Source organism: Alosa pseudoharengus, unplaced genomic scaffold, assembly GCF_046254945.1.
Source record: "Alosa pseudoharengus isolate Yale_2024_CS ecotype anadromous, Long Island Sound unplaced genomic scaffold, YU_APseudo_1.1 YU_APseudo_1.1_scf_4, whole genome shotgun sequence".
Lineage (NCBI taxonomy): Eukaryota > Metazoa > Chordata > Actinopteri > Clupeiformes > Clupeidae > Alosa > Alosa pseudoharengus.
In genome coordinates, this window is record NW_027468774.1 from 43,587,732 (window position 1) to 43,731,910 (window position 144,179).

The window sequence follows — 144,179 nt, forward strand, 5'->3', positions numbered from 1 at the left end:
ATAATTGCTGTCTGACATGTTTCAACAGTTGCTCAACTGCTGTCAAACAAAATATATATGTTTGTCTGAATTTACTTTTAGTCCATAACAAGCCTTTTTAAGTACTGTTTTAATCAAACCTTGTGTTTATTAACTGTTCTCATGTATCATCTCATAAACTGAAATGAACTTCATTGTAATTATGGCTATTTTGGGTGATAGCACAGGCATGATGACGGCACATTACATTCTCAATGAACAGTTTGTTTTCTTCATTGTTTATTAGCATGTTGGTACCAATGATCACATTCATGAGATGCAAAGACATTTACATGTTTGTACATGACTTTATTCTCACCATGTTGACAAAATCAACACAAAACAGCACAGGAAGCGAAATGTCTATATACAGCAAAGTCTGTTTTTTCTTTGTTTCTCCATACAGCCTTATTAGATGCCATCAGTACAGGTCTGGGATCAGCTGAAATGTGACATACCCATACAAGGACTGCTAGATTATAGTGGGGCCATTGAGGGCAGACTGTGGGAAAAGTCTGCAGCGTGCACAAGTTTGGCCACATGAAAGTGGCTCTCTCCATTATAACGTAATGTACAGCAGTGTCCATATTGGGAAAGGAATCCAAAGTTTGCGTTCCAGGCTCTGCATTAATTTGTCGTATTCAGGCGGTGGCCATTATGTATGTGTAAACCAAAACGTGGCTACAGGGTACGCTGACTATATGCATTTTCACCACCTACAGGCGAATGTATAGAACACAACAATCCTATGGTTTGTGTACCCTGTAGCCATGTTTTGGTTTACAATGGCCGCCCCCTGAATAAGGCGAATTGTGCTGCTGTCTGGCCTTGTAGGTATTTATCAACAGGGAAAGGGCATTCATCGACTGGTGAAAAGAGCAAATGAGAAACATAGGAGAGAGAAAGACAGATAGTGTTGATTGTTCTGATTGATGCGGTTCCTTGACAGATGCACTGGTGATGTAAATGCGCTAGGTTTGTTGTCTTGTCGACCCACCGGGCGTCATGCGTGCCAGAGGGAAAACAGAACGGGCGGATGCAAATTTGTCTGTTTTAGCACAGATTCTGTGAGACCGCGTGGAATGGGACCATGAGCTGTCACGCCAGTCTAACAGGCCATCAGTAGTGGTTATGAGATATACTGATGTCAGAAAGGGAAGTGAGAACTTCAAGGGGAGAAGTTAAGGGCGGGTATAAAATGCATTGACTCACATTCAACCCCCCAGGCCTGAAAGGCATTTGGTGATGGCTTTATGTTTTTTTTTTTAAATCAACAACAACAACAACAAAAATCTCATGATCCACTGATAATCCAGAGATATTACCAAAGTCTTGTGGTGGTCTGTCTCCTTGTTCATAAAAGTGTTACTCTTTTGAAGCCAACAATTAACACATACAATTACCAAGAGTGGCATGAACAAAACTCCCTATTACATGTCATCCATGTCTATAGTGCCTTTAAGGCAGAGGAAAGCTAAAGCACTCAAACTGCACCTCTGAGATCCATGGGCAAGCTCAGGCTTGCTGGGCACGATCAATATTATCCTAGATCCGCTCTGTCACAACACAGGCCAGCAAGCAATAGAACTTTCAGGTCCCCATCACTGATAATTTATACACATCCAAATGCACACACACATACACACACTCAAGCTTGCTCAGTTACTTCAAAACACAGATGAAGACACTAGCCCTAAATCTCCAACGGCATATGCAAATATCTACATATTTAACAAGTATAAATGAAGGTTGTGCAAATAGCCTTAGAGTAATTGGGAATCATTCTCCGTGCGTGTTTGGTGATGCGTTTCAGGAGGGGAGGAAGGCTGCTCCTCCTCCACTACATATGTTCATAAATAAGGGTCATTTCAGCTCAGAATGCTGCAGGAAGCTGGGTGACCCTTCTGAAGACCTTTGACCTTGGTACTGTGTAACAGACTAGGCTCACAGAACAGCAACCACATCTCTCCACCAATCTACTTTTGATCAACTCACTACTGCGTCATTTGTTCAGCTGGATTTGACACAGTAGCCTCCCCTCTCCACTTCAACAGTAGGATTAAAAAAAAAGAAAGAAATAATGCAAAAGCTCTTGTCAATCAAATATGCCCAACAATCTGCGCTCTGCCTCACCTGTGAGGGGACCCGATGCAGACCGGACCGGATTGGCACCTGCATGAAGCTCCTTTTAGAAGCTGGGAGGGTGCCGCTCTTTACTCAGGCCTGTTCTACACCGCGTCCACAAGTGAAGTGCTGTTTTCATGGAGCGTAAAAATAGTTTTAGAAGACTAGTTTTATGCGCCGCTGTCACGTCTGGTGTAGCCAGTTCTATTGATTACAGCTAACTGTTGCAGCTAACCTTGCAGCAGACGCTCCGTGAACAGAATGCTTCAGTTACATGTCTGGTGTAACCTCCCTGTCAGGAATGGGATGTGACAAGCTTTCCCAACGATGCTGTGACCCCAACTCTAGGTGGGCGGGGCCAGGCTAATGCACGAGAGCCCTGACTATTTTTTCTTTCGAGCCTGACTGCTTGGCAAGCACGGTCACCGGTCATGCGTGTTTGCTGTGACGGTCACCGGTCACGCGTGTTTGCTGTGACGGTCATCGGTCACGCGTGTTTGCTGTTACTTCTGTTTTAGCCCCCTGTGGCCTCACACTATTGAGGATCACTGCGATCATCGATGAAACGTGTGCTTGAACTACTACATTAGATCGCACACGAGAGAAAGAGAAACATATCAGACACAAAAAAAAAATACAGCACAACACTGCTTTTTGGGGAGCCAGGGATTTGGATCTGTGTGTGTTCTGGTCTTCTGGATGCATTTGGCATGTCCTATAGTGTTTGTGTGTGGGTAGCCAGGTGCGTTTTTAGATAGGGGTCTGCTTTTGTTTTCACAATGGCAAAAACATACCCCTGGGCTTTTGTCCAGAGCAAATAAAGGCACACATTCAGCATTACTGGCTCAGACCTCCCTCCCCCACTCCACATACGGTGTCAAAACCTCCTCACACAGCGCATACAATACAGCAACAATAAACAGTATATTACAAAATAGAAATGTCCCAGCAATTCATATAGCTAGTCTAAATCAAATGATCCCAGCCAAGCCCCAACCCCTCAAGTGATGGCAATTGAAAGGGGACGACGTGTTAACACTGATTTGTTCGGCCACTCTGGACACACACACTTGAAAGAACATTCTAGGGACTCTTTGCTATGGGGACAGAAAACAGCTGCCGGGGAGATCTGTCAGTCCAGTCCAGTGTCCAGTGCAGTTTCAGTTCAGCACCAAAAGCGGGTGCATGACAGTGGTAACGGTGGTGGTGGGGACCAGAGACCAGAGGTATTAGCAAGTTAGTCCTCTGGCCTATTCAACTCCACTGCCATTCTGTCTCCATCCATCCATTCAAAAATGATCTTTTCAGGCAGGTCTTTTGAGAGCGTCCTCTTCTGTTTTGTTGTCGTTTGTTTTCCCCCTGTTTTGGTGTGTGTTTCTGAACTGTTGATGCGTGTTTTAAAATCACTACTACAGCAAGTTGATGAAACATCTACATGTAATGTCACAGGTTTTTTTTTATAGCTGCAACCATGTTGTCCACATAAGATTTGTTTCTTGATACTGTCAATTATTTTACAGCTTATTTTTTTCAGTCTTCCGCTCTACATTTATATGAATGTGGTAAATGCAGCAGATTCGGACGGCATCTATTCTGGACAAGCCAGAAGTGTCTGGAGCACGTAACATCTTGGGATGCAAGGATTAACATTCGATGGACACCACTGGACACCAGTGGCCCTGTTCCTCCTGTGAAGACGTGGAGTTGGTAGAGCTTCCTCAGTGCTCTCAAACACATACCCTCATACACAAACACACGTACGCACACACACACACACACACACACACACACACTCACACACCCTCATACACACAAACACACGTGCACACACACACACACACACACACACACACACACACCCTCATACACACAAACACACGCACACACACACACACACACACACACACACACACACACACACACCCCCACACACACAAACACAGGCACACACACATACACACACACACACACACACACCCTCATACACACAAACACACACACCCTCTCACACACACACACCCTCTCACACACACACACACACACACACACACACACACATCAACACGCTCGCTTGTGTGTTAGGGGCAACTTGCTCGACCCCTCAGCTCCATCCTCCAGTCTCACACCCACGGCTGCCTTGGGGCTGGAAGGGAGTTGGAGGAGGTGTGCTTGTGTGATGGTCGAGTAAGCGGTGCAGGTGGACACCCTGCAGATCGCACTACAGGAACACACTTCAGCATCCCTCTCTCCTCCCTCACCCCCTCCCCCTCTCAGAGGTTGCTCTCTCTGCTCCCTAGTGGGGGCTCGTGGCACTGCGCCTTGTCCACCAACAGGATATCGTCCTGCAGTGCGCTCTCGCAGACGGTGCGGTCGAAGAGCGATGGTGCCCCTCCTCCAGCCGTCCGGCGGTCCATGCCGTTCTGGCAGCCCACCAGCGCGTGCTTCTCCTCGGGCCTGCCGGTCAGCATAGTGCTAGTGGCTGAGGTGGAGATGGTAGTGGTGGTCACATCGGGGAAGTGCAGGGGCAGCATGGAGGGCTGGGTGACCAGGCTGCCTCCGCGCAGGTGCACCGTGTGGCTGTACGTGTGGCGGTACTCCTCCTCGATGTTCCGGCCCAGCTTCCAGCGCTTCCACTTCTTCAGGATCTCCGACTGCACCTGAGGACCAGCATTCATGGGGCAGATTGTGTGTTTTAGGACAAGCACTGGGATATTCTCACAATCCACACAACAGATGAGATGATTGATCCTCTGTGAGCTCACGGATGTGTGTGTGAGTCAAACTTAAATATACAACAGGAAACCTCCAGAAACAGGGCATGTCTGAAAGTGACATCATCTTTGAGGTAAAGTGTGAGCATGTGTATTGCAAGGGACTCACTCACCTCTTTGTTGACAAAGCAGTATAATATGGCCACAAGTAGACCCTGTGGACACATCAAAGTGTACATGTTAGCAGCACAATGACATTATTATGATACAGGATCATTTCTGACACTACCATGGAGTGCAAATAGCATCAGTGTGGCACAGCAGGAGAGAGGAAGTGATGTCAGGAGAGAGGGAGCAATTGAAGTGTGTCAAAGCTAAAGAGTGCTTGCACATAAAATATAAACTGATCCAAAACTACTGCAAGAATCTCCATTGAATGCTGCTGTTCAATATTTTAACACTTTCAAACTATTGCCCTGCTATTGCTTTTACAGTATATTACCTTGTGTGTTTTATGTTTTCTTTTTATGCTTTTGTTTATGTAAATCACTTTGAATGACCTCTGTGTATGAAAAGCACTATATAAAAAAACTTGACTTGACTTGACAAAACCCCTTGCTTACCCTTGAAAGCACTCTGAAACTGACTAAACCGAAAAACCTGACCAGCAGGACAGAAACGACATTAACACAGCAAGAGCTAGTCTGGCCTCAATATTACGTAGGATAGTAGACTAGGTCAAATTGAAGGAATATTGCTTGAATTCTTCTGCATCTTTTACATCAAATACTAGAGAGCTAAGCTGTGCAGATGGATGTCTAACACATCACATCAAGCCTGATGGAATTGGAGGAACAGTCATTCCCCCGCTCTCACTCATCCTGTGCATGAACTCGTCTTCATTGTGGCAATTCTACTCCTGGGATGATGGAAGCTCGACACATTCCATCTGAGCTCCTCTTCAATTCTGCTGCCTATTACTTGGGAAATGAGTCAGGCAAGTCGTGGTGTGTCGTTTTTTTTTAGGCTTAATTAGTCCTGACACAATAAAAAATAATGAATCCGCACCTCGTCTTCGTGTCTGAGCGCAGTGAAAGGGCACGATGAGGAGATCGACCCCCTTGAGCCACATCTTTTTACAGCTCATTGAGCTCGAGCATATGGGGCTGCTTCTTTTTTTAAAAACGACATACTGTCTGCGATTATGACAGCTTTGAACCCTACGTAACCCTGAACTTAGGGATACACAATATTGGATGTTTTGCCCGATTTGACAATATTGATACTGATATACACACATCTTTTTTATTTCCTTTAAGGGTCTCTCATGTACTAGAATAAACTATTCCTCTTATTTTGATAAGGCCTAGTTGTTGCAGATACAGGCATAAAGAGTCATTCACTCTATCCTAAATTAATATAGACACTCTCTTGTGAAAGATAAGCAAATCATTGCAACACAGTGTAGATATAAAGTCTGCAATATGACATGTGACATTTTCAAATAAATAATAGATCTCATCCTATTTGATAAAATTTGTATGATGTTTTTTCTGAAACCCTAATAGGTTGTGCTTATTATAGTCTTGCTGAGTTATCTGACAGAAATGTTTATACCTGCAAATACGATGATACAATTATTAAGCTGTTAACTACTGACACCAATGTCCTACCGACGATATCTTGCATGCTCACTATGAGACTAGACTTGGTGGACATGGGCATGTGGGAGATTACGTAAGATGGTGGTGATGGTAGCAGTGAGGTGTTGATAGTCACCGCCTGACCTGGAAGGAGCTGAACAAGAGGTCGATGAAGAGTTTGGTGAGGCGCAGTCCTAAGGCGCGATCTGAGGTAGACTCGTCGGTGACGAAAGAGAACAGGACTGGATGGATGCCAAGGAGGGGGATGAGGGTGAGGGTAGACTTAGCCAGTCTGTGGATGAGAGAGGTGTTACAGTCCAGTTATTCAAAAAGCCAACAATTAAAGAAATACACACATACTTCTATGAGTATAAATTACTACATACATTTTTGAATGTAAATAAGACAACATTATATGGAATAGCATGACAAATATGAAATAACAATATTTTTGTGTAGCATTTAAGAATGGCCCTCACCGAAACTTGTAGTCTGAATATCTCATTTGGTGTGCTCTCAGTTTAGATACGAGGATCTTAATGATGCGGATGAATATGAAGAAGTTAATCTGGAGAGAGTAAAGCAAACACAGTCAGACAAAACAGCTTTAGGCATGCTTTCCTGGTGAAGTATGGTGGTGAAGTCAAAATGTTTTGCAAGTGTGCAATTAAAATTTGCCATTAGTAAAATATTTTTCTTTTTACACCACATTCTCACCTGTCCCTAAAATAGTGCTGCGGGGGTGGTAATAGTGAACAGTGATTCCGTGGGATACGTGTTGAGAATGCAGGAACTGAGCTGTGCACTGAGAGGCATCTCAAACACAGGAATTCCTGTGTGATAGGACCTCTCAAGATGACCATGGAAAGCATGCGTTACGTAAGGCCTTCACAAGAGGCCGATGTTGATCACCCTGTGAGTGACTTTGTGACTCAAAGTCTGGAGGGAAGCTCTGCTTCCTCGAACCAGCAGTGTCTGTCTCACTGTGCTACTCCAAACTAGAATCACCTCAACCCCAAACGGAGGAAGACATAACTGGGCTTCAATTTGTATACTTCTGTACTTACCATACCTAATGTTCCACTCATATTAGGTATTGTCAGTACAGACGTATGAGAATTGGAACACAGTCATACAGTGATCTTGATTTAGTGCACTCACAACCTACTTTCCACAGGCAATCCATTATGGAGATCTTTTTAATAATGTATTGGATGCTAATGCGAGGGGCAAGCACCAGCTAACTAAATGCGACGGAGTGAAACAGGGTATAGAGGTTGAGGGTAAGTACTTGAGCAGATCTCTGGGCACCTTCAACCATGACAGTTCAGCTTTAAACACATTATAAACACAACATTCACAGTCATCATCAGAAAGAGAGAGAGAGAGAGAGAGAGAGAGAGAGAGAGACATTAAAAAGGCTTGTAAGGAAAGGATTGAGAGGAGAGAAGCGGAAAAGAGAAAAGAAGAGAGGAAAGGAGAGTATCTCCTGTCTCTCACCAGCACTGAGAGAAGTATGGGCGAGCGTATGATCCACCAGTACTCCATGTTTATGTTCTGCTCCCAGCACCTGAAACAAGCAATGATGCAGAGTGTCAACACATTAAAGAAACTCTTTGATTGGATATTTTCTCACATGATTTGTACAAATGGGTCCACTAACTGTTGTTCCCATCCATCCAATTCCTAATAGGAAACAGAGCAGAAGTTTCCCAAACAGAGCAGAAGTTTCCCAAAATGTCCCAAACCACAGCTCCCTCTTCTAAATGTTTTGAGGTCTTCCTCCTGCTCTTACTCCTCACTGTCTCTATCCTACTCTCCCTCCCTCCCTCTCTCTTCCTCTCTCCCTCTCTTGCTTTCTCTCTCTCTGGTAATGGACTCATATTTGTTAAAGTAGCACAAAGTGTGTGGGCAGTCAAGGAGCCTTAATCTGTGTCCACAGGGCCAAGGATCAGACAAAAGCTATGTCATCCAGGGTCAAATTATGAACAAGGAAGAAAAAAGAGCAAGAGGAGAAGCAGCCAGGTTAGCTGGTTGAGGTAGCACACGAGGAAGACTACTCGCTGCTGGGGATGGGGTTGCCTGAGGAAGACCAATAAGCAATGCCTTGGTACAAAATAGACGATCAGCTAAGGTGTATTTGGATTTGTTTGTTGTTCTTGAAAGTCCTTTTTTATTATCATGTACATTTCAACAGTTCTAGGTGTCAGTCCAGTAAAGTCCATAACAGGTGCTGAGGCTTCAGCTAGTGTTGTTAAAATGACCAACATTAGCCATGAGATGCTTGCTGAAGGCATTAGTATTGTCCGCTCTTATCTGCTGTTCTTATTCATCCTGTTAGTTTTGTGATGCTTTGTGTATGTTTGCTGTGTTGATGTGTTTGCCTCTGAAAAGACCCTGGGGACTCTATGCCACAGAGATTGAGGTGCAGAGATACAGTGTAATGCAGCAGGCCAGGCGGGGACATACGCCTGTCCTGATATGAGCCCCGCGCAGGAAAAGAGATTACGGGTCGCAAACGGCGACAATTGTGGGATGAAACAAAGTGTTGAGCGCTAAGCTCTGCCCTAGCTGTAGTCGGAGGCGTGTAGGCTATACTACCCCACTCTATTCCACTACCTGGAGTATCACTTGAGCACTAAGCTCTGCCTTAGCTGTAGTCGGAGGCGTGTAGGCTATACTACCCCACTCTATTCCACTACCTGGAGTATCACTTGAGCGCTAAGCTCTGCCCTAGCTGTAGTCGGAGGCGTGTAGGCTATACTACCCCACTCTATTCCACTACCTGGAGTATCACTTGAGCACTAAGCTCTGCCTTAGCTGCAGTCGGAGGCATGTACTCCACTCTATTCCACTACCAGGCATAACATTTGCTAGGAGGCCTAAGGATCAGTCTCATGCCAACGAGTGTAATTTGCCACTTCACCAAACTGGCCCAAGCATGGCCACACACACACACACTCTAGTCAATTCATATATTTTCCAAACTGCCGAAGTGCAGGTTAAGAGAGCATACGGAACATGTCACACATTAGAGTGCTGCCCAGTTGACCGCAGCACCCTTTTAAAAAAGCTGAAATGCCGTTGTGCTGTGACCTTATAAGGCGGAGGGTTCCGGAATGTCTTTTCTGGAATATGAGAATTTGACAGTAACAGCTGAGAGGAGAATAAACCCTTGTGGGCACTCGTGCCAAGAAAAATGTTCACAGGTCGATAAATATGTCCGTGTCAGCTGCAATGGCCTGTTCAATAGACTAAATGACATCTTGGGAAGGCACGACAAGACAGTTAAGTGAGGAACACTTACTCCTCATTCTCATACAGATACTTCACAATCACCCATGGAAACACGAAGATCAGAGGGATGCCTGTCAGCAACAGAGAAAAGCAACATGGCACAGATTAGTCACCTAATCTATTATTACTACTACAACTAATATTACTACTACTGCTACTTCTACTACTACTACTACTACTACTACTACTACTGTTACTTCTACTACTACTACTACTACTGCTGCTGCTACTACTACTACTACTACTACTACTACTACTACTACTACTAGCCTACTACTACTACTACTATTACTACAACTGTTACTTCTACTACTACTACTACTGCTACTTCTACCACTACTACTACTACTACTACTTCTACTACAACTATTATTATTAATAATAATAATAATAATAATAATAATAATAATATATTCATATACTTCTTTGAATTGCCAAATGCAGTTCTCAGGGTGGTCTTAACAAACAAATGAATACAATATCACTTATATCAAAATTAAAATAAACTTTAAATAAGCTAAACATTTAATTAATTTGATCAATAACATGAAAAGGATGGGGAATTTCTTTCCATCCTTCACTATCCAGCTCACCCCAGCCAATGCACAGGTAGACACCGAAGTAGTTCCTCTCAGTGAGCACCGTGACCACCAGCAGATTGTGCAGGTAGATGCCCTCTACCAGGAGCCAACAGCTGTTAGCCGTGATGCTGTACTGCATCATCACCACGGCAACCCGACAACCAACCGCTGTCTGAAACATGAGCATGGCACAAACATACATGTTACAGGCTACACACTCTTCAACACACTTTAGAAGCAGAGAATAAGAAAGAATAGAATGAAAATCTTCTGCTAATAGAATTTCCAACCACGAACCTTAAGGGCCTGTGTCAACCAATCACGTTTTTTGCGCCGACAGCGGCTATTTTCTATACAAATCCCATGAAGTTCAGTGTTCACAGCGCTCAGCGCCCTCTGCAGAAAAGAGCCCTCGCCGCTGACCATTTTTTTCCGCAGCGCTCAGAGCGCTGAACGTTTAAATTTGTTCAACCAATCGACCAATCAAAACTTAGCAACAATAAACACTTGACTGAAGCGCTCTAAAATTGAGGTTGAGGGCGCTGTCAGCGCAAACATTGGTTGGTTGATGGTGGACACAGGCCCTAATGATGCTCATTTGGTATCCTATTTCCAGGTTTGACTTGAAATTTAATGTGGGTGCACACTTGCGGGCACATGTAATCCAATTACCATCAGATTCAAGGCTTACTTGGAATGATAATGACTCATATAAACACGTTGATTGGCATAAACTGCCTGAAATCTGATTGAACAGCCATGTAGACACAGAGGGCCAGATGTACATACATTTGCGAACGTATCGTTATCAGCGCCATGGACACACCACAGATTGCGAACGCTGTCAGACCCACGTTTCCGTCGTATTTATCAATCGTTCAACCCTTAGTGTAAACTGCACCTTTCTCTGCTTTTCCTCGCCCATAAACGCAATTTACGAACGTCCACAACTGAATGGCAGCGCCTACATACAAGCGCAGTTGAATGAAGTTAACTGATGACAACATTAAAAAGAATCAAATGTTTAGCAATCATGAAATAATACCATACATGATGAGATGTAAACAAGCAGGGAGATAATGAAGATCAGTAGTTCTACTCAAACTACTTGTGCACGTAGGTTATGGAAGATTGGTCAAATCTAGCAAGTAGGAAAGTTTAAGTGAATGACATGGAAGTGAAAGTAAGACATTTGAAAGGCCAACGAAAGTTAAGGTTGCTTTTGGTAGTACAAATAATTTCACCACAAAAACTGGTGCTCTAAATAGCGATTCTGTTGTCTTTGAAAGGTTCTCTTATTGAGGCATTGAATTGCAATTTGGATTAACACCTGCTTTTACAAGGCGGAAGTATTTAGGCGCAGAATAGACGTGCGCTTTCAGGAGCAGTCTTTGTACATACCGCGGAATACATAATTAGGCGCTCTTTACTCTTCCCCTCCCATCTTTTTACGCTAAACTCCCACTTTCCCCTGGATCCTCCCATGAATGCATATGCAAGACATTAAAAACGCAATCTGCCACTTTCAGCTCCCGCGACAGGCAGTTTGCGCTTTTACGTCATTGCGGCCTGTTTGTACATCCCTTGCAATGATTTTACACGCACATTGCGAAATAAATACGCCTGAAGTGGGCGCAAAAGCGTTAGTACATCTGGCCCTCAATCAGATGCCACAATACACTCCTATTTATGATTATGTTTAAGTAGCCAAAGCAATTATGACGCCATCTACGAAGATCTAAAACCTATCTATTATTCCACTCTTTGTAATTCAATGGCAGGACTCTACAGTGAGGGTTAACATTAAAATGCAAGTGTTAGGATCAGGGTTACGGTTTAGTCTGGGTCTCTCTGTCAGGGTCAACTGACCTCGTTAGTGACCAGCCAGTCCACTTCGTAATCAGTGTTGATGTCTTGGCCGATGTGGAGGAATGGCCTCTCAATAAAGGCATCTTTGATAAGGATGGACATCGCTCTCAGGATGAAGGAAGCAAAAAGGTTCATGTGAATGTTGTTCCTGGTGCAGTGAAGCTTCCTGCCCAATGAAAAACGTGCAGAAAAGAAAACAGCTTTGTTCATCTGCTAATTAAAGGGGAACAATGCAACATTTTCAACCAGCCTTGCAAGATCTGCACTAGCGTCCCGGCAAATTGTGAATCAGGAAATCTTGTGAGAAGTGAGAACGAGTGAGAAACACAAAATGCTTTAGAGCAATTCGACATACATACGCCGCCCTCAAGAATCGGTTAGCCATGCCAGCTAGCTATAAAAACAAGCAGCGATGGCTTCATTTTTTAGATGTACACTACCACAATACCAGCTGAGATTAGTTGCATTGTTTTTTTTTTTAATCAAACTACAGCTCTTATGGATAAGTTGCATTGGACTCTAAGGACTAAGACATGGTGCTTCAGGAGTCCCAGAGGATGAAGTGTTACCTGAAAGCCATGAGGATCCCCAATGCCAACACCAGAGCGCCCAGAGACAAGGAGTACCCCACAGTGTACATAGCTCGGAACATACTGAGGATCTTCCCGTGCTGTCATACACACACACACACACACACACACACACGACACAAACACACACACATACACGACACAAACACACAGGGAAAGAAAGAGAGAGTGAAAGATAGAGAAAGAGAGAGAGAGAGAGAGAGAGAAAGGAGCAGAGAGGAGAACGGGGATAAGACAGCACAGAGGAGAGAGAGTGAGAGAGAGAGAGATAGAGAGAGAGAGAGAGAGCATAAGTTGATACATAAACTCAGGTCAAGTGAAAATTGAATGAGGGGACCTCATGTTGTGTTGATAATGTCATACCCTCTCGGCCCCGTGCTGGTCATCTTGCTCACACTCGCTTGTGTTCTTCTCTGGCAACCACTGTCCATCAGCACCACACTCCCGATACACAAAGCCATGCCGCACTGCAAATGGACACACAGAGACACCCTTTACAAAAGTCACATGTACTATTTTACAACCTAGTAAACTCTTGTCTAACATTGTTTTTTAACTTCCTAAAGTCACCTAGGACTATAACCTAGTAACTATCAGAACATAGTCCTCTATCATCTGGGATTGTCCCAGAACTCAGTCATCACTCCTCTCGGCCTGTTCTCTTCATCTAGAACTCTTCCAGAATTTTGTCACCTAAGTCTGTTCCAACACTGAGTCAACTATGGTCTAAGACTTGTTCAGCACAAGCTCAAGTTCAAGTTCAAGTTCAAGTAGTTTTATTGTTATGTACTTATAAAATTATTATTATTTTACATTATTAAGTAATGAAATTCTTAAGCTCAAGAGCCAGCTCAACTTAAAAGAATAAATTAAAATCAGTAATTAAGAAGGTGTATTTTGTGTGTGTGTGTGTGGGGGGGGGGGGGGGGGAGGAGGAAAAGGGGAATGATGAAATGGTGTGTATGTGTGTGCCTGAGCCTGTTGTAAAGCTAGTAAGGAAAATAAAAAAAGTAAAGCTGAAAACATTCTTTTTTTGAAATTCATGTCATCCTTGTCTGACAGACAATAATGCTCGTCAATCAAAGGTACCATGCTCTGCATGCTACCAAATCACATGTGCCCCATCTTATTTGGAAGTAATGTGTAGATGTTTGCCTTCATCCTTGGATTAGTAGATAAAGCAGTTCACATTTCCATGTTATCTTAATTGGTAATGCATTATATAGTGAATCTTGAAGTGAAGCTAAACTTAAATCACAAATTCTGTCAGAAAAATCACAATTAAATATTTTCCCCAAATCGTTAAAAGTTAAGAGCTTAGACAGTCATCCAACAAGTCCAGTGGGACTGTACCCTGCAGCTCTTAACATGGTGGATTTAGTAGTGTGAAAAAAACTACAGTACAGCACACTCAGTCGGGCCGAAACGTTGGGATACATAAAAGGAAAAAGAGATAGAGTGTGCGGTGACCAAATTTTTCTTAGTTTTTTTTCCCTTGCCAGCACCTCGGAGGGTGTGCATTCTTTTCGTTGTTTATACAGATTTAGCAGTGTGTACAGTATTACAGAACCGGGGCAATAATTGACCACACGAAGAGGTACTAATTCTTACTGTAAGCCTTGATAGCAATACATTTATGGTTAAAATGGATAATAATTTAACTTCAAGACTACTTTTAGTTAGCCATGTAACCCTTCTTGGTTTTAAACAAAGACACCATCCCCTCCCCCAATGGAATGCTATCAGTTACAGGACAAAGGATATTACCTTGATATAATGTATCCATGTGTCATGAAATGGAAATGTATTCATGTTTGGTATCATTCTGATAGTCTCAGTACAAGGATTGTAATGATTTGATTGTGAGAATGTTTGGAACATTCTATAAGTGATATTTCTGATATATATGATATCTCTCCTCATGCTATTCTGATAAGCATGGATAGGTGTGAAGTGGGTGTGAGTAGGTGTGTCTGATGCCAAGTGGAGAGCCAACCAAGTGGGCTTGTTTTTGGCGCCATTTTCTTCTTTGTTTAAAGCATTTAAAAGTAACTAAACTGCAAGGTTTGTCAGATTTTTAGACTTGGACTAAGGATGTAGAGCGGAAGAGAGGAGAAGTTGGCTACAGGCCAACCTAGGCCTTTCAGGCCTGGGCTAGGCCTACATAGACCATAGACCTTTTTTTGTACCTTCTACTTGATTCCTGAGTTTTTCCTGAAGTTCGCCAGTCTAAGATTAATTTTAAGTAATTATTCACTACAATTACTTTCAGCCTACTGAAAGTTTGTCAGAATACAATGTTGATAATACCGGTAATCATATAATTAAAACAATAATTTAAATCACAAATTCTGTCGAAGAAAAGTCGCAATTAAATATTTTCCCCAAATCGTTTAGCTGAGCTAAGTTAAGAGCTCAGTCATCAATCAAGTCCAGTGGGACTGTACCCTGCAAAGGTCAACAGCTTCAGCTCCACCACACATGTCCACTCTGCATGGCTCTTATCTCACTTACCGTCCGAATACCAGGGCAAGTACCAGGGGCAGGCCACACTCACAGTGGTGTTGGGCACTCCGTCCGGCCAGCAGGCATACCTGTCAAATGTTCTGTTGCACACAACACCTGACCACAACAGAAAGGAAGGAGGAGAGTGGTGACAGAGAAAGAGGAAAAGAGAGAGGGGGGGGGGGGTAAATGCCCATATACAGTATAAGTGCTCTTTTCAATTACCGCCCCTACCTTTCCCATCTTCCCATGCTTTTATCGATTTGTTCACTTTTGTCAAAAGAACTAAAATTCTGCCTATTTTTGGTCTTTGTTTTGTCTTTGCTTGTTATCAGGCTGTATGGTGTCTGTATGTAAGGTTAATGACAAACAGTGTATCCTTTCATCTCTGCTTCAAACATATATGACTCACACAATTCCTTACAGGATAGCTTAGCCATTTACATCAGAGAACAGGCTTTCATCTTCCAGCATGCCCCTGCATTAAGACTGACAGTGAGTCTACGGTGAGGCCCTTTGTGGTGCACTGGTACTGCAGGACTAAGGACTTACCGGTGATTGGAGGGTGTCTGCTGATGTTCTGGATGCACTGGTCCTGATACATGGTCCATTTCTCCAGTAAGATTTTCAACTGTCTAGCAGGAGACACCTGTAAGGGGTACAGGGATGTATGGAAATGCCTAAACGAGCCATATGCATATTCACAAGGTGTGACTAGTGTGACCACCGTGGGCTTGTCAGCTACTGGCACTGTTCTTACCTCTACCTGTCCCTTTACATTTCCTCATTTAGACAACACTACTATTCATGCATCCATTCATTCACCTGCATACCGATTACTGACCACTCACACTGATATTTTTGTCTAACTTTTGCTTTTGTATTACTTTTGTTGAATTGGTCAATAAATTCTTAAATTTAAACATGTGTATCCTCCTCTTTTTGTTGCGACCTGGAGCCAGTTCATTACAAAATGGGGGCTCGTCTGGGATATCTGAATTATGTGTGGAAACAAGAGCATCATATGGCTTGGTGCCATGTTGCGTAAATGAACACAAGATGGCTGGTTGGTTTGGTTGGATGGATAGTTAATGGAATAGTCATTTTTTCGGCCGCAAAGAAATTAACACAAAACAACACACCCAAGAATACATTATACCATGTTACATATTGCATCATGGAGCTAAATGTGAACTGCCATATTCTGTTGTGTATTTCAGATGAAATGGGTCAGGAAGACTTCTCATGCCTCATCTAACACTTCAGCAGACTGCATAACATAACATCATCTGTTCGCTTGTTTTGACTGCGTTTAAATGTGCCACGGTATCCTGCACCCACTGCCCCCCCCCCCCACCCCACCCCTGAAACCTTCACATTCCTTAGATTAGCATCACGCTCTTCGATTGCCACGAATATGCTATGTTTAGATGCACACACGGCCCCTAGCTTTCATCAACCCCCGGCGTTGGCTCTGGGAACACTTGTGTTTGTGCTCTTAACATGGTGGATTTAGCGGCGCTTACAGCATTACAGAGCCACGGCAACAGTGGACCAGACGAAGCTCAGCCCTGCCAGATATAATACTCCTGCCATAGGGCCATTTCATGGGCTCTGAATGTGTTCTTAAGCAGCCACTGCACTGCACTAAGCCTGCTGGAAGTTTGCTAGAATACAATGTCGATCTATGATCATTTAATTATAATCCATGACGACGCAATGTTCTGAACGAAACCCAGAATAGGTAGTAAATTAACAGATGGCTAAAATTGAGCATTCCAAAACATAAGCTTAAGTTAAGTTTAAAGTCAAGTTTAAAACTTAAGTTGAGGACTAAAATGAACTTCTATCGATAGTTCTTACAAGCATCACTAGCGGGGTCCCAGTTTAATCCCAGTAAAGTATGAAGTCCTTTCTTCAAAAACAAGTAATTTATTATCATTCTACCCCTCTCATTCTTTGTCTATAAATCACCACTAGTTAACATCTCATGAGTTCATTCTTCCAAGACTTTTAATGTTAGTAATAACATTCTAATCGCATAATTTAAGATGCCACTCTGCAACAACTTTGGTCTGACCCCAGACATACACACAGATGTTTCTTCTTTGATGTTAGCTAAGGAAATCCTGTCATAAAACTGAGAGTATTACTGTAACTGACATATCTCTCCCTGTTGGTACATACAGTATGCATACGCATGCCATTGTGTGACAGGCTGTGTATGTGTATGTATATATATATAAGTCTGCCCCTCCCTGTTGGTGCATGTGTGTGAACATGTTCATGTGACAGTGTGTGTGTGTGTGTGTGTGTGTGTGTGTGTGTGTGTGTGTGTGTGTGTGTGTGTGTGTGTGTGTGCGTGTGCGTGCGTGTGTGTATGTGTGCTTAAGACTCCATTAAGCAAATCCAGTCAAGAGGGTGTGTGTGTGTGTGTCTGTGTCTGTGTCTGTGTGTGTGTGTGTGTAAGTTTGCATGTATGAGTGTGTGTGTATATGCTGTGTATCCATAGCTCACCTGGATGCTAGAGGAGAGTGTGAGCAGGGTCAGAAGTAGGAAGGCCTGTGACATCCCTTAGTCCTGCAGCTGCCGCCGCTGAGGGGGGGTGAGAGGGGTGTGGGGGCACTCAGCTCATACGAGGGCTTCACCTGGGCTCTCTACGCGGCCTGGACAACACACACAGGGACATGGCCGTCAACACACTCCCCACACATACATGCTCTCGCTCTCTCTCGCTCGCTCTCTCTCTGTCTCTCTTTCTCTCATACACATTTTCAGGCACAGTTTGCACACATGCATGGATAATATTTTAATATTTCATAAGCACATACACATGCATACATACATAGCCTACATAACACAGACAGATATCGGAACTCCCCCTATTACCGTCGGTCCCGTATTTCCGCCGTCTTGCGTGTATGTGTCACTTAATATCTATTTCTATACAAACCAAGACGGTGGTTTCCTAAAGAAACGCAAGAACCCACACCATAGGTGTATCTAAATTAGCTATGTACCAAAAATGACATTTTACCGTGACTCGAAGAGCTGTAAACAGTGTTGTAAGGCTGTGTACACATCTGCTTGGAGCTCCAGTGGAAATTTAATTTCATGACGAGAATTCTCGGTCTAACCGTTCATGTGCCGTTGAAACGGCGTAAATAGGCGACCCATCAGGCCAGCACTATAACTCTGAGCGTGGTAAACAAAATCGGATATTTCAGGCAGTAAATGCTCCCGTTAAGAACTAAACCAGATTTGGTTCAAATCTACACCCCTATGGCTACTGGAAAGTGTAAGGTTCATTTAGCAAATGTTATTTTGAAGTGTTAAAAAACATTGTTGTTTTAGAATTTCCGAACAAAGTGGTGATAATTGGGGGTGTTGGGGGTTACGATACATACTATATATTACTACTAGTACTAGTTCTTAAGAACACTGAACCGCAACATCACCCAAACAACAATTAAAAAAAATTATATATTTAAAGATCAATATGGACCACAAGTATCTCAAACCCAACAGGATGCATTGCTCTCTGTTTCCTGTTTTCAACTCAGTGCAAAATACATCACTGTCTCGTGAGTGTTGCGTGAGTGGCCTGCAATAGTATACACACACACACACACACACACACACACACACACACACACACACACACACACACAAACAAACAAACAAACACACACACACACACACACACACACACACAAACAAACACACACGCACACACAGTTCAGCAGCTTCTGATGTTTACCCAATTAGAGCACAGCAGAGATGGGGGGGAGGGGAGCTGGGGAATTACAGCACAGAATAGGGGATCATGAAAGTGAAGACTGAGTCCAACATTACAGTTTTTTTTCAAATGCTTACACACTAAATCTTTGCTTGTCACACAATTTTCTAAACATGTCTTCCAAACATCATAACCCCACACCAAATCTGCAAAACCATACACTAATTCTCAGTGTTTGACTCAGTTTTCAATTGACTAAAACACATTTTACAAAACACCACACACAATTTTCTACTTAACACACAAAAATCGAACAGGAAGTAACTTGATTTCATTTTTCAAACACAACCCATCAAAATGCCACACTAAATAACCAGTGCTTCACTCTCTCTCTTCACATGTGTAAACACTCATTACTTTACTGAACACCATCCAATCATTGCCTTAGTATAGGCCTATGAGTAGACATACTGTACTCTCTATGTAGGTATGGATTGAAATCCAATACGGTTGAAATGTTCAGAACCAATGCAGATACTTTGAAAGGAATGTTCTACAAAAAGTCGACTTTATGTACAGTAAAACTTGTCTTTTTTACTATATTTTTGTGTCTCCCCAAGTTACCATTAGCTCAATCATTTTTTCTATAGACCTATGAATACATACACAACCCCCCCCACCCCCCGCCCACACACATAAACACACACACACACACTTTTCTTTGGAAAAAGCAAAGTAATTTGATAGTAGTCAGTCATTTCCGTCTTAGGCAAGATCAGCTTTTTCAGAACTTCATGTACATCTGGTGGTCATTGTATTTTGCTTTGCTTTGTTCTTGTTGCTGTAAAATACTGTATTTGCAACAGCAAATTATTTGCGAAAAATCACTATTTTTGGTTTCAATAATTCTGTGTATTTCAACTTCTCTCTGTACCGTAACTTTCACTCTTGTATGGAAATACATAAAGCCTATGAAAGACAGAAGAGCGTTAGGTTTTGAGCAACAGTGTCTATATGATGTATCCAAAATGTCATATTATGACAAAAGTGTTTGTAATGTGAGGCGAATGTTTGATTTAAACATGTTTTTTTGACATTTTGAATGTAGTGTGTCATTTTGCTGGAGATTTGAGGCATTTTGCATTTTGTGTGAGCAATTGTGGGTTTTGTGTGTGGAGTTTTGAAAAATAGACACATAGTTTTGAAAACGTGTGTAAACAATTGTAAAAAACTGTAAGAGGAAATCCTGTTTATATACACTGAGGAATGGCAGAGCCTTCCTCAAAATGACATATTCATTGCAATGCCGTGTGTGTGTGTGTGTGTGTATGCGTGTATATGTGGGAGTGTGTGTGCATGTGTGTATATTTTTGTGTTTGTGTGTGTGTGTGTGTGTTGTGTGCAGGTGTGTGTGTGTGCGTGTGTGTGACCTCTGGTGCTCCTTAATTCATGGTCACTCACCCAGGCATCGATCTCATTCCTCGTCCCTCGCTCCAGCCGATGTCGGAGAACGGAACGAAATCTGAAACGTTTCTGCAAAAAACACCTTTACCATGGAAACATTTTTGGCTAAAACGTTTCAAATTCCATTCTGTTCCAGTCTCTCCTGGCGCAGTCGAGGGCAGGTGGCAAGACACCATATCCTGTTGTCGTTGCTTTTGTTTGTTTGTTGTTTGATTTTGATGTAGGGAGTGACCTAGTGGTGTGTTTTGAGGTACCATTCGCATATACACACAGCAATCAACACACTTCATATCACAACACACCAGTGGTTGGTTGTTAAGAGAAATCCCAAACAAAGGGTTTCAAGCTCAAGCCAGGCTAAGAGGCTGGCAGACTAACCGCATGGGGGTTGAGTAGGGATGCGAGAAGCAGCCATCAAACCAATCAGTGTCACATTTGGAAGGCTGGAGTAAAAATAACTCGGTTCATTCACAAGCAGCATATTTTTACTGTGTTGTTATTATTATTCACCCCTGGGATACAGACAGCCAAAGCAACCCAGCGCATAGACCATGTTCCTCTGGTTCAACTGGTAGAGAAATGGTAGAGCATGGCATTAACAACACCAAATTCATGGACTCAGTTCGGAAATGGCAGTTGTCAGAAATGGCATTGTTGTTACAGTACATACTGGCCTTGTTGCAAGTTCCATCATACCGTTAACTTCCATGTAGCCAAGTACCCTTTCGAAAGAACTTTGTATGCCAATGAAGTGGTGAAAGAAAGACTATCAGCACATTTTCATGGCGGGAATAATGCGTTTTGAATCAGTTTATTGCCCAAATTCTGTTTAAATGTCAATATTCCATTTAATCTGTTTACAAGCAAGTAGAATGTAACATTTTGAGCATATTTCTGTTTACATACAGTAGCAATCAACATCATTCCGAATAAGTCACCGACGCAGCCTACAAATAGGCTTCCAACGTCATGACGTAAATCTCTTTTAGCTACGATGGGGGGGTGGGGGGGTGATGTGGGGGTGTGGCGGTCATAATTATGCATATATGAGTATAATGGCAAGTACATTATGCAAAGTTTAGCCTATCTGCTGGGCGAATTTCCATTATACGATCCAGCATATGATGTCCCCATAATTTTAAGAATTCATGCTTCTTTGTCACTAGATCTGACTGCACAGTTCACAGCCCACACCCCTTTCAGTGCACATAAGCACAGAACACAACCCATGCTCATCCACCCGTCATTAAACATGCTTCACCAAGGCAGAAAGCTTTCTCTGGAGACCATCTTAAATAAATGAAAAAAAAAGAATAGAATTTCAATGGTGGTTGTCGAGGAGCATATCTGTGTAGGAGGATTTAAATACTCACCATGAGAGAGATGCAGGGCTGCCACTGGGGTCTCAGACCCTGTGGCCTGTTAGCAGGTTAGGGGTGTGTGTGTGTGTATGTGTGTGTGTGTGTGTGTGTGTGTGTTCAGCCGGCCAGCAGGACTAGTCATCCCACACATAACCTCACAGAAGCACGCACACACACACACACACACATGCTCTCTGCCAAACACACACACATTTGACACAGTTACGCATGTATGCTGATGCTTTCTCTCTCTCTCTCTCTCTCTCTCACACAAACACGCACACACACACATACACACACACACACACATGCCAACGATTCAGTCCAGCGCACATGGCTTAGTTGGCGGCACACTAGCCTACTTAGGACCAATTTTCGCCTTGCTGGCAGATATCAAGTAGAATGATTAACTAGACACACAGAGAGGGCCTCAAAGGAGAAGCCCTGTGTAAAAGAGTAAAAACAGGGTTTGGGGGTCAATCTTTAAATGCATGTAAAAACACCCTGATGGACACGGCAAGGGCGAGGGTACTGTCATGGATCTGGAGTGACCACTCATTAACTAAAGCAGAGCCTGTGGGTCAAGGACGGCATGGCGGTGTGATGTAACCGACATGGGGAAACAAACTGGCGTAACAGTTCAAGTCCTGCGATGACTCGGGGAGTAAACTGAACAGGTCGAATTTGCTGATTGAAGAGTTACATACAAAGCAGCCTGTTTTTTCGACACCAGAGGAAAAAGAATATACGTAAGGAAAACAACCCGACGCATTGTCAGGTTAAGGGTCAAAATAACTCAAAGTCGTAATGATTTGACAAATTCTCAGTGATCTTATCTTTCACATGCAGTTGGTCAGTATTAAGCTTTAAGACCTGTCTATTATAAATGTGGCACTTATTGCTGACAGGCATCTAAATTGCCCTACTAGAGACCTTACACTGCCATCTGTTCAAACACTAGCGGTAAAGATAGCAGCATTTTTGTAGTTCTTGGAAGCCCTCCATTATCTTCACCATGAGGTGTCCAAACAGAGCTATGTTAGGTTTGGACGCATTAGCAAATTGCTCATTCAACAATTAAACAATTTTGCAGTGATTGGGGACTAGCATTAAAGCACATACAGTATAAATCTATCAGCATTAAAGCATTTGAAATGTGAAGTGAGGTAAGGGTTTAAGTATGGCTGTGACATTTGTCGCGACGGAACACACGTAGGCCTAGAGAGCAGTTCTCCATGCACACATTGAATCAGCATGCTCAACAGTACAAGCTGAGTCACAATTTCACTTCACATTTTTAATGTCTCATAAATCATAAATATCTGCCTGTGTCTGACAAAGTATGAAACACACATTCCACCCACACAGACAGGCCTAGTGCTAATCCGGTACAGAGTTTTTTTTTAATTTGAGATAGTCTAAATCTGTGAGGCTACAAGTGTATTGTTTCACACAGCTATCAGCTGGTCTATATCTAAAGCAATATCTCACACTGTTAGCGACAGCAAAACAGCATTTGTGAACGTCCCCTTGAGACCTTTACACAACAATTCATATTTCATGTCATGTAATGTTAAATGAAACATGATACATTATACAATATATTATGCAATGACATTTCCATAAACCTAGGTTTCATCTGGGTTTGGGTTTGGGTTATGGTTAGGCTTAAAACTCACTGTGACAAATAGCATGTAATCCGAAGGTTGTAAAACATTAGATTGATGCTATTGTCTTGTAGCTGATTATGCAATCAGTTCAGCAAATCTTGACATAGCAGTTATGCTGCTGAGTCGTATCGCATATTCTAGTTTAACAATACATGTCTATATATAGTAAACATTTGCACAGTCTGACAGCTCATCTAACGGCTATCAACATGTGTGTTTGTAATTGCACAAAGTGATTAGCGTTCCATCAAATACAAAGGCATAAAAGGCTTTATTTACCACTATCAAAATCAGACAAAATCAATATTAAAGTTCACAAACAAACAGTGTTGGGCAAGTTACTGAAAATTAGTAATTAGTTACAGTTACTAGTTACTTCTTTCAAAAGTAATTCAATTACCTTACCAATTACTGTATATCAAAAGTAATTAGTTACTAGAGAAAGTAACTTTTCAGTTACTTTTAAGTCTGCTTTTAAAATGTCAATATGAACAGTACTGAACAGTCACACACACAATAAACCTAATTTTTGGACCTATTTATTGTAGTTTCAACGGGCCTTCAAATCAATAGCCTTGTGCATGAGTTCTCAAACTTTTTCCGACCACAAAACATTCTACAATGCATGAAGGCCTCCCTGACCTTGTTTTGCGCCACCCTCACCATAGGTGGTTTGATAGATATGTACAGTACACTGCCTACTGCTTGCCTACTTGCCTTATGCAATATAGTAATAAGTTATTATTACCATTATTATTGCAATCCTTCTGTAGGCTACATGGAATTCGTTCAATGGGATGTAATGTGAAACAATGTTAAATGGCCTATTTTTAAAGCAGTTATTGTCTGCTCACACACACATAACCTTAGGTTATCCTCATCCTGCTTTGAACACAGTTGTATTATATAGCATTTTAAGCACCACCAGTTTGGGAAAAGCCTGCGCTGCACAAGTGCTGACCTACCGAAATAAGTTCTAATGCATCCGAGAGTTTGGGATTGTCGCGCACTATGCAGAAGGTTACTCTTCAGCTGATAAGGTGTTCCAGAGACAAGTTGCATGTTCCATCGCAGACAAATGAATCCACACCATGGACATCAATTCCGATGTAAACATAGCCTACTGTGCAAATAACTCAAGTCGCTGTTACGTACGCTAGCTGCTATTTGGAGGTTTCTTTATCTGGTAAGTGAAATCTGCATTTTCCTCTCGAGTTAAACGTGTGCTTGCTTGTGCCAAGGCTATGTTATATAGGCTACCGTAGCCTATTGGTGTTGTGGCGTGGCTATGTTGTAAGAATGAGAAATTGATATAACGAGGCTTTTGCGCAATAGGCGAAAAAGAGCGGAGATAAACAACAATGCGCTTTTACTGTAGTGGAGCTTACGAGATGGAAACGAAAGGGAAACGGCTTTTAAGATGCCCATTTAAATTGTAGCATAATGCACTCTTGTGTGTTTTAGCATAAATCCAAAATAAGGAGGAATGTGAGGAGGCTCCTATTAACTGTAAAGAATGCATCTGCAATCTAAACATGAAACACAATCGCTGGAAACACAGCTAAGGTCGGGAGACAAAGCAGCAAATGTGCATCTTGTCTGCAGTCGTTCATTCAAGATCAACAGAGTAACGCAAGTAACGAACTCAGTAATTGTAATTGCGTTACTGGATTTACAAAAATACTTCGTTACATGCTCGTTACCACTAAAAGTAATGGAATTACAGTAACACATTACTTTGTAACGCATTACTCCCAACACTGCAAACAAACAGTACATACTGTAGCAGTTTTGGGAGCCAAATGACCAGTGGGATAATTGCCTCAGACAGCCAATGTCTCACCTACGTTCTATGTTCTCTATACCTTTGAGCTCTAATGTATGTGTGTGTGTGTACCTGTGTGTGTGTGTGTGTGTATGCATGTGTGTGTATTTGTGTGACTTGTGCTGATGGGGTTGCCTATGCACTTTAAACACCCTGGCAAACGTGTGACTTAAAAGGACCCTGTCTCAGGGCTCTGCCCTCGCACCTTTTATTCAGTTTGACAGCGCAGCGGCTGGGACAGCAACACGTGAGGCTGCGTTTAGGCCTCCCTCTGAAAGGCCATGCTAATTACAGGTCTGCCACCATCAGTGGCCCTAATGGCCAGGGATCACAGCTGATGCAGTTGATGCAGTTAGCACCATACATGAAGAACACCAACACCTGACAAACCATTACTTCCTATTTAGGCCTGAGCCTGTGGCGGTGCATCTGTTACTGTAATTTCTGCGTGAAGAATTACGGGCCATTGTAAAGTGATAAAACAAAATGGCCGCTGCACTGATTTTATCCACAAGGCATCAAAGTCTCAACGAGCTGGTGGTCTGTTCTTGAATGACCTCTTGTGTGGGGGTATTTACTGTATCCTCTCTTCTGTACTCAGGGATGGATTACTGCACGGTAGAGGGTGACAATTTTTCGGGACTCCCGCGGGTCACGGTATTCCCGCGGGTTTCCCGCAGTACGGGAGTAAATTTCACTGTTGGTAATGTGATTGGGACGGGACAGGAAATAATAATTGGGAGCTAGCGGGAAGCCAGAGAAAAAATTACGCTGCAATATAGTGAGTGCGCCCAAAGACGTGAGGCATTTCGTTTTAGAAAAGAGAACCAATTACAACCCACAATACATTTGTGAGACAACAGCAAGACAAAGCAGCTGCCCTGTTCACAATCAATCAGCTTCAGCGACTAGGCCCTAGGTCTAAGGTAAAATGGATGCAAAGAAACAGTTACAGGCGAAAGTGTCAGCAAAGGACAGCTCTATTCAATCGCACGAGCTGTCCGGGAAAGCGATTCTCATTGAGTTTAATGCGTCATGCAATGTTGGGGCATGGCACCTCGACGATCGCATTCCTCAATATATTTATCGCATAACCCTGGCGAAACACAAAAAATAGTTTTGTTTACCCATATGCTTCGCTGGTTTAACGTGATGAGAACGGTGCAAACTTAACTGATGGGATGAGATCTACAATTCTGACTATGAAATGATTTAAGCATAGCCTACAGCAAAGTCCTGTAAAATATGTAATTTTAATGTAGCCCAAAATAATCGGCTATTAAAGAAAAGTTAGACAAGGCTTTCTGCCCTACCAAAATGTATGGTCACCGCACGCTACTGGGTAGCCTAACAGTCGGATAACTTTAGACATCAACATAGGGAGCGAGACGGGATTCGGGAGTCTTTCTCTCGGGATTTTGCGGGACAGAATTTTTTTGGGGTGGCTGTCACGTGATCGGGATATGATCGGGATATGACCCTCTACTGCACGGGCCTACCAGGCCCAGGGGCCCAAGGGGTCAGGGGGCCCTGAAGCCCAAGCCTTTGCCAGGAATCACTGCCTCAATATCAACAAATTAGGATGTAGGCTATTAATCTGATTGAATTAAAGTATTGGCCATCCCCAAAATGCACCAGAATACAGGAAATCACATCAAACAAATAAAAAAATGTCTGGGGGAGGACCCCCAAATCCCCCCTCCCACATATGCAACAATTAGTGGGGGGCCCTTAATACATCTGGGCCCAGGGGCCTGAAAGTTCATAATCCGTCCATGTCTGTACTGTATCAAAATGTAGGATCTAATTGCTTTAATACCTTCTGCTCCACAGCATTCTACAACACTGCGTTTTCAGTCCTACTCATGCAGCCCTCTTTTCACACTTGGCCATCTCTTCTTTTGACAATGTGTGTTTCCCCTGGCTAAACGGATGGGAATAATTACAGCGGCGATAAGTGTACAGGCTCTGTGTGAATAAAGCCAAGAGTACCCGAGTGCAGGGCAATTACGCTGGAGCATGTGTGTTTCAGGAGCGCCAGCTTTTGTTTCAATGTTTGAGAGGGAACGAGAGTGTTTGAGTGGGAGCAGACCAGAGCAAACCTCTTGTGACTCAAGCATAGAGTGCCGTCAGCCAGCACCGTAGCCACAGCTCACAATGGACACGCAGGTACAGTATGAGTGCTGTGGCTTGCATAAAGTAGGATGCTGTGTATGTGTATGTGTATTAGGGGTGGGCGATATATGGGTATTTCCCAGAATTGGGGCCTATTTCTGTCCACAGGGTGTAATTCTATTAAAAACACATTAAATCTAATAATGTTTAGCATCACTAATTAGTATAAAGAAAAACAAGCCTAGACTTTTTTAATGGTTGCTCCTACTCATGATTTAGACACATTTTATTGGTGTTTTATGGTACAATATCAGTGTTTTGGTGTTGTCCGCAACCAGAGTTTTCACATATTGTGCCATATCTCAAACATTATTTATCAAAAATTAATTTAAAAAATCATGCATATGAATTAAATGTTATCTGAACTAATGAACTGCATGCACACATTATGCATATATATGCATTTCCTGCTTTATTTTGCTTAATGTATACCTGTCCCATGGTTTAGCCGTCATTACCAGCACACTCTACATAAAAGCACTTTGCTACTGTTTTTTCATCCAAAAAATATTTGGTAACCATGGTCACCTAATATCACAGTGGAATACATGGGTGTCAAGCAGAAAGATTGATGCCTTGATGTCCAGAAACATAAGAAAATCTACTCTTTATCCCTCGTTTTGGGCATGTACACTTATTATGTGTCATTACCATACGCATTGTATTTCTGTATTTTTGAATATTCCTGAAATTGTAAAATTATTTTAATAGTTTAAATGATCTACATTACATGTAGAAAGCTAGCTACACTTGCATGGTGATAATTTTTACTTCTCAGGGTAGTTTTTCGGTATAAATGTCATCACCAGCACAGTCATTACCAGCACATTATAGCTTGAAATGTAGTGGTAATGACGACTGTGTTGGTGATGACATTTTTGCAGATACATTTAAAGTACTCTTTTTAAAAGAAATACGTTTTTTTTTTCACAAAGTCAGTTCAACTTGGGTTTCTAAATTATAAAAATTTAATTGCAATAGATTACGATCAGTGATTTGTCATCACCGCAACAAATGTCATTACCAGAACTGCAATGTCATCACCATCACCATGCATATTTTTGCCAATAGATTATGTATAAATTACAATAAATTACATTAATTAGATATTTTTGACAATGTTGGACAGTCTAAATTGCCACTGGATGAAAACAGATATGATATATGGCATTTATTTCAAATAAATGAAATTCCAAGCCAGGGTCGAGTGAAAAAATAAAAAAATAAGATACTTAAACGACTATAATTCATGTTGTAAGTAAAATTCAACAATTCTAATAAGTTCAAGATAAAATAGACTTCATGTGAAACCATAATTGATCATTGATTGATCATTGATTGACCATTTCATCTTTAAAATGTACATATTAGATGATGTGATGGTAATGACATTTACCTGAAAAATGACAAAAAATCATAAATTCCCTTATATTGTGGTCTCAACCAAGCTCACAAGGTTACTCCTATCAAAATGACTGATAACTTGATGCATACCAATTAGTAAAATTTTTAATTTTATTTTTCAAAATTTCAGTTACCCAAATAGGCCCGAAATCTGCCCATATATCGTCTGTGATAATGTCGTGATTGTTGTTTTAACGATGTGCAAATTGACATTATTAATTAATTAATTATTAATTATTTAAATTACTTATGGGGGAAAAAACACTCGAAATCACGCACTGAAGACTCATACATTCCCAGGAGGTAGGCTATGCAGGAGAAGTGCAGCAGAGCAAGTGTCACGTGATCACTAGTGGGTCACAACGTTGTCCCATGCAGCCTAATGTTTATTTTGTGCAGCGAGAGTAGCCTAGGCCTACTTTGGATTTTATGCGGCTACTTCTGCTCAGGTAGCATTGATGAGACAGTCACGTTTTTTCCTACACGGTATTATATGGAGAGAAAACATTAGCCTTTGAGTATTTTAAGTCAGTTGTAAACAAATAACTATTCTCATGTAACTCTTTTGTAAATGGACTGAAGTTCGTTCTAAATATCTACGTTTACCGATTATGCTAACCGTTAGCATCTCTATGGGATTTCTCATATACATTAGCCATAAGCTAACGCATTAGTTTCTATTCTGTAACTTGGAATGCTAGCCTACGTGATTGCTCTAAAACAAAACATAGAAGGAACTAGATGTACCGCAGAGCGGTACAAAATATGACCGCCGCCCAGTCCAGCACATTTTTTCCACAAAAAGAAATCATGCTGAAAGGCCTATATGATTCTGTCTCACTAAATTGCATTATCCACACTCAATTCTCACTGGTATCTGCTAGACAACAAGTACCAAAACATTATTAGTTCATAGATTTCACATGTAAAATTCATTTTATACAACCCCACCTCCATCTTGCCTATTCATAATTCTGAGAAATTCTTGATTGTTTGTGTTATGTTTATGTTATGTGTGTGTGTGTGTGTGTGTGTGTGTGTGTGTGCGTGCTTGTGTGTGTGCCTGCGTAAGTGCCTGTGCATGCAAGCGTATATGTCTACTGTGTGAGTATGTGTCATACGTATGATTACTGTGAATGTATGTGTGTGTGTGTGTGTATCTGTTTGTGCACATGTGTGCACATGAAATGGGTTAACATGACCCCTGGAGGCAAACATACGGAAAAAAATGGTCATCCTAGGCCCTATAGTTCTCAAGATATTCACAGAGAACTGTGTCTGCCCTACCCTCCTTTCGGGGGGTCCAGTCCAGCGGGGGGGCTACAGATCAAAACGAAAAATGACGGTTCCATGTTATCCATGTGGGGATACATGCCCACCAAGTTTTGTGTACCCCGGTCTTTCAGTGTCCCGGGAATCCTTGTTGGTGTACGTCACTAAATGTACACATAAATTATTTTATTGTAAGGCCCCCCATGACCGAAAGTACACAAAACTTGGCATGCATTCGGAGGGTGTCATAATGATCCTACACTTTTAATTTCGTGCAGTTTTGACCTTGTCAGCCAGAGATATTGTGATGAAAACACCTAATTTTTTGCTTTTTAATTTTTAACTAGGTGGCGCTATACATGAAATAAGTGGTAATGGGATGGGTTGACATGCCCCATTAAGACCAACATACATAAAAAAGGTGGACCTCCTAGGCCCTACGGTTCTCGAGATATTCACAGAAAACTGTCTCCGGCCACCTACAGGCCAGTTGGTGTATAGTAACATAAATTAATTTATTGTGTGGCCCCCCATGAACGGAATTCCACGAAACTTGGCGTGCATTCAGAGGGTGTCATAATGATCCTACACTTCCAATTTCGTGCAGTTTTGACCATGTTAGGTCACAGATACCTGCGATTACAACACCTCATTTTTACTTTTTTGTGTTTAACTAGGTGGCGCTATACATGAAATGAGTGATTATTGAATGGGTTGACATGGCCTCTTGAGATCAACATACCAAAAAAAAATGGTCCTCCTAAACCCTACGGTTTTCGAGATATTCACAGAAAACTGTGTCTGCCCTACCCTCCTTTCGGGGGGTCCAGTCCAGCGGGGGGGCTACAGATCAAAACGAAAAACGATGGTTTCATGCTATCCATGTGGGGTTACATGCCCACCAAGTTTCGTGTACCCCGGTCTTTCAGTGTCCCGGGACTCATTGACGGAAATTTGGGCATGCGAAAAAGAAAAAAAAAAAAAAAAAAAAAAAAAAATCTGACTAAACCTATATGACCGCCGCTTCGCTGCGCGGCGGTCATAAATAACTGAGATGTAGGCTACTCTGTTGGTCTGCTCTTAGTTTTACAGTGAATCCTATGTAAAGGTTTGAAAGGAACTTCAGCTTCAGACTTTCTCTTGGGAAACCAATCCTGATATTTTTTCCCCCTGATCAATGATCTGTTTTCGATATTTTAAAAGGTCTGTAGGCCAAAACATGATTCACCTCTCTTTGACAGAGTGGGCGAGTCCAAAAAGTCGCAACCCTACCTGAATCTCCCACAACTCCCCTCGTAAGCTTGCAGGTCACCCGCAGTTATGGGTCATAAACCAAATATTTTAATGATATTCGGGTCATTTGCGGGCGGGTCAGTTAAAATTAATTAAATATATATTTTCTACAAATAGGCCTACTTAAAATATCACGAGAAGGCTAGCATGAATACAGTAAAGCATCAATACAGTAAGTCAACAGTAAAGAAGCTGAAGACGCGAGTTAAAATAATAAAGACACCCCTTCAGGAAAAGCGATATAGGCTATGGGAAATATTGGGAAAAGTTCTTAAAGAAGATGACAGTAGTACAAGTTATGGTCTATGTAGGCCTACTTCTTGCGAAGCCATGCGTATGACAGCCGAAACGGGCAGCCTGCAGGAATAAATATTATGGCACAAACTACACAGCCATATCTACCGGTATGTATAGGTTCGCGCATGCATAAAAGTTACCTTAGTTCGTTGTGTTTGTGACTTTAAACAGTGGATGTGCTTTAGTAAAGCTTTGTGCTTCATTCAGCATTATAAACCAGTTCTTACGCTAACGTTTTGACCAGCAATGTATCTCTCTTGCCTGCTACCTTGCCTCCCCATTTCTATTTTCGAAAGAAGTATGCCATGGCCAAATCTTATCCTAGTGTTCTAATCCTTGGTGGTTGCGTGCGTGCTTGCTCTCTTATTCTCATTCTCTCTCCTGCGCAAACATTATGTCCTGCATGCCTGCGTGTAGTTCTACTGCATAAAGTTTCGCAAATAAATTAGTTGGTTTTACAGAAATGGACTACTGCATGCAGGCTATAACCAAAAGCACACATTTTGTAAATAAGCGGGTCGGATCGCGGGTCGGCTATAATTTTGTCCTAATTAATATTCGCGGTCCGAGTTGCGGTCAGGTTGATTAAAATATCGGGCGCGACCGCAGGCCGCTTGTGACCAAACCCGCGCAACACTGGTTTGTAGCCCCGTGTGTGTGTATGTGTACTTATGACATTTGCTGGCCGTTTTAACCTTGTAAACGTCATTTTTCGACCAGTTTTATTTGATTCACGTAGGGGGGAGGGCCTAGGAGAATTTTTTTGAGCCGGGGGGGGGGGCCCCTGGAAAAAAAAATTTGACCAGGGGGGAGGGCCAGGCAGAACATTTTTAACCCGATCGTCTGGCGACCGGCCCTCCCCCCCGCTAAATATCGTACAGTCCCTAATGTAGCTGGCTAGACCATGTCATTGCCACACACACAAGTGGGGGCAGAATTGGAAATGTGTCATAGAGTGTCAATGCTTGGTTGATTTGGTTAAAAAGTCACAGGTTAGGTTATGGGTTATTATTGTAATGATGCTATTCATAAATAATGAGCTGTAAAGTAACTCAGACTTTAACAAAAACAAATTCGACTAATTATCGTTATCGTCAAAATCACAAAAAATATCGAGATATTATTTTTTGTCCATATCGCCCACCCCTAATGTGTATGTGTATGTGTGTGTGTGTGTGTGGGGGGGGGGGTATCCAGAGAATCCAGACGCTCTTGGCTTGGCAAGGCCCCGTGCGATGAAATCACATGGGATTTATGTGTCTGCTGTGGTCCTCCTGACCCTAATGTGCAAAGCTGCGTCATTGTTTGAGGGGAACTGCCGTGGCTGTAATCCATCGGCTGCCTTACGGTGGTGGGATTGGGAGCGGATGAATATGGAATGTGGGGAATGAGATGATGGGCTCTGACCGGACGGATGCAGGACCAGACTGGAGGCAGCTGTAGAGCAGACCGAGGAATACACTAGAGCATGCTAGAATCTGCTGTTATGCAATTGCAAGTACATACATTTGAATCTATGTAGCAGGATTTAGGTGAACATCTTCCCTGAAGATATTTGTGATCAATGCCTGCTACAGACAGCAAGTCTGAAGTTAAAATAACTTCTTCTGCTATTCTGTATCTAAAAATACAGCATTTGGCTCTTGGCAACAAACAGACTAAAAATATGATGCTTGACCATTGCTGACTGGAACTGACTGTCCAAGATGTCACGGAATGGGATGAGAGCATTTTTCACACATCACATCAGCAATCACAGGCTGACACACCGCCGTAACTGACGGCCCCCTACTCCCCCGTGCTTTTTCAGTCACGTCAGAGTAGCTGCTTCTCAATCCTCCGCCTCGGTCACTTAACCGACAACAAACGGCAGTCACCATGGCCGCCGTTCCCCGCGGCAACAGACTCGAGTGGTTCCCCCCCACTACGCGGGGATCCAAGCGACTCAGCGGGACAGGTAGCTTCTGAGCTGATAGGAGGGTGAAACAGAGTTGACGGAGACGGACTGTCCTGCCTGTCCTGCCTCTCCTGCTCAGACATTCCTGCTGGCGTGCTGCTGCTGCTGCTGCTGCTGGGTTTGCTGAGGGAGAAATGCTTTGGGGTAAACCAGGCAGTTTCTTATCACCAGCACAGGGAGAGATTCATGATATGGGGTGATATGTTCTGTACATGCAGGTGTGCACTCACACTCACCCTTCCACACATGCATGCACATGCAAGAGAACATCTCACGCACACATACATGAACAGTTTAATAGATAGACAGATGCATACCTGTGCACACACTACACAAAAACTATGTTGCGCACACACACACATATTTTTTTAAGAACTTACAGTACATCATCTGTCATCCTCTCCAATTTAAAGAAAAATGAACACATACAAAGTAATACAAACGCAGGCACACACAGGCACAACCACACACACCCCCCCACACACACACACTAGAAAACACCCTTTTCCATGAATTTCAATGACCAAGCACAAACAAGAACCATTGTGGGGACTGTGTGTTGGCCCAACAAAGCTCAAACATTGCCCACATTTTTAATCTGCATCAGCTGCATTTAGAAACAAACCACGTCAACCACAGTTATGTGAACCCAACACAGCAGAGCACTCTATCAGCCTGTCCTATGACACTCTATCAGCAAACTCCCTCTGCACAACCCATACTGTCAACAGTGTCCCTGACAAATCTCCCTATCAAACCTCTCAATAACCTCCACCACTGGAGAATGGCCCTCAGGCCATGGATCCCACTCTCTCTGTCTCTCTCTCCCTTCTGTGGCCCTTCTGAGATACAATCAGGACATGTGTTCAATCTTTGTTCTCTTAAATGGCCCCATAAATCAATCTTTTCTCGGCTGCAGCTTCTGTTCACGAGTTCATGGACGTGCCAAAACATCGAGCTCTGCACCGACCCTGCACTGCATCTTATCACCGTGTCAAACCTATTCACACCCGAGCCAAAGATAGATTGAGACCACACCGCAACACACCACATCACACCACACCACACCCTGTTCAGGAACAGATGCCAGAGCAGGAAACAGGATGACAAGGCAGCGAGATCCATTCACAAACTCCACTATCTCACTGGCAACAGTGAAAGAGAAACCATGTCAATATTTAGCTCACAGCTGCATTGTGGCAATGGGAGGATATGAGGCGAAGATAGGGAACACAATTGCCCTTTAAACTGATTGCTCTTCAGATAATCTTATTGACAATCGCAATGCTTTGTACATGTACCTGAGACGCCAAATGACATTCTTTTATGATAACTGGACAAAGCCAGGCTCCCAAGCCACGCATGGCCATGAACAGGATGTTCTTTTGACATCACTGTCAAAGAGAGGGGAAATGTCCATATATCTAAGTGACACTAAAGACACGGGCTCAATCAAAGCATTCCCATAAACACTGTGTGTGCAGTGTCTGGAAACAGAATTATGTTGGCCAACCATCATTTCTCAGAGCTGAGACAAATGAAAGAGTTTGTTTAGAGAAAATGTGAGGAAACAGTCTGGAATGATGAAAGTGAAGAGTTGTAAAGAAAGCGTGTGTGTCCAAGTGTGTGTCCAATCCAAACGACTGGGCTTTTTTTTGTTGCTGTGAGCAGAGACCCACCAACACTAAGATGGGAGCTTAATGAAGCTTCCTGGTCAGGTCACGTCAGATGGCACCATCAGCATTCTACCCTGGCATCTCTCTGGAGCTGCTGGCAAAGTCGTTCCCATCCCCCGGAGGGGCCCAGAGTGGCATTCACCCAACGAATTCTCATTACCGGAGACATCACCCCAAAGGTGCAATTTAGCATTTTTATTGAACACAAATAAGACAGAGATTTCAAACTGCAAATCACTGGCTGGCTGAGTATTTCATGCCCACGACACCAAGGCAGGAGAAAAGAGCGGATAGGGCAAGTAGAGAGAAGGGGTATGCAGACTGGCATCTGGTTGGGGCAGGTAGAGAGAAGGGGTATGCAGACTGGCATCTGGTTGGGGCAAGTAGAGAGAAGGGGTATGCAGACTGGCATCTGGTTGGGGCAGGTAGAGAGAAGGGGTATGCAGACTGGCATCTGGTTGGGGCAGGTAGAGAGAAGGGGTATGCAGACTGGCATCTGGTTGGGGCAAGTAGAGAGAAGGGGTATGCAGACTGGCATCTGGTTTTAGATGTCCTGGCTCAGTGCCAGGAGAGTGGAGTGGGCACACAGACTGGCGTCGCGTTCCGTCAACGATGTGCCCGTCTGACGAGGTGGCAGCAGCAGGTGCAGGACAGAAGTGCCTTTCTGCCTGAGTGGGCAGGGTGAGGGTGTATGTGTGTGTGTGTGTATGGAGGGGGGGGTGTTGGTGGGGAAACGTAACTTCTTTCTGCCCAATTTTCCACTGTGTCAGTGCCCATGGATGGCCTTTTCCCGTCAGAGTGGTTGACGCCACGTTACGGAAAACCTCCACTTTGAACAAACTGTAAGCTTTTTTAGGCTTGGCTGATCATGTCTGTCTGATCATGGTGGTAAAAAAATTTTTTTTACTTAACTTCAAGGTTTTGGCAAAAAGTGACAGGAAGAAATGTTTGGCTGCATGTAGTGTACGCTGTAAAAAGCTTTTGCTCAGGTGATCAAACGGTCCTCAGGTGAACACCTGATGGTGTTGGCTCCACGCTCCCATCTGAAGAATATATTTTTATCTGCCAGTTAGGTTTTGCAGAAACAAAATTCTACACAACATTTCACGCAAGCAAAAAGCATCTTGGGAGAATAACCAAAAAACTGGTGAGCATGTATAATTCAGCTGTTTTAAGATGTCTCTGGCTTCCTGCTCATTCTGATTTCTGTTGCCTCACAACCCAAATTCAAATTAGGCATCTGTAATGCCAATGAATTCAACAAACTGCAAGAAGCAATTCTTCAAACTGTGTGTGCTTATGTGTGTGTGTGTGTGTGTGTGATTGTGTATATATAAAAACATCATTATCATAGAGAGGAAACTGTGCATACGTTTTTTTCAGGTGGTTTAATTTAATTACGTTATGTTGGTTTATTAAGTTTAGTTTATGATTTTATCTCCATAGGAACAATGCAACATTAACAAAACCTTATCACAAACCACTACTAATTGTGGCATGTCCACATAGCAACCATTGCATATGGAGATCAGAGTTCAATGAGGTTCACTGAATAAAGTATTCACCTCATGGGTCTCGTTAAGTATAGTGCTCTGCTCAACTGGATAACACAACTAATGTACAGTGATTAAATAGCACATACCTAGTGCACAAATGAGACATGGAAGGGTGCATGGTGTACTATCATCTTTCTAGTCATAAATGGAGAGGAAAACAATTAGAAATGTCACCTAAATCCCATTCCCTTTGGTTGTTACATTCGACAGCAACACACACAGCAATTAGTTGCGTTTGTTCTGACGGTGTGGTTACTATGGCTGAGGAGACATGCTCATTGTCTCATGTCATTTCACAGCTTTGATGCTGTCGTGCCATTTGCTGAGCCAATATTTAACCAGCCCTCTCCATAAATCTCATTAAATCTCAACTCTTTAGTGGGGGAAATATGAATGATCAACATGTCAGATGCTTTATCTGTGCAACGAGACAGAGGAGAGGAGTTCGGTGTGTGTGTGCCTGTTTGTGCGTGTGTGTGTGTGATTTTGGACTGTATAAAATGTTTTTTAAAAACAATGTTTTATAAAATGATGTGTATGATCTGTATTTTGTTATAACAACCAAAGAGACGGAGAAAAGCATGCTAGGGTCATGACACTGTAGACCTGTAAGTTTGTAAGTGCTGTTGAGAGAGAGAGAGAGACAGAGAGAGAGAGAGAGAGAAACAGAGAGAGAGAGAGAGTGCATCCTGCTGTGCCAGACCTGTCTACAGACTGGCTCTGAACAAACTCCAAATTGTGAGCAAGAGAGTGACTAAAATGACTCAAAGGTTAGCCGCTCCAGGGAGGTGCTCGAATGCCAAGAAAGTGTGTGTGTGTGTCTGTGTGTCTGTTTGGTGCATGAATATGTGAGTGTGCAGCGAGGGTGTGAGAGAGCCTGGCTGACCTGGTCCACAGGCTGAGGTAAGGGAAGTGTCCGCAACAATCTCAAGGTGTGAACGCAGCAGGGCCTGAACACAGCAGTGGGCCGGCGTGGGAGCAATCGCCTACTTCTACTCTAGATGGAGATGAGTTTGTCTTGAACTGAACAGCATGCATTTGTGTGAGATAGTGAGTGTGAGTAAGTGTGTGTATACAGTAAGTGTGTGTGTGTGTGAGTCAGAAAGTGAGGTTTATATATGTGAGCCTTCAAACTTCAAACTGTGTTTTTGTATATGTGTGTGTGTGTGTGTGTGTTTGTGTGTGTGTATGTATGTGCATTAGCATATGGGTGGGTGAGCTCAATCTCGTATCCTCTTTGATGTAGGCCAATTTAGTTTTTGTTCTTTTTCCTGTCAAGGCCTCCTTTGCCAAAATGTGATATTGTGAGGATGGTTGAGTTCAGTGTGCAGCCACCGCTGTGCTTTCTGGGCCTGCCCACTGTGTGGACACCAGCTGACCCCACGAGCGCTGCTCTGGGCTGCTCTGGGCTGGCAACGGTGACGGTGACAGCGCCAGCAACAGGAGCACTTCCTCTCTTCCCTCCTTCCTCACATTAACGCTGCATGACAAGAGGCCTCGCCCCGGCCTGCACGGGGGTGATGAAAAATTAAACGGGCTTGCTGACAAAAACAACATTACATGTACGAGTCACTCAACAACTCTCCTCGAACGAAACGACAGCAGCAGTTTGTTAGTATGTTAACCAGAAGGTTGCAGACAGTGGCAAAGATGGTGTCACATTAGGGACAAAATGACAATACCTTGCTTTCTGCAATGCTAGGAGGAAATGCAGCTCAAAAATGGCTTCAAAGTTTGTCAAATATTAATTTGACAAATACAGCCAAGGTACAAATCCAGTTACTTACTTATTCAGTAAACACGGACAAAGCATCCAAAATCATTCACACGAACAGAGACTTGACCTCTAAGTATACTTCTCCCACGTGGATTCACCCTTAGACACAACCTAAGCTAGTTTCCCCCTCTTTCTCCTTCGGCCTCATCCTCATTCTCGTTCTCAGGCAGACATCCGTCCCACTGATCCAGTTGGAATGCCTATGTGTGTCTCCCGGGAGCTGGCCCTTCTCTGCTCTGACCTGCACCGACCCAGCACCCATACACAAACAAACACACACACACACACACACGTGCGCGCATGCACGCACGCACACACCTTCCCGCGGGCCCCCTTTTCTCCTCTTCCATGAGTTCTCTCCAATGGATTCCAATAAATAACCACCTCGAGAGCAATCCCTGTACTTGCTTATAGTCTGTGTAAACAGATGAAGGTGGAAAAAGGCAAGGGGCGGTGGGCCCTTATGGACAGGACCCAGACACCTCTCATCACCCGCATGGTGGCCGTGACGTGGCGTGGCGTGGCATGGCGTGCTAGTTTAGGGGCCCGCTTGGCTGCTGGGGCCGCGGTGACTGATTTCACCACTCATCGCCCTGACATTTACACAGAAAAGTGTGAACTGGGCAAAAGGCCGCTAGTGAGGTTGGTATGGCGCATGCCAATGCCCCCTCTCTCTCGCCACGTTCCCCACATGACATGCAGCAGTGTGTGCCTGTCGTCCCGTCACACACCACCTACAGCAGTTCAGGCATATTACAGGGACAATTACACAACATGACCTTTGGACTGAGGGGTATGGCTTCACACAAGCGTTCTGTATACATACACACACACACACACACACACACACACATGTACAGTACAGACACACACACAACCAAAACAGCATACTCAGAACTCAAAATGAGAGCTCAGAGATTGAGCTTTTGGGTGCATGATTCTTTACACACACACATTTGGATGCTTGTACACACTGGGACAGAGCTTAAATGCTAAATGCTAAAGCTGAACCGGTCACCCAGGGCCACAGTACAGTTTAGTGATAGAGAGTTTAAACCTGAATGTTAAGGGCTTTACACTTTAAAACTTTAAACCACCCTCTGTCCCTTAGAACCTCTGAGCGACTCATTAGAGTCTTGCTGATAACAGTATGTTGTCAGACAAACACAATTATCAGATAACAAATATTTTGCCCTACTAAACCCCCCTCTCCCAGACCTGGTGATAAACCTGCATGAGCAGAAATTCAGATGAAAAGTCTTTCCATTCCACGTCTGCTGGGCACCGACTCTAAAAACTAAAAATAATAAACTTTAAATAAGCGTATGCCCATTACACAATACAACACCAATCCAGTGGCTATGCTTGACCAGCAAGTGACAAATCGCTTATACCAGCCCATTAAACTTACATCTTAACATAAATTAGGCTTTTCCTAAACTACTTAGAGTAATTCCAGCCTTAGAACACCATCTAATCCCACCCTGGAATGCAGTGGGAAAGGAAGCCAACGAGAGCGAGTGTTGAGTGCCATGTGAACTACCCGAGTGGGCACTGGTTCCAGCGTGAGGAGAGGCCCACGCGCACACACACACACATTCACACACACACACACACACACACACACACAACACACACACACACACACACCACACACACATATACCCACACACACACACCACACACACACATACCCACACACACACACACACACACACACACACACACCACACACACACCAGCGCCATGTGAACTAACTGAGTTGGCGCTGGTTCCAGCGTGAGGAGAGGCCATCTCAGCTGGCATGCTGCCCTGACTGGTGGACGGAGCAGTGTCCAGCCATGTGCACAGTGGGCAAAAAACCCCAAAAAATAGCTCAATGACACGAAATGTCAGAATGATTAAGAGTGGCATGCCTCAGCCGTGATCTCAGGAAGAGGGTAAATAATGTATGTTTCCTTTCTTTATAGTGCTACACTTGCATCGCATCGCATGTGTCAAATGTTGCGTGATGAGCTGAGAGAAGCAATGAGAGAGGAGGAGAGGGAGGGAGGCACATACAAACACACACACACACACATAAAGGATGAGGGGTAGATAAATAGATAAACAGGTAGAGGGAGTGTGAGTGACACACTAAAAAAGCAAGAGAAAAAGAGAAAGATGGGACCAAGAGATGAAGACGAGAGAAGAGATGAAAGAGATAGAAGAGAAAGGCATACAATGGAGAGAAGCAGGTTGGACGAAAGACAAGGAGTAGATCATCGCTCACTCGTGTTTGTATTCAAAGCGAATGCCAGCCTAATCCCTACTCTCCGTCTCAAGACCATCTCCTGGCATCTATCAGGCGGGCGTTTGAGCAACCGCAGGAGCGCATCAGGGGCCAGCCCACACCTCAGCGAGCCCACATACCACCTCCCAACATGGGTACAGATCGCCCGGAGCATTGGGTGGGGGCGGAGGGATGGGTGGTGATGAAGATGGAGTAAGTAAACAGCTGCTTCGGCAGCAATGCCATTTGGGAGAACGCGGACAAACAGCAGAGGGGGCATCAACTACGACCCCGAAAACACAAAAGGCTTGAGGTCTTTGAACAGAAAGCTGCAGAAAGCCGCTTTCTCTTTTCACATGCCCACGAAACAGCAGACGAGGCAAAATAGCGGGTCAGAGAGCCTGGTAAACATGGGGAAGGAGGGCACGCAGCCATTACGCCAGCCAGAGAAAACCACGCCACTCCACCCGTAACAGTTATGATAGCTGCCATTAACAGTGATAGAAATAATTCATAGATGCCACTGAGGAATTTCGCCGGAGGCCTCACGCCTCAAGCTGGGAGAGGGACAGATGGCAGCAATGTGCGTGTGTGTATGTGTATGTGTGTGTGTGAGAGAGAGAGTGGGTATGTGTATGTGTGTATGTCTGTGTGAGTGTGTGTGAGAGAGAGAGAGAGTGGGTATGTGTATGTGTATGTCTGCGTGAGAGGGTATGTGTGTGTGTGTGTGTGTGTGTGACAGGTCAGCACTGATATATGAGGATATTGCCTCTGGGAGGACACAAGAGCACTGCACAAACACTCAGCGATAAATCTTCTATATGCAAACACTTATAGGCACTTACAGACACTTTTTTATTCCCTCCCTCCTCTCTACCCTTTCTTGTCTTTCTCTCTCCATCTTTACTTCTGTCTCTTCCTCTTTCTTCTTTGATCCTCCCTCCTATTGAACACGTTTAGCTCCCTCCCTCTATCCCTGTTTCATCCACTTCTCCTGCCTCTCTTCCTCTCTTTTCTCGGTTCCACCCTACTGACGTTCAACACTTTTGGCTTTCTTGAGCTCGTTCTTTCTCTCCCTCCCACATTAATATAGCGTGTGCACACACACACATCCACACACAGTCACACACACACACACACACACACACACACACAGTCACACACACACACACACACACACACACACACATACACACACACACACAGTCACACACACACACACTGTAAATAAACATGTCTTGTTTATTTGTTTTTGTTTAAATATACCTGTTGTTTATTTGTTTTTGTTTAATTTCAATTCATATGTATAATTTATATTTGACTTAATTCCATAGAGTCCCGAAGCCATGACGCAGCTATGCCAAGGCAGCAATTTCACTGGATCTAAACAAATCAATCTACCATTAGAAATCACCATAGCGGTGGCTTTCTTAATCTATTTCAATAGTTTTACAACGTTTCTAAGACGTTAGTATATTTTTTGTACACTGTAGGAATCACATACTACAACATATATTCATACCAACACGATCAAATTCCTGACTACAGAGTTTTATTTTAGCATGGGTTTCCTCCGTAAAAGAGACCTGCATGTAACTTCACAGCATGCGGTTAAAATCCTTAAATTCACGGACGTGTTTTCGCTTTATTTTTTTGGCAAAACACGTCGCTCTTAACAGCCGCCAGTCTTTGAGAAGACGTGAAATATCCACTGGAATTTTGTTTCTTTCTATTACACCTGCCAGGGAATCCGTGTTATGTGGCTAAGCTGCTGCCTAGCAGGTAAACCACGTTTAAATGGATATATTTATTTTTATTAGCTAGAAATGATGCCACATGTCTACATTCAATGCTATTTATGCCACTTCGAAAGTTTGTTTAGATCCAGTGATTCTGCCGTCATGGAAACGCTACGTCACACTTCGGGACTCAATTCCATTGGTAGCCTACATAAGACATTCCACAAGGTGCATTCTAAGGCTTTGGCTGCATGCTTGTTATTGTCACTACGGCAACGGCATTATTTAGAATGCATTTACTTTTAAAGGAACTAGGTTACAGTAAAGTCTTGGATACGGTGCTACTTTGTAGCTTAGGAATAGTAACTCTTACGGAGAACAAGGCTTTCACAAAGAAATAAAGAAACTATCAGTACGCTACAACTGTCCGGCTGGAGTTTGCTACACACACACACACACAAACACATACTCCATCTTTCTTTTCAATCCTCCCTTCCTCCTCTTCCTCCATCCACTCTCTCCACCTCTCTGGTTTACAGGCTGAGTGGAGCTGCTTGGAGTGGTGGATGTGGCGGTGGGGTGGGGTGGGGCAGCGTGGTGGTGGCGGATGGAGGGCAGCAGGGTCTCCAGCTCCCGGATGGCTGCTCAGACACGCCACGCTCCAGTGCCCAGCATCCAGCGATGTCTTTTCATGAACCCTCATGAAATATGGATGGCCTGGGCAACAGCAGGAACCACTCCTCCAGTAGCTCAACCAGCACCAGGGAGAACCAGGGAGGTGGAAACCAGAGATGGAGGAACCAGGGAGAGAACCGGGGAGTGGAGAACCAGGGAGGGGACCGGGGAGTGGAGAACCAGGGAGGGAACTGGGGGGAAGAACCGAGGATGGAAGAACCAGGGAAGTGGAACCAGAGAGATGAGAATCGAGGATGGAAGAACCAGGGAGGTGAACCAGAGAGAGGAGAATCAGGAATGGAAGAACCAGGGACCAGGGAAGTGGAGGGATGAGGGTGGAGAATATGTTGATGCTCCTGCATCCAACTTCTCTTATACATCCTTCTGTTCAGGAGTGTGTGTGTGTGTGTGTGTGTGTGTGTGTACGTGTTACAGAGGGGTGGTGTGTGGTGGAGTGAGGAGGATGTCGCTGACTGGTGCTCTTACTGTACATCCATCCATCCTTCCGTCTGTGTTGCCCAGGGCAGTCGAAAGAGCACCAGCTGGGTCGGATCCAGAGCTGCACTGAGCGCAGCGGCACAGCTGAAGAAGCTTCCGGAGAAGTCACTTAGATTACAAACAAAGAGCGGCTTCTTGGTGTACTGCGCAGACGGCCACGCATTACTGTCTGTTGAGAGCCTCTCACGTAAATGGATTGAGGCCATTTGTCTCTCTTACAGGCCTGGTTTTGACACCCGTACCACCCACATTCTTCTCGTGTGCCTTCTGTTAACACTCAGCCTTATCTTTGCATTTCTCCCTTGGAGTAATGCACATGGACTTTCTTTATCTGCTCCTCTGCTCCTCACATAGACCCCCCCCTGCCGACGCCTCCTGCCCGCTCTGCTGTCTGACTATCAGTCTGTTATCCCCTTGTCTCCTACTTAGGCCAACACACACACACACACACACACTTATGACCACCCGGATGCTCATAGCCATAGCAACCCACGCATTAGGCCCAACTTAAGGAGGGGGGGGGGGTTTGCTCCCACCAGTATTAGGGGTAGAACTAGTGATGAAAGTGGAGTCACGTGTTTGTAACGCTCAGACAGGAAGCTGACAGAGTCGTGCAGTTGCCCTCTGTCCCTCGCGCCCAGCCGGGAGGAAAATGAATGGGTCTTCAGCCAAGCTTATCTACCAAATTCATCAACTCAACCAGCCACCACACTCATAAAAAGCTCAATGCTGCAACATTTAATCACGCCTCTGTGGTCACCCTTAGTGTTCAGACTGCTTTATGATGCAAAGCATATCTGTGAGAGGATATCAGCGGAATAATGTGCATGAGAGAGCCAGATAGCTGGACACACACACACATACAGTAGGTAGACAGATGGAGTGGAAAAACAGAGATGGAGAGAGAGATACCCGGGAGCTCTATTAGGTACAGCGGTCCTCCGGTGAGCTGTCTGGGGTTTCACTGACATTAAAGTATTATAAGAGTCACATCGGGCAGCTGGACTGCAGGTAAGCTGAGGTGAGCATGGTTATGAATCAAACGAGAAAAGACAGAAAGAGAGATTAAAAGAGAGAGAGAGAGAGAGCGGGAGTGTGTGTCCTCTGTACTAAGAGGAAGCGCGGAGCGATCATGCATGAGGCAAAGAAGTCTCGAGTGAAAGAGTCTAGAAGGCTCTGTTTGTTTTGGGGCTGAACTAATTAGCCAAGACATGAGCTGCAGCATGCAGTCTGGGCTAAACACAAACACACACACACACTCATAGACACACACACACACATCTTGTGCAAACACACAGAGACACACACTCTCTCTCTCCTCACACACAATCAGACAGACACATACATATAATTACACACAGACACACACACGAACACACACATATCATATTCAGACAGACACACACACTCACACACCTAGTCAGTCCCACACCGTCATGGAGACAGAAACGGAGACGTAGTGAGAGAGCAGAGGAGGAAGAGCACTCCTCCCCATCAGACACATCTCAGTGGCTCACCACTTCATAAACACGCCAAACCCCAGCCAAGCTCCCCACACACTTTCTGTCACCAAGCAATCTACTCAGAAAAAGCCTCCTCTAAGCCCACGCAGATACGCTGGTCCATGAGGTGGAGGGCAATAAAGCTGGGCTTGCAGGGGGATAAGAGCATCAAACATCAGGCAGGAGATGAGGCAGGCAGGCAGCAGTGGACAGTAGAGGAGAGGAGAGGAGAGGAGTGGGGAGGGGACCGCTGGCTTCCTGATCCTGGGGCCGATGTGATCCCGCTCCCAATCCCAGGCGGCTTACGCCAAATCCTGGGCGGGTTTCACACCCAGGGGGCAAAAGGGGAACTCGGAAGTCAGAGATCACTCATGTCACCACCTGAGAGAGTGAGAGAACATTCTGGTAGCTTGGGGATGGGGGAAAGATGTTGGACATTTTCCCTGAACACACGTTCTATGGTTCTTGTACAAATTCTCCTTTAAATTGATAACCTGTGCAGGCGCGGAAAGGTCATACACTCTAGCTCTCACCGTGGAATCAGACCCAAACACAGTCACCGTGGAATCATCATCCCCAAACACAGTCACCGTGGAATCATCAGACACAAACACAGTCAGGGTTACTGTATTTCTCTTTTTCTCTCTCTCACTCCTAATTCTCAGTCAATGCTTTATTAGTGCCCCCTCACATCCACAGCACACACACACACACACACACACACACACACACACACACGCGTGTGTGTGGAGCGTGGAGGCTGGAGAATCCCAGCAGAGAGACATTCCCTTCACTGTAAGCCCAGGGGCTTTGGCCACATGGCAGACCCAATATATAAATAAAAATATAAAAAAAAGACATGACACACTGTATGGTATGAAAAAAAAACAGTTCACTGTGTATGGAAAGAGCACTGACCGGACAGAAAGCAGGGTAGATGTGGAGAGAGAGAACTTAGAGCTGTGGGAGACCTGCCACATAATGCCAGATGCTTACTGTTACAGTAATATCCTCAAATAAAATCATCTTTCTAAAAGATAGCTTTTTACTGTGAAAAGATTGTTATTTCAGTGTTCTTTTTCTATTACTTTTACAGTAATGGCTTGTACCGAAGGAAGAGAGACTTTGTAATAGTAAGTAGAGGATATTTGAATATTTGTATGGTATAATGTATAGCTACAGTACTAATACATGAATGTAAAAATGATCAAATGAATAACTACTTGTTATCATTATTATTAATAGTTGAGCCAAGCACAACTAAGAAGCAGAATCCAGGGCAGCACACAGCACATTCATTCCTGGCTAAAAGAGTAAGAAAATGAATGGAGCGAGAGAGAGAAAGAAAAGACATGGCTGTATCGCTTCTTTACACCTCTCTCCTTCAAGATGTATGGTCAGGAGCAGCACTCTTATTTCTTATGGGAGGGTGCGGGGGCACATAAGTCCAGACAGCAGATCACAGAGTTCCGTGCCGCTAATGCACTGCGTTCTGTTCAGGCCGAGCGATGTTTTTCATTTCCCCTCCGTTTGCACACACCCCTGTTCCCACCACCACCCTTCGCTCCCCACGCCATCGTGTTTTTGCCAGTTCAGTTATTTTTGGGTTGGCCTCTCTGGAGGGCGCGATATAAAGCCCAGTGACACTTGCACTGGCTTACTCCCGCCTGTGTGTGTGTGTGTGTGTGTGTGTGTGTGTGTGTGTGTGTGTGTGTGTGTGTGTGTGTGTGGATGTGTGTGTGTGTGTGTGTGTGTGGATATGTGTGTGGATGTGTGTGTGTGTGTGTGTGTGTGTGTGTGTGGATGTGTGTGTGTGTGTGTGGATATGTGTGCTGCACTGGCTTACTCCCTCGCTGTTGCTGTTGCTGCACTGTGATTGCAGGAGGTCCAGTGTCAGGAGGAGTGTGAGTCGGCTTTCCTGCCGTTTTGCGCAACCCTGGCGTCTGGCCTGTGGGTGACTGAGTGACCCCAAGCAGGCCACAAATGGACTGATATCATCACCCATCTCTGACGCAAGCAGACAAGCTGTCTCCCCCCCCACCTTCTCCCCAATTTGTCGCTCGCCTCCCGTGTCACACATGGAAACTCAATTGACTCCACGGCCACTGCTTCGAGAGACAATCCCCTGAGCCCATGCAGAATGCACATGGTCATGTTTTTTCACTCCTCTCCGTCCAAACCCCCATTCACATTTAAAGCTAAGCTAATTTACTTGCAGTATGCCTGATGCCATTACTGTCTGCAGGGCTAATGGCTGATGGTCTAGTGTCTGAATATGAATACAGTGGAGGCTAAAGCTCTGGAGTCCACTTGGCCGAATCCGGTGTGGCGCTAGCAGGCTCTTTTCAGAGATTAAGATTAACACAGTTGGTAGCAGGGCATGTTGGTCAGATGCCAGGGGGGACAAGCTTAATGGTGGCCTGGAGAGAACAATAAGCCTTTTACTTAGAGTGGATTTATGAAATAAGCTGTTACTTGTTATTGGTTTAAAGAGACATTTATGAGATTTCAAATCTAATAATGTAAACGGCATCACACAAAAGCCAAACATGGAATCCAATTATAATGCATTTATTCCTTGCCAAACGTGTTTTACGCAATGTACCCTTATATGTGAAGGCGATCTCAATGCAATTGTTGAGAGGAGAGAACGTTTCAAGAGAAAAGGCTTTTGCACTTAGTGACGCTACACTATAGATTTGGAGGAAAGTAAGGCTTGTTGATGGCAGGCCATGACCTAGCCATCTCTAAAATGACTGCAACAATAGACAGACCACAAACACACACACACACACACACACACACACACACACACACAGTCAATAAGTAAAGGGATGAAAGAATATTCCTCCTTCTACCTACTGGCTATATACAACGAGTTGAATTACAAATAGAGGATCACTTTTTCTTGTAACATCACTGTATCATACCTTCACAAAACACAAACCATAACAATCTGTGTTAAAAAGTTATACCTCAAAGTCACATGACAAGTCCAAAGTCTCTCTATATGTACAAGATCAGGTCATTAACTGCTATCTGACAAAGAGTTAAGTTATGTGGCTGTGGGTCCACTACAGATACAGAACACTTACTGAGATTTTAATAAGCATGTCTATCAGTCTATCAGTCACTTTGATGGATTCATGAAGACAGGCGTTTGCTCCACCAGACAGTGCCCTGGGGATATCATCAACTGAATGTAGAGACATTTAGATTTCCACCAGAGATTCTTCTATGTTTCTCTATCAGGTCTGGTTTTCAAAAGTCTTGCAGACTTTGTTCAAAGGCTCCAAAAACCTCTTTGTCTTTCATCTTTACTGCTGTAAAGTCACCTAAATTGTTTGCTCCCTACCAAGTTATAAACCAACTTATGGTTATCCCTATAAGCACAAATATCCACTGATAATACATGAAATAAACCCATACAGTACGTATAGGTTTTACATTGTGTTGTCAGTCAGTGTAACCCAAAAAAGGACAAAATCCTGCCTAGGGTTTATGGGATTGGAGGAATCTGATAAATCCCAACTAGCCACTAGATTTCTATTTTAGGCATCTAATGAGGACAGGCCCAAGAAAAATCAAATGTCAGATCACCCTACATTCTCTAATGCCTTGTTGACATAAATGAAAGGGTTGATTGGTGATTTTTTTGGTGTTCAGGTCTTTAGTTTCAGGGTAATATCAGGTCATTAAACATCAACTAATGGGGGTGATCAAAATAATTAAACATGGGCTTTTACTGTACATTCCTACTGTAACACAGATTATTTCCAGATAAATGGATGCTGTGTGTGTGTGAGAGAGTGTGTGTGTGTGTGTTTGTATGTGTGCCTGTGTGCATGTTAGAGAGAGAGAGAAAGGAAGAGAGACTCAATACTTCCACTTTTACCAGTTCTCATAGTACAACATGGCCACCTAATTTTCCTCTTAATCACCGAAGACCTAATAAATGAAAGCAAGAGAGTTAAAGGGACCACACTCTAGAGGGCTCTTAATGAAAGCAAATCAATCCTTTAGATTTGACATTTATTCCCAGAATCCCCCTCTCCTTTTCCATCCACCCATAGTGTCCATTGGTTTACCTTATATCCATGTACAGTATGTATACCTCAATCTGCTGTATACCTCAGAGACACTTTTTACCCAGTCTTGTTTCAAAGGGAATTGTCCTCCACCTTAATCAAAGTCTATTTTCTATTGCCTAAACTGACAATTGAATCCACTCGTGTTGCGCTCAGCGATCCAATTTCAACAGTCAGCTTGTTCAAAACTAGCTCCAACTGTTCCACTGCCTAACCATAGTGAACAATAGGAAATCTGCAACTTGCCACTGGTCAATGTGATCCCTGCCTTAATCAAAACCTGCTCACTGCAGAGCGGGGATATATAGCTGGGCAATGAGATGTTCCACTTAGACAACCTGCTGTAACAATTGAGATCCAGCCCAATGAAAAGCCCTCAATCTGGCCTGCTTTCTGCTGATGAGTACCAACCACAGGAAGTCCTACTCAGGGCATCTGCATTTGCTTGGTGTTTATCTAAAGTGACCAAGTGAAAGTGACATTGAGTAAAAGGTTGCAACTGCTTGGCATTCATCTAAAGTGACCAGTGACTTTTGCTAAAGTCACTGCAAAAAACTCCAACTCTGAAGGAAGGAGGCACTGTGAATCACACAGGAGGGTGCTCTGTATCAAACAAACGGAGCTCTTCAGCCATTCAGACTCAGGTCAAGAGGACTGGACGGACAGTGGCTGAGAGACACAAAACAATGTGAGGATGCTTTTGTTTATCTCATCATCAAATGTTTTTTATTTGTATTCTCCTCTTGATGCAGTTAATCTGTCCTGTCAGAGGGGGCATTGTGGCATGAAGGCAAGATGACAGATGCTCTTTGACCTCTGGGCAAACCCAGGGACGGGCAAAGACTGAAGAGAGGATGGATATGCTGATAGAGCACAAGAGAAAGAGAAGGAGAAAGAGAGAGAGACAGAGGGAGAAAGAGAGAGAGAGGAAGACACAGGGTCTGAGATAAACAAACAAGCCAGAGAGATAAAGCAGAGAGAGAGAGTACGGGAGAGAGAGATAAATACAGAGAGAGATAAAGTGAGAAAAGAAGTGATACAGGGAGAAAGAGAGAGTGCACAAAAGAGAGAAAGACAGAGATAGAGATAGAACCCTCTGGCTTGCATGTGAGCATTCGTGTCCTCATCAGGAGCTCCCATTCCCAGCATGCGTGTGCAGTGTGCATCTTCCCCCTGCTCTCTCTCCCCATCTTTCCATCTCTCTCTCTCCCTTTCTTCCTCTCTCTCTCTCTCTCTCTCTCTGTCTCCTCATTGACTCACACTTAATCCAAGCACACACAAACCTCACCAGACACAAATAGCTTGCATGCCTCTCTGGTACTTTATTTCATTTCATTCCCCACTGTATCCAATTTAGTTCCCCCAACATCAGGGGCAGAAATGGTGCGTCGCTTCCTTGCCCCCCGGAGCAGAAACAATTGCCCCGCAGCCCGAGCGAGCAGACACCAGACTTGCAGTCACGTCAGCTGCGTTATTATGTCACGCTGGGTTCACAGCTGCAGTGGTTTGGTGCCCAAATGCCATGAACTGGCAGTTCTCCTCAAACATAAAACAAGCGCATATGCTACTCAAACAAAGTTGTCTGTGCCCTTATGCAACTAAACAAACTTTTATTTCTTTGTACAACCAGCACTCTATTTTTACTTGTTTGTTTATTTGTGTTTTGCACAATGCTGTTTCCAAAACAGTTGGGACATTGTGTATATGTGAATAATCACAGAATGTGACAATCTACCAATTAGTAAAGCCATATTGCAAAAGGAACATACACAACATATCAAATGCTGAAACAGACATCTTATGTGCTATCTAATGAAAAATATACTGACATTTTTATTTTTATGCCAGCAACTCATCAAAGTTAGTGGCAACAAAAGGCTGGAAAAGTAAAAAAAAACACAAGGAACAATTCACAACTAATTAGGTTAATCTGAGGCAGAGTATCTCAAAAGTAAAGATACAAGGTATTCATTACCTATACTTTTGGAAATGGGGTTGTATTTAAACAGGATAAACAAGCACATGCACACATACACAAACACAACAAAGAGAGCATTTTACAAAGAAGCAAATGATAGCTGTCAGTACTCAATATTAGGTGAAAGAGCTCGCTTAGTTGAATTCAAAAAGCGTAACAGAATTTAACAACCACAAATCCAATCATTACACCACTATTCATCTTTGCTCTATTTTTGGCTCTATTTTTTTTTTTTTTTTTGCAATACAGTGACTACAGTTATTTTTTTAGCTTTTAATTTTTTAGTGCAAACAGCGGAAAGCTATTGCATTAGTGGCATAAGAGCCTGCTGACCCTGATTGTAGACGCAGGTACAGTAAGGTGATTTCACTGCTGGATGAAATGACCTATTTGAAAAGCCTTTTATTGAATGAGCAGGTGAGCATCAATCATACACTCAAAGGACTATGGAAGTTCTTACACTAACACACACACACACACACACACACACACACACAAATACACACACACACACACAGTTGAAAGAGATTTAATAAACTTGGGTTCTGATCTGGTTAGCACAACATGCATAGAACACAGGATGGAATTGACATGAGAGCGGAAGTGGATTCAGGCGGAGGAGTCGATGCAAATCGAATACACCATTTACCACCGCCAGCGGTCAGAGGCTTTTTATAGTCACACACGGCCAATCGGACGACGTGTAGAACACACTAAACACCTCCAAATAGCGGCTTCACGTGCAAGCTGTAGCACTTCAAAAGGAGAGTTGGCACAAGTGAACACAAGTGAACAGAAGGCTACTTGACCCTTACCTGAACCCCACGCGCTTTACTGCAATCAAAGCAGCGTCAGCCAACATGATTAGCACACTGGCCTGAAACACGTCAGTGCCAAACCATATTAACCTATCAGTCACAACAAGTCAGCACAGCTGTCATGTTCCTTGCACACAGGTGTACCCTTCCACTGGGTAACACTTATTGCATTCTTGTCCAGTGTGTGTGTGTGGGCGTGCGCGTGCATGCAACGTGTGTGTGTGTGTGTGTGTGTGTGGGTGTGCGCGTGCATGCAACGTGTGTGGGTGTGCGCGTGCATGCAACGTTTGTGTGTGTGTGTGTGTGTGTGCGTGTGTGTGTGTGTGTGTATGCGTGAGTGTGGGTGTGTGTATGCGTGTGTGTGTTAAGGCAGAGAGAGAGAGAGAGAGAGAGAGAGTAGTAAAGAGTGCAAAAAAGGAAAAAGCATTGGCTCCCCTCTATCTCTCCCTTATCGCCACTATGGCATGTCTGCACTAGGGATAGGGGTAGCAGGACTATTGATACTGGGGCTATATATAGGCCCTGTCGCTCCGCTCACTTTCTTTCCCTCTCTCTGTTTCTCTCTCCCTCTCTCTCTCCCTCTCCCTCTTTTTGAGGCTGTACCGGTGGATACATTGGTAGCCAACAGAAGGAGGTCCTCCTTCATCTTTGCTGCATCACTCCTGTGTTATTGGCAACAGTGTGAGATACCAGTCCAACCCTACCCTAACTTCAACCCCACCCTACACTCACTCACTCTGTTCTTCATCCCAGTGGGGTACAGGCCTCTTGTGAGGGTTGGGGTGATATACGGCACTTTGCACAACAAACAATATTGTCGTCGTCAAGCTATACTGAGATGTCAGTATAGCATTTATATTGTGAAGGAAATAACTTTATGTATGCATAAAAATGTATGACAATAAAATTAAACAAATATTCACGTTGCTCTGTGATCCACGACATTATCCCTTCCCCCCTGGCTTTCTGCATCTATTGCAAGATGGGTTATTTTGGCACAAAACCCTGATTGGCAAACTGGAGCAGGAGAAAGCAAACAGACCATGAGTGTTGGCTCTCCGAGTGTCACCTCCTTAATGGAAATGGAAACCTAACATAACTGGATATGTCTGATATGGTTCTAAAAGTGTGCAGCAGAGATTTGAAATGTAACATGAATCTGGCATTACACTTTAGTGAATAACAAAACCACTTACACTTTAGAACCATATTAAATGAAACTTTTTTTAATAATACACATGCTATATATACACAAAAGCATGTACTACAAATTTAATTCCAATTACAAATTTAAGATGTTCTTGTGAATTTGCGCCTAATCATATACATCACACACCATGACCAACCATCTCATAATCGTTTTTGAACATGAATTCCTTTCCTTTTCCTTACCATCTACCACAACAACAAGTCTCTAGTCTGCTCTACTCTACTCTAGTCTACGTCTCTAGTCTACTCTACAAGTCTCTAGTTCTTATCTTACTCATCTGGGTTTAAAGCAAGTGCCTCACCAGCCCTAGTGCATCATGAGTAATATGGGTATTTCAAATTTGCTTATGGGTCAGGAAGAGACACTGTTTATGTTTTCAAGTAAGGATGAGGTGCTAATGGCTGACTTCTAACCTCAACGTGATGGCAACATTTTACCACCAATGAGTTCCTCAAAGTCTGATATGTCACTGAAAGAGTAACATAATTCAGCACAAGACTGCACATAGCCTTTAGCCTTGTCTTTATGCTTAAATGTTTGTGGATCCACAGCATCAGTTGACCCTTGCACTTGATATAACCAAATTCAGGGCATTCTGTTTCATCTCTCCAAAGCCCTGTTGGCTCTGAACTTAAAGGAAAATTCCGGTATTTAGCACTTTGAGTCCCTTTTCTGGTTTGTTTTGGATGAACTAGAGTGGTGGACACCAAAATTTTGACGATTGGTCCTGTCTCGACTTTTCTGACTCATTTTGGATCGCCTTTGACTACTCAGAGTGGCTACCAACAGGCATGCTCAAACATGTCCTAAAACAACCCTTAACATTCGTTTTCAAAACTGTGCAACTCACCGAGTGGTTAGTGGTGTTCGTTGATTATTAAAATCAAATATATCGGCGCAATGTATGATTTCCAGCCGTCTTATTTGCTATTGTGGAACTATTTTTTCACAACCTCACAACCGCGTATAAACTTCCGCTCAATATTTGAGCCTGAAGCATAGACGGTGGCGCAATAATATCAACGTGCAATGAGTCTTCCAACAGAAATCAATGAGATTTTACAAAATGCCAAATAAAACACGACAGAAACTGTATTTCGATACTCTACTTGTTTTTGAACATCAACAAACACCACTAACCACTCGGTGAGTTGCACAGTTTTGAAAACGAATGTTAAGGGTTGTTTTATGACATGTTTGAGCATGCCTGTTGGCAGCCACTCTGAGTAGTCAAAGGCGATTCAAAACGAGTCAGAAAAGTCGAGACAGGACCAATCGTCAAAATTTCGGTGTCCACCACTCTAGTTCATCCAAAACAAACCAGAAAAGGGACTCAAAGTGCTAAATACCGGAATTTTCCTTTAATGTAGACTTGTCTCCTGCTTGGTACCACTAAACACAGTGCCGAGTGTGTCTCCATATAGACAAGTATGACGAGGCAATTATGCTTACAGTAAACTGGCAGAGCTGCAAATAATATGTGATGATGCCTTTCATAATGCTAAGGAGGAGAGGGAAGCAAGCCCACTGGAGGATTTCCTGAGAGAGCTTCCAAAGAGAGAGAGAGGGCTGCCTGAGAGGCAATCCGCCCCGATCCCCCGTCTCAAGTGTCAAACCGGAGGAACATCATCCAGCCCCTAACAAGCAGACTCACTGTCTTGGATTTGCAGTAAGTTTAAGTTATAAATATGCACTGCCATTACATAAGCTCTGAATATGCACAATGCCTCCTGTCCTTCAGGTCAGATGTGCAAAAAGTCAATTTGTGTGTAAAAACAAAGCTGGGGGGGGGGGGGGGGGGCGGCAGATAAAGAGAGAGAGATAGAGTGAGAGAGAAAAACAGACAGACACACAAACACTGAGAGAACGCTGAAAGCATTAGAAACTAGAAGGGCAGACTTCTGCCAAGGCAAATGCCCTATCTAGTAATGCTAACGAAAGGGAACCTAAATTCATGAATCTGCCCTGGGTTCTTCCTTGACCCATCCACACCAAGTTCTATAAAAATGCTTTTCTGTAATCCTGCTGACAAAAAGACAGACAAACAAACCACTCTGAAAACAAAACATTCTTGCCAGCTTCTGTATTCAAAATACACAGAGCTGGGACGGCTGTTTCCAAACCTCTTGTCTTGTGTATTGTTAACAACAGCTCCTCACAGCCATACCATAACAAAATGGAGTTTTTCATTCCATTATTCCTTGGAGTGCTTTTTTAATTGATGATGGAGATGGTAGATGGTTGTGTGCAACTGACTGACAGTGACAAACAATTTCAGTGTGTCCTATACCACAGTTAGACCACAGCCTGCAGTAAATATAATACTGAATAGAGCAATGAGCCAAGACAATCCTTTTGATGATAATATACAGGGACCGCGAGGAGGACGATGTAAGCCTTAGTATTTCAGAGGGCTTGATGGTCTTTTGGGCCCCCACTGCCGACTTCAAGGCAGCGCTGCCATAACTAGCCTCGATGACACCAGACCCTTCTCAATTGAGAGTGGGTCTGGGAAAGGTTCATTGACTTATGACTTCCAGCAGGAACGTAACTAGCAGTGAAATTAAACTTAAATTAAACTCTTACCCAATTGTTTCAGAAGTGTAGCAATCTTGTATTTTAGATACATTGGAAATGGGCTTTAATGGCCTCAGACCTGCAAAGCAAATCCCAAATTTGCTAAACGTTCCTGTGGGTATTACCAGGCTTATACCTAACCCTAACGCCTTCAAGGCAGCACTGCCTTGAATATTGCTGGAATGCAACTACAAGGCCGTCCAGTTTATGTTAATGACACCTCCACCAATGACTGCGAAATTCCCATAATCACATAGACGCGGTGCCATATGGATGTTTGTGCTTTAGAGTGTTCAAATAAGTCGGTATAGCCTATAAAATGAAGTGCATAAGCCTGAGGTTCGCCACACCTGTTGTTTCATTCCTCGAATCATCGTAGGTTTTTTTCTGAGCACGTAAAACCTTTCAATGAATTAGGAGGGTCTTCAAATTATTGAGGAATCATTGCTTATAGGCTACTGTAACCCGAGGTGATAACTCACAATAGTGTTAAAAGAAAGTTGACGGGCAAATGGCGTAACAGTGGAATAATCCATGAATTACAATTAGTTTAACGAATATTACGCGGTAAAACGAATTGTCCACATATTTACATTTGCTTCCCCATACACAGCCCTCAGACTGCTGAGCAAGCGGACGCCAAATTCACCAATGTAGGCTACGCGATACGCGGCGAACCCGCGCGAGTCTTTCGGATATAAATGCCTCGTATCGCAGACATTATCATAGAATGATACGAATATCATGCTTACTGATATAGCCTGCTGCAGTAATTAAAATACATTAACAATTGACCATTGTTCACACAGCAAAATTATTAAGACGAGGGCGCAAAGCTGCTGTGTGGAGTAGACTCAGAAACTTACAAAATTCAGATTAAATAAGACAAAACTCTTAACTCTACCAATGCACTGGCCAAAATTATGAAAACTAACATGACAGGGCACTTTATTAAATTAAAAGACAACATGTGATATCATTAAGTTCGATTTGGGTAGCAAAGGGCTATTTCAACAACATTTTTTTTTCTATTGGAGTAAGTCTGATCATTTACAGTTTAATAAAGTCCCACAAGGCTCAGGACCATGTCAGGATGCATTTTAATAGATTATGCACCCTATCCTTGATTATTTGCGATGATTGCATATTTGAACTGAACCAAATTACGCTACACATGCAATTTATCAGAGTCAGATCCACGATTTTATTTCAGTACAGAAAACTCTTCACTCCGTTACCCTGTAGCCCACATAGCAATGTTCTTATTTAGACACTTATGATTATTTGAACTGCACATTAACCTTGAAAAAACAGCAAACGTAATATACAACTAAAAAACACTTTTGCAACGGACAAAGATCGATACCTTGGAAGGCTTGAAGGTGTTCTTGAGTCCTCAATCCCTACTTCGTTCATCTTCTGATGAACGACATGAGAGTGGCTGATGGTGTCCTCGAAGTTCAAACCGTGTAATCCAATACCAAATAGAAAGAACAGAATACATTTAAAGGACAAATGAATAAATGTGCGTCTTCTTCCTGGCCAGAATTGCTGCACCAGACATGCAGTAGGCGCACGAATAAGTTGTGACAGTGGGACGCGCCTTGTGGTGTGGTGCGCGCTGAGCGCAAAGGGGAAATGTCTGTTTGGGTACATGACGTCAACATTGGGATTGAACAACTATCAGACGGGAATGTTTGCTGTTGTGCAGTAGGCGCATGCAAAATACTTTTTATGTTGTTGTTCATATGCCGTTATCTTTGCTGATAAATGGGATATACAGTTTCTTCCTTATTTCAAATAATCAGTCCAAATATATAATCTATGAATAAAACGGAAATCAATTCAATACTACCAGAGGCAACATAAAGTTTATTACAGCCCACGGTGGGCACTGTGATTGGCTTTTTTGTTACCGTTGTTGATTTTACATTCACCTCTTGTGACTCACCGTTGGGATTCAGACACTGATTCTGAACGTGTACTAGTCCCTGCGCTCATAAAACTTGATCCATTTCTCCAAGAATTATTCCAGACCCGGACATCTTACAAGATGCTTTGGGTCTGAATCTCTGTGCTAGCCTGGGGTTGGTTTAGCCTGCATGGGAGGTCTACCATGAATACCATCATTGAGAGTGCTTTAATTAGGTTGCAGGTATAAACATGATGTGAAAGATTGGCTTGAAGAGGTCTGATCTGAGGATAACAAAGCACCACACAGAACACTGCTCCAGCAACAACGGACCTTGAGTGTTAGTCACTGTAGTGCCAAATCACCACTTCATGAGGTAGACTGGATACAGACTGACTAACACTGCAATTATATGTGTGTAGCCTGAGTGGGTAATTCACTACAGGAGTCTATGTACCCAAACAAATCAATTGTGCCCCTTCCCCTACCGCGGGGAAAATATTTGCATAGCAGCCATGTTGGCTATGATCATCAATTCCAGGCAGTCTTGTACATATTACAATGCATGCACATGTGTCACTCACTTTAGTGCACTTGATATTGATACAACGATAAAGAAACCCTTCAACCCTTCATATTAAGGTCATGCCCCCGTAATCCCTTACACTCTTTAACCTCTGTCTTAGATAGGCCCACGGCCCTGTTGTTGTCCAAATAAAAACAGTTCTCCAACACACACTCTCTCTCTCTCTCCCTCCTTCTCTCTGGTTCGACCCCAATCTGACATGTGCTTGTGGTTTCATGGGTGGGGGCTGTTGTGACATAGACTGGCACAGTAATGACATCTGTGAGCAGGTCTCGTCTGACCATAGGCATGTGGGGACTTGGGCACAGGCAGGGTGCACCACACTTGCCCACAGACACAGCATATGAAACATTGTGCGTGTGCCTCGGTCCAGTGAAATGCCAAGCTGAAATAAATCTAGTGGGCATGCATCGCTGACGATCACGGGCGACTGGGTGCACCTCACGTGTGGTACCATACAGCAACATTTTGAGGTAAATGAGCTGGATGACCTGCAAGTTTAGATAAGTTAAGAAGGAACATCACAAAGACAGAACTGATCAACCATTTTTTTTTTAATTATTATTTGTCTTGTTATTGTTCTTTTGTGCCGTCGTAAATAATATTTTAGACTTAAAGCTGTATGCAGCTTTGTCAAACATCAGTTGACCTTGGTTCAATAAAACTTCAAAAGTTGTTTGAGCTTTTCCCCTAAAATCCATTAAACTCTCCCTTTCACTTTTGAAGTTTGCCCTTCAGAGAGGTTCAATGGCCAGACCACTGCAGATAAGCAGACTAAGTGGCTTAGTGCTTTCAGCGGTCACCACCATAGTTTGTCATTGTTGTCTGACTAAGTACTATCTTATACAAGGTCTTCTTCGATGAGCCCGTTTAGATAGTGTTTTTTACTCTGAAGAGAAGTCACCCAACGTATTCCCTACAACTCTTACCTAAGCAACACTCCCTGCTGTCTCTGTTACTCTCACAGAGGTAAAACGTCGCCGATTCTTAGTGCTTAGTTGCATTTAAAGCCACGTCAAGATGTGTCACACCATTTTTTGTAGGGAACCATATGCTTCTGATTCTTCATGCTTGTCCAGTCAGGTCTGGACCACCACATTTTTGTCTGTCCAGTATGTCCATCTGTTTGGCCTCCACCTCATGTCCACACTGACAAATGGATTCGCACAAACAAAAAATGTGATGAAGTGTCTCTAGTCAAACTGGACGCCACTGTTAGCAGAGCAGCACTTTTAGGTGATAAATGAGAAACAGCAGGCAGACTTGGTTGTTTTGAACTCCACCTTCTGACCAAATGCCAAATCTCAAAGTTTTCTCCTTAGGCCATTGATCATAAAGTTTGAAATAGTGGCACTTGGAGTCAAACATTGCTAGGGAAAAACCAAAATAGACTCCATGTTAGTTCCACTGTCTGTTCACGAGAACAGATTTGAATCAAGAGGATAAACATGGACCAAGTTCAAGCACAGCAAGCACCAGGCCCAAAGCTAAAAGCCAACAGCAGTACCCAAGATGCCGCTGTTTCATTTGTGTAAATGGATCAGTTACGCAGATCACAGAGACCTGTCAATCAAGTTCTGCTGTAAGTCTGAACTACAAGCCAGAGTAGGGTAAATTTAATGTTATCAGTAATCACTTTTATGTACTGTAATAGCTGTTATTTAATCTAATGTGCATGGAGTTCAGTTTTCAGGTATCATCTCTCTGTGGTGAGTGGTTGAATGAACAGGATTGTGTATTGCAGAGGTTCCCAACCTTTTTGGGGCTAAGGCACATCAGAGGTCAAAGCAAAAAACGCCAAGGCACACCGACTTATGATGACTGATTATGAAGCATGTCAGTCATTATTATAGGCTTTAACAGGGGTGTTCATTCTTATTTCCATATGTTTTGTCTATGCCTTGTTCATGAGCTGAGACCACAGTGATAGGCATTTGTTTTCATGGTGGTGACAGCGCTGCAGAATAGAGCTGTAGCCTATACTGTAGGCCACTTCATAACAACCACTTTATGGCTATCTAAAACCCTTAAAGGTGCACCGTCACACTGGTATGACAGGAATGTTGGAAAATGAACGTTCTAAAGAATATCTGCAGTTCATTGAATTCAACCAGAGCCATATAGATATTTCTTAGTCCTCGCGATCCGAAGCTGTCCATTCTCTGAGTGCACTTTAAAAAAAAAAAAAAAAAAAACAGTCATCTTCACACCCAGCCCTGCCGACAAACTGGAGACCAATAAGGGTAAATACGCCGGTCCCCCAAAGTGTGTGTGTGTGTGTGTGTGTGTGTGTGCGTGCGTATGTGTGTGTGTGTGTGTGTGTGTGTGTGTATGTATGTGTGTGTGTGTGTGTGTGTGTGTGTATGTATGTGTGTGTGTGTGTGTGTGTATGTATGTGTGTGTGTGTGTGTGTGTGTGTGTGTGTCAACATCAAGAAATGTGATGCATCCAACATATGAAAAAACAATGTGGGTCTGCTCTATATATTGCTCATGCTCAAATATGACACACACACATTCACACACACACACACACATACACACAGAGAGAGAGAGACACAGCACAGCATCACACGACACAGCACACTGCACCCTGCTTTAACTGTTCATCTCGTTAGCTCCCAAATGACTATGGACAGAAGTGGCCTGAGCAGGGCTCCTCTGATGTTACAAAAGCCACAGCCGAAAAAAAGACATTTGCTTCTGCCTGAGGAGGCTCTGGAGACATCTGGGCTTTGAGTTGAACATTAAGGGATTTAAGCCCCCCCCCCCCCCCCCCTTCATCATGCTCTATAATAGTTTCGTCATCATGATGATTATTATGGAGGTATGGGCATTGGCCTGTTAACCCCCCCCCCATCCCCCCAAATTTTATGCCCATGTCCTTTCAACTGCATGGATGGAAAGAGCTCTGTGAACCGTGTAATGCAAAGTAAACGCTATAATCCAGCATGAAAGTACTACAGTTTCTATAAAAATACAAACTTTTATATTCAACACATTGATTCTTTATTTGTAGCAAGAGCTGTTTATTATTTTACATATGCAGTCTAATACTCACAGACACATACAATGATAGTTTAAATGTCTGCTAAATACATTTACATTTAGGCCTACAATACGCAAACCCTACAAGTAGCATATCAAAGATCTTCAGTAAGATTGGACTGATGGATAGTTTTTGGCAGGATGATAGTTTAGTTAATACATTGAAACACACACACACACACACACAAAGAGGGGAGAGAGGGGGAGAGAAAGAAAGAAAGAGAGAGAGAAAGACTCATTTTATTGCATTACCTCAAATGCCTGATATACTGTAGCTTAGAGGGGTTGAGATGAAAATACAGAGGCAGTTTTTTTTGCCAGGCACTTAAGGACTTTTGTATGCAGAGTAAGGAAACGGCTTCATCAGTGTCAGGAGGAAGGAAAGGAGCTGTCAGCAGGCCCATTAACAACGAGCCCAGCAGAATAGAGTGGGAGGAGAAGATCCTCTCAGAATTGGCACTTCTGAAATACAATACGCTGCGTTCTCTTGTTCATCAGGCGCTCCATGGTGTTTTAAGCCCACCGTCGACTTCAAGGCAGCGCTGCGAATGTCGACTTCAAGGCCCCTAACCTTAACCCTAACCCTTGCCTTAACTTAGTGCCTTCCATGCAGCGCTGCCTTGAAGATGACTTTGGGGGCATGAAACACCAAACAGCTCATCAGACTCCTTATAATGCAGTTAAGTTATCCAAAATACTCTCTGAAATACAGGGCACACTAGAGTGCAATCGCTATTTCATTGAAGACGTGACTCTGCTACGTGCTTTGCTAAATCCAATTTGCTTGCTTTGCTGTGTCCCTGTGCTTGAGTCAGGGGAGGAAAGGCAGGGAGAGGGAGCCATGGTGGGAGGTCCTGGTGATGATTCAACTGAAGAGGAAGACTAAGCTAGAGTCCCCCCCCCCATGTGTTACATACACCTGTATATACAGTACAGTCCACCCAACCAGGTACACCTACATATATTTATATTTTGTTTATTTTTAGAAACAAGCCTGGGATATACACACTTTTCCAAAATATAAAACTACAAAAAATGGCCAACCCTTTCGAAAGCAGAAGTACCCCTGGGCTCTTCCTGATAAACATCGGACCGGGGGTGGGGGGGTGGGCGATCCTACTACGAGACCCAGTAGTCTTAAGCTTCATAAGATAACCAGGTAGCCTAAGACTCATACAGAGTAAGCCTAAACCTCGGGGATCTGTCAGGTGCTAGCTGACATCACAATTTGTTTGGGTTTTTTTTTTTTTTTTTTTCATGCACACACACACATTTCATTCGTCCTTTTGCTCTCTGCATATTTGGGGGTTAACAAGCCGAGAGGGCACACCTGTGACTTGGCAAGACGATAAAAAGTGTGTTTCATATACAGTTGCATGGACCATGTGTTATTCTTATTTAGAGGTTGCAGACAGACATGTGTCTTGTAAACTGATTTATGCTGCTGCAGTGCTGTTGCCCTCCATCTCCAAAGACCATCTCTCTTTTAACGTCCTTCTGTGACGAGCTTTTGTCAAACAACCAGCACACTGGCCCCAAATCGAGTCATACCAGAAACATCAGTCATGTAGAAATGCTCCTGCTGGGTGCCTTGACCCCCCCCCCCCAAATGCACAAACATTTCATCCACATGTAAAAGTATGCTGAAACATGGTGCAGTGGTGTGCGTGTGTGTGTGTGTGTACTCCCTGCCTTTAAATCTTTCAGTTGTCAGTGCCTATACAGTGGGCTTCAGTGCACTGCTCAGAGGTAGATAATGTGTGCAATTAGCGCACACCACTGTGAAAAAGCACGCTGCATCACAACATCCAAACCCCCCCCCCCCCCCCTCTCAGACACAATAGGCAGCTCACACAGGCATGGATTCAGTTGCCATTCCTTCTTATTAGGCTGGAGGCTGATGGATTACAGACAAACAGTGAGAATGCGGTGAGCGCTCGTCATGAGCGATCGCCAACGTAGCCAAGTCTGCGTGCCAGCTCTGGTGTCTGGATACACTGGAAGACAGAAGCGTGCTTAATTATTTCCCTGTACAAAACAACATCCAGGGTTTTTTTTTATTCGCATCAAAGTATGAACATAACTCTGATGTACTATAGAGGGAATGCATTGTAAAGGATGCCTTTCACCAGTCCTGAGAGGAGAATATCAGTGTGGATGACACATATTCAGACCTACCCAATAGTACTGTGTTATCTGTCATTCATGACAGGATTTCAGGTCCAGTGGTGGATTTGGGTATGGGCACTGTTGAATGATGCAGGCCATTCGTATCTAAGAAGTTCTTAAGTGGGAAAACAAAGAAGTTCCTAAGAAATACGAAAATATTAGGAACTTCTTATTTTTTTTCTTAGGAATCTACTTAAGATTTATCTTAATAAAATGTCTGTGAATCCGGCCTGTGGATTTGGGTATGGGCATCATGTTGGCATCTTACTGGGGAGATGCATGGCAAAAAAACCTATTTTCTATCGTGCATACATAGCATAACAACATCCACATGCAATAATGCAACAACGTCTACAATTACCTATTCATTTGGGCAACTTTATACATCCCTATACAGGCTAAAGCTACCTTTAGTTGTGTTATAGCTACTGTAACGTCTGGCTTTAAACAGCTGTAATGCAGTCGTTCTGACAAGCACACTAATTGCTTAGCCAACCTTGTTCTTGCCCATCTTGAATAGCTCCTCTAGCTTTGCTGCCTCCATCCTTTCTGTTTTCGTTGTTTAAACTTGTGATATCCATGATGAGTATTGAGTTAGTGAATTAGCTCAACATTGTGTGCTGATAACCATATAGAAAGCAGAGTAAAAGAAAACAAGTAGCCTATGCGTGCCTGCGTTTCCTGCTCAAACATGTGTGCGCGTTAATTTTGATAAGTGTTCACTAACTTTACTTAATAGAAAATTGTAAATAGCCTGATGGCATGCAACTAATGGGATACTGTGCATAGTTGGAAAGGTATGGTAGGCCAATATGGTGTGAATATACACACACACAAGGTACATTTTCTCTCGTTGTTGAGTGATGGTACGCACAGTGCGTACGGACGTACACCTGCAGGCGCGCCTGGTCACAACCATGCCGGGTTCCCCAGAAGCCACACCCACTCACTCACCTTCAAACACGACAAATCCCTCAGCCACACTCATCAATCAGTCCCTCACAGCTCATGTCTCCCATTCACTTTCCCCTGATTACTGAATTAGAGAACTCTAATCTAGAATCACTACACTCTAATCTAGAATGACTCTAATCTAGCTTCTTCTAATCTGTAGGCATAACTAGCTGCTTGATTATCTCAGTTGTTCTTGCAAAGGCTTATGTGAAGACAATGAAGTGGTGATACCAAAGTCCTTTTAGGCGAGTCCCTACACTTTTTGGGCACTTATCGGGCATCTATTTCGGCAGAAATGCGTGTGTGCAAGGCTTCACGACACCAATCTTGCTCTAGCAGCGAGATCACAACACATGATTGGCACGATGTCTTCACAACATACCACATTATTGGCTCAATGTATTCACAACACAGCACATGATTGGCTCAATGTATGTCGACGTTTTGCCGCGGAAGGGGTGTGATAAACTAACCCCATGCATTTCTATGGATCCATGTGATCACTTGCCTCCCTGGTTCAGAAGTTAGATGCGTCACATTGATCTTACATGGATGATGTTGGATAAATTTGTTGCTGTGGCAAAGTATTAGTTCAGCGTAACAGCATTGTGTTTTAAAGAGGAACATAATTTGGGGCTCAGAAACTGTGACAACCCCTCTTTTTTTACAGTGCATATGCATATGTGATTCAATAAGAAAAAATAAATGCTCAATTGGAATGACTACTCAATAAGGTTGTGTGACACTGACAAATTGGACAGCCCTGACTTTCCCTTTTTTACAGTGTAGAACAGCCATCGCAAAGGTCATTGACACTCATATCCAGTATTTTAAATTCTTATGCATACGCCCTATTTTGAGTATTTTGCCCGACATTGTACATAATCTACTTAGGAGATCATTGCTCCTACATACTTTGGCTTATAATCAAATGCTTGACCTCTTTGGAAAGCTTAGACACTGTAGTTTCTTGGAAAACAATCAGACAAACTCTGTGATGTACTGACACAGAGTTACAGAGGCTAGAATATTATTTTCTCATTCTGCCGGATAACAAGCATCTCTGAACTGACCACCATTTCAGCCCTCTAGGTCACTTGAGATGACTTAGAAACACAACTGAGCCCTAGCATCAGGTATTGTGAAGCTGTGTGCAAAAGTAGATCAATATAGAATGAAAACCACTTACTTTAGACCATTATTTGCCAAGATATGTTCATGCGTTTTGTAAAATGCCCTGTGGAAACTCCCCATAGGACTTTTGGTTATCCAAAATGCATACTGACAATCAAATGCTTACTGCACATGAACCCCTTTGTGTAGAAGCATAATCCTAGTCTCTATTTTTGCATTTACTTTGTTGGTTCAATGAGTGTGTATAAGATAGACTATACATCTGTACAACTAATATTGGATAATACAACATGAAGATTCAATTTCTATGGATTCTTGTGAATATTTCAGTACCCAATATGTTGCATCTACTTATTGTGCTGCAGCTACACTGCAGCCAGAGGTCAGGGTAGCACCAAAAGCGGAGGAGGGGGAGGGGGGCATTTTGGATCAAATTTAATTGAGACATAATAAGATTAATCTGAGAATGTAAAGCACTATACAGATTGTACATGAAAAAAGTTGTCATTTTTAGATTCACAAGAGTCAAAGCTTTCAAACGGTGTATAACATTTTTGGGTGCAAGCTACAAGACCTTCATATGCTGTAGTCATACATGTAATCACACTTCTCATACATGTTGTCTTCTCCCTAATGGGTTTATGGCGTGAACTGGGCGTTTTGGGGCTGTTCACTGGTGGTTGTTGCGGTGACGTTTATCCCCTTCATTGTAAAGCGCTTTGGGTATTCATCAAAGACCATATATCATGTAAAGAGGTTCAATGCTCAGCTGAGAATGAGCTTGAGCATATTTGCCTTAACATTAGCCTTTCACCACAAATGTCCTTTTCTCTTATTGGAGTGTATAGACCTCCATCTGCAAAAGCTATTTTCTTTAACAAATTAGAAACTGTTCTAAAGGAATGCAGCTCAGGGCAGGAAATACTAGTAATGGGTGACTTCAATGTTAATTGGGAGGACAAAGGCACCAGTAAAGCACTGCAACGGGTCTCAAATAAATTTGATTTCACACAACTAATCAAAGGGCCCACTAGAATAACCTCATCCTCAAAAACTCAAATTGACTTGATATTCACCAACAAACCTGAAAGGGTGACAAAATCCTTTAATATGGTCACTGGTCTGTCTGACCATAACCTCACTCTTATAGCCAGAAAGCTCACTAAATCCCGCTTTCATTTAAAACCTAACACCAAATCTAGTCAGTTAAGAATACCCAAGTGTGATGTTGATGAATTTGACAGGGAAATCAAAAATATTAACTGGGACCAAATCATAACTTGTGTAGATGTGGATAATGACACAAATGTCCTTATGTCCACAATCCAAAATATAACAAAGCGATTCCTTAAGAAAAGCATATCTAAAGGAAATAGTAGATATACCCTCCCTTGGATCTCTAGTGACATAAGGAGATTAATGAAGGAGAGAGATAATGCTTTAAAGCACTCTCTCAAGTCCAACTCACTGACTGACAGGCATATATTTGTGTCATTGAGAAATAGAGTAATAAAGGTAATTAGGGCAGCTAAATCGAACTTCTTTGTTGACCTCATACGGGACGCTAAGGGTAATCATAAACAAGTCTGGGACTGTTTGCATAAACTAACAGGGAAAGGTCATAATAAAGCAACAAAGCAGCTGGAGATCCATAAGGAACCAGCTGAAATAGTGACTATTCTTAATAGCCATTTTGTCAATTCTGTGAGATTGACTGTGCATAGTCCTATAAGTGGTCCACTACACTTCTTACCAATTGATGTATCACAGCCAGTCTTTACTCTGACTGAAATTTCTGAACCCAAGGTTAAGTCTATAATTACTTCTATTAAGAACTCCAAATCAAAAGACATATTTGGATTGGATTCCATGTTTTTAAAGAAACATGCTGCCTCCTTCACAGGGCCTGTTACTAAAATCATAAACACCTCTTTTAAAGAGGGAAAATTCCCAAACGACTGGAAGTCAGCCATTGTTGTGCCAGTGTATAAATCAGGAGATACAACTGATATGAATAACTATAGGCCAATTAGTATTTTACCCATCATGTCTAAGATCGCTGAAAAATGTGTGGCTGAGCAAATGACTGAGCATTTTAACAGTAGTCCTTTTAAACTGCACCCCATGCAATTTGGCTTTAGAGCCAATCACTCCACAGAGACAGCTAATTGTTTCTTTGTGGAAAACATTAAATCAAAATTGGACAAAGGAGGTGTAGTTGGAGCAATTTTCTTAGACTTGAAAAAAGCTTTTGACACAGTCAACCATGAAATACTTATCCACAAGATGTCTTATTTTAATTTCTCATCCAGTGTTACTGACTGGATGAGATCTTACCTGTCAAAGAGAGTTCAGTGTGTGAGAGTTAGTGGTGAGACATCACCACCCCTGAGGAACGAACTTGGTGTACCCCAGGGATCTGTCCTGGGCCCTATTTTGTTCAGCATCTACATAAATGACCTGCCATCAGTGTGCACTGGATGTGAGGTACAGATGTATGCTGATGATACAGTCATATATGTTCATGCAAAAACTAAAGCCCAAGCTGCTGCCAAGCTCAGCGATACAATGGTACATGTACGTAAATGGCTTACTTGCTCTCAGTTGTATCTCAATGTTAAGAAGACAGTCTGTATGTTTTTTAGCAAAAGCAACACTGTATCTCACTGTGAACCCAATGTCTGTGTGTCTGGGGAGGTCATTCAAACAGTTACACAGTTTAAATATCTGGGCATTATTCTTGACTCTACCCTATCATTTAAACATCAAGTGAGAAAGGTAGTGCAAATAACCAAATATAACCTAGCGAACTTTAGGTATATAAGGAACTGTTTGACAACACCTGTAGCAAAGCTATACATGAATACTATGATAATTCCTCACCTAACATATTGTATGACAAGCTGGACCCAGGTATGTAGCACAACATTAAGGCCTATTTTATCTCTCCACAAACAAGCACTTAAAGTCTTGGACAAAAAAAACAAACTTTACCACCACTGTAACATTCTTAACAAATATAACCTACTCAGTTGGGAAAATATTTTAAAACACAGTGATGCATGCCTAATTTTTAAGATCATTAATGGGAAGGCTCCCCCTCCACTCAGCACTTTTATACAGCAAAAGTCATCTAGCAGCAGAACCACAAGGTCTGCCTTAAGAGGGGACTGTGTAGTCCCTCTTAGGTCCAGTTCCTTTGGCCAATTATGTTTTTCTGTGAGAGCCTCTAAACTATGGAATCAATTGCCAGTGGACATTAGAAACTCCACCTCTCACCATACATTCACACACCATCTTAAGGACTGGCTTTTGAGCATACAAAAATGTGAGCACTTCTCATAATATATTAATGTTGGTCTGCCTCTATAGTTTAGCTGTCCTGTAACCCATGGTGTATGTATGATAGATAGATGGATAGGTGGTTACTTTATTGATCCCTTAAGGGTTGTATGGCTGTATGGTTATATGTCTTATGTTTTAAATGTTTTACTGGAGCTAGTATTATGGCATTATGTTCTATTGCTGTAAGTAAATTGCTATGTGATTTAATATGTTTTTTTTAGCCACCATGTGCCTAGTATAACATCTTGCCAATGGACTACAGTTGAAAATTAGCCTGCTGGCTAACACTGGCACATTTACAGAAATGTTGATCAATGTGCACTGTCCTTTAAATAAATAAATGAAAAAAAAATGAAAATTCAAAGAGCTACTGTATATGAATGTATTATGTTGTTCTGGGTCTTTTGGGGTCGTTCTGGGTCAGACTGAGGAATTCTGGGTCATTCTGGGTTGTTGACTACTCCCCCCGCCCCCTTTTGTTTCCACATACCTAATTGGATCATATTTCATTGTGTGTGTATTCCCTCCTGCAACACAAACAAAAACCCCTGCAGTTCACACAAGGCCAGGAGTTGTTCTCAGGCTGTGGCAAGAGTGGTGGATCAGCATTTTTGCAATTAAAGCTAATCAGGCCATTTTTGACCATGGATCTAATGGGAAGACCATTTCATTACATGAGTACAAACGATTATTGTGAATAACACATAGCCTAAGCAATCTTTAACGCTGCCGCTAAGCCACAGAGCCTTACAGGCAAAAACAGGTTGGCCTCATTGTTTGTTAGATTGTAAATGAACCGTGAATGGACTTTGAAAGAATAACCGCGGGAGGGCCCACAGTAGCTGAGCTGACTACGTATATGTTCTGCATGGCTTCTGTATTCTCTCTGTAATGACCTATACCTCATTAGAGAATCTAATTACCGAGGCAGGAAACAAGGCACTGTTTACATCTGTTATGACCACTATTTATCCAATGAGATCTTTTGCATATATATATAGTGTTGAACATGCAGTTTAGATTGCGAGTCCTGGCCTTCATTTACTGGACTGGGATAGAAAAGCATTTGAATAATGTAGTAAATTGCTTTTACAGTGAATGACCTTGACCTTGTATCATCTCCCTAGATAAGTCCCATACCCATGTCTCATGCCATAGCATTCCTTGAGCCCCTCAGCACCGTTCTCCAATAACATCCTTAGTTAGCTGTTTATTGCTCCATTTTAAAACACCAGTGGCAGTAATGGAATGGTAATCCGGAGAATCGGGAGAATTCCCGGTCGGCCGGTAGCGTTTTGAGGCTGGGCTGATTACTATGATCTGATTCAAAAGGTCATGATGTCACTGTTTGTATTTTGCTGTGCCTTAAAGGGGTGATAGAATGATGATATAGGGTATTTTGTGCTGGTCCTAAGGTCTCTGAATAGGGTGTGTAACATTGGTTGGGCTGAAAATGGCATATGTGCGGTTCTATGCGCCCTAATGCAAGCCTGGTTAAAAGCCCTAGAATGAAACGAGAGGTTTTCCTCCTTTTATGGTATGCTCATGAATATTTAGATGAACTGTGTGCTGATTGGTTGGTTTACAACGAGCGAAGCTCCGGAGCAAAGACGCAGACATGGCCAACAGCACTCACTGAAACAGCCAAGGTGGAAATACTATGGAGACATAGGTGTTGAACAGCATGTTTGAGCCTGAATCAGAGGAAGAATCTGATATAGAGGAGCAACCAGTCGCCCATAGATTGGAAATGACTACTTCAGAGTGGTAAGTTTTGTCATTTACTTGAGTTTGCCACACGTAGCCCCGTTAGCTAGCTGTAATATGGTTATGGATTTAGCAGACGCCTTTGTCCAAAGCGACACATAAATACAAACAACATAATAATATTTAAAATTGAACAGGGAACAGATTAGAATGTTGGTCAAATATAATAAGGAGAATAGTTATAATACACAATAATATCAATTCAATCAATAGCCTAATAAAAAGCAATGGAAAAAAGGGGAAAGGCAATAATAAAACAATAATGTCCATTCAATCAATAATATAAAAACAATGACATGCTAAGACTACATTAAGGAGAATATCAATAATAAACAATAATGTCAAATTAATTAACATCTCCATATGAGGCATTAAAGAAAATGCAGGATGCTTTCAAAATTTTACAAAAAATCTATTAAAATTAAAATTGGTGCTAAATTCTAAAAAGACCAAATATATGTTGTTTACGCACTCTAGTAATGTACAGGATCTGCCTCAAATTGTCACTCTACATGGCCAAGAAATTGAAAAAGTGGCATGTTTTAAATATCTGGGTTTTTTATTAGATGAAAAGCTCTCATTTAAACCCCATGTAGAAGTATTGGTAAAGAAGCTGAGAGTAAAGTTAAGTTTTTACTACAGGAATAAGACTTGTTTTAATCTAAAAGTAAGGAAGGAACTTGTAGCTGCTACCTTTTTGTCTGTTGTGGACTATGGAGACATTTTATATATGCATGCAGCAAAGTCTGTATTACGTTCACTGGACTCTGTCTATCATTCTGCCTTGCGCTTTGTCACTAAGGCTGAGTACTCCACACATCACATCTTCAGTAGAAAACAATAGGTACAATCTTAGGTCTAATAATAGCATTATTATGACCGCCGCGCAGCGAAGCGGCGGTCATATAGGTTTAGTCAGATTTTCTTTTCTTTTTTTTCTTTTTCGCATGCCCAAATTTCTGTCAATGATTCCCGGGACACTGAAAGACCGGGGTACACGAAACTTGGTGGGCATGTAACCCCACATGGATAGCATGGAACCATCGTTTTTCGTTTTGATCTGTAGCCCCCCCGCTGGACTGGACCCCCCGAAAGGAGGGTAGGGCAGACACAGTTTTCTGTGAATATCTCGAAAACCGTAGGGTTTAGGAGGACCATTTTTTTTTTGTATGTTGATCTCAAGGGGCCATGTCAACCCATTCCATAACCACTCATTTCATGTATAGCGCCACCTAGTTAAACACAAAAAAGTACATATGAGGTGTTGTAATTGAAGGTATCTGTGACCTAACAAAGTCAAAACTGTACAAAATTGGAAGTGTAGGATCATTATGACACCCTCTGTATGCACGCCAAGTTTCGTGGAATTCCGTTCATGGGGGGCCACACAATAAATTAATTTATGTTACTATACACCAACTGGCCCGGAGACAGTTTTCTGTGAATATCTCGATAACCGTAGGGCCTAGGAGGTCCACCTTTTTTATGTATGTTGGTCTTAAGGGGGCATATCAACCCATCCCATTACCACTTATTTTATGTATAGCGCCACCTAGTTAAAAATGAAAAAGCTAAAAATTAGGTGTTTTCATCACAATATCTCTGGCTGACAAGGTCAAAACTGCACGAAATTAAAAGTGTAGGATCATTATGACACCCTCCGAATGCATGCCAAGTTTTGTGTACTTTCGTTCATGGGGGGCCTTACAATAAAATAATTTATGTGTACATTTAGTGACGTACACCAACAAGGATTCCCGGGACACTGAAAGACCGGGGTACACAAAACTTGGTGGGCATGTACCCCCACATGGATAGCATGGAACCGTAATTTCGGTTCGATCTGTTTTGATCTGTAGCCCCCCCACTGGACTGGACCCCCCGAAAGAAGGGTAGGGCAGACACAGTTCTCTGTGAATATCTTGAGAACTGTAGGGCCTAGGATGACCATTTTTTTCCGTATGTTTGCCTCCAGGGGTCATGTTAACCCATTTCATGTGCACACATGTGCACAAACAGATACACACACACACACACACACATACATTCACAGTAATCATACGTATGACACATACTCACACAGTAGACATATGTACGCTTGCATGCACAGGCACATACGCAGGCACACACACAAGCACGCACACACACACACACACACACACACGCATAACATAAACATGTACATGCACACAATTCAAGAATTTCTCAGAATTATGAACAGGCAAGATGGAGGTGGGGTTGTATAAAATGAATTTTACATGTGAAATCTATGAACTAATCATGTTTTGGTACTTGTTGTCTAGCAGATATCAGTGAGAATTGAGTGTGGATAATGCAATTTAGTGAGACAGTTAGAATCATATAGGCCTTTCAGCGTGATTTATTTTTGTGGAAAAAATGTGCTGGACTGGGCGGCGGTCATATTTTGTACCGCTCTGCGGTACATCTAGTTTTTATTACACCTGCCGTAAGGTCTGAATTTGGTAAAGTTTCCTTTCGCTATAATGCCCCTTCAACCTGGAATGCTTTGCAGAAACAGTTAAAGCTAAGCACTTTTATCTCACTAAATGAGTTTAAATTGTATGTCTCAGAGACCTTCAGCTCTAAGTGTAATTGCATGTAGGCTACTATTCCTATCTATTGTTTTTACTGTTTGTGGCTTTTGCTTGTTGTGATGTCTTGTTATATGTTACATTGTTGTGTTATATATTTTTTTGTCACTGTGTTCAATTCTTGTCCTTGTTAGGTGTTGTGTTTGTGTTTTGTTATGTTGCTGTAAAATGTGGTGTGATTTGTGTTGTGGTGTCATAATGTTATGTAATTGTGGTGTGCTCTGTTTGTTGCTTTTTGTGGTCCTTGTATGTACTAGTGTTTGCTGTTGTTAATGTGTGCATGGTTGGTTCACTGTTTATCTTTTGTAGATGAGGCTTCTCTATTTTTACTTGCAGTGTTGCCTTTCTTGGCCAGGGACCATTTGAAAAAGAGACTAGTCTCAATATGCCCCCCCTGGTTAAATAAAGGGAAAAAAAAGGGAAAAAAAACACAAAAAAATAAAACAATTGAAATAAAACAACATTATACAAACCATAACACATAAGCGCTTAAACAACTAAGTATACTGTATGTTGAATAGAAATGTCTTTAGACCCCTCTTAAACGACCCAAAACTACCACCGGAGAGCACTGGGCAATTCATTCCACCAACATGGAACCACTGAAGAAAAGAGTCTGGAATTAGACCCAGTTTTCATGACTGGTCGACACAACAAACGCTCACCAGAAGACCGCAGTGGGCGGTTGGGGATGTAAGGCTTGATTATTGAATTAAAATAACTAGAAGCAGATCCAGTTAGTGTCCTATAGGCCAAAGTGAGATATTTAAATTTAATTCTGGCTACTATAGGGAGCCAATGGAGAGTAACTAGGAGATTACATGTCTAGGAGGTTACATGTGTCCTCTTTGGCTGATTGAAGACCAGGCGTGCTCCAGCATTCTGAATCAGCTGTAGCCTAATGATCTTGTTACACAAGCGGGTAAACCAGCTAATAGTAAATTACAATAGTCCAGCTTAGAGATGACCATGGTCTGAACAAGAAGTTGTGTGGAATCTTGTGTCAGATAAGGTCTGATCTTCCTAATGTTGTAAAGCATAAACCGACATGATTTTGCAATAGAAGCTATATGCTCAGAGAAGTGTTAAGTCGGTCATCATGCCCAAGTTTCGTGCCGATCTAGTTGGGGTCAGTGAAGTTGAGTCAAACTGGATGTTAATCTGTTGGGGAATAGTTAATACTAACTTTAGTGTCATAGACTAAGCTAAACTTTGTATTAGGTTTGTTTTTAGCATTGTAAGCAACATAAGTTATTAATTTGCACACAAACAAATGTTTTACAACTTGTACCCTCGTGCAATTTTTGTCAAGATGTCCAGTTAGCTGAAAAGTTCGTAGCCAGTCGTGGGCAGTTCAGGCTATGCTGTAGTGAAAGGAGTGCTGTTTGCAAGGAAAGTACTCGTTTTAGTCAGTAAGTATATTCTCCTGCTGAATAGGTCATCTGATTAGGAGTTACATACATTATTGTAGTGGTAATATGTGATCAGGACGTCCAGTTAGCTGGGCGGGAGCTCTGTGCAGTTATAGGCTATGTGGCTGAAGTGAAACGAGTAGCCTACTGCTCGCGTCAATGAAAATATTACGCTTGTGTCAGTAGGTAATGTACTCTTGTAACTACTATCTTGCTGATCAAGTCATCTGATTATCGAGATGTTTACCTTCTTTCCATGTAGTAATATCTGATCTTACAATGGGACGTCCAGTTAGCTGGGCAGGAGCTCTGTGCAGTTTGTAGCGTATGGCTGAAGTGGTCAACGAAAATATGACTAGGCCTACTGTCGTTTGTGTCAATTCAAAAACACTTTATTTATCCCCAAGGGACAATTTACATAGTACCATGGAGTAGAGTACAATAATCAAAAATCCTATCACTGTTTAAAATACAGTAGGTAGGCTACAGTCAGTAGGTCTAATGTAATCTTGTAACTATCCTGCTGACATCTGATTATGAGATTATTACCTTCTTTCCATGTAGTAGCCTAATATGTGATCTTACAACTCTGGTAACTAAAACTGGAGACATTTACTTACGCTACTTTGTGCTTTCTGCTCATTAAAAATTACGAAATAACAGCAGGGAAATTATGTTTGTTTTTACAGGTTATGAAAAGAATGACCCAGGTTCCTGAGGAGCTGACCATGACCATCATGGCCTCGATCCGTTGTGCCTCTATATTTATTCTTTGCCAAATGCAATGAATATTTACAGAGCTGACCATGGCCGTTTGAGAATCAAAGGGACGGAAAGGTGAGGACAATCTGATACAAGTGTTAGCAGTTACAGTATATAAATAAAATATTTTTAACCAATACACATTCATTATTGGTTCAGCATCTTGCAAAAACACAGTTTGATCAACACCACAAAATGACAAACTTTATTTTTTTTTTCAACAATCGTCCAGTGATACTCTGATGTAAAAGATTAAGAAATAAATAGTAAAAAAATGTGTTCTCATTGCAGGCAATGAAGTGACTTGGACTACAGGTCTTTTGTGAGCAGGAGCTGGGGTTTCCTTAGAAGAAGCGTCCGTGTCATGATCCCCTCGTGTGTGGTGCTATGCATATGGAGAGAGCTTCCGGATACTTGGATGACAGTACGTTGGATTCAGACCCCTTTTCGACTGAACCGTGACACATGTTCAGCAACAGCATCCTCCATGGAAGGTCTGTCAAGCTGAGCACACAAGTCCTGGGGCACAGGAATCCGCTGGACGGCATCCCAATAAGGTGATGATCTCGAAGAGGACTTATATTGGATACTGTAACAGTGCATTGTAGGCTGTATACTGTACAATAAACAAATTGTATGGCCCTGAACTATGGAGTCAAAATAGGGTCTTTAATATTGAGAGCTTGTGAAAAGATGTTCACATGTGTAATAAAGTTTTGCAGCTGTGCAAAAGGAGTTCTGCATGTGAAAAGAAATTTCGTACCTGTAGAAATATTTTGTACATGTGTGAAAAAATTATGTACCTGTAGAAATATTACGTACTTGTGTGAAAGAAATGTGTATCTGTAGAAATGTTTTGTACATATGTGGGGGGAAAATGCGGATCTGTAAAAATATTTTGTACACGTGTGGAAAAAATATGTACCTGCACAAATACTTTGTACGTGTGTGAATCTCCTACGCGATGCTTTCCTGCGCAACACTGAAAGTACGAGTGTGAAACTGAGATACAAGCTTACGGACTTTTGACCCTAATTTTACTGCCTTTCTGAAGAGCCAATCAACACATTGCTTACTGCCAACCAATCAGCGTTTCCCACCGACCACCTAGATTTTGGTGCTAAACAGATTGGCTTCATATCGAAGAGTATACTCAGAGCCCGTCTATAATGTCTTATTAGAAATTCTCTGGTATACTCTTTGATTGGGGTTGCAAAATTATAACTTAATTAAGAGTGACGTGGTAGCTCAATTTATACTGTGATCGCAAAAAGGGTTGAAGCGGAGCCGTAATGTTAACGTTAGCTATCCCATCCGCTTTTTAGACTGTAACGTTATAGGTTAGCTTCTAGCTAGCAGTAATGTTGACGAAATAGTTGAATTATTCATTCCATTTCCGAAAGGGTGATTCAGTGGTGTCATTCATGATTAAAAACAGTAATACTGTACACACATTTATGTTTATCTGCTATTATTATTTGATATGAGAACACGTTTATTTTATCACCCTTTGCAAGCCTATAATAATAGCCTAGTGGACGGCAAAAAGACGAATCAAATGAATGGGTTGTAATGGGACATCCACAGCTAGGAGATTATAGTGAGTGAGATTATAGTAATGCCCTTCCAGGACTGTTGGTTTGTTGTTTGGAATACAACATCCCATTTTCTTACATAGTTTTGTTTTCTTTGTGTTTGGGGAGTATGTTAACCACACGGTTATCTCGTCAGTTTATGAAGCACAGCAGCGGTTACTATAGCAACCATAGACTGAACAGGACGGTAGACTACCAAGCAAGCAAGCGCTTAGGCAAAGTCTATGGCAAGATCTGAATGTAAATGGATAAACCCGTTCAAGCGTTTTCTTTATTTCCTATTTCTTTCAATTCTTTAACTTAAGACATGTAAGAATTAAGCCTACTTATTCGCTGGGCAACGTAAAAAACTGACGAGTTACATTAGCCCTTGCACTATGAGCTACGATAAACGTCAGCTAGGATAGCTATGGCAGCTATCATACAGTTATTATTTCAGGTTCTGGTATGATATTCTTAACGTTTTGACTATGTTACAACTGATAAAAGCATGACAAATAAAGTAACCAAATCGCTTTGCAATATTTTAGTCCAGAAATACTTATGGGTGTTAATTTACAGTAATGTTACCACCTATCTGACCTTGCTGTTACCACCAGTTTTAATAACTAGATCTGTGGGTTAGCGGCAAAATCTGGGTGGTCGGTGGGGAACGCTGATTGGTTGGCAGTAAGCAATGTGTTGATTGGCTCTTCAGAAAGGCAGTAAAATTAGGGTCAAAAGTCCGTAAGCTTGTATCTCAGTTTCACACTCGTACTTTCAGTGTTGCGCAGGAAAGCATCGCGTAGGAGATTCACACACGTACAAAGTATTTGTGCAGGTACATATTTTTTCTACACGTGTACAAAATATTTTTACAGATCCGCATTTTCCCCCCACATATGTACAAAACATTTCTACAGATACACATTTCTTTCACACAAGTACGTAATATTTCTACAGGTACATAATTTTTTCACACATGTACAAAATATTTCTACAGGTACGAAATTTCTTTTCACATGCAGAACTCCTTTTGCACAGCTGCAAAACTTTATTACACATGTGAACATCTTTTCACAAGCTCTCAATATTAAAGACCCTATTTTGACTCCATACTGAACATTGTGCTTTGTTTACAGTACTGATGATGATTTCGACACCAGTAGCATCAGGTCTAAGACAGCCTGTTGTGTGTGAATCGATAAGTTCTTTTTAGTGCCTATACTGTTGTGTAACCTGCGTTGTGTTGAACCTGCGCGATTCAGCCCTGCACACGCCCGGACTCGAACCCGCGAACAGCAGCACCTCGTATCGGGAGGCGAGCGCGCTAACAATTGAGCCAAAGCCCAGGCTACTGGCTCGCATGCCAGCAGCACTCTTGAGGCGTCGGGGAGTGAGGTTTACCAACGTTCCACAAGCACAGCTAAGCTAGCTGGTATCCGTTACACTCACCCCCCTAAACCTCACTCCCGATCCGGGTCACAGCACCAATGTAACAGAGGTCGTCTCTCCCCTCCCTCGATCACTCTGCGTTGTGTATAAAGGACGGACGCCATAACCGACCTTGATTTTACTGTTTATTGCTCTCTGGAATATAGGACAAAACAAACACAAATCAGGCAGGGAGCGAGCCAGTCGCGTCACAGTTCCTGCCAATCAAACAGGTAACCCACATTTAAATACATTCAGTCAATTCACCAGTATGAAGGTCTGTAAGCTAACTAGTTAACACCGCTACACCTGCAGCCACGTTAGCAGACTGTAGCATGTAAAACTGAGGTAATATGCATTGTGTAACGAGCTAACATAAAAACAGTGATTAAACAAATGTAACTCGTATATAAGGTGTGCAACACCAGAAAACAGTTCTTTGTCAAAAATGCACAACACAATACAAATGCAAGACTCCACATACCTCTGCCTCAGGACAGTAGCAAAAGAGGCAGAGGAGGGGGCTACATGAACACTTAAGGGGTCTTCAGCGTGGGAACCCACCCCTGCCACACCCAAGCCACACCCCTCTACAACCTACTGTACCTCAGAGGCGTGGGAAACTACAAAATATGTCTATAGAACTGTTACAAACTCGCCAAGTCCACCCCGACAAAGACACGAAAACCTGCCAAGACGCTATCTCTGACGAACCAAAAATAAACAAGAGGGGTACAAAGCTAGCTCACTTACCTGCTACGTTGTCTAGGGATTCTAAAGTAACTACCTGCTAGCTAGGACCTGGGTTGTAACGTTAAACTTGCCCTGCAGTGTATGTGTAAACGTGAAGTTGAAAACTAGGTCAGTGTGAATGAACTGTGGGTGCGACTAATGAGAAGGCCAGGAGCGTAGCTTACCATCCGCCGAAGAACGCACAGGGATAACCCAATCCTTACTCCCAGCGAGTGGCCAGCCCAAGCTCCAGGTCCTTCAAGTCAAAGTTTTGTCTTACGACGACAGTAGTCCACAAAAGGAGAATGTCCAAACGAAAAAGCCTAAAAGGTCTGAGAGGTCATGGGCACGCTGCATTGCAGACACAGAAACTCACATCATGGGAAACGCGCATCCCTCAATCAGTCACCTGTTTCCCATTTTCAAACCTTGGTGCGTCCACGCCCACTAATCAGCTGACGCTTCCACGGCCTTCTCATATCAGTGTGTAGTTTCCCTGACTGTCCACTACGTAACAGAACTTGTAGAAACGATGGGGAAATTCAGGGAAGCATAATTAACCCTGCTACAGTTGCACATTTTGATTTGTTGTTTGTAAATATAAAAAATATTGTAGTAAACTGAGCCTAGCTGGTTCATGACTGAACTCCCATAATGCTGTGCAGTGTATGTGTGTGTGTGTAATGTTGATGTTGGTTTTAGCATGAGTAATTGCGTTTAACTTGTCATGTATGTGTTAGCTGGTATAGTCTTTCTTTATGTTGTACCTCATGTGTTTACCCCGTGTATTGTATGTGACTACCCTGTTTGTGTATCGTGCTTGTTTAATTGACCTCCCTTGTGTTGCCTGTGTGATGACGTTCGTGTGTTTTGGTGCATAACCAATAAAACCATTCTGAGACAACTTCGCAGTTGTTACATTGGTGTCAGAAGTGGGATGGTCCCCTCCCGGGGCGCGAAGATCTACACCAGATCAAGATGGAGAAGAAGGCCGAAGACCAGACCAGCAAGATGGCGGCGAACCTCAGCAGATGTTCCAATTGTCCTTTTAAGGACTAGCCAGCTCGCTGAGCTCGCCACTGCGGAGGATTGAGGACCTTCCGGCCCGGCGCGGGACCTGTGCAGGCGACCAGCGGGACCAGCCCTGCACAGCCGACGAGAGCTGCCAGCGCTGGAGGAAGCGGCCCCGGCTGAGGCGTTCCCAGCTCGACGCCGATGTCGATGCTGCCGTCATCCGAGGATCTCATCCATAGAGAGCGCGAACTCTCTGACGACCTTGGAACACGACCACAGCGGCCAGGTTTCCACCGCCAGCTACGGAAGAACTTCCAGAGCGTCAGCTGCCGGTCGAGAGTGTGATGAAGTCGTAGCTGCTAGTTCGGGAGCTTGCGATGCTCCAGCTAGTGACCAAGAGGGTAACGTCGACCTGTAGAGCCTTGGGAGCTATCGTTTTGTGGACTGTTGAGATTTGAAGTGCGCACGTTCCGGTTGACGCAAGTCTGCGCAATGTTTTTCATGTTTTGTGTGTGAGTTTCTGTGTGTCCCAAGCCTGCTGGGAGGGTCGGGGTCTCATTTCCTGCCCCAGTGGAGCATCGTTGTGCTCGAGAGACAGCCGACAAAAGTTCTACAAGAGGGCAGCGCGAGGAGGGACCTCGATGTGGACTGCTGACCGCCTGGAGATCGGCACACTGTGGACAGGTGGCAACGGCCACGAGCTGTCACAGTAGCCAGAGGGGGTTCCAGGGGTTCCAGCGTATCCGGGGGTTTGGCTTGCAGTGGGACTGTTTGCTGCTGTTTGAGGTAGCGCAGCTGCACGGCGGGAAACCGAGGGCCCAAGCGACACCACGACCCACGTCTGGCCGGTTCTGGTGCTTGTTCGGGGGGGAAATGATGTGACAGAAGCAGCCGAGAGCCCTTCCAGTCGGGAGGGGTTATCGTGCAGCCGGAGGCTTTCCGGTCACTTGGACTAAGCATTGGGACTGACACCGACGCAGCCGCGAGCGGTGAGCTGAGCTGTCATTGCCGGGGACTACAATGGCTCGGGAGGGGGTTATGTAGCGTCGGTGGATGTACATGTCTAACGTGTTGAATGAGTGTCTCCCAGAATGCAGTGCGAGTGGTGAATGCTATAAGGTGTAATGTTGATTATAACAGTTGTAGTTACGTTTACCATGTTGTGTATTTGTTAGCGTGTTAGTCTCTTTAGTTGTACCTCATGTGTTTATCCTCGTGTTGATGTGTGTGTTAAACCCTTATTGTGTGTAGCATGTGTGGCTGAGACTACCCCTGTGTTGCCCTATGTAGTTGTCTGTGTACATATGAGTCTTCCTGTTCCAATAAATGGCCGTCCTGGCCAAAGGTGAATCTTGTCTGAGGGTGAGATCGCTACAATATATTTTATTAAACTTACAAATTGTTTGGCAAGTAGGGATGGGCAAAGCGAGGCTTTATGAAACACTGAAACGTTCGAAGCAATTGTGCCGAATTGTTCCGAAGCTTTGAAACAATTCCGACACCTCAGAGCTGTTTAGGGTGAAACAAATCTGTCAAATGCTTCATATTGGAGATGTCATTTTTAAAGTTCGTGGCTCGCTGTGTTACCTGTGTTCAGTCTTTGTCAAAAGCTAAGCAGCATGCCCTTGTTCAATTACTGGATGGGAGACCACATGAAGTCACAATAAAAAGAATCTTATTGCTGCCACTATGTGTTCTCTAAATCACTTTCTTCTTATAAAAACTCTCGATTTTTGACCATTCTGAGAGTTTAGTTGAAACTGTGTGGTTAATGGTGAAGTAAGAAAACATAAACAGATACGATCTGAAACAATACCTTACAAATCAAACGGGGATCGAACCACATTTGAGCAGCCTGGGCTACCGTGCAAAAAACACCCTCACTAACCACTACACCATCATGGTTATTGCTTAAGCTACACTGTTAATTGAACGCGCGGGCACGCCTGCCGACACCGGTGAAATGCACCGAAGGTTCACTTAACTTTGGTCACAAGACATGGGGATTTTGAACGAGGTTTCGAAGCAGTGGTCACGACATGCCTGTTTTGAACCACGTTTCGAACTAGTGTTTCGAAACACTTGTGCTTCGAAGCCTCGACACTGATTCGAGACGTCGGTTTCGAAAGTCACACCCCTATTGGCAAGTCTGTACATAGTTTCTCCTTGGCTGTCTTCCGTTGTGGAGACTCAGCAAGTGCATGGCTGCAAGATAAAACCTAAACCAAACAGAAATGTTGTAACAAGTGAAAGTCACTTTTGCATGCACACACCAAGCTGTTAACTCACAGCAAAAGCATTTGCAAATACTCTAAGCCCCGCAAGATGCCACACTTGGAGCATCTGTTTGGCATGTTGCGTTTGTCATGTTGTCGTTCTTGTAATGTTCTAAAATAAGAACGTGCAAATAAATCCATTGTATCTAGACAAACTTATGTGGGTTATAGACCCTTTCAACAATAAAAACAAAAACAATGCTTGAACATTCTATTTGGTTCCCAATCTACTTCCTCTGCATTAAGATAACATATGGAATGTTAAAAAGGAAGTCTTGTGGGGCCAACTATGATGCTGATAATGGAACTCTCTTCTTGAAAGGGTCTATTTTACAGCTTAGCATCCAAACTATCGTGTTACTCAGCTTCAGTTAGCTATCTTGCTGAGAACATAACCTGTCAGAGATCTCGACAAACATGCATAGTAAATTGTAGGTTAACATGACAACACAGGTTTTATCCGAATGACACACAGGGAAATTAAATAGCCTTGCCAATGAACTAAATCACACATTATACTTGCTAGATACACGTAAGCATGGCTAATAACTGCTTAGCGACAAAATAATACTTACAGCGTGCGGTTGTGATGACCTTACGGTCGGAACAGCCCCTCGTTTCAGTAACAGCAGCTTAGCAAATCCTGCTTTAAACTGCAGGTTTTGAAAAATGCCTTCGGTGAAATGTTTTGCAAATTAATAACGGAGTGTTGAACTTTGCAGGGATCTTCTGGTAGAAAAACATTAACCATGCCCCTCGAACTTTTGAATCCTTGGGAAGACTATGGAAAGTCTTCGCTTTCTTTGTAGCCTAAGTTTCAGCCTGGAAAACTGCATTTACGACCGTGGCTCATTTTCGATATCCTTGAAGAGCTGTCTGCTTTATAATTCCTGTGGAAGTAAACGAGCAGGCAGCTAAACTAGTGTTTGTCTCATCTTCGCTCTCCATTCACGTTCCTGGGCTCAGAGCACCAGTGGACTGGTCTGAATGTAAATTTTGAGGCGTGACAAATGTACAGGCCAGAGCCAAATAAGGTACCACCTCCGATTTTGCGTAAACTCGGCGCTTCGTTGGGATTCGCCCGTTTTATGGAGGGAGTTTCGAATTGTGAGATTTGCATAGGAAGGAGGTGTCAATGGGGTTTTGAAGTTCTCTGTATGTCCATTTCACCCACTGAACTATCGCTATTCATTCATCTATGACAAGGTAAACTCGGTTTTGCATTCTATGACCCCTTTAATGTCAGCCAACTTTGGCTCAGTATGCTACTGTATATCATAAAATTGTTGTGGGACAGAAATAGACTCATAATATACAGGACATATTAGCCTGGCGAAACAAAGAAGGATCTGAAACTACAGAGACCAGTTAGTGATGAAAAAAAGGTATTCTCTCTCAGTAACTCTCCCAGCAGCTTAATCTATCATGCATATTTGGCATGAGAATGATGGAGATCAGTACGTAGGATTAATTTAAGAAAGCAAAAAACGTAGATTGTTTTTGAGGGACAGCACGAAAGTGGAGCCATGTTGATCCCAAAGACAAAAGATACATCAGAATGCTCTTCATCTTCGAGGTTATATCTTCACCCAGGCTCACAGCCTGATGCCAAGCTATGGTACCGTCACAATGAACGTTCTAAAGAATATCTGGGGTCATTGTGACGGTACTGTAAAATTCAACATAGAATTTTAGAACCTTTAATTGTTGCAGATCGGAATCTTATGTAAGAATGTTCAAAGCCCCACAGCTTTAAGGGCTGAGCTACACCAGGCGCGTAACTGAAGCGTTCCGTTCGCGACGCGTAAAATCCATTTTAGATGAATGGTCTATTTTTTTCGCACGTACGCCCCACTGTCACGTCTGGTGTAGCTACTTCCATTGATTATAATGGAAGCTAATTGTTGCAGCAGACGCAACGCGAACGGAACGCTTCAGTTACGCGCCTGGTGTAGCTCATACCTAAGGGTTAAGGATGCGGGTAGTGAGTGTGTTCACTGGCGCTGTGCTAGAGAGGGAGGCCAGTGGAGTGCCTTCTCCTGGGAGGATGATCTGGGCAGCGAGGCACTGACAGCATTCTCATCACCAAGGGTAAAGGCTAATCACAGCGTTTCACACTCCTCAACCCACTGTTACCCCCTCCCCAGAGACCTGGTAATTCATCAATTCCCCAAAGGCTTTGTGTGTGTGTGTTTGTGTGTGTGTGTGTGTACGTGTGAAGTTAGAGGTGTAGGTAGCAGCATTTTTACCACCATGGGAAATGTCACTCTCTGCTGAATGGGGCCTTCTTGGCTAGCCTGGGTGCCATTCCGAACTTAGTCCCGCCCACAACGTTTGAGGTCGGGAAGTTCGGTCTGGCATTGATCAATAGTGGCGCGAGTATGCTCGCCCAAATACTGGCGGGCCAATCAAATTGTCAGGGCGGGCTTTATACGATGATGGACAGATGCTCAACAGTAACGTAATCCACCACGTCACCAAAGAGCGCTTGGGTTGAATTCGTTTACAACAACGATGGCTGCCGCTGGAGAATTGAGATGTGTAGATTCTGCTATCAGGTCTGTTCTAGAAGATATCGACAGCGAATTAATTTTAAAAGAGGAACAGAGTAACGGGATCAAGGCATTTGTTGATAAGAAAGATGTTTTTTGCCGAAGCAACTGAAATGGGCATCACGGCGATGCAACTCGGCGTGCACGACGAGGTGGATATAGCCAGCGGTCGTTGCCAGATCCTTTTTTGAAGCCCGGAATCCTGGCTGCTGAACAACAAGTGGAGGGACATGCTAGGCTCCGATGTTTTTAAGCCAACGCAATGGGTATCGTCGTGGACGAAGTTCATCTAACTTACAAATGGTAAGAGAGTCTAACTGTCTGACTTAGTAAATAACTCCCAATGTCGTGATATGAATCCCATGTTGTAAACATAGTAGCCTAGGTATCGTTGTACGTTCGCTAACTCAGACTTGGTACAATCATAACGTTAGTGTGATTGTAGCGAACTAGCTGTTAAAACATTCTAATGTAGGTTACTGTTTTATTTCTATCAGTGGTCAGGCTGCAAAAGGGCAGAAGGGCATTTGGGTGTTGCTTTATGTACTCAAGCACCATATCCATATTGGTAGGCTAGTCACTGTACCCCTTATAAGTGATGTATTCTTTTTAGATGTCAGTACAGTCATTAAAAAGTACTAAATGATACTACTCATAATGTCTTATTTTTACTGTTACTTATTGGTTGCTTTTTGTACTGCTATATATTCCAGGTACACCTGTGCTGACATTGACCGCTTCTGCTGATCGGGAATCCAGAGCCAGGGTTATGAAACAGCTTCAGATGGACAATCCAATAAATTTGGCCCTGAGCCCAAACAGAACAAACATCAGAGTGGGTCTGATTAAAGTACCTGGCCATACACTGGAGTGCCTACACTGGATTGTGAGGGATGTTAGTACAAAGCTTGACCCAGCAGTTAAGACGGTACTTTAATGGAGTCACTAGTTGTCTGCGGAAAGCTTTGTACTGCCATTTTGAGGAACACACCACATCTGTTGATCTAGGACATCTGTGCTGCACTCACTGCCATTCTGTTTGTTCTTGTGAACCTGAAGGTTGTGGGGAGCTAATCCCCAAATATGAACACTTTCAAGGGGAGGTTTCATCACACCACAAACACAGAATAGTCACACCTAAGGGCACACTTTTGATCAGGGAACTGTTACAAACTTACAGGAGTAGTTTACTTCAGGACCATAAAAACATACCACTTTACACAGTCGACACAGCCTGCACTGGTTTTGGAGATGAACTCATTGATCAGTTTTAGAACAGTGCACACAGATATTTGACCTGGACTTCATTATCCATAATCTCCCTACATACAAGCTGGAACATGCAAAAGAGATACTATGAATTATGCATGAGGTTTTTGATGACATCGAACAGAGTCAAACTAATTTGTTTGATGACTGTGTTGTTCAGGATGACCGTGTTCAGGTTGACATGGATTACACTGGTTACTTTGATGACGAGGATGAGGATGATAAGATACAATCATCCCCAAGTAACTTGGAATCAGGCTTGTCAATGTTGAAGATCTCAGGCTAGCTTCAAATTCAGGCTCAAATGTGTAGCTTCAGGGTCCTGTTGTTGTGCAAATGCCTTTTTTTTTTTACCTCTGTTACATTAATATTTTTGAATAAAATTAAAATGGTTTATACTTCTCTACTGGTTGGTGATGTTTCTGCATTTAAAGACAAACAATAAGACATGTCAATAAAGATTTTTAATATCTACACATAATAGGTAATGTTTGAAGATATACGCTGAACTTTGAACATACAACCAATAAGAAAACACAAAAATGTTTTCAAGAATGTGGATACTACTAAACTATTATGTGAAAACAATTATTTACATTGTCATTTACGAAAACAATATTTACAAATTACCATCACCATTTACATTTCACATTTACTTAATTATTTAAATAGGCACATTTTGCCAGTCCATTATTTTCTCCTGGTAATTCAGCTTTGCCAATAAGTTTCTCTTGAAATTCGGGAATGCATGAGACTGCCTGCCTGGGTGATTTTTGCTGGGAAAGTTGTGAAAACGTTTACCAGTGTTAAAACGTCCTGTTCTCGGGCCACATGATGAATGCCAGCCGGCCTTGTCAGCTCCAGCTCTGTGTCCGTTTTGTCCATTAGCTCTTTGACGATGCCAATGGACCTACTGATTCTGGCTGCTGACATTTCTGACATGTTTGGTCCCAATCCTCTCATAAATGATTTGAGTAAATTGTTTAGGTGTTCCAGGTGGAGGTCAAGTGGATGGAAAATGGGTGACAACCTGAAATATAAGTGAACACATCAGTGTGAAGAATTACAGTATAGCCTAATAAGTATAACGTGCATTGACAATACATTGGAAAATACAGACTGTTAAATATGGTGACACCAGATGCAATTGCTGAGCAGGTCAGAGAAACACTGCCCACCCCCCACAGAGGTGCAGAGCACAGAGTGGGGGTTGGATAACATGCTAGTCCATTACAAAATGAAGTTTCTACATATTGACAAAGTGACAGAGGCCAACTTACACATCAGGTACAAGTTTATCCTGGTAACATTTGCTCACACTACACTGAAATTCGGGCTGGCTTCCAGAATACTAGGCATGTCAAAATATGACTAGATGATTTAATCATAGATAGATTTCACGGAAATGAGGAGTGTGGGAATGCACAGTGTTTATCACATTGGACAATAATCACGACTCACTATTAACTCATGTGAAACGTGGCAATCGAGGTTATTCTCATAGTCATATCATAAGAAGTAGAAATGTATTAACAAGCTTACCTCTGTAATGCTTCTTCGCGTTTTTGTACCGGTTGGAGTTGACGGATTGGGGCAGAACGTCTTCGGAGTCCGGGGCGTCTCTGATGCCTCAGATGAACACGGTTTTTCAGGCTGGTCTCCTTCGTCTTCTGTCCATTTTTTAAACACGGGCATGTCGCGTTCCAACCGTGTTATAAAGTTCTGACAGGACCGACAAATGCGATGCGATTTGTTTGCAGTGTTGTGGAGTTGTAATCCTAAACGGATAACTTGATCGATCGTATATGCATTCACCTTTACTGTTTCTCTCAAAAATGAGGTTCGTGTGTTGAAGAACTCCGTGTATCCTTACATTATTTTTACAACACCTGCGAAAATCGCTCACATTTTCTTCTTCTAGCGTGCAGTTGAGTTCTGTTGACATCAACTATGCGTCGCTTAACATACGTCACACACTCCGTTGCTCTGATTGGTTGTAGGTCTATCCAATTGAGTGCAGAGGCATTTTTTTTCCTGGTTCGTTTGAAACACGCCCCATAATCACAGCTCTATGGAGCAGTATCAGACTCAAATTCTGACTAGAATTGAGTATGACTACGTCAGGCTACTTCTTGGCTGCTGTGACAGTATAATTCTACATCCTGTTTTTGACCTCAATTCAAATTCAAGAATTGAATTGCAATTTAGGAGTCATTTTGCACAAGCCTGCTGTAGAGTACAGCAGGTCTGGGCAGAGGACAGGAGCCATATATAATTAAACACTGGCTGGTAGTTGTGAGATAAACATCTTCCTGGAACACGGGCGGTGAGAAGAGGAAGCACACAAGGCTATCCCCACCTGCATTAAGTTCATTTTAAGAGTAAGAGATTACATAAACGTCCTGTATAATTCAGGGTAAACAGACCTGCACTCGACGGAGGGATTCTTGAGCTCTGAGCAAGAGGCTGAAAGCTGAGAAACGGAATGCACTCGCTCCGCGTGCGCGGGAAGCTCTTGAACAGCCGCGCGGCATGTGTATAATCATTTTGAGAGCCGGGGCAGGTGTTTACGTCGCAAGACGGCTGAAAGACAATGGAATCCCGTGGTGTCCTGAAGGCAGAGACTGTAGACCTGGCCTGTGTTCTTGGAGTATAAAAATAACCAGCCGCCCCTCAGCACCGTGCCTGTCATCCGTCATCTGTCAAACGCGGACCAACGACACTCCGCATGTCTCTCTAACCGCATCTGACTTCCATTCCTCTCTGTGTCTTTCATGGTAGTCATCATTCTATTAAAAAACATGACATAGTTATGAAAGAAAAGGCACCTATTACTGTACCAATCATGTCCCTGTTCCCTCTGACTTTACACACTGTGTGTGCCATAGGCCTACTGATTTATCCAAAAACCCTTAAAAAAGATGGTTCTGATGTTGTGTGTAAAAAGGAAAGTGGTGAACTTGCATTGATTAGGAGTCTCTGCCCAGTGACTCTACGACTTACAGTAAGTTATTTTTTTGTAGATGTAGTACGGTGTTGCATTGGTTCTGTATTTGTGCTCCCCAGATGACTTGAACCTCTTAAGGAGCCGACCGTTGAGAGGTGTATTGATTTGTTGACCTACTTGTTCCCACTGAAGAGGGATTTGATGTGCTCTCGACACAGCAACGCACTTTGTTATAGGCTATTCACATGTCGTGGGTAGCTCAGCAGCAGCCCAGATTTGTCCAATTTTATCCAAGAATGCAACAAATCCTTTTCCCTACATGCACGAATGCTGTCTGTTTTGTACAGCCTACAATACTCACCAGAATATTTAGAAAATACTCTACCAGAACCTCCCCAATTTCATCAACTGAATGTTTTGGAAAATTACAAAGCAAACAGATGTGTCTTTTTAAGGGGTGATGCTTTCTAAAGAAAAAGTCTGATGAAATGTCTTTCTCAAATATTAGGCCTACTTCCAATCTTCTTGATTTCCTTGAACGTCTGCTCTGAAATTGATCATGCTTTATTGTTCTATATCAAACTTAGCCTACATTCTCTTTACAATAGGGGGACACAAAATGTTTTCTCCCCCAATCAGCCTCTCATCACTATCGAAATGAAGTCCCATATTCCTTGCACACATTCAATCTGAAATTTGGAGATATGGAATTGACATTTGACAGATGATTGGAGCTTTATATAACCTAGAACTGTAAAAGCTTTTACACACTCGACACATTGGTCACTGCACGCAGAGTGTATGACATCACCAAAGCGCTATAAGCATTTATGCTTGCACTTGGCAGCACGACACTAGTTGCCTTCTTCAAGGTGAAGAAAGGCTATTACCACCGACTCTGCACACTGTCAAAGAAGCAAAAATTGTGAACAAGAGGACCATCTATCAGTGTCAAGAAAGGTCTGCAGTAGAGCTACTTTGGTTGGAAATTAATCTGTTCATTAGGCCTTTTGCTGGATGTTCTTTTTCAATGTACCTGCTAATAGTTGGGGCAGCCGTGGCCTACTGGTTAGCACTTCGGACTTGTAACCGGAGGGTTGCCGGTTTGAACCCCGACCAGTAGGAACGGCTGAAGTGCCCTTGAGCAAGGCACCTAACCCCTCACTGCTCCCCGAGCGCCGCTGTTGATGCAGGCAGCTCACTGCGCTGGGATTAGTGTGTACTTCACCTCACTGTGTGTACACTGTGTGCTGTGTGTGTTTCACTAATTCATAGATTGGGATAAATGCAGAGACCAAATTTCCCTCACAGGATCAAAAAGTATACTTACTTAATACAGGGTTGCCAACTTTGGGTGTTTGGCTGGAGTGAGATTTTGTGAAGTCATAGTGCATGTGCGTTAAATTTTTCCCTAAACCAAATTTTAAAAATGTCTGTCCCCTGACTTTTTTACTATGTACAATATAATCCCTGATTTAATTTTCTTCAAAATGTACAATTAAATTATTGATTGCACTTGAAAACAAGACCAGTGTTTTAAAGCGATGGTTCGGAGTAATTTCACCCTAGGGTCCTTTGCACCATGACCCCGAGCCAAACACCCTCCCAGAACCTTTTTTCCCTTGGTCGAACCCTGGTCGAGTAGCGCTGTCAGAAACTAATGACGTTCTGCAGTCGTGATGGAACCAACTTTTATCTCGTAAATTACTCCACTAATAATCGACCGTAAACATTTACATAAACATTTGACAATAACCGCACCATCATCAAACATGTTCTGAATGCCTTTTCTAAAAATCTGATACCTTACTGTGATCACAGAATTCATAGTTTACCCACCTCTTATTTTACCACTACATTCCTGGTCTTGAAATATTCACAGGAATCCATAGGAATTAAATATTCATGTTGTTTTATCCAATATTAATTGTACAGATGTATAGTCCATCTTATACACACGCATGAAGCCAACAAAGAAAGTGCAAAAATAGTGCCTTTTGTGTAATTTTTCCATTTTGTGTAGTCATTCTACTGTAGGCCTATATCAGAACCTCTAGTCTACAAGAACCCTTAGGAATGCAGACTTTTATTGTCAGTATGCATTTTGGGTAACCAAAAGTCCTATGAGGAGTTTCCATAAGGCATTACAAAACGCATGAGCATACCTTGGCAAATAATGGTCTAAAATACTGATTTTTTATTTTATATTGATCTACTTTTGCATACAGCTTCGCAAGACCTGGTGCTAGGGCTCAATTGTGTTTCTAAAATCATATCAAGTGACCTAGAGGGCTGAAATGTAGTCAGTTCAGAGATGCTCTCGCAGAAAGAAAAAAACAATATTCTAGGCTCTATAACTTTGTGCCAGTGCTTCCTAAGAAACTACAGGATCTTAACTTTCTAAAGATGTCCAGCATTTGATGGTAGGCCAAAAGAACACACTGCCCTCTGAAGTAGGCAGTGCAATGTTGGGGGAGAAAGCCAATAAATTGCCAAACAGGTTATGGGAAGATTTAAAAAGAGAGACTGGCACTCTTGCACTCTGGTAACATTTGTGTGGTCCAGGTGCTGTTGCATAAAAAATGGTTGTCATTCACAAGACTACTTTTACTTTTATACTTTAAGTAAATTTCCATGCCTGTACTTTGTTACCCCTTAAAGAAGCCCTATGCAACAATTTTAGCAAAAATGACCTTAATTATGACCTTAAAAATGCAGGTTGAGAGTCGTTCTGATGGTTCTACAACACTTTTTGGGTCGTTTGGTGGGTGCTTCGTCTCCCCCTAGTGCTTCTCCGCGGAAAAAACGAATATGCAACTTTCTGGTCCCGGACCGAAGAAATCCGGATGTGACTCGGCGGAAGGACTCGAAAATGTAGTCAGATTGTAGTTTCTAAGAAGACTGCAAAACGGACTCCCAACTAGCCTTGGGTGAACTTCGTTTTTGTAATGTGATTTGATAGTCTCTTGAACAATGTGTTTGCTCGACCGTTTTATTGTGAGCCCTGTATGTGTTTAGCTTGGTTTCTTGATGGCTAGCTCGCTAGCTAGTGGGGGTTTAGTGTAGCAGTCACTTGCTACCGAAGCTGCAGGGGGAGCTATGTCGTGAAAAATGCGAGCCCAAATCAGGCGAAAACCCAGAAACAGCGAAGGAATAACCAGACTGGCATAGGGCTTCTTTAACTTCCAACAAAATTACGCCTCACTACAACGATGCCTAGTGGACAAACGACTACTTATCGCCAATACTGGAAATGCAGCCATGATGATGATGATGAATATTTGGCTTTCTTTTAATCCTACTGAATTTGTAATTATGTATTGGCCGTTCTAATACCGATAGTATGTTTTTTAGACCCCCCCATTGATGAAATTCTACGAAACGTGGCATACCCCCAGAGAATGCCAGGTCAATCATACACATAAAAGTTGGTGCAGTTCTGAACATCTTAACTGAAGATAGGGGCGATTAAAGCAGAATAATATTGCATTTTCATTTTTTACCGGGGTGCACCAACATACCATACCATAAAAGATTCTTCATCCTCAGTGCCACGGTTCAGGTAGTTATTTAGGAAAAACTGCTTTTTTTGCAGTTCGGGGGGCCCAGCACGGGGGGAGTGGCCCCCAGGGACGAAACAATTTTTTTCCGTAAAAGTCTAGTGGGTCTACATACCCACCAAATTTCATGTGCACCGGTGTTTCGGTGTCCCGGGTATCGTTGACCAAAAATTCAGGAAGTAGATGACGGGAAAAAAAAAAAAAAACTTTGACAATCATTATATGACCGCTTCGCTAGCGGCGGTCATAATTAAGTGTAAAGAGACATATCGTGGAGTTTATTTTTTCGTTTTGGCAAGTAGCCATATAATTAGCGGGATAATGTATAGAACGCCGGTCATTATGGGAAAACTAGATGTACCGCAGAGCGGTACAAAATATGACCGCCGCCCAGTCCAGCACATTTTTTCCACAAAAATAAATCACGCTGAAAGGCCTATATGATTCTAACTGTCTCACTAAATTGCATTACTCACACTCAATTCTCACTGGTATCTGCTAGACAACAAGTACCAAAACATGATTAGTTCATAGATTTCACATGTAAAATTCATTTTATACAATCCCACCCCGATCTTGCCTGTTCATAATTCTGAGAAATTCTTGAATTGTGTGCATGTGTGCGTGTACACGTTTATGTTTATGTGTGTGTGTGTGTGTGCGTGCTTGTGTGTTTGCCTGCGTATGTGTGTTTGTGCATGTGCATCTTGCCTGTTCATAATTCTGAGAAATTCTTGAATTGTGTGCATGTGTGCGTGTACACGTTTATGTTTATGTGTGTGTGTGTGTGTGTGCGTGCTTGCCTGCGTATGTGTGTTTGTGCATGTGCATGTATGCGTACATATGTCTACTGTGTGAGTATGTGTCATACGTATGATTACTGTGAATGTATGTGTGTGTGTGTGTATCTGTTTATGCACATGTGTGCACATGGAATGGGTTAACATGACCCCTGGAGGCAAACATATGGAAAAAATTGGTCATCCTAGGCCAGGGGTGGGCAACTAATTTCCCCAAGGGGCCACATGACAAACTGGGACTGTTGAGGAGGGCCGGACCCAAAATTCCGAACTCAAGTCTGAACTCAATTCTGTTCAATTCTATTCTGTTCTTATATGGTTTTGTTTACTAGTCGTAAGAACAGATGAAAATGTGAGGGAGACAAAGGAAAAACAGCAATATTTAATCTATGTCCAGTATTTAATCCTCATTCTCCAAAATGATTTTTTGACATTGACATTTTTTTCAGTTTTCAAAGACTGATACTTTGAAAACTACAATATCTATATAATTAGGCTAGGTCATTAAAATGTGAAGGAGTCAGTACAACCGATAGGCCTGTGCCACCATTTCATCAACACTCAGCAATACTGTATTTCATCATTAAATCATTACCATCATTAAATTAACTCTATGCAGAATTAGACTACGAAAATGTGGAGCAGACAATAGTAGGCTGTCATTAGTTAATCAACATGCACAAAGAAAACTATTTTAAAAATGTAGGCTATTTTTTTGCTTTAACTTTATGCACATAACTGTGATTGGTCAACTCGCTCTGTGTGTTGAGCCGGCTGCTTCAAGCAACCTGTGGGTAGTAGCATCATACTAGTTCGCTAACATAAGCTTTGCAAATAAACTCAGACATATTTTGGTTACAATTACGGGGTTATCCGATTGTAAACTGTCTATCTGCCAGTAACGTTTTGAAATGAACACTTCGTATCGCCAACAAGCAGCAGTAGGAGTTCCAGTCGTTCTAACAACCTTTGCGGTGGTGAGCGACGCAGACATAAGTGACACAAAACTTTGAAAGGTTTACGCCGACGTAAAGGCAACTGCATTGTGTCGACGCAGAAGCATAAATTCTGTTCACCAGCACATCAGTGAGGGTGTTTACGTCGTATGCATCCACGCACAAATGTATGGGCGTACAAATAGCAGTCGCTTTCAAAATAAAAACAACGATATTGATTTGCATGCATTATCTCTATGCTAGGCGCTTGACTATTGTTCTTTCACGGACCTTACGCGGGCCGGTCAGGGAAAGCCCACGGGCCGGATGTGGCCCGCGGGCCGTATGTTGCCCATGTATGGCCTACGGTTCTCAAGATATTCACAGAAAACTGTGTCTGCCCTACCCTCCTTTCGGGGGGTCCAGTACAGCGGGGGGGCTACAGATCAAACGAAAAACGACGGTTCCATGCTATCCATGTGGGGTTACATGCCCACCAAGTTTCGTGTACCCCGGTCTTTCAGTGTCCCGGGAATCCTTGTTGGTGTACGGTCACTAAATGTACACATAAATTATTTTATTGTAAGGCCCCCCATGAACGAAAGTTCACAAAACTTGGCATGCATTTGGAGGGTGTCATAATGATCCTACACTTTCAATTTCGTGCAGTTTTGACCATGTCAGCCAGAGATATTGTGATGAAAACACTTAATTTTTTGCTTTTTAATTTTTAACTAGGTGGCGCTATACATGAAATATGTAGTAATGGGATGGGTTGACATGCCCCCTTAAGACCAACATACAAAAAAAGGTGGACCTCCTAGGCCCTACGGTTCTCGAGATATTCACAGAAAACTGTCTCCGGCCACCTACAGGCCAGTTGGTGTATAGTAACATAAATGAATTTATTGTGTGGCCCCCCATCAACGGAATTCCACGAAACTTGGCGTGCATTCAGAGGGTGTCATAATGATCCTACACTTCCAATTTCGTGCAGTTTTGACTATGTTAGGTCACAGATACCTGCAATTACAACACCTCAGTTTAACTTTTTTGTGTTTAACTAGGTGGCGCTATACATGAAATGAGTGGTTATGGAATGGGTTGACATGGCCCCTTGAGATCAACATACAAAAAAAAATGGTCCTCCTAATAAACCTTACGGTTCTCGAGATATTCACAGAAAACTGTGTCTGCCCTACCCTCCTTTCGGGGGGTGCAGTCCAGCGGGGGGGCTACAGATCAAAACGAAAAACGATGGTTCCATGCTATCCATATGGGGTTACATGCCCACCAAGTTTCGCCTACCCCGGTCTTTCAGTGTCCCGGGAATCATTGACATTTGGACATGCGAAAAAGAAAGAAAAAAAAAAAAATCTGACTAAACCTATATGACCGCCGCTTCGCTGCGCGGCGGTCATAATAAGTCCCTTCAGGGCGAAACAAGACCCCTCCGCTGGCGCGTTGGGGTCCGGTACGCCCTGTCGGGACTTATTTTCCCAATAATGACTGGCGTTCTATACATTATCCCTTACATAAGACACTTATGTGTAAAGGCCACACACCCCCCCCCCCTCCCCCTATTGTGTTTGTAGCCTAGCTTGTGTTTAGTTGGGAAAACGTTATGAATTTTAGCCTGGGTGAACCTATAACGAACCAGTTAGCAAATGTGTAGCAAACAGATTACCAATCACATTTCACATGTCAAATAAAGCCGGCTGATATCTGCAGGGATTAAAGTGAAAAAAAATCGTTTGACTGAACTTTTTTCAGGCCATAAGTCATACGTTGTTCATATCTACCTATTAGAGATAGCACCCCTTTTGCGGTCGCGACCTATTGGTTTTTAATGTACAAAAACATGCAAACAGCAAAGTAAAGGGAGTATTCGCCTTATTCACACGGCGGCCATTGTTTAAACCAAAACGAGGCTACAGGGTACACTTACTATATAATTAATGCCACCTACAGGTGAATGCATAGAACATAACAATCCTATGGTTTGTGTACCCTGTAGCCTCGTTTTAGCCGCCAATGGCCGCCATGTGAATAAGGCGAATTGAGTGTTCTTGATTGAGATTGAGTTTTCCTGATGAACAAAAATATATTTTAGTACCATCCCTGACCATTGCTGATTAGCCATTGCTGTTCTTTTCTACTGCAGCAATATTGTAGAAAGGCTTTAACACACTCTTATTTAATTACTTCAGGCCAAAAGTGTTTAAAGGGGAGATTTTTTTCTTGTTAATATGCAATTCAACACCAAGTAAAATCTATAAAATCAAGTTTGCAAGACTTCCCATTTCCTCATCAAAGTAACGAATCATAACATTCTTGATATTGTTCATATTTCCATTTGTTGCCTCATCCGCATTTAATGAAAACATGGTAATTTTGAGTTTTACAGACAACTCAGTTTTCCAATGAGCAGTCTCTCAGTCTGTGTGTGCTCATGCAGGAGGTCTGCGCATTTGATAACGACAATCTGGAGACGGTGCTTTTGTCTTCAGCAACAGATTGTATAAGGTTGACAAGAGGTTGCGATATGGTGAGGGACAGGTCGTGTTGCGCTATGAAAGAACATGCGTAGCCTACTTTCTAAACGTAAAAACGGTCAGCCATAGATAAACGTAGCCTACCTCTGTCGTGGTGGCTAGTTGCACCAGGTAGGGAAGATGTCCTGAAGTGCACGAACGTTAACCTTATGGCGGTCTTCTGATTGGTGGCGTGCTAAAACGTTTTCCTATTGCATCCATAAACAATTTTCTTGCAGCGAACCGCGCAAAAGCAAACCCCTGGCACTTTAATTTCTTTACACCATGGCTTGTTAGTTCTCCCCCGTTTCCAACAGCTGCCCATCTCCATTTATTTTTTAACTTTTGACACCTGCCTTGCCTTCCTTTAGCAACAACGCAACCATGACAGCTAGTGCCTTGCCAAACAGACGCACACAAATCATGACGCTAATATGCGAGGTTCTGGTAGGCCTACTGGTTATGGTTTTGTGCAATACATTAATAATATTTTATAGCAAAGTTGACTATTTTAATTGTATGTTTATTTTTTGTCAACATACACTCACAACCTACTGTCGTTAAAAGTGAGGCCTAAGCAAAATAGGCTACAAGGCTGTCTGTGCGTCACAAACAGACCCCTTACTCAACAGTTCGCGATGATGACAGTGATTTTATTATTTTTTTATGCTAACACGCTCAGTCAAAACCTTCCGTCGCAAATTGTAAAAAACATTGTTGTACATATGTCATAACAGACGGGATAATAAATTGCATAGGCTACGGTTTATATTGCGTTGCTTTACACATAATGTTAGTTGCATTGATTAAAAACTCTAACAATAATAGTAGCCTACATCGGGTGGCATAGCAGGCTATCTGTTCAAGTCATAGGTGACACCCAAAATGAATGACCTCCCCAGACAAGAGTTTGCGATAGTAAGAAATTGTCTACATTGATGCACGGAAAGAACACAGCCTATGCTTCTTCTCCGAATTCGCACATAGAGCCCACAATATCATATCCAAAAAAGTTAAACGGATTGGCCAACCTCATCAGCTGTCTCTAATGTGTCACTATAATCCAACTTTTAGACCGTTATAGTCCTCCATACGTGTTCTTTTTTTTTTAAGCAAACGCCCGAGACAAATGTGTAGCTACAACATAAACAAAGCGAAACTCATGGCTGACGTAGGCTATCTTCTTGAGCGGTCACTGATTGAGACACAGAAAGTTCTCAAGAACATTAGGTCTTTAAACATTTACCATGACACACATTAATTCATCGGACCTAATATTTGTAGTTGTTTTAAGGAAAAGCAAAGGTGATAGTCCCCCCCCCCCCTATTTTTTTTCTCTCATCGGATCTGCATCGATCTCAAATATGACATTTCTAAAATCAAACTGACGGAAATCCGTCCTACGACGGAGAACTTTAATCCTTGTATCTGATGAAAAATGAAATCTATGACATTATGAAATATTTTATGTGCACAACTGAACATCGCACAACTGAAAAAACTGAAAGTTAACTAGGGTTGGGCACCGAAACACGGTTCTAATATGGCACCGGTGCCGACACAAACGGTAGTAACTGCATCGAATAACAACGTGGATTTCGGTGCCTCATTTCGGCGCTTAAATAGCGTTTTATTTATTTATTTATTTTATATGAGGCATCACTGCATGTCATGCGTCGTCTTGCTCTGATAGCAACACATCCAGATACAGTTAGCTAACATAAGTGGATGTAAACCAGGTGCACCACATAGGCGAGTGGACAGTGTTTGACAGCTTGCGTGAGCCCAAGTAGCTTACTTTAAAGCAGTGGTCCCCGAACTACGGCCCGCCACCTCATTTTGGGTGTCCCCCCAAAACATGTCCGTGGTATATAGCAACCGGCCCGCACGGGAGTACGACATCGTGAAACTATAACCTCCGCAATTTCCCCCATTCATTCTCTATGGCGAGTCTTAACAGTACACATGTACTACTCTTTTTGTCCACTGGTGGTTGTTTTGGCGCTGTTTCGCGTTTACCATCGAAAACGGAATGAAATGTAGGCCTATACCTGCAAACAATGTAAGAGGCCTATGCTGACTGCATCAGTGCTCAAAGTATTCTAAAAGTTTATCAATTAATTGTTAATAACTAACTAACTTAATAACTAACTAACTTCTATTCAAGTCATATTTCTGGGACTTATTCACTCGTTCAAATGTTCATCCAAATTCACAATTCACAAAGTTCTCATCAGGTGAGTGAAAGTTAGAATGGTGGTCATTCCAGATGTTTTTGCCAGCATTTCATAAAACTCTCATAGTTTGAGAACTTTAAATTATTTGTAGGATATTGCTTCTTCACAACTTGAGCTGTGTATGCAAAGACACAGAGTTCAGAGTTCACACATTTTAAATAAAATATACTTTTGGGACTCCCTGCTAATACTTTTGGGAATGTTAAAGTCTTTTTATTAGTATTATTTCATTTGAGCTACATTTTACATGGCATGATGGCAATATAAACACAGCTAACAATGGTATTAAATTGCAGTAGCATATGATTAAATGTAATGGAATATTCAACTAAGGTAGACTGTTGTTGTTCACAGCACTAAGCTATTTATGGTTACTGATATTCTCTGGCCCTCTCTTAGAGCCAGGCATAGTGAGCTGGCCCTCGGAAGAAAAGGTTTGGGGACCACTGCTTTAAAGCGATATCGCGAGCTCCTGTCAAAATCTAGCAGTGGGCCTAACTACACACAAGCAAAAGGCTATGAAACAACATCAACAGCAGCCTAATAGCCTACCTTACACAATGTCCTTGCTAATGCGCTAACTGGCATTTATTTGAAATGTTATCAGCAAAGTTGTAAAGTGAAAACTTTATTTCACGGTGTGTTCTAAACAACATGGCATGATATTAATCTTTCATGTACATGAGGCCCATATAGCATCACAATGAATATGAAGATCATGTTAAAAGTTAGCTGGCAAAAACATAAATATGTAGGTTACATACCTGATGTCACTGAGCTGTCAAAGAGGCTACGAAACCATCTCCGTAGCCTACGTTATCGCTAATTAAACTCAGCTGACTGGTGTTAGCGCATAGCCATAGTTGCTGTTAAAATGACTAGTCTAGCGCTGGGAATCTAAACACTTCAACACCGACATGTAGCCTGACATGTTCAAAACTATTGCGTGTTATCGGTTAAGACATGACATTTCTTGAAGCATTTGAATTAACACACTGAATTAACTGAGTCTCTGTTAGATTAGCTTGCTTGCAAATGCAGTTGTCCATGTTCTATGGCAAGCGGTTTTAACATACCTTATGGCAAACCGCCTACACTGGGTAAACTTGAAAGCAGAGCCTACTATTGTGTGTGCATGCATGGCAAGCTGTTGTAACATTTAAATATATTATTTGTAGGAGCAATGAGATATTGATAGTAAATTGAATATAACAGTTCAATTTCATGTTCAAATTGGTCTTATCAATAAAAAAAAGCAATTCATGCTTTAGACCATTTTAATTTAAAACATTTTTAAAACAAAGTACCGGTTCAGGCACCGTTTCAGCACCGGCACTGTTTTAAAAGTATCGATTTAGCACCGGTATCGGATAAAACCCAAACGATACCCAACCCTAAAGTTAACACAAAACAGCTGTCTTTATCACATCTCGGCTAAGCCTACTGGAGATAGTCCCAAAGTGGCCTATTGGTCTCTTTCTGGGCATTTTTCCCCGTTTTCCACGCAGTTGGACCATGCCCAGCCTTGAGCCATGATTTCACGAATGGCTTAGGGTTGAACTGGATCAGGGGAGGCGCATTGATGCTCAGAAAAAGAAGCGCATTTAAGCTGCGCTCCCTTAAACGATTTCTGGCTTTGTCATCAATGTCATTAGGCGCAGAGAATCTTGTCTCGCATTCTGCCAAAGTAGGTAAAAACGTGTTGCCTGCGATGACGAGTTTCTTCAGGCAGGACCCTTCCCTTGCCCCTTGCATTTAGTCTATGAATACATTTCTGTAACAATTTTCTAATATCTAATTCTAATTAAATTATACAATAACTATAACTTTTTCCACTGCTGCTAATTGCTCAATCGCTAACAACGCTCTAGCAAAATGAATAACAACTCGATTCAGAGGAGGGTGAAATCGGACAGGACAGGGGGCTATTATGCGACGCAGTGCCCCTGCAGTCTGGGGGGGAAATACACATTACAACCAACGGGGAAAATGTAGATTATCATAGTTACGGGTTAGCAACTTGACAATGAATGAGTGGGCCCCCTCTGACAGTGATTTCGAGCAGAACTAGTAGTGCCCTGGCCAGAACTAAGGGGGCGGGGCACTACCGGGCCCTATGGTAATTCGAACAGACAATAAGCTGACCTGTATTGCATATGATCAGCAGATCTGGAACATGTCAGTAACACAGACTATCATCAGAGCCCGTTTACGGAGAGCTGGATCACTCCCTATTAACTCCATTGTACGTGCAATCTGTTGTAGTTCCGCTAGGGGCGATCACGAATAAGTGCAAAAACAATAGGGGTCTATGGAGCTAGACGGCTAAATGTGTCTCTTTCACCTGGTTGTTGTTGAAAAATCGAAGATTTGATTGTGGTTTCTGCAAGCTTAATATGGATTATAGGTCAAAAGTTGAATGAACATGAATGATTTCTTACAGGTTGGGTTGTTGTTGCCCACAACACACTAGCTTTCTGCTAATGAATGACGTCATTGACGCATTTGAAAGGCTTTTTAGATCAATAAGTGACTCAAAAAATATAAATCTCAGCGGTCTGTATTTTCTCTGCCCCCTCTTTCGCATGCAACAACTTAAATTTCTAGGCAAAAAATTATATCCAGAGAAAAGTGGATTTGAGGGGTATAGATCCATAGACCTCCATTCATTCTGCACTTATTCGTGAGCAGGGCTTAAAAACGAAATTATTTTTCAAACGTTCCGTTCCGAACGGTTCAGGTAGGCCTATGTTTAACGTTTTCGTTCTTGCATGCGTTCCGCCACCAACATATCGGTCCTGAACCGGTTCGGAACGCAAAATATCGTTCGTTCTTAAAGTTCCGGCAGTGTTTGGCGGGCCTATTTTGTGGACTTTACCTTAGAATAGACGTTCTCATTATTTCCCCTTGATTTAGCCTATACCGTAGTTATGCCCAAAAATAATAAATCACAGGCGGCATCCAAAAACATTCAGATGGGCTATCCATCCCATAGCCTACAGACTTACTGTAGGCCTAACCTGCCTATGCCTATAAATAATTTCTTATCAAAAATATTTCTGGATACGTGCTAAACTCCTTACCTGGTTGTAGCCTAAGTTTTATCCAAATGGAGATCTTCAAAGGCTTACGCTATAATTCCAACCCTGTTTATAAACAAACCTGTCTGTTGCTGACAAGGCCTATCTCAAATTTCCTGTTTAACTCTTCTACATAGAATAGGCTATAATTGCGCCAGTGTTCTGCGTGAACGAGTTCAAAAGAACGCGTTCATTGAACATCTAATGTTCTTGTGCAGTGTGTTGAAACTCTGACTTAACATCAAGTTAAACCGTTGCCAATGAAGAGAGAGTCCGTGGTAAGATTGAGCATTTACTGACGTGTTTTCTCATTCAAAGACATACGGTGAAAACTGTGAACAAGTACAAAATACAAAACATTCAGTGTGTATTCTTACAACAATGTAGCACAACTTTGTTGCTTTAAACAATGTATCTTTCTCCGGTAAGCACGGCATAAAACGTTACATTGTTAGCAGTAACTATGGTAACCAATAATATTGCTATGCAGACTACGATAGCAAAATCGCTGCTAAGATTAATTAGTAACGTTGATTTAATTATATATCATAGTGTTGAGATCGTACAACATACACATACAACAATAAACTTACGGCATTGCCTCTAAGAACTTGCACAGTAGCTTTATCAAGATTGTGTCTCTTGGCTGTCTGTCTGTCTGTCAACCAGGTTCGGTTTATCAACGAGTATTGACTTTAGAACGTCTTTGTCAGAAGACGTGGCTATCAACAAGGAGTCTTCACGTTCAAATGTCAACAAACGGATTAAAATAATGCAACTGCAACACAGTTGTCAGCCTCTTTATAATAATTAAAGATAATTAAAAATAATTGTTATTAAATTATTTTCGTTTCAAATAATAATTTAATAAAGGAATTAACTATTAAAAATAAATAGAAAGATAAATGCCTTAAGGGCAACACACTCCCCGTCTGGCCTCTGTGAGGCCACAATTAACTTGCAGAAGTCCGGGGCATTAGTGACAAGGTCAGTCTTTGGGTAGAAGGAGGACAGTTTCTGCAATTGGACGAAGAAAGGTTTTGAAGTTTCCTTGTTCAGTTGTCTTTACTTCAACTTTTCGTACATGTCCATCTTTTCCGGGGTATGTAGCACTGACCGTGGCCATGGGCCAGTTGTTGCGGGTGGTCTGCTTATCTCTGAGCAGAACAAGATCGCCAACTTGAAGGTTTCTTCGAGACACTGTCCACTTTTGTCTTTGTTGTAAGGAGGGTAAGTATTCACGCCTCCAGCGGGACCAGAATTGGTTAGCAAGAGCTTGAACTTGTCTCCATTGCTTTGTGTACAGGTCTTGGTCTGAAAAGTCTCCAGGTGGAGGTGGAGCTCCTGTCTTTTGAGTAAGCAGAATGGATGGTGAAAGTATGAAAGGGTTTTCTGGGTCCATAGATACAGGTAGAAGTGGTCGTGCGTTCATGATGGCTGTGACCTCCGCCATCAGAGTACAAAGCACTTCGTGTGTTAGCCTAGTGTTCTGCTTAAGAAACATTGAATCTAGAATTCTTTTGGCGATGCCAATCATGCGTTCCCAAGAGCCTCCCATATGAGAGGCATGAGGTGGGATGAATTCCCAAATGCATCCTTGATCACTGAGGTACTTCTGCACTGTTTTGTCCATTCCAAGAGCCTTGCACGCTCCAATAAAGTTGCCGCAATCAGAATGGAGCTGTTTAGCAGGGCCTCTGAGAGCAAAGAAGCGGCGGAGAGCGTTTATACAGCTGGATTTGTCCATAGACTCCGTTATCTCAATGTGTACAGCTCTTGTACTCATACAACTGAACATAATGGCCCATCGTTTGTTCTCTGCCTGTCCTCCTCTGGTGCGTCTGGTTGTGACTATCCAGGGACCAAACACATCAAGGCCCACATAAGTGAAAGGAGGGCAGGTTTTGAGGCGTTCCGGAGGCAGATCTGCCATGCGTTGTTCTCCCAGCTTCCCACGTAGTTTGCGACAGGTTACACATTTGTGGAGTACTGAATTGATTAGCGTCTTGCCGCCCATGATCCACAGACCTGCTGATCTGATTGCTCCCTCTGTCAGGTGACGCCCTTGGTGTTTTGATGCGTAAGCAGTAGGGAGATGTGACTGTCTTTAGGCAGAACAATTGGGTTCTTTTCTGCAGCAGGAAGTTGAGAGTGATTGAGTCTGCCTCCAACGCAAATTAAATCATCCTCCAAGATTGGGTTGAGTTTCTGCAAGGGGCTGTTTTTAGGGATTGCTTTGTTGCTATGGAGAGCTAACAGTTCTCTTACGAAAGATGTCCTTTGTGTTGTCTTAAAAATGATGTTCCTTGCTTGAGATATTTCGTCTGGAGTACGTGATAAGTTACATTTGTGCCAGCCTTTGCATGTGTTGTTTTCATTTGAATGTTTGTAGGATCTTGCCACATGGATGAGGTATGCCACTCCATTCAATAGGGAGTTAAAAGTGGAGAAGCGTTGGAAGCGGTCAGGGGTGAGAATTGCTTTTGTTAAATAGGTTGTACACGTTTGCACCTGTGCTCGGACAGCTCAAATGTTTCACTCACTTGGATTTTCTCTGCAGGTGGTTGGCAGAGGAAGGAAGGTCCAGTGAACCAAGAGGTCTCCTCCAGTTGTGATGGGGGTAAAGATCTTGAAGCGTGGTCTGCAGGATTTTCATCTGTGTGTACATAGTTCCACTGTTCGAGCTTTGTGGACTGACCGATGCGTTGAACTCTGTTGTGGACGTACACATAGAAACGCTTTGATTCATTATAAATATAGCCAAGCACTACTTTACTGTCTGTGTAGAACGTGGTCTTTTTCAGTGGTAGGTCCAGTTCGTCTTGAATGAAGTCGGCCATCTCTACTGCTAGGACAGCAGCACACAGTTCAAGTCTTGGAATTGTAGGTGCAGACTGGGGTGCAAGCTTTGCCTTACCCATAACAAAACCTACTTCGACTCTTCCATCTTTTTGAACTGCCTTTAGATATGCTACGGCTCCAATAGCCTTTGTTGATGCATCAGAAATCACACACAATTCAGTGTACACTGCCTTTGTGAGTGAAGTCGTTGTATACGTACGTTGAACATGAAGCTGTTTCAGGTCTTTCAATGAACTTCTCCAAGCTTCCCATCTGCTTAATTTGTCTTCTGGGATGGGTGTGTCCCAGTCAGACGTTTCAGAAGTTAGTTCCCTCAGGAGGGCTCTCCCTTGAATTGTGACAGGTGCTAGCAAACCCAGAGGATCAAAGACACTGTTGACAGTGGAGAGAACTCCGCGGCGGGTGAAAGGTTTTGATGTGGTTGACACAGAGTAAGTGAATGTGTCAGTTATGATCTCCCAGAGCAGGCCTAAACTCCGCTGTGTGGGTGCAGTGTCTCCACTCAGGTCTAGGTCCTTGGTTACTGAAGCACAATCTTCAGGTGAGAAGGCCTTTGTGACTGTCTCACAGTTTGAGGCAAACTTGTGTAAATGGAGGTTTGACTTTGCGAGCGAAGCTTGTGTTCGTCGCAGCAGGTCGACTGCCTCAGCTTCAGATGGGACAGATATCAAACCATCATCAACATAGAAGTGCCTCTCCACGAAGTTGACTGTATCTGCACCATACTCCTGTGCACCTTTTCTGATGGCTCTTCGCAGCCCATAGGTAGCCACAGCTGGAGATGGGCTATTGCCAAAGACGTGGACCTTCATCCGGTACTCAATGATTTCCTTGTTAATGTCATTGTCCTTGTACCATAAGAAGCGAAGAAAGTTACGGTGGTCTTCGCGCACCAAAAAACAATGAAACATCTGTTGGATGTCTGCCATAATTGCTACCTTCTCTTTCCGGAAGCGTAGGAGGACGCCAAGGAGGGAGTTATTCAGGTCGGGGCCTGTGAGGAGTACGTCATGGAGAGAGACACCAGAATATTTAGCACTAGAATCAAAGACTACCCTGATCTGGTTGGGTTTCTTTGGGTGGTAGACTCCAAACGTAGGGAGATACCACCATTCTTCCTCTTTTTTCAGTAATGGTGCTACCTCTGCGTGTTTGTTAGTGAAAATCTTCTCCATGAAAGCAACCATATGTCGTCGTGCGGCGCCACCAACCCGACATGCCTGTCTACACCCTGAGGCCAGAAGGGAAACCTGGCCCAGAGCGGGTATTACACCGAAACGCCCTACGGCCTTGCCCCCAGTACCCGGCGGGGAGGGTGGAAACCGAGGAGCCACGGGCCATGCCCCCTGCACCACAGGCCAGGTGGGCTTGGGTGCCGGTAGTACCATCTGGTGGGGACGACCAGGGACCGGGGCCCCGGTGCTCTCAGAGGACCACCCAAGGACTGCCTCCAGAGAGGTATGGGGACTGGGCAAGCTAAATACTGGTTCTCGGGACTAGAACCCTTTTAGTGGGGGTGTGTGTCACAGGGTGACTAGGTGGGGAACAAGTTACTGGGGATTTAGTTCTCTATGGGAAAGCTAAGGGTGTGACACCAAGATGGCGGCCCCCGAACCATTCATTGTTTACTAATGAGCCACAGGTGTGTTAGCTCAGTGGTGGTGGTGGTGATTGGTGCACTGTTTGTGGGATTAGCCTCTTAAGCACTTCATACAGGACCATAGAGAGAGGAGGCCGCAGACGAAGACGTGCTCCGCGGAAATGGATTGAAGCCAGGGATCCTGGATGCCGGCGAGCTGGATCGACTGATCGCTGCTGTTGTGTTGACGTTAACGACTGGGCTATCTGCGTGAACGGATACTAGAGGGGTGGAATCGTCCGCCCCTCCATGAGCTAAGTGAACTCTCTAAAGCCTGGTTGTTACCGTGTAGCTCGTGCTATAACCGAGTGGTGCCCGACGTCTTATAGGCTCTGGCCATTTGCATTTCTCCCTCTTCCAGAGGACCTAGCGTCTACGTGCATACCGACGAGATCCCCGGGAGGTTTCCGGTAGCCTATACACTGCTCTGTGGACCAGGAGAGGGGTGAGGACGCTCACCCCTCACTAAGTTAAGTGACTCTTCTATAGCCTACTCCGGCTCACTGGCTCCGAAGCACTCTCTCGCTCTTCCTGCTGATCCCTCCCCTCGATAGTAGACCTACTGCCTAGGCTAACGACTGGACTGTCCTTGTTTAAATCCTCCCGCTGTCATTCTAGCCCAGTAGCGTCATAGTAGTGTGTCGTGTGGACTTGCTGTGCATTGTAGCTTCAATAGTGTGCTGTGTAAACATGTGGTGAGCCCGATAGCTTTAATAGTGTGCTGTGTAAACATGTGGTGAGCCCTCTAGCTCCAATGGTGTGCTGTGTAAACCTGTGGCGAGCTCTATAGCCTTAATAGTGTGCAGTGTAAACGTCTGATGGGCCCTATGACTTTAATGGTGTGTTGTGTAAATGTGTGACGAGCCTATAGCTTGAATAGTGTGCTGTGTAAATTTGCTGTGGGTTGAGGTAAGACAAAGAAATCATTCTCTGTCTGTATGTTTGCTACTGCATAACTTGTACTAGGCTCACTGCCCCTTAATAAGCTTACTGAGAATTTGGGGTTGTGACAAGTGGGGGTGTACTGTAAAAGGGCTGAATCGCTGTGCCCCTCCTTTCCTGTCGCACAGAAACCAACTCCAGTCGGAGCCCCGGGCCGTGACCGGGCCAGTAACATCTACCCGGGCCTCGAGGTTGCTGACATCACAACTGGAGGTGGCTCTACCTCGAGCGTGGGCGGGTGCAGCTTGGACTGAGCATTGGACTACTGTTTTAATATACTTTTTCCTATTGCATTGCCCTTTTAACTCATGTATTAATAAATTATATATTTTTATACTGTATCCACGTATCCCCGGTTCATTGAAGGGCAAAGTGTACTCCCCTGGGTTCTGGCGGGGGGGGAAGAAACATTTATTAGTGACCCCTGGTGGTGACACAATGTACTGTTCCTGCATTTCAGGTTTCCTTCTCAGGGTTCGTTGCAGGGATGCAAACCGGTTGGCTACCTGCCCTTTGTTGTTCGGCAGACGTTGATGTGATTCTCTGAATGGTAGAGGGGCAACCCAACTGTTGGCATCGTCTCTGTAAACATTTGTGTCCATTATCTTTAAAAAGATAATGTCTTCCACTGATGGAGCAGGTTTGTTGTCATTCTCAGTTTGGTTGAACACTGTAAGTCCCATCATTTTTTCAGTTGCGCTGCTAGGCTTGTTAAAGCTGGGTTGCATCTCCTGCACATGCATGAAGCTTGTGCAAGGTGGAAAAATTGAATGGCGACCACTGTTCAGCACGTTGGTCTTGAATGCATTAACACATTGCATTGACGGCTTATGTGCATTACCCAGACACACCTCTCCTATAACTACCCAACCGAGGTCCAAGCGCTGAGCAAAGGGAGCGTTGTGTGGTCCATTGACCTGCTGCCTAACCTTGTGTGCTCTAAGGACATCTCTTCCGAGTAGCAGGAGTATTTCTGCGTTTGAATCCAGTTCTGGGATGTGCTTTGCAATGTGATGAAGATGAGGCTGGTGTAGAACTGCACTAGGTGTTGGAATCTCAGACCGATTGTTTGGGATCTCTTTACACTCGATAAGTGGAGGGAGAGACATAAGAACTTTGCCATCCAGTGACTCGATCTGGAATCCCTCTGCTTTCCTTCCAGATGTCTCTATGGTGCCAGAGCATGTTCTGAGATGGTAGGAAAATGGCTTGCTATCTACATTGAACAGCTCAAAAAACTCTGGTCTGGCTAATGAGCGATTACTCTGATCATCCAGGATTACATAGGCTTTTATGGCAATGTCTTTAGCACCCTTGGGATATACCTTTGCAAGGCAAATCTTTGAGCATGTACGGTTCCACTGACCTGTCCCGCAAACTTCTGTGCAGCTTGTTTCGATGACAGCAGTGTTGGGGTGATGATCTCCCTCCCCGCCGTCCTCTTGTGACGGTGAAGGAGCCTTGACCACAGGACGTGATGGGCCGGGATGCATGACTGCATCATGAAAGGTGCTACCGCATTCAGAACATTTAATAAAAGAGTTGCAATCTTTGGCCAGATGAGAAGATGACGAACAGCATCTGAAACATATTCCTTTTTCTTTGAGGAAGGCCTTTCTGTCGTCAAGGTGTTTGTTTCTGAATGTTCTGCATTTTTTGAGAGGATGGGGTTTGTTGTGTAATGGGCATGTCTTGTTAGGATCGATGTTGGTGGTAGACACATCTGTTTTGTGTACTGAGATAGGTTTGTTGGTGTTAAAGTTCTTCGCTATGGATTTTTCTGGTTTGATGGGTGTTATGATACCGGCTTGGAATATGAAGCTGGGGTCGTTTCGCTTCTTAGCCTCACAGCACACAAAGTTGCAAAAATATTCAAAGGGGGGAAAGCGACCCTGGTTCTTTTCTTTGTACCATGACCCAGATGACACCCACTTTTCCTGAAGCCCGAATGGAAGCTTGTCTACAATTGGTTCAATTCCACGTGAAGTATCCAGGTATGACAAGCCAGTAAGATAGCCATCTTCTTTGGCACCTTGTACCTCTGTAAGCAAGTCTCCAAGCTCCCGTAATTTGATGTGGTCTTTGGCTGGAATTTTAGGAAAGCTGTCCAATCGCTGAAATAGTGACCTCTCAAGGATTTCAGGTGCGGCGTAACACTCACTCAGTCTCTCCCATGCTTTGTGTAAAGCCAGCTTGGGACTGCCAGCATGCACTGAGCGTATGCGCTTCACATGTTCGCTGGATTCCCTTCCCAGCCATTTCGTCATAAGATCCAGTTCTTGGGTTGCTGTAAGGTGAACTTCACCAGCTGCATTAGTGAATGAGGAACACCATGCACGGAAATGTTCTGGCTTATCATCAAATTGATACAGTCCGGAGCTAACCAGGTCTCGCCGTGCCAAGTACTGTGCTAATGGCTCCACCAGCGACGGCATGCTGAATGCAGGGATACACTGGGGAACATATGGTTGAGAATGCACATTTGTAGAGAGACTGACATTAGGATTCATCTCATCTCTAGTCAAATCAGGTGATTTTGAACGAGTATGATTAGTTGTTTCAAACTTTAGGTTGTTGTGTTGGAATTGAGGAATGTCAGAATTGTCATGTTGTCCTACATGAGGTGGAGAAGCGACAGGTAAAACTGCTGATGGGCTAGGGACATTCCAAAGGCCAATTTGAGATTGAACATATTCATTGATGCGTTCACATTTTACTTTGGCTGATTCACATTCTTCATTTACATTTAGAACTTCCTCAGCATTTTCCAGTACTTCTGCCTCCGCTGCAGTTGCAGCAGCTTCTCTTTGTAATGTTAACATTTCCAACTCTGAGTCTATTCTTACAGTTTCCAACTGATTTTGAGCATCTCTGGTGATCCTTTCTGCTTCTCTAGCAGCCTTTTCCATTTTCAATTTAGCCTCTTCGCTAGCAAATGCTGCTCTTACCTTGGCAGCTTCAGCTTTGGCTCCTTGCTGATGATGTTGATGTTTTGCTGCTCCTGGATACAGACGACTTGCCACTTGTTGACATCTTGGCTACTCGAAGTCTTGAAATTGCCTTTTCACTTTAATGTTCTTGTGCAGTGTGTTGAAACTCTGACTTAACATCAAGTTAAACCGTTGCCAATGAAGAGAGAGTCCGTGGTAAGATTGAGCATTTACTGACGTGTTTTCTCATTCAAAGACATACGGTGAAAACTGTGAACAAGTACAAAATACAAAACATTCAGTGTGTATTCTTACAACAATGTAGCACAACTTTGTTGCTTTAAACAATGTATCTTTCTCCGGTAAGCACGGCATAAAACGTTACATTGTTAGCAGTAACTATGGTAACCAATAACATTGCTATGCAGACTACGATAGCAAAATCGCTGCTAAGATTAATTAGTAACGTTGATTTAATTATATATCATAGTGTTGAGATCGTACAACATACACATACAACAATAAACTTACGGCATTGCCTCTAAGAACTTGCACAGTAGCTTTATCAAGATTGTGTCTCTTGGCTGTCTGTCTGTCTGTCAACCAGGTTCGGTTTATCAACGAGTATTGACTTTAGAACGTCTTTGTCAGAAGACGTGGCTATCAACAAGGAGTCTTCACGTTCAAATGTCAACAAACAAATTAAAATAATGCAACTGCAACACAGTTGTCAGCCTCTTTATAATAATTAAAGATAATTAAAAATAATTGTTATTAAATTATTTTCGTTTCAAATAATAATTTAATAAAGGAATTAACTATTAAAAATAAATAGAAAGATAAATGCCTTAAGGGCAACACAAACACGCTCATTTTTTCGTGAACGTTGAACTGAACGCAACACATTTTTTAATAAAGAACTTGAACGTGAATTAGTTCACATTATGTGTCATGAACGGCAGACATCACTGTAAATGACCGTTGGAATTTGTTTTCCATTGAAAACTGAGTGACATCTGTTTTCTGTTTTGAAACGCAACGAGAGAAAGTTCCTCCCTCCTGTATTCTCGCTGGTGCCGCTTAAATCATGTATCACCAGACAGAAATGGTTTTGACATTGTGTGCGCAATGCATTGCGGGCAACGTAGTGTCCGGCTGAGAATAGTTGAATAGCATACTGGCTTCCGCACAACGTTACCCGTGATGAATTGCAGCAGAGCGGGGTAGGCATAGCAACGCCGCGTAGCAGGCAACGACGAGAGCGCGGAGGGCTGGAGGAGCGAGAGAGAGAGACAGACCAATGACGAGAGTGAGAGAAAGCGCTGCAATTAAAAAACAAATGGCTAGTGGAAGTGATGGCACGGAGACTGGTCTACCTTGTCTGTACTGCTGCAAGTTTCATCACCTGGTAAGAAACCCACAATTGCAGTGTCATGAGCAAATGTCTACAATGAACAGCTTCAAAGAACGTATAGTGATTTCTAGCTCAAGGTGTGTGAAAAAAAGTATTTATTTGAATATCTCACGAAAAAAGTCAAATGAACTGAACTTTGAACTAGTTCAGAATTAAAATTGTGAACTTTGAACGTGAACTGTTTGAACACTTTGAGCATGTATGAACTGAACTTGAACTAGTGAACTGGCACAACACTGAATTGCGCAAACATTTCAAATCCCGACTTTAAAGGAGAATTCCGGTGTGATATTGACCTAAAGTGTGTTGAAACATGATACCGAGTGTGAACGTATGTCTCATAGCCCATCTCGGCTTGTCCCCTGCACTCCAAAATCTGGCGCTAGTTAGCCGATGCTACCAACAGCTTTTTCAATAGTGGTGCTTCGGCATCGGGCTAGCCATGCAAATAAATCACTGTTTTACACCGTTTATGAGGCTCAATTTATCTCCACACTTCATTGGTAGACTACCGAAGGCCCAGACATTTAAAACGAGACATTGAGGTCTTTGAAAAAGCACTGGTAGTTTACTTACAAGACGATTTATACAGACAGTATCTTCACGAAGTTTGATATGATAAGGGATCAGATTCCAAAAATAATTCCGTGCATGGATTCCAGTTGCTGCTACTGGAAGAAACTGGAATCCATGCATTTCCACTGAATTATTTTTGGAATCTGATCCCTTATCATACCTGTTCATTCTTACTCGTCGCTCGACTTATCGTGACTAAATTCAAGATGGCTGCAAACGCTAAACTTCGTGAAGATACTGTCTGTATAAATCGTCTTGTAAGTAAACTACCAGTGCTTTTTCAAAGTTCTCAATGTCTCGTTTTAAATGTCAGGGCCTACGATAGTCTACCAATGAAGTGTGGAGATACAGCCACGACAACTCCACTTGGTCGCTCACACAAAAGTCAATCAAACTTTAGATATCAAACAAAAAGAACGTTTCCGTTTACACATACATCTCTCACTCTTTCATTCACTAAAAGCGAAAGTTACTTTAAATCCACTCACCGTGGCAACCTGAGATAGTACCTCCACAAAACAGTAACTTTACTAACTTACGCGTTCGCTTGCGTGCAGCCTAAGATCACCACGAAATGTGCTACACCAATAACCACGAACGTTGATTAATAGATACAGAAGATACACAAGTTCATTACAAGCGACACAGCGCTACAAAATAACCTAGCGAACGCCACAAACTTGCTGACACACAGAAAGAGAAAAAGCACTTACCAACACGCAAACACAGACGAAAATACACATCCAGGTGAAACCACCAGCTGGTCGCCGATATCCCACTGTGCGTAAAACAGTCGTCTGGAATTCTGAATATCCCCAAAACAAGCTATCTGGCCTAGCTAATCTTCCAGGGCCTGCCGGCCTCGGGGCGACTGGTTAACGCATTAACTCGCTACAGTAAACTGTACGAAGCGTGCCCCCGACAGGAGTAGGTAACTCCCGACCAGGATTACCCCTTAAAGGAAAAAATAACCCCAAAAGAACAAAATAACAAAAAGTGCTCTGACGGAAAGGCAAAGCCCAGCTAGAACACTCTTCCTTACCAGAGACTAGAGTTAATTCGCTTGACAACCAAAAGACGTTCCCACCTGGATGCAGTAAGTCTGTGATCCCGTTTCTACCAATCAACCAATTAAGGTTTCGCGGACTAGTAACCCCAATTTATGTTACGGCCAGCTCGTTCACAGACTGCAACATAAAGGGAGACGACAAATGTTTAATCAAAAGATAATTTATTGAAAATAGAGCAAAATTATAAGCAACGAATGTCTAGGGGAATAAAATGTGGTATGTAATGCTGTGCCTGCGTGGATGCAATGAATGTGTCAGTATGTCAGAAAATTGAGAGAACAAGAGAGAAAGAGAGTTAGTGAGATAAGGGGGAGAGAAAAGGGAGAAATGAAGCAATGTGCCTGTGTCGAAAGGAAATCAAGAAAAGAGCCAAAGAGTGCCTACAGAGAGAGAGAGAGAGACCCTTTTGTAGCCCCACCTCCAGATACAGGTGCACCTCATAATGCAACTAGCCTAACCAGGCCCAGCCCTGCCCGTGCACTGACAGGCCAGGTCCTGAAGGGGGCACAGGGGGTCGTAACAAAGTATATAATACAAAAACACAACTAAGCAGTAAGGACAGTAGAAGATAAAGAATATGCTAAATATACTAAAATACAAATTATACTAACACTTAATACAATATGTAAAAATATACTAAAATACAAATTACAAAAATACAAATTATACTAACACTTAATCTAAATCAATTCTAAAAACAGTATCCACATAGTGGTGATTAATAAATCAGAGGCGCTTGCAATGACTGAGGCAGGGACTGAGCCTGTGATTCTCTGTATGCTAAGGTGCTCTAAGGTGCTCTGTGTGAATGAGTGTCATGGTGGTAGTGCAATGGTGATAGTGGTCATGGTGATAGTACAAATGAGTAAGTCAACAGTGCAACAATGCGGAAATAAAGTAAAGTAAAGTCTATATATCTATATATTTAACTATTTAAGAAAAATAAAAAGTGTGGCCACAGTTCTGCTGTGGCATGGAGGGGAGGGGTTATGCATATGTGCTAATGTGCTAATATAGCACGCAAACAGTGAGGCATAAAGACAGTGGTACAAGTGGCTAGTGGACAGACAGTACCAAACATGGAGGGGGTGAAGAGGCAGACAGACTATGCAGAGAGGTCTATCTCTCCTCTTCCCTTAAAGGAACACGCCACCCAAAATCAGTAGTGATATATGTTCTTACCGTAACTTTCACGAGTTGAGTCGTACCTCTCCCGCGTCGGTAGGTGCACTCAAACGCTCTGTCGCGCGGCACGAATGTGTTAGCATGTTGCTATGCTAACGGGCTCTGCCGTGGCCATAGAGAGAGGCACATAGCAGTATTCAAACACCTCCACGTTTTACCTACTTAAATACAGTTGCACGAGTAGTTGATGAAAAATGTTAGGGCACACAACATGAAACGTGACGATTTTCCAAGGGAATAAACATGAGAACTACAATGTGTGGCGCAATAGCACTTGGGAGTACTTCGACCTAGCGTGGTAATATTATTAACACCTAATTGTAGATCCTATCCACCACAGAGTTTAGAATCCATGCTGGATCGACCCTCAGCCTCTCCCTCCCCTCTGAGCGAGAGAGGCACACACACTAGAGATGCGCTGATGGGCTATTATTTCAACCATAACTGCATAGCAAAACTTATCATCCATCAGCCATCCATCAGCACCAAAGTTTGTTGACCAATTTTCAAAACGGCACCTGCCCACCATCCGCTGGTTGTTTTAATGTAGGCTATATGGGTGATGCAGCGCTGCTGACGTGAGGCTAGAAAGCCCTTGCCTGTTCTAGAAAGACTGATCTAATGCAGCAAATATATTAAAAGGCAAAAGTCGTACATTGGCTAGGCCTATCCCCAGAATATCAGCAGCAAACTCATTCTCTGTCGCGCAAAAGTCTCCAAATAAAACGCACATCGGCCTGTTGCCTATTCTGCCAGCTTGTGACAATATATCGTCCAAAATGCTTGATTGCATTGCATTCTCCACATTTTTAGCTAAAATTTCATGTACCACATCAGCATTTTTGTTCAGTGAATCTTTTGTAAATTACTTTACAATTACCGTCGGGCCCTTGTCAGCAGACTTCGGCTTGCCTCTTGCCACTATTCACTCCTTGTCTTCCGATGTCATTTCTGAGTCATCTACAGATGTTTACACACATTCACCTCCCTAAATAGAACCAACTTGACGTTGACTTCAACCTGTGTTATATCCTAGATGAGACTGCCTGGGTTATTTTGTTTAGATATTAGCCTATATATAAAACACATAATTGTAGCCTACCATTCAGGGAATAGGCATTTAAAAGAGAGACAGAGAGTGATATGACTAAGAAATGACATCGGGCGATGGCAGTGCGAGATGTTCAGAACGTAAGAGCTAAAACTTCTACAAACTCACTAACATCCACAGCGGAAAAAGAAGGTAAGAAAAATAGTCGGAAAACTTAGATGTGTAAGGCAAGCAAGCAAGTTTGGCGGTTGTTACTAAAAATGTGAACATGCACGTTGCATTGTTGTGCGGTGGACTTTCAGAATGAATGGAGTCGGAGTTTCTTTAATATCGAGGCGTCATATTTGTCCGATGGCCTGCTATAAAATGAATTGCGATGTCTGTCTGAAAAAGACGCGCTCGTGCAGTCAAAATGAATGGAGTCTTCAGAACAGGCTTGTCAGTCAACCTGACATAACAGTGTGTAAGCATTTTGGACGATATATTGTCACAAGCTGGCAGAATAGGCAACAGGCCGATGTGCGTTTTATTTGGAGACTGTCTTGCGCGACAGAGAATGAGTTTGCTGCTGATATTCTGGGGATAGGCCTAGCCAATGTACGACTTTTGCCTTTTAATATATTTGCTGCATTAGATCAGTCTTTCTAGAACAGGCAAGGGCTTTCTAGCCTCACGTCAGCCACGCTAAACATTCGGCTAAACATTCGGACCATGGTGTTGGCTCAGATTCTGTGCCTTTAGAGGACACCTTTGCTATACCTGAGGTTGTGAGCAGTAGTAGTTCATCACTCTCACCTCTAGGGGCACCAGAGATTGAAAATGCTAACTCTGCTAGCTCCATTGAGGGTAACGAAAATTTGGTTATGGAGATTGAGTCTGTTAATGTAGTTCCTCCTGTGGAAATGAGGAAGGATGAGTCATTGTTCATCATTTCAGACTCTAAATTTGATATTGTCAGGAGGCTATTTACCATGCAAGTGTTTTTCTTGTTGCAGCTCCTGTACTGCTGCGTTCAAATGTTGACTATTCCTTTGGTGTTGCTGTTGGTGCCAGTGAGAGTGGTGCTAGCTTCAATCCTTACGGTTCAATGTTTTGATGAGTACTTGGGTTTGTCTTTGAGTACTATACACATTCACACTGGTCTCCCCCCCTTTGGTTTTATAGGTCTGATACAGAACAAGAAGCAACATTGGAGTTTATTTCTTCTGCAGTATGCTCTTAAAATGCTGCACATAAGAAGAAAGGATGATGTGTTGATGTGTTCAATTTAGTTTTGTTTATTGTGTGTGTATGGGTACTAGTCTCGTCTTTCCTTAGTCCTAGGGCCCAGGATGTAGGATGATGGGGTGTCTTTAGTGAATGGAACACATGTGGTCTTTCTTGTCTGTTTGTTTATCGGAGTAGACGTTTATTCTGGAACAAACCTCTTTTTAGTGAGGGAGGTGTTACGACCCCCTGTGCCCCCTTCAGGTCCTGGCCTGTCAGTGCACGGGCAGGGCTGGGCCTGGTTAGGCTAGTTGCATTATGAGGTGCACCTGTATCTGGAGGTGGGGCTACAAAAGGGTCTCTCTCTCTCTCTCTGTAGGCACTCTTTGGCTCTTTTCTTGATTTCCTTTCGACACAGGCACATTGCTTCATTTCTCCCTTTTCTCTCCCCCTTATCTCACTAACTCTCTTTCTCTCTTGTTCTCTCAATTTTCTGACATACTGACACATTCATTGCATCCACGCAGGCACAGCATTACATACCACATTTTATTCCCCTAGACATTCGTTGCTTATAATTTTGCTCTATTTTCAATAAATTATCTTTTGATTAAACATTTGTCGTCTCCCTTTATGTTGCGGTCTGTGAACGAGCTGGCCGTAACAACTTTAATTACTCTTTCTGCTGTTAAAGAATGTGTTTGTGTTGTATGTATGCTGCTGAGACCTTGAATTTCCCCTGGGGATCAATAAAGTATCTATCTATCTATCTATCTATCTATCTATCTAGATCCATCAAACGGATCCAGACCAATTTTGGACCAATGTGCGTTTGGACGCCGGATCAGGTCCATTATTAGAGCTGGTAAGTCCCGCCCATCTGCTAAACCCCCAGTGGACCTCTAGATTGAAAAATCGTCAATACAAGTGAATGTTAGAAAATAATTATTTTCTAGTCCTGTTTGTCTGTGATGTTGTACATTTTTAATATAATTTCTCATGTTACGAGTTTGACAGTATATTGTATGATTCTTCGGCTAGCAGTTGTGGAAAAGACATAACGAGAAAGTCTAGGCCTACATGTCGCCTATGTGACGTGAGCTAATCGCTAACATTAGCTGATATGCTAGTTTTTGTAACGGTAGGAATAAACACACATGGTAAGTTAACAAAAATATTCAAAACATGTCTAGCTTCACTCAACACATTAACACTATGATACAGTGTAATTGTAAAGTTGTATGGTTCACTGTGTTCAAAGTCGATCTTAATAACCCTCTTCATCTCGACCAACTGATGGTTGTTATGGGAAACTAGTTAGCTGTCGTCTAGGAGAAAGTTGTAGTCCACAAAGTGCTCACACAAAGTTTAACCGCATCAAACTTCTACCCGCTAAATTGTAGCATTCTTTACACGAAAATTTATATTGAAAATTAACAGACAACATATGTTGACATTCATGGCAAAATTCAAACGGGACCAGAAAATAATTATTTTCTCACATTCACTTGTGTCACCAGATTAGTAGTAGCCTTTTAGGCTGCCCATGACCAGACCGCAATATAGGTTAACCTTTAAGTAATTTAAGATAAACGGCAGTAGGCAGTGCAATTAATCAATGAGGCAAAGGAGCTCAACTCGTATTACAAATGTATTAAATTAAATATAAATAAACAGTCAATTTGACTCACAAATTCACAGTTAAAATGTACACCAAATACAATACTGTAATAAAACAAGAGACCACAGCCAGTAATACCGCCGCCAGCCACCAGCAGCGCCAGATGCCCCACAGCAGTTCCCACAGTCAGCACAGCACAGCAGTAGACAAACGAGCAAGCGAGCGAGCGAAAAAGCAATATAGCTTTTGCGTGGATGCCGAAATCCTGGAACTGCTCTGCTGTGTGTCCAGTTGTGTGTCCGGCTGGGTAGGCCACCTCTGGCTCGGCCACTGTCTTTTGCAGTTCTCCGCCTGACTTGATACCTGCTCTGTGTCTGTCGATCCTGCAAATATAGAGAGAAAAACTCCCACACACACACCTGTTCCTCCTCATTAAATTAAGCAGCCCCCTTCCTATAGGTTCGATTGTGAGTCTTTGAGTCTTTGTTAATTGTCAGTTTGATTTTGGACAGCCGTGACGGGAATATCAAAGTCCACACGTGAAAGCAGAACAAAAACACAGCACACAGGACACAAATAAATGCATTAAAACACTACAAACGTGAAACATGATACTTTGCACACTGTGACATCCCCCCAGACTTTTCCTTTGTCAGTCCCTGGCAAACAACTATCCCAGAAACAGAACAGAAACTCACATCAAGTACCGAGCTGGTGGCTGACCTAAATTCTCCCTAGCAGACCGTCGGGGGCCCACTGGCTCAGGGTCCCTTGGGTCATCAAGGGCAGGTCTCAAGGTATAGAGTCCATATACTAGGGTGTCTGGCTGTGAATCCCCAGTCACTGCAGGTCTATCTAAACATACAGACACATCATCCAACATAGTAAAACAAGGCTTCAAAGAGTTTCGGTGTAAGGTCTTTTCTTTCCCACCCCTCTCTGGCCTTACCTTATAGACCACCCCGGTGCTGCCCACATGATCAATTACCACATAAGGCTTAGGGTGCCATTGGCCTCACAGTTTACCTTGTCTGTTCCGATCACGAAGCCAGACACTCTCACCTACAGTCAGAGTGGCTGCTTTGGTGTAGGGTCCATAGGGGTGCCTTCGTTGTGATGCTGCACGCCCAATTTTCTCCTTCGATAGGGCTTGATCTTTCTGCAAGTTACAGGTTACACATGTTAACTGCATCTGACGCACCTCAGACTCCATGTAAGGCCAGAAGTAGTGTCTGCGGATGTTGGCCGTTGTTCGCTTCACTCCAGAATGGCCAGCAGCCTGGTGATACTTCTCCCACACTTCCTGCTTCTTAGAAGATGGGCAGACAACCTGGAACACACACTTATTGGTCTTTGGATGGATCATCTGGCGGCAAAGGGCTCCATCACGTATGACCAAGCGGCCAGCCTGTCGAAGTAGCCGCTTAACACCTGATGACAAACCCCTACGCTTGGGAGGACTCGGCAGATTCTGGCTTATCACATACCTTGCCACTGTCTGAATGTCAGCATCCTCTTGGTCAACCTCCCAGTCGCCGCTTATTTGATGGACTGCAGCTTCAGTCTGGGGTGGCAGGGGCTTGTTGGGCCGCATACAGACCTGGGACATTGCAGTAATTGGCTGCTTTATTGGAACTCTAGCTACATCAACATTGCCTTCTTCACAACATGAGTGGCCCTTGAACTTAGTCCGATTCGAGCTGGGCACTCAATCTCAGTTCAGTAGCTCCAAGCCTAGCTGTTTGTAAATATGCCACAGGGTTGTTGCCAGGGAACACTCGACTCCACACTCTTTGGGTCTGAGGGTCCTGGTGCGGCAACGACGGAAACTGGACTGCTCCCTGGAAAACAGCATTCCAGCATGTAGCAATTACATTCATGCCAATAATGAGGGGGGTTGTAAGCCCTTCTTGCTTTACAATCACAACTCCACGGTCAGGAACTTGGACACCCTCTATGGTAAAATTCAGTGTGGCATATCCAACGTAGGGGATGTCTTGGCCATTTGCAGCTTTCAGTGCCAGGAACGTGGGCTCTGACCCCAAACCCACCTGGTTGGCAAAATGTTCATTGAACAGATCTTGCTGCATTAGCATTACCTGAGAGCCTGTATCCAGAAATCCCTCCAGAATAACTCCATTAACTTTTACAGTTGGACACTGGGCCACAAACACAGAATTGGTCCTCGCCTCACTAGCCCCACTGGTAAGCCCTGCTACTTGGACCTCAGCAGCAGGGGTAACTAGTTTAAAGGCAGCTGAGAATTAGAATGACTACGACAGTGATGCCCAACATGGCCCGCTTGTCCACAGTGATGGCATATAGGTTTACCTTCTGCATTCCAGAGATGAGATTGTGACTCAGCTCGCCTCCTCCCACAAGGTTCCCTACCAGTAGGCCCATCCTCATGGGCAGAGCTGTTGCCTGCTGTCGTCCGTTCCAAAGCTCCTGGGTCCACTCCCTTAGCTGGCCTTTCAGATCGCTCAGGAGTTCCTCCTTCAGGGTCTGCTTCCAGCGACTTTCCTGTGGGTGTGACTGGAGGGTATTGGCCTCACCTACCCATGCACAGGCAACATCTTGGCCCTCCATGTTCTGGTGTTCCTCTTCTAACAAGGCTTCCTGATACACCTCTGCAAACGTCTCATCTGGACTCCTGCGAACATACGTTTTAAGGGCACGACACAAACTACCTTCTCTCAGGCCAAGCAGCAGTTGGTCTCGCAGCTGTCGGTCCGATGGGGCCTCTTCGGCACTCCGTTTTTGGAGCTTGCGGTGCAACTCCCTCAACCGTTAACACAAAGGACCTCAAGGACTCATTGGTTTGTCTGCAACTAAAAAACTGAGAGCGTAACACAGAAAGAGGTATCTGATCCCCATACAACTTTGTCAACACATCCAAAATCTTTGAAGCCTTGTCCCGCTCTTTTTCATCCAAAACTTCCTGTTTAGCTTCCCCCTGTAATGCCCCCAATAACAGATTCACAGCTTGACCCTCGTTAGATGTAGCCGCGTCTATTAACCCAGTTATCTGATCTTTCCAATCACTATACGTCAAACTTTGTTTACTGCCATCAAACTTAGGGATCCAAGGTGCCCCAGCAAAAATAGGCATCATCTTGACAATTTTAAAAAGTACAATTTAAAACAGTGTCGGTGTTTAAAACCCCTATCAAACCCAATGCCTCTATTGATTGAATTCACACTGCCGTCCACCAAACCCTGCTCGCAGCGCCAGAAAGAGGTCACCAGATTAGTAGTAGCCTTAAGGCTGCCCGTGACCAGACAGCAATATAGGTTAACCTTTAAGTAATTTAAGATAAACGGCAGTAGGCAGTGCAATTAATCAATGAGGCAAAGGAGCTCAACTCGTATTACACATTTATTAAATTAAATATAAATAAACAGTCAATTTGACTCACAAATTCACAGTTAAAATGTACACCAAATACAATACTGTAATAAAACAAGAGACCACAGCCAGTAATACCACCGCCAGCCACCAGCAGCGCCAGACGCCCCACAGCAGTTCCCACAGTCAGCACAGCACAGCAGTAGACAAACGAGCGAGCGATTGAGCGAGCAAGCAGCAGGCGAGTTAGTAGCTTCCATGATGAAACATGATACTTTGCACACTGTGACACTTGCATTAATGATTTTTCAACCTAGAGGTCCAGCGGGGTTAGCGGAAAGGGGCGGGACTTACCAGCTCTATGCAGATCCATGCCGGACGTTGTGGTAGATGTGGCCCAGCTGCCTGCCTCCCACCATGTGGTTTTGAACCTTTCATCTTGCACTCACTTGGTAATCAGTGTTGATTAAGCTGTGCAAGTTGTGTGGTGTGTGACATAAATGCAAACCATGGCTCTTCCATGGGAACCAAAGCATTTTCGACACTTGAGAGAGTCACTTCAGATGATGTACAACAGCATTAAAAACTCTAACTACTCATTATTTAGCTCTGAAGCAATACTTGCCCAGCACAAAATATAACCAATTTGAAATATATTTCAATAGGATGTCTTGGTGAAAACAGTACAACTTCATAATTATTAATGACACTATTTTTTTCCCTCTAAATTTTCCCACCAGAAATGCTTTTCCTCCAAATATGGTGTTTAACTGAAGAGCATGTATGCCAAGTTGTGTGAGTGTATCTATGCTGTCAGGTTCAAACAACGGGAACATCCATCAAAACTGGAGGTGGTCAAACATGGAGCTACATTTCCTGGAGGCAGATCAAAGCCACAGCAACCACAATGATTGCTCTTTTTTTTCCCCGAGCCACAGTCTCCTGATAGCTCTTCTTCCCTGAGCCATGGTCTCCTGATAGCTTGTGGGTTTTTTTTCGGCAGCAGATATAAGGTTCGGACACACAAGTTCCTACTCGTGTGTGTGGGCGCTACGCTTCTGACCACAGCGTTGGAACATGAGAATTCTCGAAGAGGGACTGAGGGATGCATGCTTGGTCCACTAGCCAGCAGGGCCCTCCTCGGTAAGACATGGGGCCATATCATGACAGTCTAAAGTGCATCGTCACTCGTCAAAAACGCATGGCGCAACAAGCTGTTCCTAGGTTTCTTAATCAGTCATGGGTGTGTTTGGGGCGTAACATCATTTAAACCAATGAGAATGACGGCAAAGAATGCATCGGTATTTTGACAGTCAACGGCGTATTTGAAGGAGTCTGCTTGCAAGATCGTATGGAACAGTCATTCCACTAAACCTTTTTTTTTGCTTTACTAAAACCTAGCATAGCCTTTACGCGTTTGCACTCGTTTATTATTTGAACTCATTGGCAAAGTGAAACTAACTTCACCATGGTGTCAGTCAACGACAGTTATATGCAGTAAGTTACTTTCACTATTGACTGACAGTGGGTTACCATCGAAAACATAGGCTGGAAAAAGCAACACTTACCCTAATATTTTTCAAATGACTGAATAAAACAACGTTTAAAACAATGTTTATCCTGCAGAGGAGTTGCTTATATCTGCTGAGTGCGTCTTTATGGTATAAAATTCTCGCCAAAAGTTTTCTGTACCTGTACCAAAGTTTTGTGCTTGTAAGAATATTTTGTGCTCGTAAAAATGATTTGTGTACATGTAAAAATAATTTGTATCTGTAAAAATATTTTGTGCATGTAAAAATGGTTTGAACAACTTCAAATCCGTTTTCTCACTGTGTAGATTTTTTTTTTTGTGAATTTGCGAACGATATTTGCACGCACGGATTTTCCATTTGCAAGTGCGCATCTGTTTTCTACAGACATGAAACAGATCTACGGGTACGAAACGAATGTACAAGTACAAAACTTTTTCCCAAATTTTCCCAAAACAGCCAATCACAGCACTGCTTAGTGAACGGCCAGTCAGCCGATCAGCTCGCTTCTTTAATTTCTGAAACGCTGGACATAGAAAATACCGCTCTGGGTACATCCATGTAAACACCATAGTTCAGAAGAGGTGAAACACTTAAAAAAGAAGAGCTATCTTAGCTAACAAGCAAACAGCTCAACTTAACTCTATTCCTTCCCTACTATGAATCTAATATCATTAACTAGAACTAGAAAATTCGGATCAATAGTATTATTATTAATGATATAATTGTTCTGTATAGTTATTGTGTTATAGTGTTTTCCGACTAGTCATTCCTCCCTTTGTATTTCCCACGTTATATGTGCGGTGCTTTCACGTAACGTTAGCAGAGACGGTTGATAAAAGCAGTATCTTTGACGTTAGCTTAGCCCAGCCAATACTAGCCCAGTTAGCTGCCATTACCTATTGTTACCTACTAATTACCTATCCAGTGCTCGCGTTTTAAACTATACTGTTTATTAGTTCTAGTTAATGATATTAGATTCATAGTAGGGAAGGAATAGAGTTAAGTTGAGCTGTTTGCTTGTTAGCTAAGTTAGCTTGTTACCTAAGCTAGCTGGAACATAACAGTTACTGCTACATGACCAAAAAAGTTCAGGGTGGCTTTAGGCTGACTAAAGACCCATTCATTCTGGACTTAAAAGACGGATTTCACACGCCCTAACCATTGTACTTTTACACGAAATTGGGTAGTTTACCATGTCTCATTAAGAGTTATTGTTCCCACAGGGTTAGTATTATTATTAATGATAATTGTTCTGTATAGTTATTGTGTTAGTAGGGATGTGACGCTCGAAGCTGACGTTTCGAAACAGTGTCGAGCTTCCGAAACGCAAGTGTTTCGAACAGTGTTTCGAAGTGTGGTTCAAAACGCCCATGTCACGTGACCATGGCTTAGTGAGGCTTCGTGGTGTTTCAATTTGGTTTGGACAGGTGCACAGCCTTACCGCGCGAGCCAATTACCCGAGTAAACACTTGATCTAAATTACAAAGTCCCAGAATGCTTAAAAGTCATTCAAACACATCCTATCTTTGTGGGTTTTTTGTGAGGAGAGAGATTTTGAGAGATATAGCGACATAGAGACATATAGAGATATAGCGATTTATAGTGCATTCTTGTGATTGATAGGTTAGTGATATAGATTAGTTGACAGGCTAGAGACAGACAGTGAGCGATAGTTTAGATAGATATAGTCTAGTGACGTTAATATTTAGATAGTAGCAGAAGTAAAAAAATATATGACTGATGCCTTTATTTCAAGAACAGCTGACCCTTTGAAATACTGGCAGGAGAGGAGAGTGGTTTATCCAAACCTAACTGTGATGGCCAAAAAATATTTGTGGATGCCAGCAACAAGTGTGCCTTGTGAAAGAATTTTTTCCAAGGCTGGGGAGGTTTATTCAAAAACAAGAAACAGATTAAATGCCAAGACGGCAGAACAACTGTTATTCCTAAATAAAAATGTATGTTGACATACAAAAAATTTGTTGTTTATTTTTCCCATGTTGTACCTGTTTAGTCTAACGCATGTATCCTTTATTTCCCTACAACATGTTCCCAAAAAAAACCCTGGGCCATAAGCATAGCCTACATTTTAAAACCATTGTAGCATTTTCCTCTCCAGCATATTCCAAAGGATAATGTACTATGAAACTGAAATAACAAAACATCTAACTGGCAGATATAAAAAATATTCTTGTTATTGAAGGCATATAGTCTGAAATTTCTAAGCACCAGCAGGGAATCGAACACCGGACGCTCCGGCCGAATGCAAGTGTGTTAACCACTCAACCACGTAGCTGTGGACGAAATCGTGCGTTCCATGTTGGCTTTTTATATTCTTCGTCTGAAGCAGTTGTGCTTCACGGTCAAAATGTGATGGTGACATCTAGTGGCTAGTTTTGCTAACATGGAGTTACGGGTGTCGGATTGTTTCGAAACCTCGACACATTCCGGCGCAATTGCTTCGAACGTTTCGTTGTTTCACAAAGCCTCGTTCTGCCCATCCCTATGTGTTAGTGTTTTCCGACTAGTCATTCCTCCCTTTGTATTTCCCATGTTATATGTGCGGTGCTTTCACGTAACGTTAGCAGAGACAGTTGATAGGCTGACTGTCCGTTCAGTAAGCAGTGCTGTGATTGGCTGTTTTGGGAAAATTTGTAAAAAAGTTTTGTACTTGTAAATTCGTTTCGTACCCGTAGATCTGTTTCATGTCTGTAGAAAACAGATGCGCACTTGCAAATGGAAAATCCGTGCGTGCAAAAATCGTTCGCAAATTCACAAACATTTTTTCTACACAGTGACAAAACGGATTTGAAGATGTACAAACCATTTTTGCATGCACAAAATATTTTTACAGACACAAATTATTTCTACATGTACACAAATATTTTTTACGAGCACAAAATATTCTTACAAGCACAAAACTTTGGTACAGGTACAGAAAACTTTTGGCGAGAATTTTATACCATACGTCTTCAGCTGTGCTCTCGCCTAATCACTTCATTACCGTCATTACCAACTTGCAAATGCATTGTGAGATGTATTTCGTAATACCTTTATTCTAATTATGTTTACCATTGTAGCCTAATAGTGTCATTTCGAATGTTTTGCATGGATGTGCGCTGCTGCGCGTTCATGGAGGATAGAAGGATGGTGCGTTGTGCACCCGCTAATATGACTGTTGACAATGTGCTCTTAAAATAACATATAAACAACTCGCCATAGACTTCTGACCAGGTTTCTCTTGGTCAGTGCCATAATGTTTTTTAGGTGGTGTACAATAGCGATTTTTAGACAATGTGCCAGGCCACTCCCTAGGTTGTTAATTGCCACACCCCTGGGTACATTGTTTAAAAAATAAACGTGCAAAATAAGAAAATAAACTTTGCGCCGGGTGAAAACGACTTTTACGCCATGCGCCAGAGTGCAAGATAGGGCCCATAGAGCGTAACAAAAAACGGGTACATCTGAGTGCTCTTACACAACAGGAGCACGCAAGCGAGCCCGCCAGCTGGCTGACATCCAATGAGGGGGTGACAGATAGGGCCAAAAAAGGGAGCCCATGCCAACCTCACCCTGTCCAAAGTGGCACTATTAGATTGCACGCCATGCCCTGCCCTGAGCCAGAAGAGAACTGATGGACTGGCATGGCTGTGCCAAGAACTCGCTCTGCGGAGTGTTCACCCTAAAAAGCTGGCTGCTACTGTGCTGCCAGCAGTGAGACGTCTTACGTAAAGTGTCTAGAAAACAACATCACGTCAGCAAATCCGCGTTCACCAACATCTCGTTCTAGCCCTTGGAAGTAATGCTTAAACTAGATGTATATACAGTACATTGACACTTGCCTATAATAATTAAAATGTAGAAGTAAACACGTGAAAACTCTGTCTCGTTCTCTCCTGTTGTCTCTCATTCTTGCTCTCTCACACAAACACACAGTGGAAGAGCAAGAGAGAGAGAAAGAGCAGACGTTTATCTTTGAACATCTGGTCACAATCCTCCGTAATATTGGCATTTATCAAGCTGCATCTGTGTGATTTCACAACGCTGCATGGCATCCACTCTGGCCAGGCCTCCACATGCACAACAGCAGTCCTTCTTGTCCTCCTGCACAGAAAGCAAAGTTCAACACAGTGAAGGAGGGAGAGGTTACTGATGTGCAGCATAAAGAATCTGGGCTCTGTCAGAAGAAGACATCTCCCTGTGGCATTCATTACCCCCTGTCCTCAGCACAGAGTCGCACACACACCGTGCACCGTGATCATCTAGAGGCTACTATTTCTCTCCTCACTATCTCTACTCTGATGAATGAATTCACTTCAATGTCACAATCAAATGTTTGATTTTGTTCATGAAATCCACATAGACTACTGTGACGGTCTGGGGGCTGTGATTCCACTCCTACAGCTAATGTCCCACGGAGTCTACTCATTACAGTGCAGTGCCTCATTGTATGGCTTCTTCACCGCTATGATTTACAAGGGGGGGGGGGATTAGAGGGTTCAGGGACCAGACAAACCTCAAAAGAGCCTAGAAAAGAGAATGGAATGCTCTACATTTCTGCAGAAAATTTTACAAAATAGTTCACCCTGCAAAGAAAAGAAATGTATCCTGGTGATTTGGGAGTGAATTTATAAGTTAATTTGTAATTTGTAATTACAGGAGATTAGTGCTCACTGAAAAGCGTGAAAAAGAGAACAAATATTTATGAATGTGACAACTGTTTCTGTGCTCTTTAACCCTTAGAACCCTAAGCTGTTTTTAGGGCATTTTCACTACCTTTATTCATAAGGATTTATTCTGGTCATTGCCACACACACATATTATATATTGTTTTTTTCAGCAGAGTGTAGGCTATCCAGATCTGCCATAATTTCATGTATTAGTACTAGCATTATTTAGATTTTGTAAGAATTAAAATATAAAAAGCGTATCTCACCACAGCAAGCTCATAGCTCTACATGCATTTCATGTGTGTGTAGGGCAGACTGTCCTGAATCGGGCAATATAATTGCCATGTTGGAGGGATACTCTGGGGCTGAGCAATTTACAGAAATATGTGGTGTGTGATTTATGGAAATAAATGCCATTTTTTATTTAGTGATGAAAAATGACCTTTCTGGGCTCCATATCTGTGACACGAACTGATCTGACCTGACTTGACCCGAATTTGCGTGTTAGCCTATGTGCCTATGGTGTATGCACTCATAATGATTCTCAACTTTTTACTGCATTGCCATGAACAAAGTAAAGGCAAAAAAGCTGTTTCTTTGTTAAAGAAATTGGGATGCAATGTGAGCCTTGAATTGGATGCCATGCATCCTCAAAACCGGATTATGAACATGCTTTGCCATAGAGAAACACATGATAGCGTTGGATTATAAACATGCTTTGCCACAAAAACAGGCAAAAACGTGGGGTAAGTCCAGCTATATGAAGTTATTATTTTGCTGTCACTTCGTCTGTTTTATAACCCAGAAGGATGTATCAAATGATAGCTCTCTGTCTCCTCTTTCATCTGACATGCGTGGCATATTAGAGATGCGCGGATGGGCTATTATTATGACCGCAGCGAATCGTGGAATTCCGTTCATGGGGGGCCACACAATAAATTAATTTATGTTACTATACACCAACTGGCCTGTAGGTGGCCGGAGACAGTTTTCTGTGAATATCTCGAGAACCGTAGGGTTTAGGAGGACCTTTTTTTTTTTTGTATGTTGATCTCAAAGGGCCATGTCAACCCATTCCATAACCACTCATTTCATGTATAGCGCCACCTAGTTAAAAATTAAAAAGCAAAACTTTAGGTGTTTTCATCACAATATCTCTGGCTGACATGGTCAAAACTGCACGAAATTGAAAGTGTAGGATCATTATGACACCCTCCGAATGCATGCCAAGTTTCGTGGACTTTCGTTCATGGGGGGCCTTACAATAAAATAATTTATGTGTACATTTAGTGACCGTACACCAACAAGGATTCCTTCCGGGACACTGAAAGACCGGGGTACACGAAACTTGGTGGGCATGTAACCCCACATGGATAGCATGGAACCATCGCTTTTCGTTTTGATCTGTAGCCCCCCCGCTGGACTGGACCCCCCGAAAGGAGGGTAGGGCAGACACAGTTTTCTATGAATATCTTGAGAACCGTAGGGCATAGGATGACCAATTTTTTGCGTATGTTTGCCTCCAGGGGTCATGTAAACCCATTCCATATGCACACATGTGCATAAACAGATACACAAGCACACACAAACATTCACAGTAATCCTACGTATGACACATACTCACACAGTAGACATATATATAGGCCTGTCGCGATATTCAATAAATCAATTAATCGCATGATAATTAAAATTAGCTCGATCATTTTTCTGGCCACGATAAATGCCATTTGCATGCTTGTTTGTTTTCCTCGTCTCTCTCTCCCTCTCTCTCTCTCGGGTCCTTAGAGGAACCATGAGTGAACCCTCATGTCATGCCTATTCGAGACAAAAAAGATGGAATTGGTTTCTAAGCGAAACGCGACAGCTGCAGTGTGGGAGCATTTCAGATTTAAACCGAATGCCCGTGGTGAACCACTGAACGTGTACGAGTCGGTGTGTCGCATTTGTTGGAAAACAGTCGCAATTAAAAGCGGCAACACAACAAACATGCATATGCATCTAAAACACAATCATCCGCTGCAGTTTTCCAGTTGGGGAAAAGTGGGCCGTCTTCCTCTTCCCGAGGAAAATTCTCAGAACGACAATATTATCGCTTATCGCAATAATTTCTGAGACAATTTATCGTCAAGCAAAATGTGTTATCGTGACAGGCCTACATATATACGCATGCATGCACATGCACACACACAGGCACATAAACAGGCAAACACACAAGCACATGCACGCACACACACACACATAAACATAAACATGTACATGCACACAATTCAAGAATTTCTCAGAATTATGAACAGGCAAGACGGGGGTGGGGTTGTATAAAATGTATATTACATGTGAAATCTATGAACTAATCATGTTTTGGTACTTGTTGTCTAGCAGATACCAGTGAGAATTGAGTGTGCATAATGCAATTCAGTGAGACAGTTAGAATCATATATGCCTTTCAGTGTGACTTATTTTTGTGGAAAACATGTGCTGGACTGGGCGGCGGTCATATTTTGTACCGCTCTGCGGTACATCTAGTTTCAACCGTAACCGCATAGCAAAACTTATCATCCATCCGCACCAACGTTTTTTGACCAATTTTCAAAACCGCACCCGCCCGCCATCCGCTGGTTGTTTTAATGTATATGGGTGATGCGGTGCTGCTGACGTGAGGCTAGAAAGCTCTTGCCTGTTCTAGAAAGACTGATCCAATGCAGCAAATATATTAAAAGGCTAAAGTCCTACATTGGCTATGTTGTAGCCTATCCCCAGAATATCAGCAGCAAACTCAGTCTCTGTCTCGCAAAAGTCTCCAAATAAAACGCACATCGGCCTGTAGCCTACAATTTTATCATTGTAATAAAAAACGCAATTTGGCACATCATTTTAACATGCTGCTATTTAGCCTACTAATTAATGCCTATTGTACTTTATTTTTTGCAAAAAGAAAGAAATCCTTAATAAAATAACAAGTCATTCACATTATAGGCTACTTTACGCACTGTCATGTCAGGGTGACACTATGACAAGCCTGTTCTGAAGAAGACTCCCATTCATTTTGACTGCATGGGAAGAGAGTGGGTCTTTTTCGATATTAAAGAAACGCCGACTCTATTCATTCCGAAAGTCCACCGCATAAAGTGCAACGTGCATGTTCACATTTTTAGTAACAACATCCAAACTTGCTTGCTTGCCTTACACATCTAAGTTTTCCGACTATTTGTCTTACCTTCTTTTTTCCGCTGTGGATGTTACTGAGCTTGTAGAAGTTTTAGCTCTTACGTTCTGAACATCTCGCGTTCTCGCGACTCGTCATATCACTCCATAATCTGTCTCCCTTTTACATGCCTATTCCCTGAATGGTAGGCTACAATGACTATACTTTTTATATATAATATCGAAACAAAATAACCCAGTCAGTCTCTTCTACGAGATGTTTAGGCCTCCTCCAATACTGGCAGCTGGGCTCATAGGTTGCAGATTTGCTTAGTGGCCTACCAAGGCTCTGCAACGAGACGCGACATGAATCATCAGTCAACTTGCACTGTAGCCTATTCTACTTTCTTATTGCACACTGGAGAGGAAAACATGCTGGTAGGCTACGATAGGCTACTTAATTACAGTGCATGAAAATGCACTATACTGTTCTTCCTAGGCAACTTATTCTTATTACAGTGCATGAAAATGCACTGTACTGTTCTTCCTAGGCTTCTTATTACAGTGCATGAAAATGCACTGTACTGTTCTTCCTAGGCAACTTCTTCTTATTACAGTGCATGAAAATGCACTGTACTGTTCTTCCTAGGCAACTCCTTATTATTATTATTCCGCTTACCACTTTTTCTAGACGCAATTTCTCTTGAACAGTTTAACTTAGAAACTTCATTCAAACTTTGTAACGTAGGTCTTCAAACAGATCGGGTTGCTATGTCTTTTCAACTTTGAAACTTTTATACTTTTAAAGAAAAACTTTTTAAAAATCCCCATAGACTTAACATTGCCGATTATGACATCATAATACGGCCATTAAGCAATTAGAATCCTATGGCAGGTGTTCAGGCCACCTGCAGCCTCAGAATTTAAGCATACAATCTGGGTCAATTAAGACTACACATCCTATTCAACTGTTTCCTCTGCCCAAAACAGTTTCAAAATAAAAGTCCTCACTACAATAATCCACTGTTAAACAATGTAACCCATTAAACTACTGAACTTTTTACATTCAACTTTTAAACGGTCTACTTTTAAACTATCATTAAACTATCTATCTATTAAACTAGCTGTCTATCAACAACTTTTAAACTATCTACATTCAACTTTTAAACTTTTAAACTATATACATTCACTAGCTGTCTATCAACAACTTTTAACTTGTCATCAACTATGTCAACACTTTTCATCAACTATGACTCCTACCCACTATAGCTAGTTAGCATGGTTAACAAAGTTAGCATGGCTAACATTGTTAGCATTTTTAACAAAACTGCTAAAAATGATTAGCTAGGTTAGCTAAGTAACATGGTTAACAAAATTAGCATGTTAACATGCTAGTTAGCATAGTTAGCATAACTGCTAAAAAGTATTAGCTAAGTTAGCTAAGTAACATGGTTAGCATAGTTAGCATGTTAACATGCTAGTTAGCATTTTTAGTAAAACTGCTAAAAATGATTAGCTAAGTTAGCTAAGTAACATGGTTAGCATAGTTAGCATACTAGTTAGCATTTTTAGCAAAACTGCTAAAAATGATTAGCTAGGTTAGCTAAGTAACATGGTTAACATAGTTAGCATGCTATCATGTTAGCATGCTAGTTAACATTTTAAGCAAAACTGCTAAAAAATATTAGCTAGGTTACCTAAGTAACATGGTTAACATAGTTAGCATGCTAACATGTTAACATGCTAATTAGCATAGTTAGCATAACTACTAAAAATGATTAGCTAAGTAGCATGGTTAGCATAGTTAGCATGCTAACATTGCTAGCATAGTTAGCATGTTTAGCAAAACTGCTAGAAAATGTGCTAGAAAATGTTAAGTTAGCTAAGTAGCATGGTTAGCATGTTAGCATTGCCAGCACTGCTAGAAAACATTAGCTAAGTAGCATGGTTAACAGGTTAGCATTGTTAGCACTGCTATAAAACATTAGCTAAGTAGCATGGTTATCATAGTTAAAAATCTTGGCATAACTGCTAGCAAACATTAGAGCCAATCCAACTTTCAGTTATCGTCAAATATCTACCTATACACAGCCATTAAACTATTTGAATATCAACATTCATTAAACTTCCAGTCAACAACTTTTAAACTATTTACCTTCAACTTTTAAACGGTCTACTTTTAAACTATCATTAAACTATCTATTAAACTAGCTGTCTATCAACAACTTTTAAACGATCTACTGTCTATCAACAGCTTTTAAACAGTCTACTTTTAAACTATTAACTTTTATTAAGCTATGCAACCACCATGTCTATCCTAGCATCACCGTAGTAACCATCTCTGTATTATCTGTTTTAACTATACATGATATTTTACATCACAACTTTAGCATTTTCATGCACTGGTAATTCCTTGGAATTGCATTTCTAGTTATTATTATTCCGCTTACCACTTTTTCCATACGCAATTTCTCTTGAACAGTTTAACTTAGAAACTTCATTCAAACTTTGTAACATAGGTCTTCAAACAGATCGGGTTGCTATGTCTTTTCAACTTTGAAACTTTTATACTTTTTAAACTATTAAAGAAAAACTTTTTAAAAATCCCCATAGACTTAACATTGCCGATTATGACATCATAATACGGCCATTAAGCAATTAGAATCCTATGGCAGGTGTTCAGGCCACCTGCAGCCTCAGGCTTTAAAGGAACCGTATGTAAGAAAAATATTTCAATTAATCATAAAATGGCCCTGATATGTCACTAGACATTAAGAAATCATGTTCATTCAACAGTAGTCCAGCCAGGATATTGTCATTTAAAAAGTGAAGTTGCAGCCCTCAACTGTTGTTGATGTTGTGTTTTGTCATGCCATGTTGTGTTTTGGCCTGATGCGCCACCCTCCACTTATCTACTAATCACGAAGTCAGTAGTGTTTCGCCATCCGCGTGTGCAACCTCGAGTCAGGGGGGAGGGGGAGGGGATACACCGCTCTTCAGTATTTTGAAAGTGATTGCAGTACCAGTTTTGGCCACAATCTTACATATGGTTCCTTTAAGCATACAATCTGGGTCAATTAAGACTACACATCCTATTCAACTGTTTCCTCTGCCCAAAACTGTTTCAAAATAAAAGTCCTCACTACAATAATTCACTGTTAAACAATGTAACCCATTAAACTACGGAACTTTTTACATTCAACTTTTAAACGGTCTACTTTTAAACTATCATTAAACTATCTATCTATTAAACTAGCTGTCTATCAACAACTTTTAAACTATCTACTGTCTATCAACAGCTTTTAAACAGTCTACTTTTAAACTATCAACTTTTATTAAGCTATGCAACCACCATGTCTATCCTAGCATCACCGTAGTAACCATCTCTGTATTATCTGTTTTAACTATACATGATATTTTATATCACAACTTTAGCATTTTCATGCACTGGTAATTCCTTGGAATTGCATTTCTAGTTTAAACTTTGTTACCTTTAGTGTGTGTGTGTGTGTGTATGTGTGTGTGCGTGCGTGCGTGAGGGGTTGCTCAGTGAAACATCGGAATACACCAATTCCGCAACACCGTCTCTGATAAACAAAGCAGCATGAATAGAAGCAACTAGGCCAAACTGCCTGATGAAAATTTGACTATTTTCAAAGTGCTCGTTTTTTTCGGATGTAGGTAACACAATTTAACAACAATGTATAGGCTATATTATTTTCATTTGATTGGTTCAACCGCCACCCGCCCGAATTTAATTAAAATATTATATTTCTTCACGTCATCCGCCCGATCCGCGGTTTAACCGCGGAGTCCGCGGCTGTAACCGCGAACTGCGCATCTCTATGGCATATCTATCCGATCAGGGGTCCGCGAGTAATTCAACCGAGAGTAATGGGTGCGCAGGTGAACGCAGAGAAGTATAGGCTTTAAATATGATGCAATTTGATTTAATTTAATGATTTGTTTTTATTTTCTTACTTGAAAGCCCCACTTCTGCTCTGTCACGCAATAAAGATTTCATCTCGCTGCGATGAACAGTTCCAGAGCAATGTAACAGAGAAGAAAGGGTGTGTTTTTTGACGCACTTTGCTTCAATCGGGTTCTAAGGGTTAACAGGACCCCGACAAGAAGTATTCAACACTATATTATTCAGCTGTACAGCTCTGTTAGTTACAGTTTCTTGATAGTGTATGATAATGGATTGTGTATGTTTCCCATGGAGATAGGCTAACTATGGTGAATGTCAACACTATTATTTTATTCCGACTGTGATTTATGCTTCAGTAATATTCAACTTTTTAATCTCGCTGTGCGAAACAATTTTCTTTGGCCTTCCCAACCTGCAGGCACCGAGCCCCCGCTGGACAAGCTCCCACCTGCGCTGATTGTTCATACCAACCGTGGCCCCTGATTGCTTCTATTGCTCCCTGACTCAGACTCCCTGTCTGTGCGGAAAACAATTTCTTGGTAACAACCCCCTTCCGCCGGCTAACGAGTCCGGGGCAGATTGGAGATGATAATGACCGTCTGTGACACACCGACACAGCCAGGCTCATTTTAAATCAAATATGAGCCATTTAGCCCTCTGCAGGGGCAGCAGGCTTTATTTTAGTACAACACGCTTTCACAGGTTAGCGAAGACAGGAAATGAATGTCAACACGGAAATAAATATATACACGCATTAAACTGTGTGGGTGTTCTGTGCCTTTGTGTGCCTTGTGTCTGGAGCCTGGAACTCCCCACCCCCTCCCCCTCTCCCAGGTCCCGACAGGGAGAGAAAAGGTAATGGAGGATATTGGCCTCCTAATATACCTGAATACAAACATCACACAGCCTGTGAAGGTGTTAATGGAGCTGGGTCAGCACCCTGCTTCCGTCTCCAGCACCCGTCTGGGGGTTGAGGGGTGAGGTGGGAGAGGGTTGAATAAAATATATCCTTGTTGTCATTGTACAACGAAATTTGAAAGTGCATACCCTTTATCTGTCTGAGGTAGGAAAGAGGAAGGGGGAGAGGGGTGAGGTAGAGGTGGGGATAGGGGTGGGGTAGAGGTGGGGTAGAGATGGAGAGGGGTGGGGTAGAGTTGGGGAGGAGGGGTGAGGTAAAGGTTGGGAGAGGGGTGAGGTAGAGGTGGGGAGGATGGAGAGGGGTGAGGTAGAGGTGGGGATAGGTGCTCTGGTATTGTATGATAGCACTTTAGCAGTAAGGGGTTATGGGTAGGTGATGTTTTCACTGTATATCACAAGTTTCGGTTTCGTCTTCCCCTCTCTTTGCTGATTGGCCTGACATTATTCTTGTCTCAGGGAAATGGTTATGAACTATGGTGTTCCAGACTAGACCTCCATGAATGAAGATCTAAGTGGCCGGTGCCAGGCTATCAGCATATGCGTTTGTCAGTGACACTTATAGTCGGGGCTTTGAACCAGAATTTTCCCCAATTGGTTCGTTCCGAACAGAAACAGTATTTTAACGTTTCCGGTTTTCGGTTCAACCCTAAAATTGACGTTCCTGAACCGGTTAGAACAAAAAAATTCCCGAACCGGTTAATAACGTTCTATGTCAGCTGCGGGACATACAAATAAGTAGGCTGATCATTAGGACTTTACAATTATGTTGTTAGACTACATATTTCTCTATCCTGTCATCAAACATTAAAAAAGCACTATAGGCTACATTATGTAAGCGGCATAACTGTAATTAAGACATGCCTACATTTTTTTCAGTATTATACATGAATTAAGGAAAATGTCTGCATGTTGTTTATTGGCAAACAACTGAACACATATCCATTATACTTCTCTTACATAGCTCAATTGGTGCAAATGACAAATAGGGCAGGCAACATAGCTGTCACTGAGAACTTCAATTGACCAAACCACTTGTTTCTCTTATGTCATCAAACAATAGAAAACCATAAAGCATTACAGAAGCATCACTGTAGTTCTTACATTTATTCAAAAGCCTATGCAACTCACATAGCTAAATCTGTGTAAACTAGATGTACCGCAGAGCGGTACAAAATATGACCGCCGCCCAGTCCAGCACATTTTTTCCACAAAAATAAATCACGCTGAAAGGCCTATATGATTCCAATTGTCTCACTAAATTGCATTATCCACACTCAATTCTCACTGGTATCTGCTAGACAACAAGTACCAAAACATGATTAGTTCATAGATTTCACATGTAAAATTCATTTTATACAACCCCACCCCCATCTTGCCTGTTCATAATTCTGAGAAATTCTTGAATTGTGTGCATGTGTGCGTGTACACGTTTATGTTTATGTGTGTGGGTGTGTGTGTGTGCGTGCTTGTGTGTTTGCCTGCGTATGTGTGTTTGTGCATGTGCATGCATGCGTACATATGTCTACTGTGTGAGTATGTGTCATACGTATGATTACTGTGAATGTATGTGTGTGCGTGTGTATCTGTTTATGCACATGTGTGCACATGGAATGGGTTAACATGACCCCTGGAGGCAAACATACAAAAAAAATGGTCCTCCTAAACCTTACGGTTCTCGAGATATTCACAGAAAACTGTGTCTGCCCTACCCTCCTTTCGGGGGGTGCTACAGATCAAAACGAACAATGATGGTTCCATGCTATCCATATGGGGTTACATGCCCACCAAGTTTCGTCTACCCCGGTCTTTCAGTGTCCCGGGAATCCTTGACGGAAATTTGGACATGCGAAAAAGAAAAAAAAAGATCTGACTAAACCTATATGACCGCCGCTTCGCTGCGCGGCAGTCATAATAACTGAAATATGGTAGGCTACATAGCTGCCATTGTGAACATCAATTGGCCAAACCTGGTCAGGGCCAATTAATGTTTAATTCAATTTAGTCTACCATAGTTCAGTGCATTTTTGTCTCTCTTATCTCATCAAACAAATGCCCAAAACCTTGTAAGGGCCCAGAGGGAAATGACAAAAGATTCTGCCTGTACAGGTGACGGCAAGCTTCTCTATTACATTTCTCCCAACGACCAGAAGTCAACCTCATCGAGTCATATTGTACAGAAATCTTGTAAAAGAATGAAAAAAATAACGGTATTAACCAGTTACCATTATTTTAGATGAACTTCTGTTCCGGAACATAACATTTTTTAAAGTTTCTGGTTTCGTTTCTGTTCCTAGCAAAAAACCAAAAGTTTCTGGTTTTCATTTTCGTTCCGTGAACCGATTCAAAGCAATTGCTTATAGTAAAAGCAGCGAGAGCAAGGGCTTATGGTTAAGTGTTGTTTACGAAGCAAAAGCCTGGATGTCTAGAGGTCATTCCTACGGACCTGTTCCGCTGACCCCGACACTACAGCCCTCAGGCAACATAAGTCTTCTTCCATGGCTCGAGGGTGAACTGCATTTCAGAAAACACAATGACAGCCCCTCCAGGCTGTATTAAAGATGTACCATCGCTTTGGTCAACTCGAGCGCCTTGTGCCCACACATGCTGACTCATAGATGCAAGAATGCATGTCCCGAGAATGTGTAATGCACTAAAAAAATACACATGCAAATGCATTGTATGCACATACACGTGCACATGAATGCATCAGCGTACGCAGAAGCACATAATACACACTTAACTTGAAGTTTGCTGCTACTTCTGAGAACTGATGCATTTGAAGTCATTCCTGGAAGTTCACAAGGAGAATTTTCAGGTGTAAGCTGTCCATTAAGGAGCAAATGACACAGAGCATCAGCTTAGATCAACATAGGACCACTGCTCACTTACCCATCCTACAAGCAAATGGGAGGTGTTTCTGAGAAACTGAGGTTCATTCCCTTCTGGTTCAGACAAGTGAATAATACCATTTTAAATCATGACAAAAAATGTATCTCTCTGGCACGGGCTGTCTCATACACACACACACACAGAGAGAGAGAGAGAGAAGGAGGCACACACACACACACACATAGACACAGATGCACACACATACACACACAAATGGGCACTCTCTTATTTCAAAAATGCCAATGCTGCAAATAAACACAGAGAATCCACAAACCCCTGACCTTGAAGAAGGATTTGTTGCTGCCAACCCTCGAAGCAGTTTGGATTATGAATCACGCTAGTGCCAAAAAATTGGCCATTGCACAAACATTGACATTTTACCCACAATCCACTGCTTACATTTCCCTGTCTCTATGTTTTTCTGTGTGTGAAGACTTGGTCCAGCCCAGGCATGGTGAGCTTCTTTGGCTCTCCAAAGTGAGGTTAGAGCTTTCAATTTACGACCCGTGATGGGTCATCCATCGGACATACCTCTACCAAATATATAACACACACAACATGAAAGCAACATTCTACCTGTGTGTGTGTGTTTATGTGTTCATGTGTGTGTTTACTGTATGTGTCTGTGTGTGTGTGTGTTCATGTGTGTGTTTATGTGTATGTGTCTGTCTGTGTGTGTGTGTGTGTGTGTGTGTGTCTTCATGTGTGTGTTTATGTGTATATGTCTGTGTGTGTGTGTCTGTGTGTGTGTGTGTCTGTGTGTGTGTGTTTATGTGTCTGTGTGTGTGTGTGTGTGTATGTGTGTGTGTGTGTTTATGTGTATGTATGTGTCTGTGTGTATGTGTTCGTGTGTGTGTGTGTGTGTGTGTGTGTTCATGTGTATGTGTCTGTGTGTGTGTCTGTCTGTGTGTGTGTGTGTGTTTATGTGTCTGTGTGTGTGTGTGTGCACTGAACTATACACTGTCTTTTCTAAAGAGCTCTGGCTTCTGTCCTGTAGTTACTAGGAGCTTAACATCAGCTACTTCAGACTTTGTTTTATCTCCAAATTTACAGCCACCAGCAGGAAGGAGCCAGACTCTGAAGTGGAGTTTCAATGCTACAACCAGCTGGTGTCTCTGGCCCGTCCGTGGACATTTTGATGAGATGGTGTCCTAATGCACGAAGATATGCAGCATCAGGGGATCAGATGATAAATCATCAATTAAAACTCAAGAGGGCTTTGGCTACCCTTATCATGTAGCCTGGGTGCCATTCCGAACTTAGTCCCGCCCACAACGTTTGAGGTCGGGAAGTTCGGTCTGGCATTGATCAATAGTGGCGCGAGTATGCTCGCCCAAATACTGGCGGGCCAATCAAATTGTCAGGGCGGGCTTTATACGATGATGGACAGATGCTCAACAGTAACGTAATCCACCACGTCACCAAAGAGCGCTTGGGTTGAATTCGTTTACAACAACGATGGCTGCCGCTGGAGAATTGAGATGTGTAGATTCTGCTATCAGGTCTGTTCTAGAAGATATCGACAGCGAATTAATTTTAAAAGAGGAACAGAGTAACGGGATCAAGGCATTTGTTGATAAGAAAGATGTTTTTTGCCGAAGCAACTGAAATGGGCATCACGGCGATGCAACTCGGCGTGCACGACGAGGTGGATATAGCCAGCGGTCGTTGCCAGATCCTTTTTTGAAGCCCGGAATCCTGGCTGCTGAACAACAAGTGGAGGGACATGCTAGGCTCCGATGTTTTTAAGCCAACGCAATGGGTATCGTCGTGGACGAAGTTCATCTAACTTACAAATGGTAAGAGAGTCTAACTGTCTGACTTAGTAAATAACTCCCAATGTCGTGATATGAATCCCATGTTGTAAACATAGTAGCCTAGGTATCGTTGTACGTTCGCTAACTCAGACTTGGTACAATCATAACGTTAGTGTGATTGTAGCGAACTAGCTGTTAAAACATTCTAATGTAGGTTACTGTTTTATTTCTATCAGTGGTCAGGCTGCAAAAGGGCAGAAGGGCATTTGGGTGTTGCTTTATGTACTCAAGCACCATATCCATATTGGTAGGCTAGTCACTGTACCCCTTATAAGTGATGTATTCTTTTTAGATGTCAGTACAGTCATTAAAAAGTACTAAATGATACTACTCATAATGTCTTATTTTTACTGTTACTTATTGGTTGCTTTTTGTACTGCTATATATTCCAGGTACACCTGTGCTGACATTGACCGCTTCTGCTGATCGGGAATCCAGAGCCAGGGTTATGAAACAGCTTCAGATGGACAATCCAATAAATTTGGCCCTGAGCCCAAACAGAACAAACATCAGAGTGGGTCTGATTAAAGTACCTGGCCATACACTGGAGTGCCTACACTGGATTGTGAGGGATGTTAGTACAAAGCTTGACCCAGCAGTTAAGACGGTACTTTAATGGAGTCACTAGTTGTCTGCGGAAAGCTTTGTACTGCCATTTTGAGGAACACACCACATCTGTTGATCTAGGACATCTGTGCTGCACTCACTGCCATTCTGTTTGTTCTTGTGAACCTGAAGGTTGTGGGGAGCTAATCCCCAAATATGAACACTTTCAAGGGGAGGTTTCATCACACCACAAACACAGAATAGTCACACCTAAGGGCACACTTTTGATCAGGGAACTGTTACAAACTTACAGGAGTAGTTTACTTCAGGACCATAAAAACATACCACTTTACACAGTCGACACAGCCTGCACTGGTTTTGGAGATGAACTCATTGATCAGTTTTAGAACAGTGCACACAGATATTTGACCTGGACTTCATTATCCATAATCTCCCTACATACAAGCTGGAACATGCAAAAGAGATACTATGAATTATGCATGAGGTTTTTGATGACATCGAACAGAGTCAAACTAATTTGTTTGATGACTGTGTTGTTCAGGATGACCGTGTTCAGGTTGACATGGATTACACTGGTTACTTTGATGACGAGGATGAGGATGATAAGATACAATCATCCCCAAGTAACTTGGAATCAGGCTTGTCAATGTTGAAGATCTCAGGCTAGCTTCAAATTCAGGCTCAAATGTGTAGCTTCAGGGTCCTGTTGTTGTGCAAATGCCTTTTTTTTTTTACCTCTGTTACATTAATATTTTTGAATAAAATTAAAATGGTTTATACTTCTCTACTGGTTGGTGATGTTTCTGCATTTAAAGACAAACAATAAGACATGTCAATAAAGATTTTTAATATCTACACATAATAGGTAATGTTTGAAGATATACGCTGAACTTTGAACATACAACCAATAAGAAAACACAAAAATGTTTTCAAGAATGTGGATACTACTAAACTATTATGTGAAAACAATTATTTACATTGTCATTTACGAAAACAATATTTACAAATTACCATCACCATTTACATTTCACATTTACTTAATTATTTAAATAGGCACATTTTGCCAGTCCATTATTTTCTCCTGGTAATTCAGCTTTGCCAATAAGTTTCTCTTGAAATTCGGGAATGCATGAGACTGCCTGCCTGGGTGATTTTTGCTGGGAAAGTTGTGAAAACGTTTACCAGTGTTAAAACGTCCTGTTCTCGGGCCACATGATGAATGCCAGCCGGCCTTGTCAGCTCCAGCTCTGTGTCCGTTTTGTCCATTAGCTCTTTGACGATGCCAATGGACCTACTGATTCTGGCTGCTGACATTTCTGACATGTTTGGTCCCAATCCTCTCATAAATGATTTGAGTAAATTGTTTAGGTGTTCCAGGTGGAGGTCAAGTGGATGGAAAATGGGTGACAACCTGAAATATAAGTGAACACATCAGTGTGAAGAATTACAGTATAGCCTAATAAGTATAACGTGCATTGACAATACATTGGAAAATACAGACTGTTAAATATGGTGACACCAGATGCAATTGCTGAGCAGGTCAGAGAAACACTGCCCACCCCCCACAGAGGTGCAGAGCACAGAGTGGGGGTTGGATAACATGCTAGTCCATTACAAAATGAAGTTTCTACATATTGACAAAGTGACAGAGGCCAACTTACACATCAGGTACAAGTTTATCCTGGTAACATTTGCTCACACTACACTGAAATTCGGGCTGGCTTCCAGAATACTAGGCATGTCAAAATATGACTAGATGATTTAATCATAGATAGATTTCACGGAAATGAGGAGTGTGGGAATGCACAGTGTTTATCACATTGGACAATAATCACGACTCACTATTAACTCATGTGAAACGTGGCAATCGAGGTTATTCTCATAGTCATATCATAAGAAGTAGAAATGTATTAACAAGCTTACCTCTGTAATGCTTCTTCGCGTTTTTGTACCGGTTGGAGTTGACGGATTGGGGCAGAACGTCTTCGGAGTCCGGGGCGTCTCTGATGCCTCAGATGAACACGGTTTTTCAGGCTGGTCTCCTTCGTCTTCTGTCCATTTTTT

General features: G+C 42.7%; 1 protein-coding gene and 4 long non-coding RNA genes across 5 annotated transcripts in view; 2 read left to right on the forward strand and 3 right to left on the reverse strand.

Annotated features, from left to right (window-relative positions):
• Window positions 1-281: 281 nt before the first annotated feature.
• gcgra (glucagon receptor a) lies at window positions 282-57,728 on the reverse strand. The gene is made up of 14 exons (XM_076266477.1): window positions 57,528-57,728; window positions 17,856-18,004; window positions 15,891-15,987; window positions 15,348-15,455; window positions 13,197-13,300; window positions 12,813-12,913; window positions 12,244-12,409; window positions 10,387-10,546; window positions 9,804-9,864; window positions 7,997-8,066; window positions 6,976-7,064; window positions 6,641-6,788; window positions 5,027-5,068; window positions 282-4,799 (listed from the first exon to the last, which is right to left on the reverse strand). Exons 2-14 carry the CDS (start codon window positions 17,907-17,909, stop codon window positions 4,413-4,415), a joined length of 1,587 nt encoding a protein of 528 aa, XP_076122592.1. The 5' UTR covers window positions 17,910-18,004; window positions 57,528-57,728; the 3' UTR covers window positions 282-4,412.
• Window positions 57,729-85,189: 27,461 nt separating this feature from the next.
• LOC143103357 (uncharacterized) lies at window positions 85,190-87,118 on the forward strand. Its single transcript, XR_012982778.1, has 2 exons — window positions 85,190-85,746; window positions 86,157-87,118. It is a non-coding gene; the product is annotated as an uncharacterized LOC143103357 (long non-coding RNA).
• Window positions 87,119-87,158: 40 nt separating this feature from the next.
• Window positions 87,159-88,505, reverse strand: LOC143103356 (uncharacterized). The gene is made up of 2 exons (XR_012982777.1): window positions 88,255-88,505; window positions 87,159-87,742 (listed from the first exon to the last, which is right to left on the reverse strand). It is a non-coding gene; the product is annotated as an uncharacterized LOC143103356 (long non-coding RNA).
• Window positions 88,506-140,969: 52,464 nt separating this feature from the next.
• LOC143103359 (uncharacterized) lies at window positions 140,970-142,902 on the forward strand. Its single transcript, XR_012982780.1, has 2 exons — window positions 140,970-141,530; window positions 141,941-142,902. It is a non-coding gene; the product is annotated as an uncharacterized LOC143103359 (long non-coding RNA).
• Window positions 142,903-142,942: 40 nt separating this feature from the next.
• Window positions 142,943-144,179, reverse strand: part of LOC143103358 (uncharacterized) — a 1,648-nt gene continuing 411 nt past the window's right edge. The window contains exons 1-2 of the long non-coding RNA XR_012982779.1: window positions 144,039-144,179; window positions 142,943-143,526 (exon numbers count right to left, since the gene is read on the reverse strand). The exon at window positions 144,039-144,179 is cut by the window's right edge and continues 411 nt beyond it. This is a non-coding gene — a long non-coding RNA (uncharacterized LOC143103358). The remainder of the gene's footprint in view (window positions 143,527-144,038) is intronic.

Coding starts and splice junctions, on each gene's coding strand:
- gcgra (XM_076266477.1), bottom strand. CDS start 17,909: ATGTCACAGGCCTTCCTACTTCTGACCCTGCTCACACTCTCCTCTAGC. Junction 12,914..13,196: donor ACCAGCACGGGGCCGAGAGG/GTATGACATTAT, acceptor TGTGTATGACAG/CACGGGAAGATCCTCAGTAT. Junction 12,410..12,812: donor GGGATCCTCATGGCTTTCAG/GTAACACTTCAT, acceptor TTCATTGGGCAG/GAAGCTTCACTGCACCAGGA.